Here is a 137335-nt window from a genome sequence, read left to right on the forward strand (position 1 = left end):
GGAGGCGCTCTAACAACAGCCCGCAGCAACTGTCTCAGTTTACTCAAGCAAGGCAGCACAGTCGTAGCCCGGTACATGACCTGGATCTGGGACGCATATCACCGGAGATAAGTTCTTGGCGCGGCAGGGAAGAGGAGAATTCACGCCGCTCCCGAGAGTCTCCTGGTGCTAGCAATCGTCACGTTGTCCCAGAGCAAAGTGTGCCTCAGATGGGTGAAGCAGAGCACAAGATCAATACAAACAAACGACAACTCTGTGGCTCCCGCGTTAAGTGGTACTACCGCTATATCAAGCAAGGATTTTCTCGCGACGAAGCATTTTTCATGGCTAAAGAGCCAACTCAGCCATCAGCTAAATACAGATCCGAACTTAGTCGTAAACATGGAAAACCAAGTCCTCTGATGCATAGACCCAATACTGCAGTCATAAGTCCAAGTCGTGAGCTCAAATTGCCAAGTTCTACGTTGAATAGACAAAGTCCTGAGCCTAAAAGACGAAAACCATCGTGGGACGATGACCGTCCTGGCCCATCCAAAAGACTCGAAGAAAACGAAGAACGGTTGAAAATATGCCTCATGCCACTGGGTTATCCAAGGGAGAAGCTAACCCACCAAGAAAAACTAGATCTAGAGGAGGCAATCACAATGGAGGTGGCGTCCTCGAAGCTGGGAGTTCCTTTACGCTTCACTTCGGTAGCATTCAAAACCGGCTACTTGGAAGTGGAATGCTTCAATAAGTTTTCAGCTGATTGGCTAATGAGAACCGGACCGCAGTTGCCAGAATATCACGGTCATCCCGTGGAGACTAAGATGAAGCGGCAACAGAAGGAGCATATTATTACAGTTTACCTCCCTCGTAGTGCTGGCAAGTCTGAAGACTTTCTTCTCCAATTAATAAAATCACAGAACACGCACAACATCGATTTGTGGTCTGTAGTCGGTCGAGCGGATAGCAGAGATGGTGATGCTGAGGTTGTGTTCAGCATTGACGATCAGAGCGCAGCTGAAATCGCCAGCAACGGCCATACAATCTTTTATCGTATGAGCAAAATTCCTGTTCGAGGACTGGAGCAAGTTGACAGTGGCCAAGAGAAGCCCTCAAGTGAAGTTCTGTCGCGAGCAAATCAACATTCTCCTTCCTTTGGTCGCAATAGAGATGGAGGATTCATCGAGGATTATTAACATTCCATGGGGATTGAATATTTATCTATATTCTATATATATATATATTTCCCAGTACGTTCCTCGATCTGTGACTCCATTTCTTATTGTGAAATAAATGCGATTAAGTGTGCCATACAATCATTAAAATCTTTTTCTTTTTTCAGTTATCGCACTCAAAGGATATGCCAATCCTTCAGAATCAATGCGTAAATAGAAAATATAAATATCTACGAAAATTTGTAGATCCTTAAAAGAAGCTCATGGCTTCAGAAATACCTTCCTTTCACCAGAATCTTTTCCCTGACAAGTAAGGGAGTAACTTGTCAGGGAAAAGATTTTGGTGAAAGGAAAATATGTCTAGATAACTGCGGAAGGTAAAAGGCTAAACATGCATAGTACAAGCATAAATATAAATCACGTTTTAGTATGCCAAAAATACATAAGTTTAATATTGATTTCACATTATCATAGTGTTTAATTACAGGGTGATTGTCATTGTTGCAACAAATTGTAGCGTTGATTCAATTTCAGATATCAATATTTAAATAAAAAAAACTTTTGTATTAAAGACAAGACATCTCTGTCTCATTCATTCATAATAAATTATTAGGCATTAATATTAATTGATAATAAGTACAACACATATATAAGAATTGGATCATTCAGGTATTACTAGGCAAAATTAAGGACTAATGATTAGAGTCTAGAGTATTTACATTGTCTTTTTTTAGTTTTTGTTTTGTTCTTTTCAATTCAATTCGAATGCCAATCTGTTAATATTAGTTATACGCAATTTGCGTATGTATGTATAAGAAATGATTGAAGCCTGAAATGTGGATTAACAAATGATTGAGCATGATTGATGCGGACATGATTCCCCATTTTAGCACCTGTACAGTGGAAACTACTACCGATGCGCTTTAGTAGCTATTACTTAATTCACAAACTAATCATTAATATTGCATTTGTTGTTCTTGTTGTTGTTGTTGGTTGATGACGGTAGCAATCAAAAGGTGTCGCATTCGATGTTGCACTTCAATTGCGCTTGGACGAGTTGATTAAATATTTACAGCAATGTGTCAGCAAATGCTTCTCGCCGGACGATGAGGAGGAATTGTTATTGTTGTTGTTGTGGTGATTGTGGTGTTGCGGCGCGCCCAGCTCACGTGTGTATATATCGAGGCCATACTGACCCTCCTCCGGAAAGCTGCAGAGAGAGAGAGAAATAATTGCGAATTAAGCGCAAGGCACTCGATAGTCGAAGTGGGACTCACTTGATGATGAACGTGACAATGTCATCGAGTGTGCTGTGTGTCACATACTTGGCCAGCTTCTTCTCCTCGATGCCGTTCTTGTGCAGCGTTGCCATGAAGTCTGTCAGCGGCCGTGACATGCGGAACTGCAGATCCAAGCTGCGACCGGCAAAGATGAGCGGGTCCTATAGGGAAATAAATTTGTTTTAAACTGCGACTCTTTATTAGATAAAACTATTTACCTGATGTGTGATGGGTATGAGTCCAAAGAGACGAGTGGCCTTGGTGGGACCCCATTCACCGCTGGCACAATCCGGCAGCGGCACCATAACCGTCTGCAGCTCCTCGCAGCAGATCTGCAAAGCGAATAACCATAAATAACAGTTTCACAAGTTGTTGAATTTTTTGTACGCACCTTAAACTTGCACACAGACTTGAATTTCATGGGTTCGCCTGTCAGATACTCCTGGGGCGTCACTGCATTGGCGAAAATATCGAGCAGGAAGGCACCCGAGCACGGTGCGTGCACACGGAAGGCCACAATGTTGCCAATGACGGACTGCATCACGAACCGCTTGAGCGAGACGCCGTCGTAGGAGAGCTCTTCGTCGCTGTCGTAGAACTTGAGGTTGTAGTGAAAGATCAGGCAACTCTGCATGTCCGTGGGCATGGCAATGCGCACAGTGGCCGCGCCCGTGTCATCTGTGAAAACCACTGCTCCGTAACCCTCGTCGGCAAAGTGCAAACCGTAGCGGAAGAAGAGCGAGCGAACAAACGGTAGATTCTCGAACTCGCGCAGCGTTATGGGACGCTTTAGCAGTTGCCACTCCTCCTGCAGCGGATAGAACTCGTAGATGAACTCCCGAGGATCGGTGAGAAAGTAATGGTCGTCATACTCGTACCTGAAAGATTGCAGGCAAGAATAGGATAAATATTTCGAACATCAAGGAATGGTCAAATACTTGGCATGATAAAAGAATCAGCAAATGACTCACAATTAATTTTCATGTGATTATTATCCGATCCTAACAAAAACCTCAAAAACTAACTTTAATATATTTATTCTCCTACGGTTGGCTACCTTTCAAATAAAGATCAATTTTTATCTAGAAATATTATTTCTGTATGCGGCTGATCTAGATTTTATGATCTTCATTTTATGATGTTCATATAGATAGTCAGACAAACTGAAAAAAATGGCTAATCCATAGTTATCAAGAATGGTTTATAGAGTTCACGACGTTTTCTTTTCGCAATTACTTAATAGTTCGTCGGTCCTAATTTATAAAGGTTTTTACTCTTTGGAAGGTGGATGTAATTAATCTAAATTACTTACCGCAAACTGTCGTTTTTGCCGCGTCCCTGTTTGGGCGCTTCCTTGGCGTTGACCAGATGCCGTGCACCCCAGTTGCACTGAACAAAGCGCCAGGCGCCGGCCACATAGACAGCATTCCAAGAGTTGCGGAAACGTGAATCTTGGAACTTGACCCCTGGCTGGTAGCCAGCGCTCTTGGAGTAGCCCTTGATGACGACACAATGCAGACCAGCGTAGCTGCAGAGACGCTTGAACAGCACATGGTAGCTCTCGGTGCCGTACTTGATGCCACGCAGCAATCCCATTGGAGTGTCGCCTCTGAGATCATCGTCAAAGTGCATGGCATTCAGATTCTTGACCGTAATCCAACGGAAAATCGTGCGCGCCTTCTCAATGTCCGTGGTGCAACGACCGACGAGCTGGCGCACCAGATCCGTGAAGGTTTTCTGATCCTCCTGTGCCACCGAGATGGCAATGCGATCCACATCCTCGAACTCAATGGGATCCGTGTAGATTTGAAATTTGCTGACAGCTGGCGGCGCTGGAATTGGAGCATTCAACGGGTACTCAATGGGCACGGCACCCTCGCTGAACTCATCGTCGAGGAAGATGCTTTCGCTCTGCATGTACTCGGAACGGCGGGCGCTAATCAACTCCAACATTTCGCTGGACTGACGATCCACCAATGCTGCAGTCTCATAGCGTTCGTGCTCCAGCATCTTGCGTGTGATGCTCTCCTTTTTCTTGCTGCGTCTCAACGTCATGTTCTTCTCCAGATCCTCCTTCTGTTGCTCGTGGCGCAGCGTCAGAATGTTGGCCTCATCGCGATTGCGACGCGACGTGGCAAGCTCCTTCTCGAATTTGTGAGTCAGGCGCTGCAACTCGCGCTCCCATTCGTCCTGGAACTCGTTCTGTATTTTGCGATCCTCCTCTTCGCGTTTTCGCGCAAATTTCCTATACAAATCGTCCTCCTCTTTGCGATGCTTCATCTCCAGGCGCGCCTGCTCCTCGCGTGCCTATAGATAATGCGGGGGAAAAAGGATTAATTATGGCAAACGGACCAGAGAAAGCGTTCAATGAATTGTGGCTATATCTTAACTTGTGGTTGTGGCTGTATGTTGCAGTTGCAGTTGGATTTTCGCTGCGGCTTTTGCAATGCTTGGCTTGTTAACTTGGCTAATTATAATGCCACGCTTCAGCTGCGACGCTTGGCAAAATATCTGACATTAGCTGCCACAGCCACATCAGCAGCAGCAGAGTCCAAGCGATACATGCCACCCGCAATTCCCCGCCCCTCTCCCCGCTCGCTGGTCACGCATTGCGTGCACCTTCCGATCAATGCAACTCCAACTCCGACTGCAACAACAATCGACTCACGATTTTTAGACCATCTCACAAAAGTTTCACCTACAATTAACGGTAATGGAAATTCTCCGAATCCATCATTATTTCAAGCAATTGAAAAACGAAAGAATCTTATTTTTAACTATGCCATATTACCAATTATATGCGAGATAGGCTGAATTACAAATATTAAGTATACGCCAGGTTATTAACACAGTAATCGTATTTAATAAAAAACAAAAAAATATTTTCAATTTTCAAATGGATTAAACGAAATTAAATCGGAGACTCAATATTTATGAATATAAATTAAGCTTCTTAAGCTTAAGCGTGTTGTGGCTTGTGGTCAGCTTAATATTTGAATGAAATTGCATTTCAAGTGTTGACAAACGATAGCTACAACTTTTGCATCTCAAGTCAAATTTGTATCCAGTGTTGACAAGCGACAGCTGCAGCTTTTGCATCGCAAAACAAGTTCAAAGCGCAACGAGGGTTGACAATGCCATAAGGGTGACATAAGCTTGAAAGTATTTGAAACTTTTGACGAATTCACCAAGCAATTAAAATACATTTGTGAAAAATGATACAAAAAGCATGACATTTGTATCGCTCGTTCACACAATTGACTGTTATTTCTGTTTTGAGCATTATTCAATTACTGTTTGTTGTTGGTTTTCATAATTACAGAGAGCTTGCTGCATTTGTGAATTGCATGTTGCACTCCACTTCCTTGGCCATAAGTCTGGCAAATAATACGGCATTAAACAAATTAGCTATGCTTTTGCTATGCCTTAATTAATGCTTCCGCATGGGAATTTTGAAGCATTTAGCGCCACACAACGCAAACACATATGTAAACAATAGCAAAAGCAATAACAATATGCAATTAAAACCAAAATTCAATGTCAAGTTCAAAACAATAACTATAAAAATAAAATAAAACAAAAAGAGTAATAAGCAGCCGCAGCCAAAGTAGCCAAACAGTAACAACAACAACACCAGCTAAATGGTTCATAGCCCCGTTGACAATGGACATTTGAAATTGCGTGAGCGGCTTAGTGAGACCAGAGCCAAAAAAAAGCTGCGCACAATATTGAGAGCAACAACAGTTATTACGCCCACAGTGACAAAAGCAAAGCGAAGAATAAAAGCAACAACAACGAGAAGCAGTAGCAACGGCAGCCGACAGCAGTCGAAAAGCAAAAAAAAAGCAAAACCAAACTGAAAACGAAAGTCCAAAAGCGTCGAAATTAATTATTGCATAAGTTACACACACACACACACACACTCTGAAAGACGGAGTGACTGACATCAATTGTAAATTGGCCATTTGCTGCGTCTGACAAAAATGCGCAAAAAGCTCAAAGCAAAAGCTAAGCTTGAGGAAGTATTTGTGAGAGCAGGCACACTAACAATAACAATTACACGCATACGCATTGCATAAGGGCCTCGAAGGGTGCGAGAAGAAGACGCACATAGTGAGAGTGGGAGTGCAAGTGCCAGTTAAAGCGTGAAAGAGAGCAGCAAGCAATGTGCCAACAAGAATGAAGCTACCAACTGCGACGTCGACGTCGATGTCGACTGCGACTGCGACTACGCTGCTGTCAGCTGAATGATGAAGCAAATGCTGCGACGATGTCGTCGTTACTTTCACTCTGGTGCGCATAATTTAGATTTAGCAACGTCGGCGCAGTGCACTGCAGCCGGAAAAACAAGTGACGGCGACGCGCATAGATATCCGTATATGGAAATCTATGCTGGCAGCTGAGACGCTTGGACTGGACAGCACCACACTGCTGGCCAAAATAATGTGCACGGTGCGTTAAACCAGCTTCAAGTGAACTCTGAAGTTGTGCTGCATAGTTTATGTTTTTTTTTATGTTTCTTCTCTTCTGTGTTTTTTTGGTGGGTGTGTGAGTGAGTATGTAGTACATATGTCTGTCTGTCAGTCTGTGTGTGTGAGTGTGAGTGTGCGTGGCAGTTGTAAAACATGCAAAATTTTTAATGATTGCATGCATGCAATTTTTCACATATTTTCTATTAGACGACGGCGACGGGACGGGAGGGGAGGGGAATGTTGCGGCTTTTGCGGTGTGGCAACAACAAAGCCATCAAACACCTGTTCAAAATTTGTTAAATTGAGCGTTGCAATAATATGCGCTTGCCGCTGCTTAGGAGTTGTGTTTGGTTTTTGTTGTTGTTGTTGCTGATCACTCGCGTGTGGCATTCTCAAAAGTGAAAGAAATGCTATTTTGGTGGCACTGCCACAAAAAAAATAAAAACAAAAACAAAACCAACGGCAGATCACCAACAACTGGAAAAAAAATTGTGCGATTTTAATTTCGTTTTTGAAATCAGTCTTTTTTCTGTTTTTTTGTTCGTTTACGTAAAATGCGATTATAATGCTTTCACCGTCATGCAGATTTGCCAGATTTGCAGCGTCAACTCGCACAAGTGGCAAGTGGCAAGTCATGCGCCAAAGCCGACGCCAATGATATCAGCTCTGACCGTTAGTCCGACGCATGCACTTGCCGATAAGTGTTGCACATTGCTATAAATTGTAATCGAGGCGCCACAAAAAAAAACTTGACCACTGTTTGCGCTTGTTGCACACACCACAACACCGCAACTCAACTGACGACGCGACGCACACATTACCCGGAATCATCTGCAGCTGTCAGTGGAAGCCAAGCTAGACTCCCCCTGTTTGAGCCATCAAAAGTGGCCCACACTCCTCGCCATTAAAAGCCAAAGAGCAGTTAAGATAACGCATAAAAGTTGCAAAGTAATAAATGACGGACATGACTGCTCAACGAGCAGATACCCTGTATCCGGGTCTCTGATTTCCCCCGAATTGAATGAATGTGAAATTATCAAGATGAAAGAGATAACACGATTAAAACATGAGGACAGTTAACATTAAAGCTTCAGCTTTAAACTGGATCAATTAATGCGGCAAATCAAATAAATCTTCATGAAATATGCACTGCAAATATTTAAAAATATGATTCTACTTGCAAGTAAAAGTTAACTCAGACAGAGATTGATGGAAATGGCTCGGTAAAACAAAAGACTTAGGCAACAAACTTGTGCCAACAACAACAAGTGTAAATAGCACACTAGCCTACATAATCATGAGTTTAGCTGTGATTGCATTAATTAAATATACCCACCTCCCCCTCCTAACTGAACTCAGCTTGAGTTAACTTCACTTGCTACTCGTCGGCTCAACTTGAGGCGGACATAACAAACGTAGATGGCGATGGCAAACGGGCAACTGACGGAGCATTGCACAACCGTTTGTTTACAAGACACAACTAGGTAAGTAAGTGTGTATCTGTCTCTGTGTGTGTGTTGCCAACCCGCTATAAACGTCTGAAGCAATTATTGCTGACCAGCAACCATCAACCAGCAACGAGCAACGAGCGCGCAGTTAAATTTCATTAGATGTTCTGCACTAAATAATTTCTTAATTTGCGGCCACTTGCCACTCAGTTAGAATACTCATTGATGAAGGAGTCTCAAGGCGGGGAGAGTGAAGTGAAGAGGAGGTGATAAAGAGCCAGACTCACCAGGTAGAAATCAATTGGCTTCTCGCGCGCCTTATTGTAGGCCTTTTGTATCTCCGTCTGTTTGAGAGCGTGCGCAATATGCAAAGCGCTCGCATCGAAGCGTCCATATTTGTAATCGGAATCGTTTTGCGATGGCGAGCTCACCTCACGTCCCCCATAGCCATTGGGCGTTGATTGGCGCGAGCTCAGGACACCTGCAGTCAATTGTTATCCGATTGTTCGTTATTGTTAGTTATTTGTAATGGAAATAAAGCAAACTCACCATCGATCTCGGTGCGTGTGCCGCGTATTTGTTCGTTCACAAATTTGTTGGTACGCGGCGCATTCAAGGCCTGTCTGATGCCCACCGATGTCTGGTCAAGATGCCCGGGTCCGCTCTTTGGTACATGTGAACTGCAATAGACCTGCAATACAATATACAACATAAGCGAAAGATCAACCACTGAGCACTTCAAATCGCAGATCAAAATCAACAAACATTCACGTAAGTACGCACAACAAAATGTTAATTTAAATTTTGAAATTACACAAAAGGTAAGAAGAAAGCAAAAAAAAAAAAATACATATAAAAACCCTGTGGAATGTGGCAAGTAAAAAGGCATTTAAAAGCGATTATCATGATGAAACTGCGTTCGTTTGTAATACACAAAGCTCGCTAGCAATTAGACTCCAGATTGGGTCAGATTTGTAAAGATTAGATTTATGAAAAAGTTTATTAGCCAGTGTGTTAGGTAATCTTTACAATTGCAGCAATTACTTAGGAGAATATAACACAGATAATTTATAGATTGGAATTTAAATACTGCTGATTACTAAGCAATTAGTAACCTTAAATTATTTGAGAGGTATATACTTGATTATAATTTCAGATCATTTTTTTTCACTCTCTCCTTTTATTTAGAATCTGTCTGTTTAATCATTATTAATTATTATTAAATTTCAGTTTCCGATGAGCCCTGGTATTTTTATTTATTTCAGATAATCTTTTCTAAACACAAATACAACTAAATATTTAAATTATACCTCTACAATTTTTATATTATATACCTTACATTATGTTTTTATCTCTAAGTTAGTCTGTTAAAGTAGAAAATACCAAATTGGCCTGTGCTCTTTTTTCTTCTCTTTAAGCATTGACAATTGTTAATTGTAGTATTGTTGTAGTAGTATTCTATATTCAAAAATGGTTTGTGATTACTAAAATGCTACAGAATTTAAATTTAATTGGAATTCGCTTAATATATTCTAAAATCATTCAAAATAAATGCAATAATAATTGCAATATATGAAGTGTAAAATAATTTGAGATAAATGAAGCAATACTCGTAAATATGCATTATAAACAATTTAAATTGAGCCAATATTCAAATTAATTTACTGCCGACTAAAAGAACATATTTAGAATTATTTATACATTTTAATTTAATTTAAAATTACTGCAATATTTGCAAAAATAAAGAAATATTTAGTTTATTTCTAGAGTTCACTTCAAAATTATTTAATATATAATAATATACTTGAAAATAGGTGCAGTAATAATCGCAAATATAAGTTATAAAATACTTTAAATGAATATAAGCTAATATTCAAATTAAATTTCTGCTTAATACAATTCTATATTTAAAATAATGCATATAATTTAAGATATTTTTAAAATAACTGCATTAATATTATCAAAACCAAATCGATATTCAAATGATTATTTAGCATAATAAAATAATATATTCTATTGAATTCAAATTCACTTCGCATTCCTTTAATAGATCGTCTGCTTTTAAATACGAGTGACATATATATATAGATAGCTAAAGAATCTATAATATATCACTGTAGTATTATTATCAGCACACATGGATTAACAAACCAGTCAAATGATATAAGTTCTTGATTGGCACAAGTGCATGAATTAAAATCGAATGCGAATGCGATTCGATGGCTGATTGCATAAGTATTAAGTTCTCGATGAGATCGTCTGCTATTAAATATAATTGACAAGTCGAACGTGAATCGTTTTCATGAATAAATTTCTCATCAATGAGGCGGCTTGAGAACAAGTATTGCTGCAAACGTGTTAGCAACAAGGGAAAACTAGCAAATGAAGCCGAATTCGGATGTTAATTAATGAAATATCATCAGTTTAGCTTGTTTTAAGCAATTTGTATGGCAATGCCATAAGTCAAATTGTTTAAGCTGTACACTTTATGAACTTGTGACAGTGTTATGCTTAGCTTTTTTGCCCTGTGCAACGGCAACAGCGACAACTCAATGCTATTCACCTACTCACAGCAGGTGGCCGCCTTTTAGCTGTAGCCATATATCTGCTATATACATATATGTTTATAGATATACAAATATGCATGTGAGAGACCGCAGTGACACACATTCGCCAAATGCAATAACAAAAAGTTATTTATTATTATGCACACACTCGCATGTATGCAAAATGCGGCGGCAGCTGTGCAAATATGTTTGTTTTTTGTTGTGGCACGTTTGTCGCCTAAGTCATTTATTCTCTCTCTCTATCTCTCTCTTGTACTTACCTCTTTGTCGTCCTGCTTGTGTTGATTGTTAAAGTATGTTTTGAGAGTCAGCTTGGTGCCGCAATGGACGCACTTGAAGCAACCGGAATGGAAGAATGTGAAATCCTTAAGCGGCCCCACGCGATCCACCTGATAGACGGTCTCGCTGCAGCGGAGGCAAGTGGACTCGTAGAAATTTGGACGATACATTGCAATTCCAGTTGATTCGAGAGTCAGCTGCTACTTTTACTGATTTCCGGTTATTCCTCACTGTGTGTGTGTGTGCGTGTGTTGTTGCTGCTGCTGCTGTTTCACTTTTCTTTCTAATTTCACTTGCAATTTATATTCTGTTCAATTGTCTGCCGATTTTCTGGTGCGGCACGTTTATCGGGTTCTACTCGTTTCTGCTGCTGCCGTTGCCGTTGCTGTTGCTGTCGTGACACTTTCAACACACACACCAATGCTTAATTTATTGGCCAGCCAAATTGTGCGCCATGTTCCACATCAGCTGCTAAGGCTGTAGCTGCAAAACGAAAACAAAAATCAAATCAAATCAAATAATCGCATAGTTTAAGAAGAAGCCTCGACTGAAAAAGTCGTGTTGCGTGTGTGTGGGCATTTGAATTTCCTTTTAATATGTTATGCCTTACTATATACCTGCCCCGCACATACACTTAAATTGGTCATATCAATAGCTAGCAACACAGCAACAGCGACAACAACAGATCACATCACGACACAGTCAATACCAAAAGTGGCCAAAACCAACGACAAAGCCCAAATCAAAGTCAAAGCCAAAGCCAAAGCCAAAGCCAAAAAGTTGCTTCATTTTTTGTTTGTATTTGGCGTCGGCGGCGGCCAAAAAACTTTCATTTTTGTTCCGAAGCCGAAGCTGAAGCGTATGCCACCGAAGTTGTGACTGTGAAAATATAATTAATGAATTTTAATCAAGTGGACACAGACACCAAGTCGTAAATGGGCAGTAGCAAGCAGCATCGCCAGCATCCCACCAAAAAATAAATCTGTGCTGACTAATGTGAAGGGTCTGTATCACAGCGTCTCTCTCTCTGAGTCTCAATCTCAGTCTCTGTCTCCGTCTCTATGATGCCATCGACAAATGTTTGCCACCGACGACGGCGACGACGGCATTGCCATTGACCTCGCGACAACAACTTGCCGCAAACGTGCAACAATTGAACTTGTTGTTGTGGCAAGCAACTGTTGCACTGTTGCAAGCAACTGCTGCACGACGACGCGAGACTCCGCTGCAAATGGCAAATCGCGCCTGGCACCAGAAGGAGGCCGTCGCCATTGAATTTTTGCCATTTCCATTTGATTAATTGCTGCGATTGTTGTTGCTGCTTTTTGCACATTTTCCACAATTAAATCAGAGATGGAAAACCATAAAACTCACACACATACACGCACACACATGCAGGTAATATTAATTGATTGTTGTTTGTGAGCTGCACTTGGCCAAAATTAAAACAAATGCGGCTCAGACAGCTTTGCTTTCTTTTCAAGTTTAATGAACGTTAAGCAATTGTAATCGCGCAATGGGAGAGGAGGGGAGGGGAGGAGGAGAGAGAGGTGGTTTTTATGATTAGCGCCAACTATTGCGGCATCTAAACTCAAGCTCATTGAAGGTTGCTGCCCGCGTTGGCTGCATGCAACGACGCCAAGCGACGACGAGCATGGAAATGTAAATGCAGCAAGAGAGCGAGCTAGCGTTTTGTAACACCAAATTATTTTGATTGGCTGTAAATTATGTTTTCCAAGTTCCGCTTTGAGGTTTTGCTCTCGATCGAGCGTTACAAAATTGCGGCACGGAAATTGTTGAATTCAATTTGCTCGCAACAAAATAATGGAAAATGCAGCCAAAATTAGTGAAATGATTGAAATGAGCTGGCAACTTTAAGCAGCTTAGAATAAGCTCGGCAGCTGCTTTTAATCTATGCATTGTTCAGCCATCGAATACCTGTTTTACTTGTCTGATTTATGGGCATTTATTGAATTTGGCTATTTAACTGCTTTCCACACATTCCAGAGAGCTAGCCACTCATCACATCACATCACCCAGCGATCGGAGCTGTAAGTAAGTTCTGTCAATGGGCTGTCCATAAATCGCTTGATAGGCCCAGCTAAGTAAATTGATTTGGCGCCGCAACACACAAAAACCCACACACAAAATCAATTGACAATCACGTATGCGAGCCATGAATGAAACGCCCACAATGTGACACCAACAACAGATCTGTGATGATGCGATCATTATCAAAATGGGAGTGATTGAATGGTCTAATTAGTTGCCGATTTTGACATAATTAGCGTGTAATGATAATTGTAATAATGACAAGTGCTCGAAAGCACTTTTGCACACCAATCATCCAACCAATCTGCCAACTGAGCTTGAGCTGGGCGGCTGTGACAAAACGCCTCGTGAGGCTTACATCACGTAGCACCGTGGTCAACGTAGTGTGACTAAGAAGCGCACTCTCGCAGGGGGCACTCTTCCTATTCGTATTCGTATTCCTATCGCTATCGCTATCGCATTGCCGTTTAGAAAGAACTTCGAAGAACTGAGGAGAGTGAAGTGAGGAGAAGTGATTTCGTATGCTTTGTCGGCGTTGAATTTCGCACATGCCAAGCATAAAAGTTGTCTCGTGTATCACTTGGCTTTTCCAACTGAATGCATTTGAATAATGTATGCGGAAAAATGCTGGCAACAAATTACAAGGCCACCGCTTTTTATAGTTTCATAACATTTTGGTCAATTTCGCTTGCAACATCTTCTTAAGATTCATTAATCAACGTGACTAAACAGTTTAATTACAATTTCTAAACGGAATACGTGTTTCAAGTTCACATGGAAAAATTTGAATTTCTTATTAGACAAACTGTGATAAATTGTTACAGGAAATTAAGAAAACAGAGAAACAAAAAACTCGTTTAAACTTTTAGCGTTTGCCAGACATTGAAGGCCGCATGTAAATATCTTAAAGTGTTTTTCCAAATCTTGCTTCAGTATTACGCAAATCCTGAGCATTTTCATTAAATTGCTGACATATTATTAGGCGACTCATTTTAAGTAATTTGTATTCATTGTTGTGTGATGATTTCACACTCGAAAATGTCAAACACTTTTCGCTTTTTCTATCAAGAAATCAGTTGCTGAACTAGACATAAAGGAATCGAAAGTGGCTCGAATCAAAACATTTAAATAGATTAATAATAAAAAGAGCGCGTTGCATTTGCATAAAGAGCGTTGTGTGTTGCTTTGACTATTTGATTTGGTCTTTTATATACTTTTATCAATCAATTTGATGGCAAGTTCGTTGCCTAAGTCTTTTGTTTGGCGCTTCGATGCGAGTTGAAAACCCGATAACAATGACAATCGATAATAACGGTAAACGCAGCAATGCAACTAAAACAACAACATCAAACAACTTTATGTGACTGTATTGGCATAATTAGCGCAGCTAATCATAATGCAGGTAGCAAGTGGTGTGGAGAGAGGGAGGGTGGAGGGGCTGTCGACCAAAACAATAAACGAATGTAGCATGTCGTTTTTTGTTATCTATAACTGGTTTCAAACTCATTACCAATGAAACAATCATAGTTATTTAAACAAAATGCAAATGATTGCGTCACTTTTGAGCCCGCTGCACAGCTACAGCTACAGCAATAGCTAAAAGATACAAGATAAAAACGAAAATAGAAAAATAAACACATTCAAATTGCGCGCTTACGAAACGAAATGAATAGCATTAAGCTACAAAAAAAAACAACAATACGAGCGAGAAAATAAAACTGCTGCTTGTGACTGAAATCTTTTGCTTCCACTTGGCAAATGAAATGCGCAAATATGAATGAGGAAAGTGGGCGCATGTCTCGTTAATAGTTTAAACAAATGCCCCAAAGAGTGACTTCTATGTGAAGTACATTTTTCTGCTCAAGTACTTTATTTTCGTTAGCAAGTTGTGTTAATTGCAAGTGTGCTAAATTCAAGCTGCTAATTGAAAAATGTGTGCCGCCTCCTTCCCCTAATAACAATGCGATGCCTTTCAGAGTGGGAGAACTTTAAATAAACAAAACAAAACAAAACAAAACCAAACAGACAAAAGGAAATAAAAAGCATAACAACAATAGCAATAGCAGCGAGAGCAATGAGAGCAGGTGCATGCTATTGGTTGACCCTGCTCTCTCTATCTCTCTCTCTCGCTCTTCCTCCCCCTCTAACTACTATACACTTGCTTGCATCTATGTACTCGTTCTCTCCCTCTCTGTGGTTTGGTGTCTCGCTCTCTCGCAACGTCAGCGGCGCATGCTTGCAATCTTTCACTTTTTGTGCGCGCTCCACTTTTTGTAAATTATTTCTCGTCTGTTTTTGTTTTTGGTGTATTATTATTATTATTATTATTTTTGCCTTGATTATACACACGCGATATATGCAAGTGCATGACTGGAAAGCTGCCTTTTTTAGTTTTCTTGTTTGTAGACGTTATGCACTTTGGGCCCTTTGCTCTCGCAGTTCCTCAGACTCCCAACGGTTTGACATACTTTATACTTTGTATTTTAGTATTTTCAATTGTTCTCTCCTCTTGTTCTTACGACTTGCGCTTGGGCTTCAGTTTCGGTTTTTTTTTTTTTTTGTTTTATGTGCTGTTTATGTGATTATTTGCGAGTGTGTCTGTGTGTGTTGTTTTCTACGCAGCTAAACAACTTTCTTCTCATGCGTTTTAAAGGGGCGCGCGTTGTGCAAAAGTATTTATGATAAATTTCACACACACATACATATATCACACACAGACTCACACACACACTTGTAGAAAGCATAAGCATAAGCTGGTATAGCAACAAAACTCGCCACTAAATCACACATATGGACACTCACACACGCACATTCAGTTCAGTGAGCACACACAAAAGTTTGGCTTTGGGTCTGAAGCACAACGCAGATTCTTTTTATTTGTACAACATTTTTGGCATTTTTGTCATATTTCTGATGTATGCAAGCATACAGTTCAACTGAATACTAACACAAATACGAAATATAAACGGGAATGTAACAAAATTCATTACCAAACACACACTTATACACGCATACAAGTGCAAAGGTAAAATAAAACCGACCGCTATTACACGCTGCTTTCACGACGATCGCTTTGAGACTGACTCTTGAAGAGCTTTGAGCTATGAACAAGCTTTGAGTAGAAAACATTCATGTTAAGTAATAGAGGTCTGTTAACTAACAGGAAATGGTCTCTAAAGTCGTTGAAAATGTCAAAAATACTATCTTTGCTTATAACTTTCTGATTACATTTCAAATTTTCTCTATTTGAATAATCGTTTTTAAGAAAACTAAAATGTTTCCTTAATGTGATCTGACTTATCTTGTCTTAAATGATTCGCACTTTTCCCAACAATTTGAAATTTTTAAAACTAAAAGCAAAATGTTATAGATTAGCAACGAAAACATTAGCAACGAAACAGTTTAAATCTCTAAAATATACCGAAATGTATATACTATACAGTGTTCCATAACGCCACTTTGCACCTGTCATCGATAACTTGACAGCTGACTGAAAGGTATCGTATCGACCGACCTCCACATTATATCGACAAATTATCTACAAACAAAATAGAGAATTGGAACATTCAGTATCATTTCGTTGTTAGTTTATAACTTTAGAATGGGTAATGCATTGCAATTCCCAAGTGACGACGAGGATGTTTGGGAGTTCCCCGAGGACTACGATGTGATAAATTTTAATGTCGACGCAATGGACGTGCAATTGCGACGTCCAAATTACATACCAAACAAGCTGCCTGTAATTCTAAACAAACCAAATCTGGACAAATTTCAAGTAAGCACGAAATTATTTCTTATCAACCCTATTGTTGAAAGTTTCTTCTTGCTGATACAGAAAACAGACATGTATAAAGAAATAAAGGCACGCAGCAGTTTGATTAATAAGAAATCGCGAGAACAACGCTGGAATCTGTTGAACGCGCTGCAACAGCGTGAAAATGGAATTACAGCGCCTGGTTATTCATCATTCTCGCCCAGTCAACAGCGCTTCTTGTCCAACTTCTATATACCCAATCAGAAGGCAATGCGACTGATGTCTTTGGACGCCAAAGTGTTTGTCTCCAAGTTCAATAAAAGCGGCAGCAAACTGTTAACAGCATGTCAAGGTCACCATCAATCTTTTGTTACCACTTTTCGACATTGTAATTGTTAATGCGCAATTTGTGCTTTGCAGATGGCTTTGTGAGGATTTACGATGGCTCCAAAGGCACTTACCACTTGATCAATCGTATTAACGCACGTGACGTACAATGGAGCATTACCGATGCTGATTTCAGTCCGAATGGACAGCACTTTGCCTACTCCACCTGGTCACGCTCATGTAGGTAGCGCAGCAAACACTACGATTCTATTGTTCATACTCGACTTTCACTTTTGCAGTCTACATCATGCCCGTGAATGGCACCGACGACGACTGTCAGTGGATCGATGTGGACGATACGTCTAGCAGTCGTGTGGCTATCTTTTCACTGCGCTATTCGCCCACTGGCGATAAGATCATTGGTGGCAGTGGAAATTCTACGGTTATTATTGGTGATGTTGCCACGCGTGCCACACAAATCTTACGCACTCATCGCGCGCCTGATATTGATGTGAATGCTGTTAGCTTTGTGAATGACAAGGATCCCAATATTATCATTGCTGGCTGTGATGATGGCCTTCTGAAAGTATTCGATTTGCGTACGTCATTTCGTTCTCGTTATCTAAACAAATCCGTGCTATCATTTATTGGGCATTATGACGGCATAACGTACATTGATCCCCGCAACGATGGTTATCATGTGTTGTCTAATTCCAAGGACCAAAGCATTAAGATCTGGGACATGCGCCTACCCAACAGTCACCGTAATCGTCCGGCTTCTCGCTCACATCTGAATTCGAAGGCCAGGTGGGATTATCGCTGGGATCGCGTGCCACGCGAATGTAAGCTTGCATATTTATTAATTCTGTTATTGGTATTAACTCGCAACCATTTTGCAGTTTATAATCCACACAAAGCGCTCGATGGCGACAGCAGCATTATGACTTATCGTGGCCACCGTGTGAGCAAAACTCTGCTTCGCGCCAAGTTCTCGCCTGCGGAGCAAACTGGCCAGCGTTTCATTTATACCGGTTGTGCTACAGGTCGTATTATAAGTGAGTTTCATACGAGGAAATTTTACTTGTCATTTCTCTTAAACAAGTATTATTCCAGTTTACGATGTGCTTACGGGCAAAATTCGTGAGGCTATCGAGGGGCATCGCAATGTTATACGTGATTTGGATTGGCACCCAGTGCGGTCCGAGATTGTGTCCAGCTCGGTAATAATATTGTCGTCCAGCTTCACATTCGCAATAGCTAATTGTTAATTTTCAAATTTGTAGTGGGATTCACATGTGCATCTGAACAACTTTAAGAGGAATATGGCTCCAGTGTCGCATAAGCGACGTCGTAGCTCCGCGCGAGATAATTTGCCATTGCGGCGGTCGCGTCGCCTGGCTAACAGATCGGATTCAACTAGCAGAGCATAATGTTTTGTAAACATACTGTATAGGATACACATTACAATTAACGTTAGTTTAACACTACTATTACTTTGGCTATGCAAATGGAATCAATACATAAGTTTTAAATTACAAATGGAATCAATTTATAAGTTTAAGTTACCACACGCGCTAAACACCTGTAAGCTGTAAACCAAAACACAAAAGTCCCTCTTGGTTCAATGAACAAGACTGAAGACACGGCACACAGAAGAGAGAGAGCAGAAGAGGGAGCGCTGTTGATTCGGCCTCAGGCCTCGGAACAAGTTTCAATCTCCACCACCTTCAAATCCATCCATCCCAACTACAACATAATTCAAACAATCACTCAACTAACATTTAAAAAATATTGTTTTGTTTATTATAATAATAACTATTACATTATTGTTACATATTAAAATGTAAACTATGTACAACACTAATATTATACTACGCCTTTAAGAATTCAGTTGAATTATATTTTTCGTGTTTCAATGTTGATGTTCACTAAATTCCTGAGAATAATTGACGTTTCTTCACTGCTCTCACAGCTGCTTTATGTTTATGTTTGGGTTTTGTTATGCCAACCTTCGGTTCATTGATGTACTTGCTAGTTTTGCCTTCCCAAAGATTGAAAATACGCAGATTATCGTTTTTTGCTTGCACCACTTTCAGTTTTATATTTTCGTCGACATCGTATCCGGTTATGTGTGCTATCGTCGAGTTCCTGTACGCCTTCATATCGAAGATGTAGAATTTTTCTGCGCAAAATGAAGAGATTGGGCATACATTGAATGAGTCTCGCTTTTTAATAAGTTCCTCGTAAGAAAGGTATTGGCTGTTGTCAGACTCAGTATCTGCATCAGAACTAGAAGATTCAGCACTTACTTCAACGTTCTCATGATTCTCTGGCTTCTTTTTCTTCTTCGATTTCTTGTTAGTTTCTTCTTCTACTGGGGTTTCTTTTGTTTCATTCACATCGACATCCTCATCTTGCTTATCCTTCTTTTTCTTTTTACGCTTTGGCTGGCTTGTTTCCTCGGCTTCCTCCACTTGTTGCTCCAACTCAATGGTATCTGCTTCGGCTGCCCGCTTGGATTTCTTTTTTTTCTCCTTGGAAGTAGCTTCATCGGACGGTATAGATTTCACTTCAGGTTCGGGTTGCTGCTTCTCCTCGATTTCTTCGGCAGCTCGCTTCGACTTCTTCTTCTTTTCTTTGACAACAGCTTCCACTTCGGACTTAGGTTGCTGCTCCACTGTAGCTGTTTCTTCGGCAGCACGCTTTGACTTCTTTTTCGTCTTCTCCTTGGTAGCAGATTCCTCGCTTGGAGTGGCTTCGACTGCTTCCTGAGCCTGTTCAGCGTCCTCTTCAGGTGCATGTTTCGACTTCTTCTGCTTCACCTCATTAACATCCTTTGAGTCTACTTCTATTTCATCTGCAGCTTCTTCAGCTACATGCTTCGATTTCTTTTTCGGTGGCGGTTTCTCTTCAGTCAACTCACTCTGCTCCTCCTCAGATGCACGCTTCGATTTCTTCTTTTCTTTCTTCTCCTTGACAGATACAATCTCTGCTTCTACTTCTGGCTCAGCTTCAGCTTCTTCAACCACTTCTTTCGACTTCTTCTTCTTCTTTATCTTGGAAGCAGTTTCTGTAACTGGGGAAGATTCAATTACCGTTTCCTCTTCCTCTTTCTTGGCACGCTTTGATTTCTTTTTCTTTTTTTCCGGTTGAGCTGTCTCTGCAACCTCTTCAGCATCATTCAGAGCAGCTTCACCATCTCCATTTGGAAGCGGTGTCGCTTCCTCGGCAGCAACAAAAGAATTGTTCTTCAATCTGTTTTTCATAGCTTCCATTTTCTGTTTGAAATAATCATTAACTGACAGTCCAGTGCTCACTGTGTGAACACCAGCAAAATTGGGATCAACAGGCTTCTCCTCTTCTGCTGGCTGCTGCTCTGCGGGTACAACAGGCTCAATAGGTGCATCGATGTCTTCTGTAGCCTTTTTGCCAAATATGTTGGCCAAATCTTTTTCACTGTATCGTGACAAATCTTTGCCACGCGTAAACTTCTTATAGTGCACACGGGCTTTGCTCTGCTTGGACTTCTCCTCCAGCGAGACTCCACTTATGTTATTCTTCAGGGTTTTGCTCTTAACCTTTTTTTCAGGTGTCGCCTCCCTAAAACCGAAGCCCATAGGACGAGCTTCGTCCTCGGAAGCGGATGCTGCACCGCTATTATCATTTGTATTTGGAGCATCGTCGGCGCTTCCGCCATTGAGTGAATTAAGCAGGCCATTGAAACCCTCTTCATGGATGGTCCATTGATCATCGCGGTTTTCGTAGCCCAATCCTTCGGCATCATTTTTAAAACGAACGCGCACAAAGTCTTGTGAGCCGTCCTCGTTGGCACCCAGCCCGCGACCCTTGGACCAGCCCATTTTCTCGAGCATTTTCGTGCCAAAACGTGCGGAATCTGCAAAGCACAAAACTTATAACACAAATTGTTGAATTTTAATGCATTTCTTCTTCACCTTCATAAAGCGCTTTGCCGCGCGGACACAAATTGTATTTTTTACGGCGTCGTGGTTCAGCAAGCATAGCCATTTTGAATACTAATTCTTGAGCACTTTAAATATAAACACTTTTAAATAACTTTCATTAATTGTTTTCAACAATAAATAATAATAAATTTAAGTTAAAGCATCAGACTACAATCAAAGAACGCTACTTCTGCTAACACGTGCAAAACAGCGAAACCAGCTGTTGCTTATCGCAAACTATCGATAGTTGTTATCGATATGGCAATTGTGCGAGGGCTACACAGCAACTCAAAACAATGCAATTCCAATTAGAGTGCAGCAATTTATATTATTTATATTATATCAATATATCGAAAGATAATTAACTGCTCGAGTGTGCACATAAAAATAATATAATTAAAAAATAAAGAATGCTTAAAACGATGGCTGCCGTAACGTGCATTGCCCTTTAAAGCAGCTAAAATATACGGGTATATTGCTAGTGGTCTCTAAACACAGCTGCTGCAGCAGCGATTTTTTTTGTTTATTTATCTTTTGTGCAAAAACAAACTAAATTAAAGTTGTAGTGCAATGGATATTAGTGCAGATGTGACTACCATTGTAGGACAAGCACCGGAATGGAATTTTGCTGGTGATTGTGCATTGCTGGAGCTAATGAAACGCATCTCGCAGGTGGGCGTGGAAAATAAGAGATAAAATTTGCAAATTAACGTTGTTCGTTGTTTACAGAATCTGCAAGAGAGCAGCGAACGCACCACCCACAAATTTGATGAATTCGAGCGAAATGTGCGACTTTCAGATATTGCATTGGACAATGCCACCAATAGTTTGCGATCGCTGCAGTTTGGCCAGCAGTTTGTCGAGTATCGGGTGGAAGAGGTTGACGACGATGATTTTTCCATGCCCGAGGAGCAGAGTAATAAACCAGCACTGCCGGCAAAAAGTAGCGAAGAGATGGCCAGCGAATTTCTGCAGAACAATCTGCAAATGTTTCGCAAGAACTTTGAGCCACTGACAATCGAAGTGCCTGACTCGGATGACGATGAAGAAGGCGCTGCAAATCAAACGTAAGCAAGCATTTTGCAGTCGAATTTTGTTTAATCTAAGCACAACTCACTCATTGCAGCACCGTATTTCGTGCCAAGAATCCCTATGATGCCATTCCACTGCCTTATATTATTGGCTCGAAGGAGTGGCAAGAGCATAAATACGCTGGACTTTATGACAGTGCTGAGAACAGTGAAGATGAGCATCCAGAACAGTTCTCTTCCAGCTCCTCCGACGAACTGGAAATTGCTGCTTCCAAAGCAATACCTAAAGCTCTGGCCTCGGACTCTTCGTCGCTGTCATCACTGCCCAAGGAGCCGGTTATGAATGTGGTTGCTAAGCAAGCACCTCATCCTTCTCCTCCGCAGCCAGCTGTGCGCACCAAGGCGCAGCCACGTCCTATTATCAGCAGTCAACGAAATCCTCATGAACGCGATCTATTCTCTGCCTTACGTGCTTCGCCCCCTAGCGATGATCCTCCTTCAACGTCTTCATCGCTAAATTCTTCGCCAGCCATTTCGCATAGAACTGCAGCTGTCGCTGGCTTGTCTCGCAAGGATGCCTCGCTCAGCTCCAGCAGCAGCAGCGTAAGCAAGCCAATGTTGGCAGGTCGGCAATCGCCTCCAAAGCTCTTCGATGAGCCACCTCCAACTCCAATTGTAATACCAACTCCAGCTCCTACTCCAGCTAGAGAGGAAACTGAGGTGAAACCCGTGGCTGCCGCCAGTCAAATTAAACGCAAGCCGGTGAATCTCTTCAATGACGATGAGTTCAATTCATTTATGTCCGAGATTGTGGACAAGGTGCAGTCGAAGTCGGGCGGTAATCAAACGCCAGCTAAAACGCTAGCTGAACCAGCCAAGGTTATAAAATCTGCTCCAGTCGAAGTTCTACCCGTTGCTAAGGCCAGCAAGCTTAATCTCTTTGATGATAGTCCACCATTGAGTCCCATTGTCACGCCGGTGCATAAACCAACTCAGGCTGCGGCAACTCCAGCTAAAACGCTGCCCACATCGCTGTTCGATGATAGTCTCGACGATGACGACGACTTTTTGAGCTCCTTCGCCTCCAGAGCAAAGCCAACACCTCAGATAACTAGAACTTCGTTGTTCGATGATGATGACGACGATGACTTGGATATCGATGATATATTTGCGAAGAAGCCAAAGGCGGCGTTGCCATCCCAGAAGCCAATAACAAAAACGTCGCTCTTTGACGATGATAAAGAGGACAATGTGAAGGATATTTTTGGTGCTAAGAAACAGGATCCAATGAAATCACCGCAGAGGGAAGAACAGGTTGCAATTCAACCCAAAGCGATACCGAAAACGTCCCTGTTTGACGATGAAGAGGAGGAAAGCGATGTTAAGGATATATTTGGTGCATCAAAACCTGCTATACAACCAGCTATGCAACAGGTTCAAAAGACGGAACAAGATGTAATTGCACCCAAAACTATAGCAAAAAGTGAGCTATTCGATGATGAAGTGCAAGATGACAATGTCAAGGATATATTTGGTGCTGCTGCTGAGCAATTTAAGCAAGAAGAACAAAACGTGAAACAGGATGTCACAATTCCACCCAAAACGAAAGCAAAAATTGCGCTATTTGACGATGATGAAGAGGAGGATAATTTAAAGGATATATTTGGTACAAAAGCAACAGAACAGTCTGTTAAACAGCAGACGGAGAAAAAGAAGCAGGATGTGGAAATCCAAGTTGAAGCGATACCAAAAAGCTCACTCTTCGACGACGATGATGATGAGGAGAATCATGTGAAAGATATATTTGGCGGAATCGCAGCAAAAACAACTTCACAGAAACAGCAAGTAACAAGTCAACCGAAAATTGTTTCTAAACCGACGCTGTTTGATGATGATGAGGAGGAGGAGGACAATGTCAAGGATATATTTGGAGCTACAGCTAAGTCCGAGGAGCAGCGAAAGGAGCAAGAGCTGCCATCTAGTGTACAGCACAAAAGTCTCTTTGATGATCTGGGCGATGACGATTTGTTTGGAACGCCAAAGTCCAACAAGAACGTATTTGCCGCTGATACAGAAAAGCGGAGTGAGATTATGGCAGTCAACGAGGAACCTCCTGAAGACGATGTGCTACCAGAAGTACCTCAGAAGGAGCAGCCAGAAATTGTAGCTGCAGAGACGTCAGAGACTAAATTTAAGGAAATTGCAAATCCCAAAACGGATCTATTCAGTGATGACTTCAGCGATGAGGAGCCCATTACAAAGATCGTAGAAGCCACTGCAACAAGTGAAATTATAAATAAATCCAAAGAGATTGCAGAGAATGCAGAGCCAACGAACATTAAAGAGCACGTAGAATTTAAGGATCAAACTGAAGAGGAGCTGCTGCCAGCGGATGTTGTCTTGGATGACATGCTTGGCAAATTCTCCGACACACGGGATGCTGTTGAAGCAGCTGAGCTGCTGCAGGATCCGATCATCAGTCTGGTTGCCGATGTCAGCAATAAGAAGCCGAATAATGAATCACAAATGCCTCCTCCAAAGTCGTCAGACATTGCAGCAGCGCAGAAAATCATGCAAAACTATTCAAGTCTGTTCTCAGATGAGCCGCCGGATGACAGCGAGTTCTTTCAGTCGTTGGGCACCAGCAGCCTGAACAGCTTAAGTGCCTCCAAGATGTTCGACAATGAACACGACTTCTTTGAGCCCAGCCTGCCGGCGCTGCCCAAATCAGCGGAGCAGCCTACAGAGCAATCGAATAGTGATTATGGTGGCATGCGTTTGTTTAGCGATGTGCCGCCCGAAGATAATGGCGAAGAGCAGCCTGCTGTTGCTCCTGTGCAACGACAGAGTGTGCCAACTGCAGACGGCGTTGCTACCAAGCGAATACACACCATCTTCTACGATGACTTTAGCGAAACTGCCAGGGCAACGCCCGAGAAGAAACTAGAGGTGCAGACTAAGCTAAAGACTGAGGAACAGTCTAAGACACAAGTTGAGAAACATACTAAGACACAAGTTGAGGAACAGTCTAAGCCAAATGCTGAATCTCAGCGAGATACACAAACCAAGCCTCAATCCACTAAGGAATCCACTGATGTTGTGGACAGAAGTGTGCCCAGTAATAGCTCCGACCTTAAGAAACCAACGTCCCCCGTTAAGAAATTGCAAATGCCCAACATCAACATCAATGTGAAGGCGTTGCTACCTGGCGCTGGAACGCTGCCCAAGTTGCCCAAGAAGCAACAAGAAGAGCAAGTTAAAGAACAGGCAAATGATGAAGTTAAAGATCAAATTACACATCGCCCAAAGGATCAAACGAGGCACACTGTAGTAAAGAAACAGGAAAAGTCCAGCGCCAGCTCAGCGGATGCAGAAAATATTTTGCAGTGCGTGGGCAAGACACGAGCTCGCGGTCCTGCGCGACGTCCCTCGACGCGGCGTGCGCGTCAAGAAAGCTATGCCAAGTCGTTGCGGGAACAGCATGAAGTAGAAACTGCACCTTCTTCCTCGCCTTCAACCAACATTCCCAGCCAACAAAACAGCTTGGAGCGTGATGACAGCATTGATAAGTCGAAGTCAGCGGCTCCAGCTAAGCAGACTGTCTCATTTCTGGAGAGCGACGACGATGCCGACGATGCGCTTTTTGGTGCGGTTAATAAGCTGCCAGTAGTTGCGCCAGCTGCCACTCCAGTTACTCTGCTGTCCACGCCGGAGGATGAACAGAAGCCAGTTGATAAGCCACGCAAAGTAGCTGCTTCATTTTTGGATAGCGACGATGATGACAGCGGCTTTCTGTTTAGTCCACCGACTGCTGCTCCAACTGTCGCTTCCAACATTGACGGCAAATCCACAACTAAATCAGGTGCCTTAAAGCAGGTCTCATTCTTGGATAGTGATGAGGCGGATCATGAGAGTTCTTCGCTGTTTAGAAAGATGAAATCAGCTACAGTTCCACCAACGTCTGTTCAAGCTGCTGCTAAGGATGTACCATCTTCTGCTCCAGTTACTGCTCCTGTTACTGCTCCAGTTTCAGTTACTACTCCACTTTCTGTTCCAGCTGCTTCCCCAGTTGCTTCCACAGTTACAGTTCAAGCTCAGACTATTACATCTGCTGCACCAACTATTGCTCTGCCCAAGCAGCAACTGGCAGTAAAAGCAACAACTACTTCAGCTGCGCTGACAAACAGGCCACCGACCAATTTTAAATCTTTCTTGGACAGCGATGATGATGATGATGCGCTCTTCAGTTCCTTGCCAAAGCCTGCAACTATTCCTCCAGCTGCTGCTCCACAGGCAGTGAAAACTAAAAAAGCTGTAAAGAAAGTGGAGGAGAAACCTTTGATGCCAAGTGCTACGCAAAAATCAGAGCCACAAAAGCCAAAGGCAATTCCCTCTAGCTCAAACAAGCTCTTTGATGACAGCGATGATGATGAGGATCTCTTTGGCGGTGGCAACGCAAAAGCAGCAGCAACTGTGCAGCCCACCAAAACGAAAGCTTCCTTATTTGACAACAGCGACAGTGAGAAGGAGGCACCACCGAAAGCATTGACAACTAAAGCAAAGTTGCCAACGAAGCCAAGCAAAAGTCTCTTTAGCGATGATGAGGACGATGATGATCTATTTGGCAGTGGAGCAGGAACAAAGCGAGCTGCTGTCCCCAGCCAAGCAAAGCCAGCACAAGTTGCAAAGCGTCAGCCACCCAAGCAATCCAAGCCTGGCAAACAGCAGGCAAAGCCTTTGCCCAGCTCGGGATCAGGAAATTCAGACAATCCTCTGGCGGATCTGTTGGGTCCGTAGAAAAACAACGAAAAGTGCAACATTTGATTACATTTTATTACTAAAAGTATGTATTTACAGTTATTAATTTGTTGTTGTTGTATCGTAAAATAAACTATGCTACAGAAACCAGTTTTGTTTTAAAATTCGTTAACCTAAAATTTTGCAGAGTTGCTATTTAATTACTTTCGCCATTGCAATCACTTGACTAATTACCTCGATTAAGCTAGTAATTAATAGTTTAATTATTCTCTTAATTACTTAAGTAATTGCAAATGATGGCAGCTGTGGTACAGTCAAACATCGCTAAGTTGAACTCAGTTTTTAGTAGAGTTGGAAGAGTGTTTAGTTCTTATCAAATCCATGTTGAGTGGCAAATTGAAAATGATATTTCATATAATCCAAATTTGGTTAAAATTGTATGATAAGGTTTAAGGATTCCATAAAGAATATCTGTATTCTGCATTTTACTTATAGCTCTGTACGTTGTTCTTCCTCGTGCCTATCCAATATGCTCTTCTCTCTTTGTGATGCTATAGATATTTATAGATATTCTGCTGGCAAACTTAGCTCAGAGTTACAATTAAGTAATATGTTTTTCTTCTCTACTATAATCACAGCTTTCTGTAAATGCCTTAACTGTTTGTTATTACCTCCAAAATGAGATTCTTTTAGCCAAGTTTGACTGTATGTAGTTGCCGAAAGTGTTTTTAAGGATTACAACTCTGCTTTTCGTTGTGGGATCGAGGGCAGTTCGTAGTCGAAGAAGGCTGACTGATTAGGCCTTTTAATGGGAATGCTACAACTAGGAATAAGTACAAGGTGCGTTCCAAAGTAAACAGGACTTTTAACAAAAAGACAGAACAAATAGCTTTTTCGGCAAAATCAATTTATATTATTCAAAATAGTATCCTTCTGCTTTAATACAGCTTTTTGCACGGTCCAAAAGCAAGTCGAACGAGTGTTTTAGCTCGTTGCCCGGTATGGCCTCCAGTATGCTGGTGCAAGCCTTTTGAATGGCCTCGACGTCTGCATAACGCTTTCCTTTCATCGGCAAATGCATTTGTCCGAAAAGGTAGAAGTCGCACGGTGCAAAATCAGGTGAATACGGGGAGTGGTTGATGGTTAAAATGTGATTTTTGGTCAAATAGTCGGTCCTTCGAATGTTTAATTCTGAGCAATTTTTGGACGTCAGTCAATTTCTGCGGAACAAACCGTGCACACACCCAAATGTTCGGCCAAAATGCGATAAATCGATGTTTTGGAGATGTTCAATTCTATTTCCATTAATTTCAATGATGATTTCGTCTGATTTTTTATGAATTCACGCACAGTTTCGATGGAATTTTCTGTGATCACGGATTTTGGTTGGCCCATTTGTTCATCGTCATTTATGTCCTCACGATCACTTTGAAAACGTTGAAACCACTCGTGCACTCTGCTAAGGGATAGGCAACCATCGCCATAAACTTTTTTCATCAATTGAAACGTTTCGGTAAAAGTTTTAAAACAAAATTTAGTGTTGGGTTTTTTGTTCGAAGCTCATTCTCGCACCGATGACAAAAACATACTGACACTTAAAAGGCAATAACTTCACTTCCAATAGATGAAATGTCATGAAATTTTTACTGGAAGTCGATAAAGGATAGCAGATTCTAACGCACCAGTTGACATAAATATGGCGCCACCAGAGGGCGCTAGATTCAAAAAGTCCTGTTTACTTTGGAACGCACCATGTACTCATAAAAACGTTAGTTGACGAACTGAACTTGAACTGAGTTAGTTTGTGGCTCTTTGGTCGTTATGCCGATGCCTCGGAATGTCATTTGTGGTAGTCGAACGTTTCTTTCTTTCTTTCTGCTTGTTATAACCTACATAGCTAATGAGTAATGAGTATGCGAAATAGTTTTCAATGACTTGGAACTTAGTCTAACGTTGGAAGCTTAATGCCACCTAGAGAGCCACATCTCGGTATTTGCGATAGTCGTCCGATTCGTTGCCCAGCGACAATTTGCTATTGGCCGTAATATAAGGATTGGCATAGTTGGCATAGCCAAAGCCGCCGTAGTACTGCAATTGCTGCTGGGAGCCGCGACGCTGCAGCGGTTGAGCCAACACTGTGTGTCCTCCCGTCGAGCTACAGGCGGAGGGACGACGATAGAGACCAGCAGCCGCTGCTGCCGCTGCTTGTTGTTGCAGTGGATTGTTGAGCAGCATGGCCAGATAGTATTGCTGCTGTTGCGTGTAGTTCTGCAGCAGATTGTTGCCATAGGCGGCCAGATCGTTCTGCACCTTGTTAATGCCATCGAGATTCTCCAGCGAGATGCAGTTGCGTGCCAGCTTCGTTGGCTGTCCACCACGTTGAGCTGCCGCTGCCGCAGCTGCTGCTGCCTGCTGATGATGATGCTGATAGTGACGCAGCTGAGCTGGTGGCGGCGTCAGCTGCTTGGGCTCAATGGAACAGTAGATGGGATCGTTGCTGGTGGAACCAATCAACGAGGGCGGCGATGGTTTGTGCGAGTCTTGCAGATTGTTCTTCAGATCATCGATGGTGATGTTAAAGTACTTGGCATTCTTGTCCTCCGTATCCAGCACATGTCGCGGATTGTACATGCCCGGCAGTGTGCAGCGCAGATCCATCAGTGACTGGGCGCGATGGCTGCCATTGTTGCCTCCGCCGCCTCCTCCACTGTTGCGCTGTGCTTGCAACATGTTCCCATTAGTGAACTGCTGAGCCAACGCTGGAGCAAACATGCTGGCATTAAACTCGTTCTGCGAGCCAAAGAGTGAAGCTGCGCCATTGACATGATGATTGTTAAGTCCAGTGCCTAAAGGCAGCTTTGTCTCATCGCACAACTGATAGCCGGCATTCTCAAAGCCACTCAAACGCTGGCTGGAACGTCGTGAGTCCGCCTTGGTCATGGGCACACTTGGCGCCGGAGTCTGCAGCGAGAGACGCGTGGCAAGTCCTTGCAGTTGGTTGAGCACCTGCATCTCGCGACGCCACTTGATGCCCGTGGGTATGACACAAATAAGTGCCAGGCAATTGATGATCAGCCTGATCAGATAGGAAGTCAACTCAGTGAGTCCATGCACCGATTGCAGACCCTAAAAAAAGTTCAATTAAAGTAAAGTTGGAAAAGTTAAAGTCTTTGCAACTCACCCAATGCTGTGTGGTCATTAGCATCACCAGCACCAGCTCTGGAATGGAGAGCAGGCCAATAACCACAGACCAGGCGAACAATGGCCAGCACAGGCCGCTGACGAGGCCATGGATCAGTATGGTGGTCGCCACAAACATGACGAAGTAGAGCGTGCACAGCGTGTAGGCGGCGATGGGCAGCTCCCCGTGCGCCTCCAGCAACCACGAGACCTCACATGAGAACGCCCCCAGATACACAATCTATGCCCAGGTGAAAATTGTGCGGTGTGCGGCAAAAGAAAAGCGGAAAGCGAAAACATCAGTGTTAACGTTAACGTACAAATCAAATGCAAACAAAAAACATTCAAATGAAAATGAAAAACGCAAATGAAATGCAAAAATAAACAAAACGGAATTGGAGTAGCAATTGGGGTTGCAAATGCAGATGTATCAACTAATGGAGATGGAAATGAGGAGGGAAATGGAGCTACACTTGCACAACTGGCTGTTGTCAGTTGGCAGTTGTTTAAAAAGCGGAGACACTCTTGCTCCGCAATCATCCATCAATCAATTAATGAGCTCTTCGCTTGTCGGTTGTCGCTTGTCTCGCTGTCGCGATGTCCATTTTGTCTGACTTGCTGTCAAATTGTTGTCACGAACATCCGAACGAATTCCACGGCAAAAGTAAGAGTGTTGCACAGACGAGTCTGCTCGACCATGCGACACCCTGTTTACTTTATTTCTTACGCACAATTAATTGGTTAACTACCGTAGAGAAACCGGTGAGAGTCGAAGACCCACGTTAGGTCTCATTTATGTGTGATATGCCTTGAATATTTCGTTTTATAAAATACAATGTGTATAGAAATAAATGTTATCTAAATAGTTTTACCTTGGTTTTTTCTTTATTGGCATTGTGAAGTTCTTTTCCAACATATATTTTATAAAATTAACAGTTTCGGGCAACAATTACAATTTACATTAATCTAAATAGTGGAGAGAACTTTTTATTGTTTAGAACTCCATAATTGAAATCAAAATAAAAATCATGTCTTATCAATCAACTAACTTTCTTCATTAAATTCGTTAGCTAATTAACAATTATTTGACTGCCATATAAATAAGCATATATTTCTGATACTAAAAGAAAAATACTAATATTTTAGCTATTTAGGTATAACATTCCTTAACATTCTTCCCTCTAACTTCGCTTCTAGGGTATTAGCTTTACCATTCTTCCCTCTTTCACTACTCCCATAAATACTTGAACTATAAGCATAATTCCATTAAAAATTATTGCTTCAATATTTAGCTCAATTGCCACTTAAGAGCAGCCAACAACTTTGTTGTCTTAAGCTGATTACAGGGTACACAAAGTTGAAAATTTAACAGTTTTTTGTGCAAAACGATTTCATTTCATTTTCACTTAATGGCACAATAATGTTTCTCTCGTCTTTCGGGCAGACTGATAACGGTACCCACACCAAACAGACAAGACGAGAAGCGAGACGTGAGATGGGTGAAGAGATGTTCAAGTTGTTCATCTTTCAAGCTAAACGTATGAAAAGTAAATCACGATTGGTTTACTTACCAGCAAGAGGCCCGCTGCCACGCAGCAGATAATGAATAGATTCGCCTTTATAAAGCGTTCCATGATGCGTTCGTTCCAAAAGTTTTGTATGCCGTTGCCGTTGCTCTTGCCGCTGCCGTTGCCCGGCGGCCGTTTGGGCTTCTTGAACGAGGACGGCGAATGCGTTTCACTGGCCTTCTGATAATTCATTATCGTAATGCGGTGTTGATGTTGACCAAAAAGAAAATAAGCTTCGTGTTTGGTACGGTTCGGTTCGGTTTGATTTCGTTTTTTTTTTTTTAGATTTCGGCCAAGCACTTGGCGGAGCCGGCCTTGAAGCAGCTGAAGTAGCAGGTCAGTGGTGCGAGGCGATGACAAGCAAGTTCTAGTTCTAGATGGATTGTGGATAGATGCTTCAATGGTATTCAATGAGTTTTCAGTACGAAATGGGAAAGCGTTAAGCGGCCTAATTGAGCCTTGTCATGGTGTCTCGCCAGAGTTTCGTTGCTCTGAAAATGGAATTGGAAATGGAAATGAAGATGTTAGTGATGTGTGTATGAGAGTGTGAATAGTTTGTTTGTTTGTTGTGGCCACTGTGATGCTACATATACAGTGAGTGCCTAAAAGCAAAACTCAACACAAAAGACTTAGGCAACGAACTTGTTTCGCGGTCAACTAACGGCATGTGCTCGCTGTGTTTTGTAGTCTTCACATTCACATTCAGATGCAGATTCAGAGTCAGATCTTTAGCTATTGACCAGAAGGTTTTCACTTTTCAACCAGTTTCGCTCAGCTGGCAGCTGGCAAAGTTCGTTGCCTAAGTCTTTTGTTCTAGTCCAGCTAATTTATGTCAGACACAGCAGAAGCTTCGCTCGTCAGCAAAATGATTAACTACTTATGTCATGAAGTCGTGTGCAAATCTTAAATAAATAATCAATTATAATCGAGGCACACACACACTCACAATCGTAGACACGCCAGCGCAGCACTTGACAGCAATTTAAGTGGGGCTTAGTCAACCATTTTGTAATCGCACTATTATAGCAAAGCGAAGCGTTAGACAGACGTCGTCATCATCAGAATGGGAGACACTGTCAATGCCATCAACAGGTGTGCCATCATCATAACGATATTACAATGATCATCCTCTGTGCGTGGTGCGTGGGCGACACACGCAGCCAACGAACCAACCAACGTTGTCGTCTACTGGGTGCGATTGCCGTTGTTTGTCGCTTGTTGCCATTGCCATAAGCAGCAAGTCAAAGTTTTGTCATTGGCCGGATATGCGCGCCTTAAAGCAACAGGTCAGCGCCCCTCTCTTAGGAGGCATTCCCCCAATTGAGATTCCGCTAATGTTGTCTGCGCTTGCCCCGTTGACCGTTTGCCTGTGCCACACTTTCTTTTGGCCGGAAAGAATTGCAAGCCAAAAGAATTATTGCCCGCCTCCCTACCTCCCTACCTCTCTGTCTCTCTCTCCCTCCTCAGCTTGCTAATTCTTTAGTGGCTATGCAAACATTGCGAGCGGTTCTCAAATTGTCCGGTTTTTGGGCAGTTGTCGAAACGAGTTTAGTGGCGAGTTACTCGCATTGCGGCTATTATTAGCACCACCACCAAACAGCACCACATTGAACAAAAAATAACAACAAATGGCTAAGGCAACAGCAGCGGATACAAATTGTTATCTCGTATTGCTTATTGCTTAAAAAATGTGTTAAGTGAAATATAACTAAATGGGAAGCAAGCGACAGATCAAGCGAGGGGAACAGACAAAAACGGGCGATAGTGAGAGAAATAGAGAGAAGCTGATAATGGGAGATAAATAGATCTCTATTGCGCCGCTGCTTAAATGCTCTTAGTCAACAGATCAGCGTGATTCGGAAATAATGCAAACTAATAAAGAACATAAGAGGAAAAGACAACATCAAAATATTGACAATGACAATTCTGAAAACAATAACTCATTTCCTATATTTAATAATATCAAATATCAAATGTTTCTTAGCTGGAGATTTTTATGTTGATTGATCTTGGCTATTTATTCAAAGAATTTATTTGGCTGGTGATTTTGACGATTTAAGAATGGATGGCAGATCTTATTTATTTAACTTTTCTGAATCTCATTTTTGTGATTAGGTAATTTATTGTAGTTGTTATAAATCTTTAAATAAAATCAAGAGTTCGTTTAGAGGAACAACCGATTACTGATAAAAAAAATTATTTAAAAGTATAAGTTATATTTAACTATGCTGTTCTGTCATAATATTTTTGTTAGCACTCCAAACACTTTCTTTTGTTTAATATTTGATTTAAGTTAAACTTAACTGCAATAGAGTCCGTCGCATAGCATTTCCCGTTTTAAGTCTACATCATCTGCATATTTTGTGGATAATGTAAAAGTAATTACTAGGTTGTCAGATTAGAAAGCTCTCCCTCTCTCCCCGGCATGCGTTGCCAACGCCATAAACAAGTCACAAAACTCTGAACAGCGAGAGAGTATGGCATCTGGCTTGCATGTTGAAGTATGCAAAATAAGAGTGTAAGGTAAGCGTGCCCTTGACTGCCACGCCCAGTCGTTGCGGCGCCTTTCAGCGGCTTAAAGAGTTAAGATGAAAAAAGAGCGAAAAGAGTTACGAGCGTGCATGTTGTGACTGAGGGATTGGGATTACAAAATTATGTAGATGCCGCATAAATTGCTGTGAAATACGCGCCCAAATATTTCGAAATGGAAACAACAATTTGCATTGTGAGTGTGCGAGAGTGTGAGTATGCGAGTGTGTGTGTGTGTGAGAATCTGAATAAGTGTGCGAGTTGTTTATGAAATTATATATTAATTTTATTATTATGCATGACGACTGCAGAGCAGAGCAGAGGTTGTTGTTATACATAGTTTACTTGCAAGAGTCGTGGCACTAAATGCTGTGTTGCATTGCTGTGGCGTGTGACTGCTGCAGTGGCGAGTTCAATAGCATCCACAACAATCATCGTAGGCATAAGTAATATTAACAATAACAAATGGCATGATCACCGCCAATGCATGAATAGACAACAATGCAGTCGGCGAAATAACTATTATGCAAATGCAAATGTGTCGAAAACCAAAAGCAAAAGCAGTAACGCAAAAAATCCAATAAAATCCAAATAAATAAATAAAATATGACTTTAGGAATTCGTTGTTCGTATTCGAATTAAATAATGAAAGAAAAGAAACAGCAATAAATACAACACACACAAAAAAAAATGAGTTGAGTGCGTTGCCGTTTTTGAATGCGTTTCAAAATGCAATAAAAATGTATTGTATTGAAGTTGCTATAGCTTTGATAGGTTTTACCTTTCACTTGCTGCCAGCGGTGGGGAGGGGGCGGTTGGCATTAATCCGGCGTAAGTTACAGCAACAGTCGCAGCAGCAGCAACAGCAACTGAGAAGGGAGAAGACAAACACACACGAATTGTAGAAATTATCGTTGAAGCAAGAAATGATTTCACATGCGCCACAGGGCCCAGCCCCGGCCTCACATCTCTCACACACACACACGCACGTACACACACATGGAGCACAGAAAAAAACGACGAGCGACAAATTGTTCAGCGTTGACTCATGCTGGGGGAGAAGTCGCTGTCACAGCTAGAGTCACAGTCGTTGTTGCTATCATTGCAGTATGCGGGCACAAGAAACAGACATCAATATTTGACTTATGTGTGCCAGGGAAATGGCAAAGCGCTAGCGGAAAAACAACTCATCCGAGTAATGTAGTTTTTGCTATGGTTGTTGTTGGTGCCCGCCAACGACTTTGCGCACTTGTTCTAACACTTTTACTACCATCCACAACGACACTTGGGCTAATTGAACGAGTTTCATTTGTTGTCTTCTTTTGTTGCTCACTTGAGCTAAAAGGGAAATGCACTTGAGCATAATTACGATTTGTTACAGTCGTTGTAATTGCGATTGTTTAATTGTCGCGCACAACGGTCAAAGTCGCTGTTGGCCAAAAAGCAACTCGCTGGCAGCTCTGGGTCAAGTCCGAGTTAAATGTGCGACGTGAGAACAGCGAAAAATCATGCGTAAAGACAACAATACTAAATATATGTACACTCACATTCACATACACAGATCGAGAGAGATATAATACACTGGAGTGGCGGAACCGTAACGTGCACGGCGTAACGGTTAACGGTTTAAGCCAGCGAGCGCGCGCTTCCAAACAGTTAAAAGTGAAAATCAAATGACTTAGGCAACGAACGCGCGCGCCTCAAGACTCGGACTCGACTCGCAATTCGTACTCTCAACTCGCAACTCGACGCGTCAGCTGAGCTCAGCGGCTGCTCAACAACTGAAACATGCTTCAGCTCACTGTTGCCGCTGCTTCGGCTGCTTCTGTCGCTGCCGCAGTCGCGACGCAGCTGCGCTTGAAAATAAAAAACTTATTATCATTTTTATTTGATTAATTCTCTCTCGTGCGCTTGTTCTCTCACTTGCGCTGCGTCTTTAGCTTCCAGCTTACTGCAGTTCGAACAATTAAAAAACAAAACTTAATTTCTAGTTGCCGCCGGAGAGGGTCATTCTCTCTTAGGTCATGCAACATTTGCATAATTTGATTCGTCGGGCACATAACCAAAACAATACGCACTCAAGCAGCAGCAGAGTCTGGGCCTCTGCCTAACGGTAACACATTTGTTTCATGGCCTCTTCTACTTGGGCCGGTCAACATACAACAAATGGGCAACGTGCAGACGCCGCTCGGGATGTTGTTCTAATTAAAAACGTAAAAAAAAGATGTTCATTTCTTTTCATGAGTTGTTGGTATGTGTTTTATTTTGCTTTCTACGCATCTTTTACTAACTAAATCGTGCCTTGGACAGTTTTGTATTGTAACTCGTATAAATTCTTGTAACGTTTGTTTGTTTTTGTTTTTCTCTTTGATCGAAAGTCGCAACGGTATTACAATGGATTCGAAATCATAATTCGTTTTCGGTCCCCTTGTGTATCAATCAATTTGCTTAGCTTTAGCATCTTTGTGCCATTGTTAACAATTTTTTCGAATGAATTACACAAAATGTCTGACGACTCCATTGTCAAATGTTGTTTCCAACTTAAATGACACATTAAATCATTAAATGATACTTCGCTTCACTGTTGTTAACAATGTTTTTTGGGTAAGCTGCCGCTATTAATACATCTCTCATAACATAACTAAAAAACACCTGAAGAAGCTCATTTGTTTTGTGTTGTTTCACATAATTAAATCTAAATCTTAATTATAAACAGCCTATTGAGCTTTGGCCACTGGGAGAGGGATGGGATCGTTTTGAAGGCTCTTTAGTTGGCCTCCTCCTTGAGTTCTTTCTCGGCTCCATTCTCTGCTCTGTCCATGCAGCTATCTTCGAACAGCGAACCCAGCTGACCAATGCGCTTGATCTGTTCCATTAGATCGGCTATTTCCGGTGTGCAGTTGCGGAACTTGCGCAGATACGAGAAGCCACGAAGCATCTCATTGTCCAGCACGCAGCTGTTGGTGTGAGAAAATATAGAAATTAGTTTGATTACTAGAATTACGCAGATAAACTTACATCAAGGCAGCCGCTGCAAAGTTGCCAGTTTTCTCAAGCTGTTCCAGCCAGTTGTTGATAATGGTTTTAATCATGGGATCTGTGGCTGGCAAATGAATCCTAGCATGGGCCAACGCCTCCTTAAAATACTCGTGCTTCAGCAACAAGTTGATGGCTTCCGTTTGCATATCAACTGCTCCCAAATAGGTGGCAGCATGCACTATGAAGCCCTTCTCCTCCATTTGCGAAGCATAAGCCTTGCAGCACTTCTGCCAAAAACTAAAAGAAAACAAATCAAATTTAGCGAGAGAAGTTTTACGATTTCTTTGAGCTTAACTCACACATAGGAGACGGCGGGCGCCAATGAAAGATGCCACTCGTTAAGGGTTTTGTTTTCGATATGTTGTTGCAACTCGTCGCGCACTTTAAAAGTGGAAACGGTCAGACAGAGCGGAGCAATGTCCTTGTTGTTAGATTGTTTTAGATTATTTACTGAAAATCAAGTTGAAGTTATTTTCAAAAATCTAATTAAATAAACGCTCAACTTACATTCGGTGGCAATCAAGTCCTTGGCCATCACCTTGGTGCTGAACAGCTTGGACATTAACACGGACTTGTCGATCTTGGCAGCATCTTCGGTCAGAACAACGGCCAGCTTTTCCAGTGCATACTTGTTAAGCTCCTTCTGGGTTAGACACAGACAAGTACGGCTATGCTGCAAGGGATTCAAACAGTCAGTAAAGCGCTGTTGTAGTTTTCTTAATTCAACATACTGCCATAAAATTATCGGGATATGCTTGTGACTCCAGCTCCTTGGTTTTGCTCCGTTCAATCTGAGTTGCCTGCGTGCTCGTGCTCTTTGTGCCCAAGCTAAGCATTTGCATAGTATCACTCAGCACTTTCTCCGACTTCATTTCCGGCTCTTTCGTTGGTTGCTCCTCAGGAGCTGGAGGCAATTGATTTTCAGCTTTCCGTTTCTCACGACGCAAACGTTTCTTTTGCGAAGCATTCAGCGAAGAACCTTGTGGCTGTGTCATCGATTTGCTGGCCCATTTGACTTTCAGCAGGGCATCGCTCTTACAGCAAATGTTCTTCTCATTCTTGGCTAACGCATCCTTGATGCTGATCAGTTCCAGGGACAGAGCTTTGCCACCGCTCATGATAACACTCTCGTCGGTGGGCAAGAACATGCCGCACCACATGGGGCAGTGATAGCTGATAGTGAGCGGTGGCTCAGACAACTCCTTGAGATTCCACAAGCATACCTTGCCCTCAATGTGAAAGCTGAGCAGCAAATGCGGATCCATGTTGCTCCACTTGACCGAAGTTATGGAGGCCTTGGGATCACTGGCAGTCAACGTAAGCTGCTTTGTCCAACCGCGTTGCTCTGGCTGGAATTCCATAATATGCAAGAACTTGTCGTGACCCACAACAACAAATTGATTACGCTGCAGCGGATTGAAGGAAATGTCGGTTATGTAGCGCGACAGCAGCGCAGCCTGACGCACACTAGTGTAGGCCAGCTCTGCGTCAGGCTTGCGCTCGTACAGCTGCAGGAAGCCATCTTCTGTACCGACGAAGAGGAAGGCATCTCGCACGCATAGATAACTGGGACGCTCGATGTTCGTAAAGATAATGGCATCTACAAAAAGAGAATAAAAATTAATAAACAAAGTTTCTCGTTATGTTAGCAACTGTAACCAGGGGCAACTTGTCAACAGTTGAAATAACAAGACACATTAATATCGCATAAATTGCGTTACATTCTCGAGTTTCTTTTTTATAAGCAACATTTTAAATTGCAGTTAAATCACTATGTCGCATCCCCATCAAAAGACTCTCAACGAGATTGGCCAACGTATCATGGCCAAGCTTAAAGAACGCGATATTGAGCCGGACGCGAAATTTGTCAAGTTTATGGTGCATCTCTTGGTGCGCGACATGCGACGTGGTCTGCTCAAGACTGACCTACAAGATCCCAGCAAGTGCAAATTGAATCAATTCATTGGCGACATTGTCGCTGGCTATTTGAATCCTAATGACACAACAATGGCCAATCTACGCATGTCGTGGATTATGAAGACGGGTTATGGCATTCAATTATCCTTTGTGCAAGAGCAGTATGAATTGAAGTTTCAGCAGGAACTCAAGCTGCTTATACACGACATTCTACAGTATCCGGAGACGAGCACCAAGCTGCAGCTGGATCAGCTATTTGCCAAAATGCAGGTCTTTATTGTGGCCAGCTATCATCTGGGTTCGCCCAAGAACCATGTGCTTCTGAAGCTAACGGCACAGGCTCTAAACAGTGTGATTGGACGCAGTGATCTGCAGAACTATGTGCTCAAGAAGAAGTATCACCGACAGGAGTATCTGCAGCGACTGGCGGCCACGGTGGCGGGCATTGTCATCTACAACAACGACGGACCCGACGGAGATCGCGAGAATGTGCGATACGGTGAGTTTGTTAGTACAAAATTAACTTAAACTCATGCTAAGTGATATGGTGACAGTCATCTGTGATCTGGAGATGGCGCAGCGCAATACTTCGACCGTTTTTGAAAAGTTGCTGGAACGTATGGATAACATGAGTGGCAACTGTCAGCGCGCCATTAGCAAGCAATTGAAGTTCAGCAACCAGGACACGACGCTGCACTATCAAGTGCCGCTAGAGCAATTGCAGCGCATCAATCAATTTACAATCACATTCATAATGCTGCATCGTTGTCTGACGACGCTGAGGCTAAGCTATGAGCATACTGCGTATTTGATTGGTGTGGAAAAGGAACGCTATGACTGTGTGGTGGCCAAGATTAACGACACATTGGCCATGCGCACGGCCATCGACTCCGAACTGGTCTTCGTAAGTAGTTTAAGGTTACTGTGATGACTTCATCTCAGATATTTTTCTTTGGCAGCCACACTTTGTGTACTTGTCCAAGGTGTGGAGCAATCTGAATCATTATTTCAATCACATTGTGGAGCTGAATAAGCTGTGCGAACAACTGGAGATGCAAGTGCCCAACTCAATGGACGAACGGGCATTGGAAATAATTGAGGAGATTCAAGTGATGGCGCATCGCCGCCACAAGCCACATCAACGCAGCTACGATGAGTGCATGGCCGCCTTGAATGAGTTCCGCACCGACGGCAATTTCTGTACTCTGGCCCAGGCGGACATCAAGGACTTCTGCGGGCTATCGCTGGCTGTGACGAATGGCCTGTTGCTGCCGGCAAAAGTGCAACGAAAGCTTTGCATGAATCTGGACATTAAGTTCGGCTTTCAAGATCAGACATATGCGCGCATTGGCGAAGTTAGCTTTGAGCACTTCATTGCCGCCTTTAGGCAGGCAATCTTCAACAATGCCAATCTTTGTCTGCTCTTCAAGTTAGACGACATTCTGATTGCCAAGGAAATGCAGCCAAAAGCTGTGGAGCCGCCGTTGAAAAAGGATTTTCAGGGTCAAACAGAATTGATGATTGAGAACGATTTGTCGCCATCGAACTGGATCAATGTGACGTGGAATGCCTGGGACTATCATCGCGAGACCATTCATCTGGCTGGCATACGCAAGTGTCAGACCCGCGATGCCCAAACTAAGGTCAGCTATGGCCAACGCAATGCTCAATCTCAGGCCTATAATACAAGGCATCATATGTGAACTGAACTTGCCTTTCTTCGGCTGGTTAGCAGTGTAGACGCCCAGCACACGATTCACAATGAAATAGATGTAGTTATCCTGCCACATCAGTGAATACACTTCCTTCTTGTACACGTTGCGAAATGTTGTCTTCACTCGCATGCTGTCCACGTCTATGATGCCCACCTGTAATGTGTGTATTCGTATTTATTCGATTTTTTTTTTTATCAATAAATCTCAGTGAAAATGCTTACCCCACCATCGTAGGTGCCAAATGCCAACTGCAAGCAGTCGGGACTCCAAGCTAGCGAGTAAACAATGCTGTTTACATTCACGCTATCAATGGGCGCGTACTGTGATCGTATTTTGGACAAATCAAATAGCGCCACACGCTTGTCTGAGCAGCCCAGGGCAATTCTGTATATAAAAAGACTTTTAGAGGATGTCATAATTACGAGAGAAGTGTGCTTCAATTTACTTGTTCAGGTCATCGGGACACTCAGCTATGGCGCGCACGCCAAAGGCCAAAGTGCCATAGACGGCAGAGAGTAGTCCAGTCTTGGGATTTAAAATGCCCACACGACGATTCCTCATGCTCATCCAAATGCTGTTGCTGTTGGCAATTGGCGCAATTGTGACGATGTCCTGCACCGAGCTCTTGTTGACGTGATCCTTGTGCAGTTTATAGCGTTGCTGCTTGGGCTCAAAGTCAAGTGTCCAATAGACCAGCTGCTGGCGACACAGCGACACAATGATGTTGTCGTTCAGCCAATGTACTTCTTTCCCTTTGCCTGAAAAACAGAAACAATTTGTTAAATATTTGACACCCAGTTAAGGAAATCTTTCCCTTACTTGCGGCATTGTTGCCCTTGCTGTAAGTCTTGCCACAATGGGCGCCCGTTTGTGTGTTCCAAATCATGATAATATCGTTGTCGTTGATGGACACCAACAGTATATCAGGACGTGGTGCAGACTCGGCGAAGGCAACGGTAATCGTATCAATGGTTGCATCCTTCACAAACTTGTTGCTTGGCTGCGGCTTTGTTTGTGTTTTCAACACCTCCAGCGATTTAGGAGTTTCATGTACCTCAGCTTGATGATAGATATGATGCAGCACCTCGCGCTTGGGCTTGGCAGCTTCACCGTCGACAATGACAGCATCATCACTGGATGAACTGAACTGAATGACTTCCAAGCTGCCTTCGCTGGACTCACTAATCACCGTGTCGCTATTGTCGCCCTTCTGCGAGATGGTGCTCTCGCTGCGTGGACCGCGCACTCCAGACTCTTGACAATCGGCTAGAGTGACCTCCACTTGTGGCTCATCAGATGCATGCTCACGATGCGCTTTTATTTCGGCCTTCATGTTTCGACAGGCCTCCATGAAGTCCAGTTGTGCGTTGTCTATTGGTTTTTCGAGACCAACAAAATCATCAGAATACTGGGAGGACTTCTTGGCTGACTGACGAGCTGGTGCGCCGAACTCGCACTCCAGATGATCAGTGTTGTAGATGTCAAAGATATCATCGGATTCAGCAGCCTTTGATTTACACAGCGGCGCTTTACCGGTTTGCTTCTTAGTCTTTGACTGTTTAGCGCTGGGATTCGCTTTCATGTCTTTGCAGGCCTCTTCAAACTCGAGTGCTTCTTTGGCAGTTGGCTTCTCAAGTCCCACGAAATCGTCGCAAGCGTTGGACACCTTCTCGACGATTGGAGCTGCTAATGTGCTGCGCCATTGATCGCTGGATGTGAGCTGCTCCCTGGGGAAGGTCATTTCACGCCAGGCAAGGCCACAGATACTCGACTGCTGGCATGTAAACTTATAGACGATGTTCATTTTACGCATATCGCAGACCATCACAAAACCCGAGCTGGTGCCGAGTGCAAAGAGATTCTCGTTGTAGGGAGAGCAGCGTAGCACAGTCAACTGGTGGTTGCGCGCCGAGATAAATGTAGGACGACGACAATAGGTGTTGGATGCAACGCAGTATATGACCAAATCACTGGCGTCCATGGACAATATGTTGCCATTGCAAATGTAGCCCATGAGCACTTTAATCATAGGATACATGCGTACATCGCGCGCCTCGTGTTGATGCTGATGCGCCTTGTGTCCCATGATGGATTCACCTAGATCGCAATCCCAAACTTGGACACTTAAATCCTCGGCAACGATGGCGAATTGTTTGCTCGATGCATTGGATGATTCGCTGTGTTGCTTGCGACCCCATAGAGGACTCACATCGAGGGCGCTAACAGTTATGCGAGTTGACATTGTCTTCACTTCATCGGCATCATTTTCATTTTGGGCGGGTGCCGCAATGTAATTGATGCATTTGAAGCCGGTGTAAAGAATGCCGCCATCGGGAGTTGCAACTGAAAGCGGTGTTTGCGAGCAAATCGGCGTCGGCACATTGTTATAAATTGCGGCCGTATTCATCACGTTCACTTTTAGCAATCACCAGGAAAATAAAATGGAGAACTTCGCAGTAAATGTGACTTCCGCATCTGCTGGATTTTTCCTGTTCCGTTTCCTTTTTTCTCACTTATCCTTCTATTTAGGCGTGTGTCCGCTGGTAGAATTTCAAAATAAGCTTTTTTACGTCGAAAAATACCAAAGCAAACCACCCAACAGTTAAATTCTGGTTACACTTTGTACGTTACATTTTGGTATATTTTATTAATGTTTGGGACAAGGCGAAAGGTACGTGTATTTACCATACATGCAAATAAACAGAATTTTATTAATATGTATAAAATAAATTGGACATGTAATCAGTTATACTATTAGCAAACTTTATTGGCAATATACTGTCTATTATTATACAATTTCGTTTATTTATTATTTGATTTCGAATGAAATTGATGTCCCAAATTGGGGCTTCCAACGATGTGTGCAATCAAATTGAATACCAAAATATACAATCTTTGACTTTCCTAATATTTCTAAGTGGTCACACTATTTCAAGATTTTATGTTCATAGTGAATGGCAATTCGCAAAAATATACGCAATTTGTTGGTAAATATTTATAAAAACAAGATTTGATATTGGTAAAACATTGTTTTTAATGAATAATGGACGCCAAACGTGAGAGAAAGTCATCCTTGGTATGTAAACAATAAAAATCTTTACAAAAACTTATCGAAAATTATTTATCAGGCACATTAACAATTTTCATTGTTCACAGGCACCACTTTCGCCATGTCCAATTCCCGATATTACGGACGATGAACTCGTCACGATTTCTGTGCGAGATCTGAATAGGACTCTGAAGATGCGTGGCCTGAATCGTGAGGAAATTGTGCGTATGAAGCAGAGGCGACGCACGCTGAAGAATCGTGGCTATGCTGCAAGTTGTCGAATTAAACGGATCGAACAAAAGGATGAGCTGGAAACGAAAAAATCGTATGAATGGACTGAGTTGGAGCAAATGCATGAGGACAATGAGCAAATACGCCTGGATGTGAACAACTGGAAAAACAAATATAAGGCATTGTTGCAATTTGCCATACAAAACGATATTCCAATTCCAAGTGAGTTGGAGGGCTGCTGATATGCTGATGAGTATGGTGGCGCAATTGATCCACACATTCCAGTTCCAGTTGCAAAATTCAATCAAAATCAAAACACACCTGTCACCATAGTACAATAGCTGGAATTTGAGTTGTAATAATCTGTCATCATCACTTTGTCAACCACTTGACTTTTAACTTTAATAAACTTTGTATACGAGAACAACCAAGTCGCACCCTGTACAATTGTCTGCGACACCCTGTGAACTTTAGCCAATTGACAGCGCATGAATGTGAATGTCAAAATAGTTTGGAAACAGCTGTTATATATTTAATGTTATGTATTCACTTACTAAGTCGCATCAAAAGCTGATTGTCTATGTATATATGTATGTGTGTGCATATATGTGGTAGCCGTGCAACTTGATTTTGTATATATACAAGGAATTCCAGAAGGTCCCTCCCGCGCATTCCCAGAGTAGCTGCCACAAAGCCATGCCGTCATGGCATTTCGTCGCTTTGGTAGATCCTTGCTGTACAGTTTGCCGCTGGGCATCACGTTCCTTGACTGCGTTGGCTATGTGGCCCGCGTTGATGGTAAGTACAAAACAGCAAAGTATCAACTACACTTTCATTCATAATTTTACGCATAGGCACTTCCATGCAACCCGCTTTAAATCCCGTCGCTGAGGAGCGAGATTATGTGTTCCTGCTGCGTTGGGGCATCCACAATAGTCCGGTGGAACGTGGCGACATCATATCATTGATATCTCCCAAGGATCCGGCGCAAAAGATCATTAAGCGTGTGGTGGGCATGCAGGGCGACGTGGTCTCCACTCTAGGCTATAAACACGAGATTGTACGTGTGCCCGATGGACATTGTTGGGTAGAGGGCGATCACACGGGCCATTCGCTCGACAGCAACACATTCGGTCCCGTTGCCTTGGGGCTGATGTCGGCCAGAGCTGTGGCTATTGTTTGGCCACCGGAACGTTGGAGTTTATTGAAGACCGAGCTGCCCAGGCGACGACGTCCTATTCAGGTGGCCAAGGCGAGCTACTACAACTGATCGCCCAGTAGACTGAATGCTGTTATTGTGCACATATACATGTATATATATATATGTATGTATATGGTAAGCACATATATACATACGTATATGCATGTGTGTGCGTATTCCTACAACATACATATATTTTAATATCTTAAAACACAGAAAGCAGATACCATGTTCAAAATTGTAAATGCCGTTGATATAAAGTAGAGACATTGTTTTAACGAATCTGTCTATTATTTATAAATACGTAATGATTTCTTTAATATGAATTATTTAATATTTCATCGCGCAATACTGTTAATTGATCTCTTTGTTGAGCTTAGAAGCAAACCTTAAAAGACATTTCCACCAGTGCTTATCGAAGACAAGAACCAGTTACAATTGTTAAAAATGCATCGCTTTAAACTGTCTAGTATTTCAATAGTTCTTTATTGTATCTTATTTTTAGCTGTGTAGCCAAACTCGTGCAGCACCGCCAGCGTCTCTTTGAGCGCTACGCCGGCACGCACTACCTCATAGCGACCCGGCGTGACCAAATCGATCACAGTGGAAGCCAGTCGCCGCTCCTCGCTCAGTCCAATACGGCCAGCATTGAATACGGCGCCTAGATGCGGCCACAGCGTTTGGAACTCACTGATCTGCAGACTGCTGGGTGCGCTGGATCGATTGGCGCTGGTCAAGGCGAGTGGTTGCTCGTGCCACTTAGCGCACAGTTCGCGAATAAATTTAAAGTCCGGGATGCGTATGCCAATCTTGCTGGTGCTGGGATTCAAGAATCGATTGCTAAGCTGCGGCGTACGCTCAATCACAATGGTCAGTGGCCCCGGAAGCAAGCGAGTTAGCAGCTCGTCACTCAAGTGGCTGGCGTGACCAAAGCGACGCAGTGCAGCAATATTGTTGACACAAATGGCCACGGGTTTGTGCTCATCGCGTCCCTTGATCTCGTACATGTGTTGAATGGCCTCCTCGTTGTTGGCATCACAGGCCAATCCATAAACTGTGTCTGTGGGTAACGCAATAACCTTGCCCTGATGCAGGCATTGTTCGGCCAGCCTTAAGGCATCCACCGATTCCACTGGACAGATTACGGGCGCTGTTGCTGGGCTGTCTTGTTGTTTAGGTTTCATGGTAGATTGGGCGCAAAGGCGTCTGAGGATTACGGTTTGTAGATAGCGCATTAGTATTTCTAATCGCGCCAGTTGTGACCACACTGATGATTGCAGCACTTGTAGAATGTGGTCATCGGCTCATCAGCTGAGCGTGTTTGAATCTGCATGAAGTAGGCACGTTTATGCGAGCACGCCGGGCACTCGGCGTCCGTTGAGTCAACGTTCTCCCAGGCCGCAATGCCACCCAGCACGTGGTCAACTTCCTGTCAAGAAAAATAAAAGTGCAACAATTACACAAAATTGCATCACATTGCTTTTTTTAACGCAAATTACCTTGAGGCGCGGAAATGTTTTGGTGGATATCTTGCGATTGATTTTCGATATATACGGGCAAGTGTTACAAGTGAATCTGTGGCTTGAGGTATCCTCTTCAATAATCAAAATATTGCCGCACGATGGACAAAAAAACAACATCGCGAATGCGAGCAGCGTGGGAATTTCTGTTTGCTTTAACACTGTGTGACCGTAAGTTATCATTCGAAAATATACTTTTATACTCAAATGCCGCAATAAACGGCTACTTCGTTACAGTACATAATACATCGATAACATACACAGCTCCGTTTATTGCGCTATCGATTTTCCACCACTGGTAATGTAAACATTAACGAACACTGACAACAAGAAGTACACAAATTCTGACTGAATTCGCGAATTATTTGTTTTATTATAAAATTAAAGAATTATGTCGGCTGATGTGCGTGATATTTTGGACATTGAGCGTGCCAATACGCCAGAAATAACAAGGGACTCCTTTCTCGCGACAAAAAAACGTAATTTCGAGCGGTAAGTAAACAAGCACAACATGCAAATTTGCACAACAACAAAAACATAACACAATATTTTGTCTCTGCAGCACCAAACATGCCTCGCGGCGTCCCGAGGGCATGCATCGTGAGGTGTTCGCGCTGTTGTACACGGACAAGAAGGATGCACCACCTCTATTGCCAACGGACACGGCATTGGGTATTGGAGCCGGCTACAAACAGAACAAGGCGCGTTTGGGCATGAAAAAGGTCCGCAAATGGGAATGGGCGCCGTTTTCGAATCCGGCACGCAACGATGCAGCCGTGTTTCATCATTGGAAGCGAGTCAGTGATGATTCCACGGACTATCCGTTTGCGAAGTTCAACAAACAATTAGAGATACCAAGCTACACAATGACCGAGTACAATGCCCACCTGCGCAACAATATTCAGCACTGGAGCAAGGTGCAAACAGATCATCTCTTTGATCTGGCCAGACGGTAGGCCTGTAAAATAAAGTATAGTTAATTTAATGAACGCTAATGCATGTCTTTAACATTTACAGCTTTGACTTGCGCTTCATTGTTATGGCGGATCGTTGGAATCGCCAACAGCATGGTACCAAAACAGTGGAAGAGCTCAAGGAGCGCTATTACGAGGTAATTGCTTTGCTTGCCAAGGCAAAGAATCAGTCAATCGAGAAGAAAACATTCGTATATGATGCAGAGCATGAGCGCCGTCGAAAGGAGCAGCTGGAGAAGCTATTCAAACGCACCACGCAGCAGGTGGAGGAGGAGCAAATGCTAATAAACGAAATGAAGAAGATCGAAGCACGCAAGAAGGAACGTGAGCGCAAGACGCAAGATCTGCAAAAGCTAATCTCACAGGCGGATCAACAAAACGAGCATGCGGCTAATACGCCAAGCACACGCAAATACGAAAAGAAATTGCACAAGAAAAAGGTGCATCACACGCCGCGGCCCTCGAAGGTGGACTCTGTGGTAAATGCCATTGAAATTGGCAGCAGTGGCATCAAGTTTGCCGATCTGCGCGGCTCTGGGGTCTCGTTGCGTTCGCAAAAAATGAAGCTGCCAGCGAATATAGGACAACGCAAGGTGAAAGCGCTCGAGCAGGCCATACAAGAGTTCAAAGTTGGTGCGTATCAAGTTGGTTTACTACCACGAGACAAAACTATTAAAGAGTTTTCTCTATTTGTTTTTAAAGATCCCGCTCCGCCACCTACAGAGGACATATGCACATCCTTCAATGAGCTACGTTCCGATATGGTATTGCTGTGTGAGCTGCGCACCGCATTGTCCACGTGCATCTACGAAATGGAGAGTCTGAAGCATCAGTATGAGGCCGCTTGTCCGGGCAAGACACTCAATATACCGCCCTCGTTGGTGCCCATCAAAACCGAGACGCTGGAGAATAGTGCCACTTAATGCTGAACTTTTTTCTATGGAAAAACGGCAAACAATACGCACGGAGTACTAATCATGGCAGCCAACAGAACAGTAACAGTTGATGCGTTGCTGCGTTGCGCTAACCCGTTTTCCACTAACCATATTTGTAGCCCAAGATGTGCGCTACTCTCGCGCAAGTCTAGTTAGCTGTTAGCACGCCTCAAGAATAAACGGAAAAATACACACATACAAATATATAGTATAAAAACGAAAGAAAATTGTTTTGCGGCAGACATCATATGGGAAAATCAAACAGCCACCGTGTGGTCAACATGGTCAACACGACCAGCATGGCCAACACAGTCAGTCGGTCGGTCAGCAGCATGCAATTGCCTGTGCGAGTGTGAGAACTTTTTCTCGCTGTGATTTATTTATTTTCCAGCTCAACTTCAACTCTTTTTTTTTTAATATTTGTTGTAGCTCTGACCAGACTCTGAATGCTGAACGATCTTGGCCTTAGTTTTCAGACAGTATTTGGGTTACGCTCCTGTGGCGGCTTTGGCCAAATATGGCTGGCATGCAATCTTTGGCAGGCTCAGCATGCCAAGGCAAGTTTAACTATATAGAATTGTCTGTACAATTGACTGGCTGTTGGAACTGTTGACTGTTGACTGCTGCTGCCGATGTCGTTGTTGCTGCTGCCCACACAATTGCAGAGGCGTTTGGACTGGTCATCGTTGTTGTTGCTGTTGTATACGCCTGACTCAGCGGCAGTTGACGAAGACACAGACGAAGCAGACGAGAACCCGAAACGATTGTATTTGTGAATGAAAATGAACGAATCATTGAGACTCGTTTACCTGAGCTCAGTCGAGTTTTTGTCGTCGGCGCGTTCAGTTGTGTGTGGTGGCAGCTGCTTTGCTGTTGCGCTCGTTAAATCGCTCGTCTTCTCGCCGTCTCTATATCTCTCTCTGTATGTGTGTGTGTGTTGCTGCCGCATGCAACAGTTGTGTCAATGTAAACAGAAGTGTGCTGCAGTGCAAAGTTCGCTGCCTCAGTCATTTGTTATTGGCAAAGAATAAAAAAGTCAGTTTGTGAATATGCAAATGCAAATGTTAATTTGACAATTTTTGCTAAAATTGTGAATGCCGTCGGCGATCGTCAGTTGTGTTGTTACGCCTACCTGAGCGCGCTGTCGTCGTCGTCGTCTGTCATCATCATCCCCAACAAGCTAGAATCCTGCCGAGTCGAGCAAACACACAACACAACAAAGGGCAGCAACAATCAACAACGCGACGTCGCATCCGTTTCCGGCTCTTTGTCTGCTGTCCGCTTGCTGCTGATATGCGTTATTTGATTATTCTACAACGTTTTCATGAATGAATTTTGACTGTGTCTCTGTGTGTGTGTGTTTGTGTTTGGTTGTGCGTCATGTTCATGTCCAGCAGTGTCAACTAAATGTGCATTGTTGTTGTTTTAGTTCTGAGCTAGACACCGACCCAGGCTCAGCCAGTGCACCGTAAAGATCTTAATCGCATTTTAAATAAGCACTTACGTTCTGGAGCAGAAACCGTTTCTCAGGTAGACAATAGACATTGGGCCAAGTTAATACGGTTCTGTTTGTCACACTCGCTGATAAATTGCCGCGCATCAACAACAAAACTTTGCTGTTTAAGTTTCGCACCCTGATAACTTCGAAATCGACCGACAAAACAAACAGATCACTGTCATCGGAATGAGTGTATCCTCGTCGTCTGCTCTGCTTGACAGAATGTGGCCCAAACTGAGGTGAGTCTCGACCATACTTTTAACGCCACTGAGCTAATTTTATTGCCAAATACATTATCTTCTTTTATTTATGTGCGTTTCTATTCGGGTTTTGTCGGTCTACTCTTTTTTTTTTGTGGGACACTTAAAATGTAGACCATTAAATTGGCTACGTTGTGAACACAATGGAGCAGCTACAGAAACATTGTTGTCGATCCCACCCACATGATTAAATCTCACATCAGAGATCTGATCTGCATTTTAAGATCTTTAATCTTGGAGCGTATAATAAATAGTATCATTTCGTTTTCTGGTTGATTAACATTCTTGCTAATTGCAAATTGTTGGTTAATGATGCGTCTGCTGATTCAGCCTTGGACCGCAAAGTTAAATTTAGCTTTGAAACTCATTTAATTAGCGTTAAGCGAACGAATATTATTATAAAAGCTATATGAAGGAACTTCAATTCGCTACAGATACGTGTATTATTAAAAATTATTTCATTTTTATGGCAAAAACAATTTCGAGTATAATATTGATTATTGAGTACGTTTACAGCTGGGCGTAAAGTTTAGGTTTAATTTGTTTATTTAGCGCAACAAGTGTCAGCTAAAAAATATGTGAATAAATGCAACAAATAGCTCCAAATAGAATTGTTGCAGTTGTTAAACAAAATATAAGCAAAGTATTAGCTTTATTAGCTAATTTTTGTGTCATTGCTAAAGTTGACAGTTGCCTGTTAGGTAATATACATATATTACATTTATTTTATCAAGCTTTTGTGTATACATACTCTGAAAAATAGTTTTCATAAATTGAGAAGAAATTTGTATTGAACTGAAGAACAGTATTCATATGTTTTATTAGTCATTCATCTATCACTCAATAATTTATCTTTGTGGCGACTATAAAAGCGCATGAGATTTTCACTACAAAAATATTAAATTGACTTTGAAATAATGTGCTTAAAATTCATAGATTTATTTTTACATGCTTTCGGGTATTGCACTGAATAATAAATGATGTTAACGGAGCAATCCTTGAATGAAGAAGATAATCATCTTCTTCTTCATCATCTTATTTGTGAATCATTTTTGGCATATACTATAAATACTCTGCTGCGGAATATACTGTACAGTATATATCGTAGAATATATAGTATATAGTTGAAGTATTTGATTGTACTTAATTTCGCATTCATTAATATTTGTCACTTTTGTATTTAAATAAATAATATTAGCTAAATGCGCGTTGCGTCATTATTCAGTTGTTGTATTGTGTTGTTGCTGTGTTGTGGGCTCATTTAACTTCGTCAGACAGCCGCACTTCCGTTGCGGCGGCAATTATTGCGACTCCCTGCTGTCATTTCGAATCCAAAATGCGTTAAAGTTTTCAAAAATTACCAAAAGTGTGTGCGACTGTGTGTGTGTGTGTGTGTGTGTGTGTGTGTGTGTGTGCGTGTGAGTGTTTATATTCAGGAAAATGAAAACCTAAACCGACAGAGTTAAATTGTAATGTGATTGTTGTTGCTGCTGACAGCTTGAATGACTTCAAACGGAGTCAAGCAAGAAGTTTGTTCAACCTACGCACCTCACAAGCTCACGCACACACACACATAGCACACGCACACACACACTGAGGCAGTTATTCAGTTTAAGCGCAATTAGCGCTTTGTCGTTGTTTTCTTTTTTCTTTCTCTCGTTCATTCGATACCATTTCCATTGTTGTTGCTGTTGTTGTTGCTGGCAACCTTTCTATGTTTTCTAATTTCATAAACATAGTTCATAATTTTCACAGCATGACCCCACCGAATGTGCCTCCAGTTCCACACACACATAGGCACACTCACACACACTCGAACACTCACATTACAGTTTTATTTTCATTTCATTTTGTACGCCTACAACGTTTCCTTTTTTGGGCGAAAGACAACAGAGAGAGGAATAAAAACAAAAAACGACGAAATAGAAAACAAAATGTACATAATTAATGTTTATATAATTTTTTTTACTGCTTTACATGTGCTCATTAGCCGCTTGCTTGGTTTGTACTACGCTCGCTGTTGTTATTGTTGTTGTTCTATTGTGGCAGCAAGTTCGTTGCCTAAGTCTTTTGTTTGCGCCCAAGCTGTGGGCGTCATTTATAAGCCATCATTTGCAGCAGCAGCAGCAGTCGAAGCAGCAACAACAAGCAAAAGAAAGAAAAGTCATCGCAACTGAAATACAACTGTGCTACTTACTTGCCACCGTTGTAGTTGCTTTTTTGTTATTGTTGCTGCTGGTCTGGTCCACAAAACAAGTTGCCAAATTTGGCAATGGGAGCGCGCGCGGCCCACTTGCGTTTCTTTTACTTATGCGGGCCACACACATAAAATCAACATCAAGTAAGTCTGCACATCGATATCGATGTCACGCAGATCGAACAGAACTTGGCAGCAGCAACATCATTTTGGGGAGTCTCTGGAATGAGTTCTGCATTTCGGAATTAGCGTAAATTATTTATGCGACAGTGGGCGGGGAGGCGTGTCGATTTCTTCTGCTAATGAACACAGTCAGAGCGCAGCACATTTCTCGACGAAGCTAGATCAAGAGTTACAACTAGCAGCTACAGCTAGAGCCATTCACTTAGCATACTCCTCCGCAGCATCCAATGCGAACAACAACAACAGCAACAATTTCTTGACATACAAGTTAAGCGGCTGCTGGCATTTTGTGTGTGGGTTTTTCGGTGCTTTTCATAGAGAGAGACAGAGAGAGAGAGACATTGACTCGATGTACGCGCTCCGTGTGGGCTAACATACACTGTATGTATGTGTGTGTGTGTGTGTGTGTTGTATGACATGCTTGCCGCATTGTCAAGCGAACGTCGCAACATCGTACAATAAGTTTAATTTCTGGTCCATTCCAAATCTATTTCCGCAGCGTATACGCAACTTAATACCACGTAAACTGGCCCCGCCCACTTAAGCAGCTCATTGAGCGCCATTTAAAGGCATCCAATTGATATCAGAAATGCATACGAATTGGATATTGAAGACAGCAGACATTCGACATGGGCTTTCTTCCGCTGTTATTTGTTTTTTAAATTTCATCAATTTTGACAGACGAAAACACAAAATTAAAGACTTTTTATGAACTCAACAAGCACACTTTGAATCTTGAGTATTGTTTTTCTGTGTGTGTGTTGACTTTCGAAATGTCGCAATTAACAGGCGATTTAGCATTATGCACGTGCGTTGGCGGCATCATCGTCAACGTCTCTGCCATTGGAGTGGGCTGTGAACTTGGGTTGGTATTTTTTTTTCAGTCATCAGCTGCGCTACACTGGCTACTCACTCCGGCGTAGGGCATGTTAAATCACTCATGCCTTTTGACAGCCGCGCATGAATTATTCAGCATTAAATAAATATAACATATGTCTATCCATTGAGTGCATATTGTGTTTTCTTTTAGGCGTTGGCCAACAAAGTAATTTGAATTTCGAACAAATAATCTCATATTCAATCTTTGTTAACAAATTTATACCGCAATGATTATGCTTTTAATCCATAGACTGGGGGTGTTTTGTAGTCTAGAACTTTGTATAAACTTTATGGCATTTTTATCACCCACACATTTGCATGCGAGTTCTTGAGCATTAACTTCAGATTTGCTATAACAATGATCTTATTTTGATAAGCTTTTGAAGCCTAGAAAAACTTGCCGATTTCATACGATTTCACTCGCTCTAAAATTTGCATATTATATAGTTTTTTTTGCTCGAAAGTGGGTCAAGTTTCTAACATCAACTTAAAATATAAAATTGCGAACATTTTGAAAGATATCATACATACATTTTTGTAAGCCTTCTACCACTGTGATTATTGCAGCTACATCTTAATTTCTAGCTTTATCTTGGCATTTTTGTTTCAGCGGCTGTTTCGTTATTTATTTCTTGACGGGCAATATTGTCAAGCCGCTGCAAATTAGTTTTCAAACGTGTTTCTGTATCTGTCTCTTCAACTGTATATTTAAAACGCGCTGAGCTGCTACAAAAATTGGTAAACATTATTTCGAGAGTGGGCTGAGAAACGGAAATGTGTGGGAGTCGTCGTCTTTGAGGTTGCTGCTTGTTTCTCTGCCTTTTCAAGCTGTTTGTTGTTAGGCAAATTACTTTTTAATTGAACACAGCTACAGTTAAAAATATATATGTACATACACATATGTATGCGAGTGTAGGTAGGCTGCATATAAAGTAATAAAAATAAAATCAAAAGCACTTGAACAATTAAAAATGCCCAATAAGTGACGGCAATTGAGAGAAGAATCAAGTTGAGTCGATTCAAAACGAGTTAAGTTATATGGCGTCGAGTCTCTTGGCCATGGTCTGTTAGGCCAGCAATAAGTTCAGTCAATAAATGTAGAAATCCAAAGTGAATCAATACACCACATACACACAGAGTACATACAAAGAGCACAAAAGCAAAATGCGATAAAGACGGCCAAGTTGGCTAATCCCGAAAGGTAAACAAACCATTTTTGGAATGACTTTAAGCCGGGATTTGTCTACAGCAGGTTGCCCAAATCATTCATTTTATGGACTGCAGAACCTGCTACAATAACAACAATGCCTCACAATAACAACAAACGGTGGCCAACGCGCCCCAGCTTAGGTCTCTCTTTTTCAAAATGTAATATAAAGAACTTCGGTTCGATCGGGTTTTTGGGCCAGGCGAAAACGGAATTTCATTTAAATTAAATTGGTTTGGTTTCTGTGCTCCTTTTTGCTGCGTTCGTTATTTGCTGCATTTCTGTTTCGTTTTTGGTTAAACGCATTTCATTTGTGTGCAACATTTGCATATGAATGTTGTGTTGTGTTCTTGCCTTTGGCCTTCAAAAAGTAATTTAACGTCAAATTTATGATGCAGCGCAACGGATGCTTATTAAGACCTGCCTTCTGGCCAACTAACTAATTAAACGAAGGACCATGACCAGATACCCGGCTAACTCCTTGCTGGGCACGTGCGAGTTCGTTGCCTAAGTCTTTCGTTTACGGCAACTTAATAGGCTTAGCTTTTGACACGGTTCCGTATCGCGTAATTCCTATTTTGACACTGCCCGAAATTTACTATTTATTTATTTAGATTTGTTAAGTTCTCATTGGGCTTAAGTAATTCAATCAGACTTTGTTTGCTTTTGCTTTATCGCAAGGACAACATCCGCTTCCGTCTTAATCTGCAGCCACCACACAATGCGACGACTGCACAGGAAGACGCAGGCTCTCATTCCATCCTTGCTGAGCACAACAATCAAATCCCTTTCGGCTGTTTCCTGTGTGCAGCTCTCACACATTCATTCATTCACTCAAGTTCGCATTCAAAGCGATCTGCTTTGCAGCTGGCATTGCGGTGGCTTTTGTTTGTTGCACGTCGCTTCGCTTCGTGCGGCATTTCGTTTTGTGGTTGCCACTTAAAGTGACACTCTGCCATGTGTCCGCCTGTGTGTGTGTTTGTTGTGTGTGTCCTCTTCGCTATTTGCGTTGCGTGACATCTCGACCTTTGGCTGGCTTCAGTCGCAACTTTTACTATTTTCATGCGCTTCGCATAAATTTCGTTTGCCACACTTGCCGAGATAATCGGGAAACACACATGTACGTGCCGCAGTGGCAACAGCTTGCGGCACACAAGTGTTTGATACAGCAGCGGTCAAATGAATAGAGATAAGGTAAAGAGATTTTAAGGATCTTAACCAGTGGAATTTCTTTATTTTTTTGTTTCTTAAGAAAACTAATTTGAAATTAGAAATCTTAAAATTCGACTCCATAAATTCAACTGTTATATAATATATCATTATTTTATATTTCATTAAATCGTATTTTTTACAATTTTAATGATATAAAGAGTATTACTTCAATATACAGTTGTCTCTTTAAATTTGTTGTAGTTTCATTTAGATGTTCCTTCTCATAGTTATATGAAATACTTTTTTTTGCTATGAATACAATTAAATCTTAAATATAAACTTTATCTATTCACCTGCTCCGCACTGTTGCTTTGGGCTGCGGCAACTTTAATTCGTTGCGCTTTCGAGCTTATTTCGCTTGCCGATTTCGGCACACGGCTTTGGCGTTTGGCCAACAGATAACAATGCAACAGCAACAGCAGCAACAACAACAACAGTAAGACCAACAGCAACAGGTTGATATTGAATTTGCAGCAGAGCCAAAAATGGTACACAACAAACATAAGCGCTGATATGTTTGAATTTAGCCTTTGGCCTTTTCGATTTGCGGCAACATGTTGCTGTCATTATTAGCAACATGTTGCCTAATTTGCCTGCTGCAGCATTCGTTTTTTTGTTCGTTATTTACGAGTAGCAAATTGTATTTAGCTAATGTACATTATACCAATGTGGGCAGAGGGAACACAATCTGCAGGTTCCACCGCAACAGCTGCAACAAATTGCTGCAACTTGCCAGCAAGTGTCACTCACTTTTAATAGGCACTGTGTGGCAATAAACGCAGCCGTTTAAGAGACTTTTACAGTTTGGTTGGCAAAAATCTAAAGGAACATTACACAATTTATGACTTTACACTTGTATTGATGTCATTGGAAATGGCAGAGCATTCACAATTCGTTGTCGTATCAATTGGATACGAAATTGTTGCCACATCCAAAGAAGGCAAAGTAACAGAAAACGCGTTTTTAATTGTTCGGTGGCTTATCGCTTGTTTTTGGCCATTTTGGGAGCGCAAAAATATGTGGTTTTGTTTTTTTTTTCGACAACAAAAAATAAATTAATTAATTTAGTGAGAGTGCCTGGTAGACCTTGGTTAGAATTTATTTATAAAGAATATTAATAAAGCATTGCTAATCGAAAATTATAAATTTGTAGCCTCAATGTTTCATGTTGAAGTAAATGAAATAAATATAGAAATACAAAAATATGAGTTTTATATGGGAACATGGCTGGCCTATGCTTATAAGCAATATTGATAGAGTATTGCTAATTTCAAGTTAAAGATTTGCAGAAAATATAAAATACTACTCAAGACTATTTTATTAAGATAAAAACTTTTTTAGTATTGGTCTGTATGAAAAAGTAATAATGTAATCCTAATTGAAAGTTACAAATTCATTGCTTTAGCGCTTAAAGGTTAATTTATTTATTTATTCCTAATCGATTGTAGCGTATCTTGGCATCACAGTTGCCTTCTGATACCCTCAATATTTACAGGGTATAGTTTATGAGTTTGCCCAATCGTTTGGCCAGTTTAAACAGCTGGAGACGGTGCCAGAGACAGCTTCGATTATCGCCTCCGTTTGCCCATTGGCATTGGCTGCTGCCTGTTGCACAGTGGGCGTCATGCGCATGAAGGCGCTGCATGTGGCCACAACGCCTTTTGTTGTCAATGCTTTTTGATGGCCAGAAGGCAGTGGCCAACAGGTCAATCTTGCCTTGTTATGCCGGGGCAAGCTGAATAAGAAATTCTAAATCAGTTTTGCTAATGACAGCAATGAAAGGAAGAGAGGCAGAAAGAGGAATAGGGAGAGAGTGAAAGATCGTCAGCTGTGCGTTGTGTGTGGTGCCGCAGTCACACACTCACACACACACACACACATTCTCACACCCAGTTGCCATTCAAAGTTTCAACATCATTATCATACGTATCTGTATCTGTATCTGAGCATTGCTTTTGCTTTTGCCTTTGCCAGCATCATCAAGAGCTTGTCTGCAACCCGACAACAACAATAATCAAAAAGAGGCAGCAACAGCCGCGACTTATTCCACAGAAAACGTTGCAATGCCGTTACCAACAACACATTTTGACTCATACAGCGAAATAAAAACAAAAACTACAAAAAAGGTTTATTTCCGTTGACGTGCCTTAATTTCAGCCAGTTTTTTTTTTTATTTTTTTGGCTCTGTGGCTGTGGATGGGTTTCTCTGCTGGCGCTACAACTGCGCCCACACATCGCTTGTGGCTGCTGCAGTGTATTACATTGGGGTAGCTGCACTTTTCAAGCATTAAAAGCACAGCTGTATATCAGAAGTGTATTGGCAATTCGACTTGGATGTTGTGCAGTTTGCAATCTGTGTGTGGGAGAAGCGGCGACAGTGGAATGTTAATACTGCCAATGCTGCTGGCGTCGCGTCTCACTTGAGATGTGTTGGTGGCTCTCCGTGGGGATTAGCGAGCGAGTGCTAAAAGCAGAACTAAGCTCGTATATCGACGGTCATAAGCTAACAAGTTGGCATTTACAACAGACTGCAAAAATATCATTCATGCACAACGTTTCCTTTGACGCGGTCTACGCAAAAGCTTTGTTGTGTTCTTGGACAGTGTGACCAAGCATGCATATCAAAATATAGACACATGCGATTAGCACTTGCTGACTCAGCTGAGTAAGCTAGGATCATTGTTGTTGTTGTGCTTTGATTATTGCATTGTTGTTGTCAATGCATTTTATGCATAATTAGCTGGGCAGAGACAGTGACCAAAACAGCGACAACAACAGCAACAACAACAACGACAGCGACAACGGAAATTAAACGCACTGAAACGTTTCGAACATTACGTTGTTTGTTGTGTGGCCAAAGTAGCGTGACAACAGGCGGAGCACAAGCAAAAGAAGAAGAGGCAGATGAGCGACAGCTGAGCTGCATTTGAAATGCGACCAAGTTAAAAAGAGATGGCTATATAACAAGTGTGCAGAGGATGTTGTTGTTGTGCCTTTTTGACCAAATAGGCAATGTACGCAACAACAACAATTGCTGTTGTTGTTATGGTTGTTGTTGTTGATGTTGCTGCTGTGGCCAGTGTGATTTATTTTGACCACGTACATATGCAAAACGCATTCTAATGGAACAACAACAGGCATTGCGCATTGTAATTTGTAGTTACGCTCTGATTTTTGAGTTTCATTTGTAGCTGCTTCACCTGTTGCCCACAGTTATTGTTATTGTTGTTGTTGTGGCTGTGGCTGTTGCACGCTTCCATGCTGCCCTGCGGCATGTGGCATAATGAAAGAACGTCGAGATTTTGTTCATTGTTTCTCTTTTGATTGTTGTGTGAGCGGTGGTGGCAGCTAAAAGCGGAAACGCCGCTTTTGGTTGCAACGGAAATGCAAATGATATTGTAGACATTACCAGGAATTGTATAAGCTGGTTTTGCATTACCTTAAACAACAACAACTACTGCAACATTAACAGCAGCACATAGAATTGGCTATCAATTACAAAAGTGAAGGCACAATCTTCTAAAGTAGTTCAAAGAACCCAGCCCAGATCATCCTCCAGTTTGTTGCCCATGTCAATGAAACTGTTTTTTGTTTTTTTCTTGTTACCTACAGCAAACTGCATTTCATTAGACCCAAATCCGTAGGTTGCCCTACGCCCTTGCAACCAGCTGACAACAACAACCATAACAACAACACAGCATGAGTCTCGTCTAGGAGTCTACAGTCTGCACAGTCTAAATCTCATGCAGATGCTCGCTTCGTACTCGATGTCGCCAGTGTTTGTTACGACTTTAAATGCCGAGGCGTTTCAACAGCTCTAAAAAAAGGAGAAAAACTCTAATAACGCCCACAAGCTGAAGCTTCCCATGTGCCACAGAGCTCAATAAAAAGGCGTGGGCGTGGTGCCAAAGTTACGGCACGTAAATACTCATAAAACATACACAACGAAGTGATGCAGAGATCTGAGCGAATTTTAGGGCGTTCTCTATTTAAACTCTCGTCTATATGGCAATATTTGTCAACGTAAATTATACGAATGTCAAATTTGTGCTTCATTATTATCACAATAACGCCTAACTTTATCTCTGGAATAACGTGGCTTATTCATTGCACGATCTAAAGCTTTTATTACACAATTTAAATTAATATATAACTAATTCTTCCTATAATTTAATGTTTCTAAAAGATCAACTGGTTTAAATAACCGGACAATTAAACCTATATTATTAAAATGAAAATTATATGATTCATATGATTAGATTGAATTAAAATAAAATCAATTTAAGATTTTAAATTAAGAAAAGAATATTTCAATTAAATTGTGATATTTTAAATTTTCATATACATAACATATGTACGTATGTATGTATACGCATGAAAACTTATTTTTGCTTATAACAGTATATTATTATCAAAAGCGACTACTAGATAAAATTTAATTCAATGGGTTTCATTAATGTGTATGTGTATTTTAAAATTGAATGTGAATAGACTACTTTTTTATACCATATATGCCAGAGACATGAAATTGTCGTATACTTGATATTTATAGTCATTTCATTTTATTTAAATTCCTTTTCTACAAGCTAATGTTTAAGTAATTCAGCTGTTCTATAAGCTCTTTTAAAAAGCTTTAATAGGCATTGGGACTGCGATAAGCCGAAGAAAGCGAGCTCAGTTTGCAGGTAACATCCAAGTTGGGCAAGTTTTGGGTGTTTCGGCAATACCGACTCCAGCCTTTCCAGTATTTAAAGCCATCGCGTTCTTGGATTGTCTTTGCACAGGCAATGTCATCAGAAATATCATCATTAGATAGATCTAAAGGAAAGTGAAAAAAAATCAATTAAATACAAATTTAAAATTCAATATTTTTAATTAATTACAAATTTACCTTCGCATTTCATGTTGCACACTCCTCCCTTACGTCCCTCTGCACAATAATCCTTGCTGTTGATTTGGAACAGTCCGTAGTTTTTGCTATTGTTAGTATTCCGTGTCACTTTATTTGTATCCAAGTTGCTCTCATGCTCAATTAAGCAAATCCCTTGAAATTACAATATTAGTTAATTGTAGCTTATGCTTATGTATAATGACTTACAGTTTGACATTAGTGTCTTTTGGAACCTGTAGTTTTCGACCATCACTCGGGTCAGCTCGCATCTCATGTACTTCTTGGACTCAACCTCTGATCCACACAGTATCAACGCCAAGACTCCAAGCACAATCAAGAAACGCACTTTAGATTTATTCGACATGTCCGGCAGCAGCATGACTGAGTTGAATAAAGTTGAATAAATAAATGAATATTATAGGTAACTTCAGAAATTAATGTATGACCAATGATATTATGCATGGGTAAAAAAGGCAATAAAATTTGCATATAGAAATATTGTATTACGTTGACTACGTTTTAAACAAATTTTCCTTTTCAATCTATTGCAATCAATCCATTAATTACTTTTTCAAATAACAGATATAGTATAAAACTTTACAAGGTTTTAAAAAAGTCCTCTTTTTAATCTATTAAATACTTTTTAATAAAAATAATAAATATTATATACAACTTTTAAATCGATTGATTACATTTCAATAAAATTAAAAAGTCTGTTTCATACGTTTTTAAATAAATAATTCAATCGTTAAACATGCTATTTTAAACACAACTGATTGCCACGGAAAAGTACTTATTTAGAAATCAAGTTAAAAATAATTTATTTTGATTTTAAATTATATTCATTAGCTGTTTTATATTTGCGTGCTTCAATACCTGGTGCTAAATTTACGGCGTTGCATGTATTTAAAATGTAAATTAGAAATTTATGATAAATTAATTAATTCTAGGTATTCGTGTGCGGTAAATCTAATTAAGCAAAGGGCATTCATTGTGCTTATACACGAATAGTCAATGAGCTTAAATGCGTTGTCACTTGCGTTGTCAAAGACTCTATCTCTCTATCTATTTTACTTTCCCTTCATGATGATATCTAATCTTGGATATTTGCAGAAGAAAATGACGTTGCACATTGATGATGAAATACTACAAAAAAAAAGAGTAATTATCATAAGCACTCAGCTAATTCCAATAATTTACAAGACTTACATAAATAATCTTTGAATAGTAAAGATGTTTCCCTTTCATATTTATTGATTAATGTTGGTCAATTGTTAAGCACAGTTTATTAACAATAAATGTAATTTTAATAACAATAATGATTATACCTCAAGCAACAATAATAATTTATGCTATTCTTCTCTCAAGTTCTCTCAATGCTCTGTTGTTCACTGTAAACAAAGCGTCGCACAATAGAAAAGAACAAGTGAGCACATTTGTCTTTCAACTTGCTGCGAGGGGGGAAAAACAAATAGAAGAGGGAACTAAGAAACTTTGTTGTTGGTATCTCGGAATACTTCACATCACTTTTGCTATCTGCCAAAAGTCGAAATTGTTAGAACAAAGTGTACGCGAAGATAAAGATAGTCGTTAAAAAAAGGCATGAGAAGAATTCGTTTTAATTAATGTTAAATTGCAGAGAAAACAACATCATTTTGGGTGAGCTCAGCTCACGATGGATGGATGAATGGTTCGATGGGAGTTGTTGAAACAATACTCGAATGTGCTATGCATAATAATTTATTTATTTCCTCTCAAAGAAATTGAGTATTCAGCGAATGTGTCGACAGCTCCAGCGAATTTTGGGCAATAGTATTTCGGTTTTTTTTTGTTTTTTGTTTTTTTTTTTGATATTGTATTGTTTTATGAACTTTTCGACTTAATTACAAAGTAATTACAATGTTTACCTTTTGTTAATTAACTGAGCACAATGCACGCGAGCGACGCCAAAAACAGCAGTAATGATAATAATAATAATATCAACAACAACAACGACAACAATAATAACTAGTTTATTCACGTTTAGCGAGTCGAGTACGAAATGTATCTGTATCTGTATGTGTACCTGTATCTGTATCTTCTTTTGTATTCGAGCTTGCGAGCGATTTCAATGTGAGCTGCTGGCGCTCCACATGTGCGACGCTGTGGGCCACAACTCAGCTACTAAAAAATTATTAAAATGTTTAAGTATTCTTACGCTGCGCTGCCCAAAAACAAATAGGAAGTATCGCACACACAGCGAGAGAGAGAGAGGAAGAGCAAGAGCGAAACTTTTAGAGAGAGAGAGAATTGATTGTACTTATTGACACACTGTTTGCGCCGCGCTTTAAAGTGTTGTACTTATTGTTTTTTTTTGTGGTTTGTTGTTGGCGATTCAGTGATAAGCAGCCAGTTGAGCACTCGTTGTTATACCTGAGTGACTGTGGCTGATCCCACTTGACTTATCAGTCGCCTTATCTGCTGCAGTCGAGGGGAGAGAGAGACGCTGTTTTTTTGCTAATTCCTGGAACAGAGTTAATCTTAAAATAAATACGACATACGCCTAACGTTTTATATAATTGAATTGAAATGCAATGGAAAGCAAATGAAGCGAGACTTAAAACTAACAGCTAAAATACTAAATTTGTCGAGTTCTCAACTGCAACTGCAGTTGCAGCTTAGCAGCGTGAGACATCCGGTAATGTGCGACCACGACATTTGGTCATCCAGCCAGGCCAGGCTTGAAATCCATGACGATTGAAGATCTGCATTGCGCAACGCGAATCATCGGAGATCTCATCGTTAAGGAACTCTGGGGAAACATAAGATAAACACACACCTTGAAGGCAAATTTTGGTTGCACTCACCTTCGCATTTGATGTTGCATATGCCACCGCGACGTCCCTTGCGACACCAGTTCTTACTGTTTATCTGTTGATTGGCTGGATGGAATAAATAAATGGCACTACAAGCCAGCGATTTATGGATGCACCTACCTGGAAGAGGCCGTAGCTAACGCTCTGATTTGGCAGCTGCATTGACTTTGATGTGCTTCTGCCGCTCTCCGATTCCACGAGACAAACCCCTGCGAATCACAAAAGACACAAATTAGTTGGTCTCATTTTCCACAGCCATTAAACAATCGCACAATTTGAAAGATAGCTGCGCGGGAAGTCGTGACGCAACAGCTCCTTGGCCAGCTGGCAGCGTGTGAGGAGCTTTGACTGCGTCTCTGATGGCGACAGCGACAGCAGCAGGACGAGGCTCAGGACAACGGCGCTGAACTTGTGATGCGGCAGAGCCATTTGTTTTTGTGATGCCAAGGATATCTGCTCAGAATGCAAGGACGTTGTTGTTACTCGAAAAGTTAAATAGGAATTTATCTTCTAAACTCTATGGATTGGTTGCCTGGACCACTTTAATCCTAAAGCGCTTCCCTAGCAACTGCCCAACTACAACTAAACACGCGTAGCTGCGAAAGTCGGGGTTTTTAAAGCCTCGCACGCAATTCTTTGCTGACGAGCTCGTTATGCCGCAGACAAATTGACATACATCGCCAACAACAACAGCAACAAAAGGAACAACTCAATTAGCATGCAGCAACAACAATAACTGTGCAATGTTGTCACATGAATAACTTGTATTTCTCTCTCTCTCTCTTTTTCTTGTTCTCTTGCTTTCGCTTTCAGCTTGCAAGCTGTGAAATTCGTTCTGAAAATTAGGAAATTGGGAAATGCAAGGCCAGTAAATCGATGTTACACATGCACTTAGTGGAGCTAAGCAGCTTGATCGACACAAAAGATACAGAAGCAGCGCTCAGATCCATAAGTATCCGACAGCTACAAATTTGGGTTGTTGGATTTTCAAAAAATATCGTATTGATGATATTTGCTGTTTCAAAAATATCACACATCAAAAAAAAAAATCGATATTTCGAGTATTTTTGATATTTTTTACTGTTCAGCTAAATTTGAATAAAAGTTTCATATTTCTGTAAACTTTGTAGTTTTATAGGCCTAAGAATATGTATAATCAAAAAAACGGTATAATATAGTATTTGATTTCATCACAATAGACTATTTTTTACTTAAAAAGTGAATAGAAAAAAATATAAATATTATACCAACTCTCAAGCAACTCCTATTTACTTTCTTTGAAATAGAAAAGAGCACAGACCAGCCCATTGAGCTCAACTTTATTTAATATAATACATGAAGTATTTTAAAATCGTATTGTTAATTCATGGAATTTGTACTTAATCCTTTTAATTATTAATTAGAAAACAAATCTGTATTTAACGATTTTAGAAAAACTCGTTCGGTTACATGTTGGTCTGTCATTCGACTACGACTACACATCCAATGGCAGAAGCCAATCGTTCAGATGAAACCAGGCATGATTAAGCAACTTAATGCCACCTTCGCTAGCATGGGCATAGTTGACATTTTCGAGGTCCAGAATGCTAACGGATTTGCCTCCTAACTTCAAAATTGCATACTTAAGAAAAGCTGATTTTCCTTTCTTTCGGAACTCTAGACTGCAGAGTCTCGGAGTTCTATAGTATATTTGTGAAGATCTAGAAAACTTTCCTGTACACTTAATGCGACCGTGTCCTGCTCTCCGCAATCCATTTCTCCTTCAGACGAAGGCAGTATTTCTGTTTTCCATCTGCTTAATGATTTCATCGGTGACATTTTGTTCGTGAAGAAGCATATCGAAGTATATTTTTTTAAATCTAAGATCAAGCATAACAGCTTTCATCAGTATGTTATTCTGCAGCAACTCACTTAATCGCTTTTCTGATATTTTTAGAAGGGTATCTTTTGTTTCGATGCCCTCAGCGGTAACCACATTAGCTTCTTTTAATTTATTATTAATTATAAAAATTATTGGAACCACTAAGCTGACGGTCACATAAGAATCTCAGCTCACATTTTCAGTGGAAATATCATCTCAAAAATATCAATATCGCCTATTTTTGAAAAATATCGATATATCGATATTTTGATGTATTTCCGACATCCCTACTACAACATGCGTGAAAGTTATGAAATTCGAAAATGTGTGTAGATAAGCATTTTCCACTCGAAGATACAAAAGTATCTCATAGATATAAAAGTATCTACTGCAGGTAGGTAACATTTGGCATGCGTGTAAATTAAGAAATGGAAGCAAATGTCTCTTCTTAAGCATTTTTTTCTAAACTATAGAAGATTGAGATAATCAGAAGCATGGAAGCAAATGTGTCTTCTTAATTGTTCACTAAACTATTGAAGATTGAGATAAGAGACATTTGCTTCCATGCTTCTGCAAAAGTTTCTTACAGTAGAAATGGTTGGAAATTAGGAATTAGTGAAATGTCTGTTTGTTTTTAGCATTTCCCACTAAAAGATACACAAGTATCCCATAAATATAAAAGTATCTCACACTTGGCATACGCAAAAATTAAGAAATTGGGAAATGTGCGTAGTTAGGCTGAGAATGTCGTTCGCTTTTATGCATTTCCCACCGAAAGATAACAAGTATCTCACAGATACACACTCACTCACACGCTTGCTTGTGTGGTGCATGTATCCAATAAATCGCACGCCTTTGATTGCGTTAAGCGCTAAATTGGCAAATTGTCTTGTCTTGCACATCAGCGCAGCGTATCTAGTATCTTTATCTCTATCTGTAACTGTTTTTTGTGTGTCAGAGTGTCAAACGCCGCTTGACCTAAAAAAACGCACAATTGCAATTCACTTGGCTTGTCGTGATTTGCTGGCAAAATAACAACAAATGCCAAATGCAATTTCTAGAAATCTATCTTTAAGCGTTCTTTTATTTTTATTTCCATGAAACTGCAATGCAAAACTTTTCCATTACAGTTGTTTGCTCCTGCTGCTCTTGGTGCTGCTGCCGCTTGCAACGGCCAATGAACTTAAGGATCTCCTCGAGGATTCCACAACAACAACAACAACTACAACCACAGTGAAAACAACAACGACAACTTCAACGACGACCACGCCCAGTGCTTATGTTATATCAGCTGCTGCTGTGCCCGCCTACAATGCAGCCACGCCCAGCAAACTCAAGTCGAAGCTGCCCGGCAGCAAGTACTTCAACAAGAGCTCACCCAAGAAGCGAAAGGCCGAGGAGGTGTCCTCGCTGCCGCTGCCCATCGACTCCGATGGCCAGCTGGAATGGAAGTGTCCCAACATATCGGGCACTCGCAATGCAGACCTCGAGTGTGGCTGCGATTTGCCGCACACGCTGCGCTGCAACATCGATCTGCACGGGTTGCAGGTGAGCAACAAGTTGCATACTTCAATAATCCAACTAAACCCAATCTTTCTTTACATTTAGTTACTCGCCGATCGCCTGCGCAGCTCACCTTATTCCATCTCTCTGCTCGACTGTTCGTTGCGCAATGTCACCTTTCTGAGTGATGCCAAGATCTTTGATGGCATCTCGCTACATGGTCTGGTCATCTCCTCTGGCGAGATCAAGCGTGTGCACAAGTCTGCCTTTCTGGGCATCAAAGGACCGCTGCAGGCTTTGGGTTTGCCCGGCAATGCGCTGCTCAGCGTGCCCTGGAATGCGCTTTCCACTCTGGGCGCCTTGGAGCGTCTGGATTTGGCCAACAATAAGATTAAGGCGCTGGGCACCGCAGACTTTGTGAGCCTGGGTAATCTGGTGTATCTGGAGTTGAGCAACAATCAAATCTCCAGCATTTCTCAGCGCACTTTCAGCGGTCTGCGCAAGCTCGAGGTGCTTAAGTTGGGTGGCAATCGCCTAGGTGATTATCCACAGAGTCTGAAGGCCTTGAGTCAGTGTCTCGCGTTGCGTCAACTCGATCTCACGGCCAACAATTTGAATGGACCGCTGAGCGAGCAAACGTTGCCGGTGCTGCGCAATCTTGAGAATCTGAATCTCAATCGCAACATGATCAAGAGCATTCAGAACAAAGCCTTAGCCAATTTCTCGCGACTCGTGAGTCTTTCGCTGCGTCACAATCAGGTCGATGTGCTGCAGGATCATGCCTTCTATGGACTGGGAGCACTGGACACTCTGGATCTGAGTTACAATGGCATTGTGGCCATTTCGAGTGCCTCGTTGCAGCATCTGACGCGTCTCACTGTCTTGGATCTGACGCACAACTTTCTGCGCGCCTTGACCTCGGATCTGATAGCACCGTTGCCTTCATTGCGTGAACTGCGACTGGATGGCAACGATATCTCCATTGTGGCCAGGAATGCCATGGATCGGGCGCATGAACTGCAGAGCCTGCAGATGCAAGACAATCCTTTGTCCTGTGACTGCAGTATTCGCCCCTTTGCCGAGTGGTTGCAGGTTTCTAAACTCTCCTCCAGCTTGAGTGCTTCCTGTGTGACGCCACCGCGTTTGGAGGGTGCTCCGCTGCTGCAGGTGCCGGTGGAGACGTTGACCTGCGATATGGACAATGTGGAGAAGGACAATGTAAACATTATGGAGCACCTCGAGACGCTGGCCAAACCCAATCAGACGACGTCTCACGTCAAAGATTTGTCTGAAGAGGTAAGTTATTAAATAGTCTTTAATTCATAGAGCTATTTAATTAAATTCCTTGCGTAATTACAGATTATTCTACATGAGTTGCACTATTCGGCTGATTATGGACTTATACTCACCTGGCTGCTGAATCTGAGCAAAAAGGATTACATGTGCGATGCCATCTTTGTCTACAAGGAAGAGAACATCAACGAGATTCTCATCGATAACTCACCGGTAAGTTGTTGAAGTGGATAGTGAGACTCTTATCTTGCTATAACTTCCATTCTTACTTTGCAGATTCACTGCGAGAGCAAGGTCGTCAATGGACAGAACACTGTGAGCGTCATTGTGCCCGACAGCTCCTCACTAGACATAGGCGAAAGGTGTGATAAGCTCTTTAAATTCTTGTATCGTTCTTTACTCACCTTTCTTCACTCTCCTTAGCTACCGTTTCTGTCTGGTCATGGTTCAAGAGCAGAAACCCAAGGAAGAGCTCAACATTGGCTGTTCCAACATCACGCAGCTGCAACTTAGCAGTCCTGGCTCCATGCCCGCGTTGCGTCAGCACCAACGACGTCCCTACTACACGCCCCATGAGCTGGAGGCAGAGCATGCCGCTGGCGAGGATTATCCGCTGAACAAGCGACAGTTCAACAGCATTGTGGGCAGTCAACAGCAGACCCATCCACAGCCCGTGGCACCAACATTGCTGCACAACTACGATGTCATCGACTCGCTGAACAAGAGCTTTCTGCCTGGCCTGGGACTGGGCATCTTGGTCACCTCGGTTGTCGTGTTGATTTGGGGTGCCACGCGCATAAGACGTAGTGTGGGAGGAGGGGGAAATGGAGGCGATGCTAGTCTGAGTAGCAACAGCAGCAGCATGCACAACAACAACAACAATTGCAGCGGCAACAGCCGACCTGGCACGCCCACAGCAACCACTTGCTATGCCGCCTCCGATCACATTGCTCGACTGGCGGATGCCGAGAATGGAACGCGGTACCTTAAGCTGCAGGCAACGACGAGTCTTTGAAGAGAGAGAAATTGCGAGAGCATCTACAACCCAATCCTCGAACTGGGATCTTGTGATAGCGCAAGCATCATCATCATGCATTATGCTTGTGCCGAATACTTTAGATATATACAACTATAATACTATATATATTTACTATATAGACGAGCTGTAGTTAGGGTTCCTGCACTAATCCAAATACTTGGCCTAACACTTACCAAATTGTGCCATAAACTAACTCACTAAATTTATTCAGGAATTGCAAAATTTGCTGCATTATTTACGAAGCTACATAAATAATTTCTTGACATACTATATATCTATATCTATGTTACTTTTATGGGTAATACTATTCTAATATATTACCTAACTTTTGTGCATTCCAAAATTTTGAATATTGAAACTGTTTTTTGAATTACCTACGAGATTTTCGAGAAATGAGATGTTAGGGTACTGCAAATAGAAATATTTTATTTTTTATTGAATTTACAAACTATATATTATATAAAACTTTCCTTTCTAAACTTGTTATTAGAATATATTCTTTACTTCAAAAATATATCTTCTATCTAGTTCTTACACATTGCTTTTCTAGTTTGCAAACCTACCAAACACATCCTAAAAAAATTAAAAAAAAAACTATATAATTTATGCAAGCTGTTCATTTTTATATATAATCCTAAGTATTCTATTTGAATGCTTTTCAAGGGTTTGCTAGATGTATGAATTTAATCTGCCTATCGATCTAATTATGCATTCTATAGTCTGCGCTCTGCTTGTTTATTCATCCATAACCGTCTATTATCTATTAGAAATCCATAATTACATTCCTTGAGACGATAATGGTATTCTGTTAGCGCCACATTTTAAATGCCACACAAAAGCACAAAACTTTCCACACGTACATAGACTAGATGAAGGGGTTGTATGGTTACGCCCATACCCTGTTAGCTTTTAGCATTAAGGCATTTTATAAGTCATGACCCTAGGCATAAGGCTTTAATAATTTATTAACCACAAAACGAAAGCACACAAAACTGAATTCCAACTAAGCAACAGGACACAATAAATGTTAAATAGAAGAAACAAAAAAACTGACTACACCCATTGCAATTGTTTTTTACGGGGGAAACAATCCAAGAGTGAGGAAAGGAGGAGGAGGAGGAAATGAACCTCTCGCATAAGGTCAACTGGGCCATTTCGTAGACTATTTTTGTACATGCATATTTGATATAAGCTGACAAACGGGCCGCATAATGTTAAGTGGACTATTAACTTTTTTATGCCGATGCCGTGTATGTGACGTCATGCTTCTGCCCAAATTAGCCAATTATATCAGAGAAATGAGCTCATTGAGGCAGCAGGAGAAGGCGGAGCAACGTGAAACAATTGGTAGCAGTTCTATGGAATTTTAGACTAGCAAAGTTGCATGTTTAATGTGACTCTAAAGGATTAGCTATTTATTGGCTGTCAGTCAACTCGTCATGGGCAAACAGAAATCACAGAGTTTGGCACTGTGACCTCCTGCTCCGTTTGCTCCTTTTTCCAGTTGCTTCGCTTGCCTTTAGCTTTTCCCTTTGGCCATTTGTGTTGTGGTCACTGTGGTGATATGGCGACGCGTCCCCATTTGTGGGGCCTCGCCTTCTTTGCGCTGTTGTGAGCGCTGTCAGTTTGGCGACAACAATGAGCACGGCCAGACCAAGAGTGCTGGCCACACGCGAACCACAACTACAACTACAACAACAACAAGAACGAACACTTTGCTTATCGATTTTCTTGATACACATCAACAACGAGCCTTGGCCAGTTAAAATATCACTACAAAACAAAAGCAAATACTTAACAGACAGCTGCGATAGACAGGCAGGCGTTTGATGCCTGCCTGAGACGAGAACGGCCTCTCGATGAGCATGTTGGGATTTGTGTACTTGGTCCTCATACTGGGCTGGATATTGATCGTGCTGTTTCTCAAGTGTAAAAAGTCACTGACGGCGCCGTTTCGCTTCAGCGAGAACTACACCGATGCCATCGCTGAGACCGGAGAGCGTCGTCCCTCGGTGCATGTGATACAGCTGCAGAGCGAGGATATCGAACAGGAGGATCACTATATGAATAACTTTCATCGACAGTCAGATAACTTGCAGCGTTACTCGCATCGTTCAACCCTCGAGGAGCGCACCATCGAACGCACGTATCCCACAGATGCCGTCATTAATCCCGCCTTCATGCACGACGAGGACTATGTCATCAACGGTATGTGGTCGACTAGCACTTCAAAGTAATTAATTGTAATGGAAATTAATTGTTTTCTTTTTTTTGCAGCGCCACCGCCCACGTATGAGGAGGTAATGCGACAGCCGCAAGTTTATCCGCAGGCGCGTCGCAATAACCATAAGATTAGCGATGCAAATATCTAAGGAATTTATAATCGTACTAAGTTAGTGTACATAGTTTTGTTATCAGCTGTGATTTTCGATTTGTAAATACATATAACAATTAATTTGAATTGCGTATTTGATATTTTATTCATTTGTGTTGTGTGTGTGTGTTTGTTTGTTTGTTTTTCTGGGGTCGAGCAACAAAATCAATTCAATTGATTTAAACGATGCCGCCGCCGCCGCATTACAATTAACATTAATTAATTAATACACATAGAAAATGTACAAAATGATTTTACATATGTTGTTTATAAACAAACAGTCAGTCCAAAGTGTGAGTTGCAAAATAAATAAATAATGAATGAAAAAGAAAAAATAATGAAATTAAAAAAATAAAAACAAAATAATTTCAACAAAGTGTGAGTGCGCAATGTGTGAGTTGTGTGTAAAATATATAAAAATTGTTGGCATTTGGCTAACTTAAGTCACTAAATTCGATACACATTTAAACATTCATATGTGCGGTGACTCCAAAATATACACAGTTCCTAATGACTTAAGTTTGTTAGAGGTTTTGACATTGACTCCTGCGGTGGTCAATCCATTTTTTTTTTTGTTTTCTTTTGGCTATCTATGTAAGCACCTTGTGCACGCTGTGCATTTGGATGAAAGCTTCCAGCTGTGTGGGTATCATGCCCCTAAAGTTCAAACGATTTGTGGCAATCGAGCGTGCTGCAAGACACTTCAAACTCGTGTGCGCGTTCTGATGACCATGCAAAAGATTGGCCAAGTTAACTGCAAATGCAAAACAAAATTAGTAACAAATAATGACAGGAGATAACTTCCTAATACCTTGCTTGCAGGCCGTGGCAGCTGTCTGGCCAGCTGCATTCACCGCATCCAAGTGTGCGCCTGCCTCCACAAACAGCTGCAAAATGCGCGCCATTTCGCCCTGGCGATCCTGTGAGCTGTTTATCTTGGTCACCAGTATGTGCAGCGGCGTATTGCGTGCAGCATCCACAGCTACAACGGAGGCGCCACAGTGCACCAACACCAGAGCAGTAGCATAGCAGGGAAATCTAACATAAAGTAGAGATATTTAGATGCATTTCCATTTAGAGCTTATTTAATTCTCTCTCCACTCACTTGCAAATTTCGTTGGTATAGAATTCGTCGACGGGCGTCACGCCGTTGACGGCGAGATGAAGCAGCGTTTGACCATCTTGGAGGCGGGTGTCGTGCTGTATGAACTTGCGCACAACAAGAAACAGTTGCTGTATGTGCTCCTCATTGATGTCCTGATCCTTCTTGCGACGTGCCAGCTGTGTGACAATTTTGATTAAATACAACGCTGTGATGCAGTTCTGATTGTTCTGATCCTGCAGCAGGCTGGCGCATGTGTTTGGCTTGGTGTTGAGCATCTTGTGCTTATTGTTCTCAATCTCCTGCTGGCATTTCGATAGCACGGGCAGCACTTGATCCAGCGTTAGTCGATGGTTTTCTACGCGCAATATTTGCGCAAACAGCTGCGCGAAACGCAGCAAATCACGTTCAACGGAGACCTGTAAAAAGCAGGTTTATTTAGCAAATGCAATCGAAACTCTTTGCAGGTAACTTACATTGTTGCGCATGCGCAGATCGATGGCGTAGTTCCACAGCACTTGACACTGCTCGAAGCGTCCCTGATCCGCCATAACGGCACCGCGATATATGATGGCTTGTGGCAGCTCCGGATTGTTCTTGCCCAGCACACGCTCGCGTATGGCCAGCGACTCCATGTGTATGGAGTGATGGTTGAGCTTGATGGCATTCAGTTCGGGCAGGGTTTCGGTCTCAAACCAGCTGTCATAGGCGGGCACCGGTTGTTGCACTTTCTTGCGGACCACATGCCGCGCATCGCTGTAGCGAAGTTGCATGGCACGCATCAAGTAGCTGTGTGCACGTTGCACATCGTATTTGGTCTTGTCATTGGCATAGGTAGCACCAAGCAGCTCCAGCGCTGTGATCTGCTCCTCCTTGCTCATTAGCCCGGGACGCTGTATGAATGCCTCGACCACATCCTCGTGCAATCGTTCGGCAGCCTGCAACGCTGGCGAGATGCCAGCCTCATTTAGCTGCAGTGTGGCACCATGATCCAGCAATGCCATCACCACATCCAGATGTCCGCTCTCTGCGGCATAGTGCAACGCCGTGGCGCCACACAGTGCCTGATCATTGGGTCGTGAACCGTTCTGCAACAGCGTGTTGACGACCAAATGATGTCCCTTGTAGGCGGCAATCATCAGCGTGTTGTTGTTGAACAAATTTGTGGCATTCACATCGGCGCCATGCTCGATCAGAAACTCCACAATGTCCAATCGACCTGCAAGTAGAAAATACAAATTTATTTAGAATTATTTCAAGGTAACACGCAGATGAAACTAACCTTCGTAGCAGGCGGCACGCAGCGGAGAAGACTGCGCCTTGGTATTGTGATTGATAGAGGCGCCTGCCTGCACAAGCATTTTGACAATTTGCAGATGCCCCATGCCAGCGGCTACCCACAGTGCTGTTGCCCCATAAACGACCAGTCCATCGAAGATGACATTGCACTCGCGCTCCAGATCCACATCGTAGTGCGAGAGTAGCGTCTTCACGAATGTCACATTGCCGGACATTGCGGCCATGGTCAGCGGGGTAAGGGACTGACCATCGGGTTGATCAAAGTTCTGCGGGTGAGATAAAACAAGTATGAAATTTGATAGGCACGAAGTTAGCGAAAGAAACAATCGTATAATAACTCTATAGGAGTTATTAAGATTAGATAATTATGTAGATTAGATTTATATTACACTTCTGAAAAACTGTCAAATTGTTAGTCAAAATACCTATATAGGTTGTTTATACAAGTAAGAATACTTATTATATGGTTTATGATAACACTGCTAATTTTACTTTGGTAATTTAGATTTAGGCTTACGGTTATTGCTTTAATTTTTTTAAGAGAGTAAACTCTGCTTCTATCTTTGCACAAAAATATATATTCCTTATATGTATATTCGGTCTCTGAATGCACTGTTAGTTGTTTTGTTATTTTTATAGGGATGACTCAATTTTTATCTATTTCTTTTTCTGGATGTCTTATTGAGAAGACTTATTTACCTATTTAATAAAATTTACTGAGCTGATTCTGACCAAATGATTATTTACTTTTAGTTTGTTGTTTTGTTATTTTTATTGGCATGACTCAATTTATCTATTATCTTATTTTTATTTTAAGGATTTTAAACTGCCTATTTACACAGCTTTTGCTGACTATATTTTTTAGCTCTTTTTAAAGACTTTGAAGAGCTTTACTATAACTGGCATCGTTCTATACATAATCATAAAATAAGTTTTCATTTTATCTTTTATGGTTCGTTTTAGCATGCTCTCACTGTAGCTGTTTAGCACTTGAGTTGTGTGCTTATGAGATGCGTGCGCATCATTCGCGTTTTCACATTTTCGAATTTTCACAGTCAAGGCTGGCTGAGGCTGAAAATAGTGCGTTGAGCATCGAGCGTCGAGCATTTTTTACAGCATAAATCTGCGACGAGCAAAAAGAAAGCTTTTCTTTTGTCGTCGCCCGATTGTTTTCCCCCGTTTGCTTGGCATGCCACATGTAAATATTGCAAACTGTGCTGACACACACACACACTCTCTTTGTCTGGCTGCTGACATATGGATGCTGAGGAGACAAGATCCAGGCATTGTGTGGCCAAAGTCCAAGGCAACAACAACATCAGCAGCAGCGACATTTTCAGGGCAAATTGCGTTTTTGGCTTTAAATGGTTAAATACCCATTTGGCTGTTGGCTGTTTGTTGTTGTCTGTGCTGGCTACAGAAATAGCTAAGTGGGTCAAGAAACTGAGCGAAGGCAGGGTAGACTTACCGCCGGATACGTTATATAGCTGGTTAGTGGCAATGTGTCGCTAGCGCCGCGCCAGAAGCTCGCTCCTGGCCAGGCGGATTCGTACCAGCGTTTGCGTGTACTATAAAGATAATGATGCAGTAGTGGGTAGGCGATATGGCAGGACATATTATGTTATCCTTACCGATATAACTCCGCGTGCATGGCGCTGCTGACTGACAAACAAAAATTGAACTGCAAGCAGCTGCCTGACTCTAATACTGCAAAAGGTCCTGACGCCAGCCAGCCAGTCACGAAAAATTCGATAAAACTTCGTGTCCTGCGCCCAACCCCCAGCACACATAGTATGCCATATGCATATATAGATGGGGGTTGATAATAAAAGGACTCTTGTCATACAGGGTAGAAGAGCGTGCGCCTGTGCATTCCAAACCCGCACAACAGCTGACCAGCCTTAGAGCCTGCGAGAGCGCAAGGGATGGCAAGAGAGTAAGCGCACTCTCACGCTCTCTATGTTTTGCTCTCTCGCTCATTTGAGCAGCTGAGAGAGCACGAGGAAGTTGCAAAAGGGGGGAGGGGGGTTTGTTTACAGTACGCAGCTGTTTTAGTCACATTCCAATGCAGCAGTTGAATTCGATTTCCCTTTAAGACAACTGCAGTTGCTCTTTCGCGTATTTATGTGAAATATTATTCATGATTAAAAACAACGCACATTTGAGGAACTGCTAAAAGTGGCTGGCAACGGGCCAAGTTCTTGTTGGCCTGTCCAGCGAATAGAGAAGATCGCACGTTGAGTTGCAAATGAGTAATTTGCCTCAATATTGTGGCACAATCTCTAATTCAACGTGACACAGCATGTTTCTCTGTGCATGCGGCATTAATTGAAAATTAACAACAATTACTACGCCGTCACCGCTTGCCAAAGCTATTAAATACACATGTGTATGTATTTAGGTGTTATAGAGAGGAAGCAGCAGCATCTCGCATCGCATCCGAGATGAGGCGATAAACAAAGAACAACCAAATGAGCTGGCCGAGCGAAATACGCTCTATTCGAATTACGAGCATCTATATGCACGTATTAAAAACAATACCTATATATAGGTGGAAATTTTCATTAATGACGCAGTAGTCAATTTGCGGACATTACGCAAAATAAATTAACAACATTGAGAGTGGCAAGTGTGGTGCGAGGGAGAGGGAGAGAGATAGAAACACTTACTGTGTTTACCAAATGCGTTTGCATTTGTTGCGAATTGATCGTGTTGAGGGCCTCTACAAATCTCATCATATGGTTGCTGCGAGCTGCCAAATATAATGTGTTCAATTGGGAGAAGCGAACGCGTTCCTCATTGGGAAACTTTTCACGCAGCTCCTCCTCAATGTCGATCAGCATGCCGTGTGCCATGTTGTAGTAGCCAAAGTCTAGGGTATCTTCATAGATGGACGTATTCGTCTCTTGTTGCTGCTCCTCGTCGGGATCAACTTCCATCATCATCCTGCGATTGTTGCAGCGACGCTAAAACGCAGCGTGCAATTAATTAGCTGTGTTTATATCCTTTCTCGTTCGTTCGTCTGTCGAAAGCGATCACTGCAACGGGCAACAACAAACTAACTAGATGTGGAGGAACATCGCCCACACTTATCGATGCATCGATTGCATATTTTTGAAAATATCGATGTTTTGTCAATCAATTATCATAAATGCTATGCGTAATGTATATTAACTTATTTTCTGGTTAATGTTTTATTCTTGCGAATATTTCTCTCAAATTTATTAAATTCTATATTTTAAAAAATAAATAAATAAAAAATAAAATAAATACCAAAGACACAGAACATAGAATATAGCGAGCTGGTTACACTGTCGTAGAGATTTCGATAAATTTAAAAACACATTTTTCTGTTACATTTTTAAATGCCTTATAATTTCATATATTTATTGAAATTGAAAGCCAAACTTATGTGCAAACATGAAATATTTGTGTGAAATATAAGCTTGAAATATTTGTTTTTCTCTATAAACAATTACATACATATATGTCTTACTGCTTAATGTTTAGTATAGATTCTTCAGCTATAGTTTTCTTCTCTTATTATTATATTTAGTGTAGGTTAGCTATTCTCTCTTCATGCACATTTTCAACATTGGGTAACCTATTTTATATTAGTATATTCCATTTGTGTTCTAAGGTTTACCCAATGTTTATCTAATCGAAGCGTTTACCGGCGGCTCATGCATTTTTCCTTCCAGTGTTGTCTTGTATTTTAGTTCTGAAAAATGATGTCCCCTAAACGCAACGAAGTTTGTTTTGCATATACAATTACAATATATCCATTTTTTGGTTGTGAATGGACGAGTGTGCAATGGACGATGCAACAATCCAATGATCCATTGTTAGGAATTACTTCTTTGTGTTGCGGGTTTACCGATTAATCTGTTGTTCATTATAGGATTATGTGTATCCATTCACTAGCGTGTTCACTCCACATATAATTACATTTACATGATGCGTATTACCACAGGAAATTTATACGTGCCACTAAAATTTGGACAAAATTTGTTTCTAATCTGTGTCGTTCTTCAAAAAGGAAAAGAGTTCGCTATTATAAATTTCTTCGTTTCTCATTTGATTCTTTGTCAACTTCGTGTAGTTTTTTTTATGACAATTTCTTCACGAGGCTGTAAGATAATTAATTGAAATGAATAAATATTTGTTTTTTTCAACGTTTTCATAAATTCAATAATCAATTGGCTTAAATAATGTACAATGTATAAAAGCGCATTTTTAAAGCTGGATAATGCTAAACTACATATATAAGAATATATAAATACATAAGCATTTCAGCTAAGTATAAAAGCATTAAAATGTAAGATTTTAAAAATCAAATACAATTATTACTTATTTTGCGCCGCTCGGGATTAGTTACTGGCTGCAATGGGCATATAGCTGGGCACTGAGATGCTAGCAGGCGCCGAGCTGTTCAATGACGCATCTGTGGATTTCACTTCCTTGACTTCGAGGTTGACTCGCGAGTTGCGTTTGCGCTGCGCTCGGCTACCGTTCTTAAGGGGCGATGGCGTCTTGGTGGTGGAATCCGGCACGGAGGATACGCTCTGCGATTTATCGCCACCGGCGCCAAACTCTTCGCTGGTAGCTGAATGCGAGCCAGACTTTTGGGTAAGCGTATTGCGTTTGTTACGACGCCTCATTGTGCTGTGCTTAACCACCGGCTTAATGGTCACCTTGTTGGGATCGAAGAAGCTGTCCAGCAGCTCAACCAATTCCGTCCTATCCTCAGTCTTTAGATGGGCAATGCCCTGTAGAGCTGCTTCCAAACCAGCAGCATGCTTATCCGTCCATATGTCATTCAATGTGGTCAAATCGAAACCATTCTCGGCGAGCACAATACGGAATTTCACAGCACGAACACGGTGATACAGTGTAGTCTTGAAATAGTTCAAGAAGACCGGACGAAACGAGTTCTGGCGCTCCAGGTTCAAGTTCTGCGAGTCCAGCTCCTTGACATCGCCACTTATAGGTTCAGTGTAGGGCTTCAGGGCATTAAATAGATTGCTCTGCGAATCTGCAGATGCCGGCGCTGTACCGCTCGCATTAGAGTTGCTCAGCTGGAGAGCAACAGTGTAAGCGAGCTTGGCACGAACGCTGGCACTGCCATCGAATTCGTCGCGATCCTTTTGGATGGCATTTTTGATGCGCTTGTTGTTGGTGTTGCTATCTGCCACGTTCTCGCTTTTATCCTTGCCATTCTCCTCCTTGGCTTTGGCCAGTATCTTGGCTAAATTGCGTAGACTGTAGTGTTTAGTGTCGCCAATGGAGGATTTGGCCAGATTAAAGCTATTCACAAAGTACTTGACAGTCTTGTTGAATCTATCCAGCATGCCATATTTTACGAGCGATTGTAAAATCATGTAGGGTATAAATTTGCGTTCCTCGTGATAGAAAAGAACAATGCCATCCGAATCGGGATTCTTGGCTTTTAGTTGATCCAACCACTCAAGAAAGTCTTTGAGCGCAGCAACCTCAGATTTTGATTTAATGATCTATATTATAGTATTTTTGAATGGGAAGAGAATTTCTTGTAGATTTTAATCTCAAAATATTTTTGCATTCAACTCACCTTGTACGTCTGCATCGACTTCAGCATACGAAAGAATCCAATGGAAATGACACGAACTTGATGGCGCTGACGGGCAGCCGGATTTAGATTCATATACGGCATAATGTATTGCTCAAAATGATCCGACGGGGTGTAGGCGGCCAATTGGACAATCTACGAAAGGAAAACGATTGGAAAGTTGCGAAAAGTTAGGTTACGGTTGAAGTTCATTAACCCTTTCTCCTAGTTTACATTTCCAGTTCACAAGTTACCTCGTCGATTAGGCGACGTCCAGTGGTATCGATATCCACTGATACCACAACATAATTGCCACTTGGCAGCTCATCCTTAACGGAAACTCCTGCCGCGGCAGAAGATTGATCCGCAGCAGCAATAGCAACGCCACAATCAATGTTATCCGCAACCATTTTAGTATATGATCTGCAAAAAAAAAGCTGTTAACACATTCCACAAAATTAATTCTATTAATTTCTCACTGGTGAAAAAAAAAAAAAATATGGAGAAATGGCGTTGTGCACCGAACGAAGACTGAAAATGAATTGCGAGCTGCTTAGCAAAAACTCTCTTCTAAACTTTGTACATATATATGGAATATACAAATTACGGGACATTTCCCAAACAGTTTAATTTGCTCGCGCCATCTTTCTTCACAAACTCTATTGCATTCTCACACAATTGCAAAAAAAGAGAAAAAATATTTGTCTTGTCTTACCCTTTTACCACTTTCGTTCGCGTTCAGTTCAATGGGCTTTTTCGCTTTTTACGAACTTTTTCCTTTATTTTTCAAAAGGGTAAAAAAGCGAGATTTGCTTCCGTTCGACGAGCTTTCACAAAGAAGAAACAATTCGTAAGACTAACAAAAACGAAATGATTAAAACAAAATTTATATTCGCCTTAGTGCACAAAATTTTCGATGTCAGAGCCTACTACTCTTCAAATCACATTGCTGTTTAAGCACAATGGGCAAAGATCCTAAAAATTTAAGTTAAATTTGATGCCATGCCAAGTTACAGTTATTTACCACAATGGACAAATTGTTTTGCTTATTTTAATATATTTTTCTATGGCGGAAGAATAAATATGGTCACATTATAGGTTGTAATTAGTTGAGATTATTGATTCTCCCCTTGGTTCAAAAGTAAAACGAGCCGGCGCAAAAGAAACTAATGCACTGTATGTCTGTATGTTTGTATGTACACAAGTTTATTAGGCCCAAAACGCAGAAGCAAAGAAGCCAAGAAGCGTTGATAAGCAACAGTGTTGCCTAATTCAGCAAAGTGCGAACAAAGTGCGAAAGCAATTACAGTATGTAATTACTTCGTTAGTTTTTATTTTATTTATTTCGATATTATAGAAATTACGTAATAAATTTAAATTTGTCCGTTACACATACTGCATGGCTATATGATTTTTATTTTCGTTAATACCAGGGCTACAATAATATTCCAATAAAATTGTGACATATGGTTATTTAAACATTACATGCCAGTTGCATTTACATTTTAAACTTCATTCAAATTGCATAAGTGGCGCTCTCCGCGGGTGACGTCACATTTACGCACTTTTGAGCGACTGACAGCTGCACTAGACGCTACCTTATTTTCTGTCGATAATCGTACAAGTTGGTTGTGCAGCCCTGTTACGACCAAAACAAAAACCAGCTGTTTTGTGAAATTTTGTGTTCATAGTGTCGAGTTGTGACGAAAATTAACACGCAAATCTGTTTGACTAAATCGGTAAATCAAAGTTCATAATAGTAAAAACGAAACAAAGATTATGCTGCATTGTCCAAGCACACAAAAGCAGCAACAAGAGCAACGACGCACACTGCACACAGCCGAAACGAGGAATACAACGGTTCGACACAACGCGTAAAAGATAAAAACACTGAGGCGATAAGAGCGCCCCAATCAAACGTGCCAAACAGCAGAGCAGCACATACACACCTATCTTCACACGTACACACTTAGACGCATACACAGACAGCTGGGGAATAATTAGAGCAAACAGAACAGCACAGAACAGAACGCTAAATATGTTGTCTTACATCAAGCGCAAACTCTCTGAATCGGACAGCGTCGCCAACAGCAGCAGCAACAGCAACAGCAACGGCAGCACAACAGCCGCAGAGCTTGTGCGGAAAACAAGTCAAATGTCATTGGATAATGGAGCGATCGCTTATGGCGAAGACGCGCTGCTCCACGAGCTTGGCTACCGCAATGCCACCGATCTACAAGAGACTATCTATGGTAAATACGAATTATTTATAAAGTCACATAGTCATTCACATTATGTAATTGCTATCATTGCTTAAAGATCTGCTGCGCACCATACGAGATCCAGAGAAGCCCTGCACCTTGGAGGATTTGAATGTCATCTACGAAGATGGAATCTTTGTCATGCAACCGACCCGCTCAAATGTCTCTGTGGTGCGATAAACAATTGTTTTTTAAGAGAGTGATTTGTTATCAAAGAGTCAATCTTGCAGGTGCGCATCGAATTTAATCCCACGGTGCCGCATTGCTCGCTCGCCACGCTGATTGGTCTCTGCATACGCGTCAAGGTGGAACGTGGCTTGCCCCATAACATTAAGCTGGACATTTACATCAAGAAGGGCGCCCATCAAACGGAGGAAGAGAGTGAGCGTTGTGTTGTTTACTTTTCAATATTCGTTTAATATCAACTGTTTTATTTTGCTAGTCAACAAGCAAATCAATGATAAGGAACGCATTGCAGCTGCTATGGAAAATCCAAATTTGCGAGAATTGGTCGAGAATTGCATCAAGGATGAAGAGTGAGGGGAAAGAGTGGTACTGCATGGAGTATATGGAATAGGAATAGTCTGAAGACTGGGAGCTGTGCCCCTTGCATGTAAATAATGATTTAAGTCGCTTTAATATTAAGTCTACCAAGTGTTTGTGGCCTATACTGTAAGCTATAAGATGTATCGTTAACTTCTGGACTTAACAAGTAATATATATAACCTGTGTTAGGTACATAAAGGTGAACGCCACTTTAGTTTTCTCTATATAGGTTTGTGTATTGTTGAGAGCGCACTGCAGTCGCACTAGAAAAGTCGAGCAGTCTCGCATTTGGACGGTATGATTAATTGTTTTTGTGTTATTTGCTGCTGGTTGACTGATAATGCGGCACGCAACGGCCCATTTTCTCTAAAGCTGGAGCTCTACAGCTCTCCCGCTATCTGCGCTACAATATTGCTGGAAGCCATTTGCTTGTTAATCTATTAAGCAACCCGTTTCGAACCGTGTGCAGCATGTGTGTTCATTATCTTAGCGAATTTTGTGAATGAATTCTTGCGGCCATTTCGGCCATATTGGTTGCCGCTTAAGTTATCAGCAATATCAGTTCAATTTAATTTGAAAAGATTTTTGTTGCTTTTTGATTGCTTGAGAGCAGTGTGTTTAAGCATTTGATTCGTTTAATTAGTGACGTTTCTTTTTTAAGAAGAAGTACCAATGACATTGCACATAAAAGAAAACTGCTCGGCACTTATGTGAACATTTCCTTGTTGAGCAATTAAAACAAGCTGCTGCTTGAACTTCCAACTGCAGCGTCACAACGCCGTCAAGCAGCCAATATTCTATCGATCTAGAGAGAGGGAGACTAAAAAGAGAGGGAGAGTGCAAGAGACGTCGGAAAAACGGAAAGAAATAATAATAAAAGGCAAACGGATGGGAAAAAGCATATTGCGAATATTACGCTAATTGGAGTCGGCAATCAAAGTGGACACCACGTTTCAGGCACGTTGTCGCACCCAAGGCTGTCGTCATCACAAGGATGAGAGAGAAAAACGGGAATAAGAAAAAGGTAAGGAAAATTGTCTATTGTCGCCAAAGGCGACGTGGCAAATATTGAAGCAAGCTTCAATTAAAAAAAGTGCTGCAGGTTGCAGACTGCAGGCTAAGATCGAAACGACCCAAGAAGATCAAAGGAAGTTAAGCCACTTTCCATGACTTTTATGCACCTTAAATTATTTGCTTTCCCCTTGCTATATGTATGTTATGTGCAACAGACAGAAAATGCCAGATATATATTTATATATGTTGTGAGTGTTGCACAGATTGCGGTCACCGAGATTTACTTCCGATAGGCATTGCAGTTGCAATTGTGTGCCATTATTATGATTGCCGTGGTTGGCTGCACATCCAGTGTCAAGAGAAGGGGGAAGGGAAGCGAGGAGAGGCGAAAGGACACCACGAATTGCCAGTGCACAGTTTGCATTTACTTTTAAATGTTCATTGGATTTCAGTCAGTGCTCATATTCAATGTATTTTATTACAGTTGCTACTTGCTGCTCACTCTACAGGGTATGATTAAGGTGTTCAAGTTTGCTTACTTTAAAGTACAGTTTGTCACTTTATGTTAGGTGGGTAAATAAAGGAATTAAATTCTATTGAAGTCAAAATTTATGATCTACAGGTCCTAAAATTGTTGTACTATAATTATAAATATTTGAATTTTTATTTTTTTTTCTTTAACAATAATGTTTATTAAATTTATTTATGAAAAAATAATACTCAAGAATTTGTTAAATTGAACATAATATATTTTGTTATACTTATTGTTTCATAACTTTTAATTCATAGAAGAATATAGAATATAAAATATGAACTGTACTTGATATACTAAATAAGGTAGAAACATTCAATTAATAGTCATTTAATGAATGCAACCAAAATAAGCTTTAGTTTATAGCAAAAGGATAAATATAAATAAATAAATTCAATTTAACAAAAGTCGACTCTTAAAAGCTAAATACAAAATTAATGATAGCCCTAAAAAGTGCCGCATTTATTACACAAACTTTGTTGTTGCTGCAAAGAACATTTAAAATTCGGTTCGTTCCATTTACACGTGCAACTGCCACGAATTGTCATTGTTGTTCTTTTGCTGTCGCGCATACAATTGTACATACATTATTGTTGTTGTTGTTGTTGCTGTTGCTGTGGATGCGCTCATCAGGCGCTTAAAAGCGGAAGTAACACTTGATGTTGGGCGTTGTTGGCGAGCTGCTTACGCTGCGTATGCGCATTATGCAAAGCCAACAGGAAAGTGCAGCTACTGTGGTGACCAACGGCAACGGCAACGGCAACGGCAACGTCGACGGTAAGGGCAACTTACGCATCAGCAAAAGTCGTGACCACGCTGAAGCTGATGCTGCGAGCAAAAGCTGGAACAGAAAGTCTTCTGTTCTGCTCCTGCTCCTGGACTTTTATTGTTTGCACTGCACTTAATTTCTGTTGCACTCGGATTGCCATTTATTTCGCACGTAAAATGTGCCAACGTTATGAAAGCAGCTCAAGCCCCACGGATGCGCGGATGCTGATGTGGTCTGAGGGGTAGCGACCCACCATCCACTGCCTGCTGTTGGAGCTGCCATGCGGAAGTGGTCGCGTGCGTCGCATCCTGTCAGCAATTATGCCTGAGGAGCAACGCCAACGGGTTGGCAAGGGGGGGAAGCGACTACAACAATTACAGTTACAGCTGTTGCCGTCGACTCCTCTCGTTGTAGTTGTTGTTATTGCAGTCAGCGTAGCGTTGTAAGCCATTTTAATTGCTTGTCTCTTTTTAATTTTCAGCTCTTTTGTTACTGTCGCCGTGCTGCACACACATATAGAAGGTGTGTCTCTGTTTCTGTCTGTGTGTGTGTGTGTGTGTGTGTGTGTGTGTGTGTGTGTGTGTGTGTGTGTGTGTGTGTGTGTGTGTGTGTGTGTGTGTGTGTGTGTGTGTGTGTGTGTGTGTGTGTGTGTGTGTGTGTGTGTGTGTGTGTGTGTGTGTGTGTGTGTGTGTGTGTGTGTGTGTGTGTGTGTGTGTGTGTGTGTGTGTGTGTGTGTGTGTGTGTGTGTGTGTGTGTGTGTGTGTGTGTGTGTGTGTGTGTGTGTGTGTGTGTGTGTGTGTGTGTGTGTGTGTGTGTGTGTGTGTGTGTGTGTGTGTGTGTGTGTGTGTGTGTGTGTGTGTGTGTGTGTGTGTGTGTGTGTGTGTGTGTGTGTGTGTGTGTGTGTGTGTGTGTGTGTGTGTGTGTGTGTGTGTGTGTGTGTGTGTGTGTGTGTGTGTGTGTGTGTGTGTGTGTGTGTGTGTGTGTGTGTGTGTGTGTGTGTGTGTGTGTGTGTGTGTGTGTGTGTGTGTGTGTGTGTGTGTGTGTGTGTGTGTGTGTGTGTGTGTGTGTGTGTGTGTGTGTGTGTGTGTGTGTGTGTGTGTGTGTGTGTGTGTGTGTGTGTGTGTGTGTGTGTGTGTGTGTGTGTGTGTGTGTGTGTGTGTGTGTGTGTGTGTGTGTGTGTGTGTGTGTGTGTGTGTGTGTGTGTGTGTGTGTGTGTGTGTGTGTGTGTGTGTGTGTGTGTGTGTGTGTGTGTGTGTGTGTGTGTGTGTGTGTGTGTGTGTGTGTGTGTGTGTGTGTGTGTGTGTGTGTGTGTGTGTGTGTGTGTGTGTGTGTGTGTGTGTGTGTGTGTGTGTGTGTGTGTGTGTGTGTGTGTGTGTGTGTGTGTGTGTGTGTGTGTGTGTGTGTGTGTGTGTGTGTGTGTGTGTGTGTGTGTGTGTGTGTGTGTGTGTGTGTGTGTGTGTGTGTGTGTGTGTGTGTGTGTGTGTGTGTGTGTGTGTGTGTGTGTGTGTGTGTGTGTGTGTGTGTGTGTGTGTGTGTGTGTGTGTGTGTGTGTGTGTGTGTGTGTGTGTGTGTGTGTGTGTGTGTGTGTGTGTGTGTGTGTGTGTGTGTGTGTGTGTGTGTGTGTGTGTGTGTGTGTGTGTGTGTGTGTGTGTGTGTGTGTGTGTGTGTGTGTGTGTGTGTTGGCCCTTTATTATTCATGCTTGTGCTTCCTGCAGATGCACACACACACACACATTAACACAGAGGGCAAGAGAGACATCTATATGGCTGCATTTATGTAGATATCTGTGTGTTGAACTGCTTCTTAAACTGACTTTTGCACTGCTGCCATCAAATTGGCCCCGCAACGCCATGAGGTCGCCGCTCTTTGGACACGGACCCGGACCCGGACCCAGACTCGACTTGGATTCGTTGCCGGAATTGGACTCTAACCTGGACCTTAAGCTGCACTCCGTCCCGCCGCTTAAGTGTTGCTGCTGCTAACGAACTAATGTCGAATGCACATCAAGTGTCATCCGTTTTGCTTTCTACCTTCTCCTCCTCCTTCTACTACTATGCTATGCTCATTGACCAGGCCAACAAGAAGACGTTTGTTAGTGCAATTAACAATGCAACTGAATGGCCACACAATGGCCTGCTCTGGCCTGGTCATTGGTAGCATGAATCTCCCATATCCGTGCCATGAATCTGTCGCATCCGTGTTTCTTCTCGAGAACTCCTCCCTTGGCTCCTTTTAATCGATAGTACACAACTGCTGAATGCTGCTTACAATGCTGATAAATGGGCTGAGAAGCAGGCAATTGAATACACAGCACTTGAATGGAGTTGCAGGTACAAACTATTAGCTGAAAGGTAAACCAATCGATAATACATTTAATACATGCAACTTTGCACATGTTTTTAATATAAACAGGAGTGAAAATGTAATTGTAGCACAAGTAACATAACTTGAGGCCAGAAATTATTCAAATCACTCAAAATAATGCGTTGCATACTTTTAGGAGCAACATGAAATCAATCAGCTCTTGAAGGGAGTTGCATGCAGAAACTATCAGCTGAAAGGTAATCTAATCGATAATGCATTAAATTTATGCATATTTCTACATATATTTAAAAAAATAGTAATGTGTGAAAATGTAAATCTAACATAATTAAGTTGAGGTTAAAATTTAAGTTGTACTACTTAATAAAGTACTGCCTACTTTTAGGAACAATATGAAATCAATTTATCGAAAATTGAGTGCCAGCTGAAAAGTATGCAACACTTATTTATGTTGAAATTATTCCAAAGGACGCCAATCAATTGTGGGATTATGAAATATCCTATTTGGGGAGAATGAATGAATGATTGCCTATTTGAATAGTCGAATGAATAAGCATGCAGTGTATACTCAACTGAATTATATTTGTTGATAATGCGCCTGTTTGTGCCCCATAATAACAATAATAGCAATCATTAAACGAACTACTAATTATTTGTTGGCCTCAATTCGCTTTGCAAGTGGCAAGTGGCAACTGGCAGCTAATGTTATAAAGGCGTCTAAATATGTGCATAGTGTACAAAAATTATGCATTCATAATTGAAATCATAAATAATACAACAAATGCAAAATGCAAGGAGAATTTAACTTGCCGCTAAAATGTTTAATCTAAATTCATGCGTCACACGCTAAATGCACAACACTGTGGCAATGGGACAAGTGGGGCAATGTGGCAATGGGGCATGCGGCATGTGGCTGAATTTTGGCGGTCATTTTGTTTAAATAATTGATAGCGCAGCAAGTGCAACCGACTGCGGTTGATGCCACAAACTGTGGCACTGCCTAAGTGCTGGCCGAATAAAATGATTTAAATATTCAAAACAGCACTCAAACACGCATTTTTGTGGCAGGCAAATTACTTATGCAACAATTTCGTATTACATACATAATAAACACTCACAGTCAGAACTCTCACAACTGAGTTATTTACTGGACCTGCCCTTGCCACAACACCGTGCCACAAAACCGTGTGTCCAACTTGCTCCCGCATTCAGCCGCTCTCTTTGTGACTTGGCAACTCAAAGTTTCGCGCTTAAATTCACTTTGCCACTGAATTTAAGGCAACTAAACTTATTTTCATACCTTACGAAAAGGAGAGAATATTTAGTTTGTCAAGTTGTTGAATGAACTGCATATTCAATCAGATGAATTTTAATTCATGTACATCAAATTAATGAAGAAAATGAATTAAGCTTAAGGCTTAACTCAAAATATACTTAAGATGTGACTGTTCAAAAGAAAGTGTATTAAAATTTCGATGTGTACTTTTTTTTGTAAATATTTTTACTGTGTATATGATTTTTTTTTGTATATTACGTTGACCGCAGGCTGAAATAAATGAAATCATGAAATAATAAACTGAATTAGGTGCAAATTGTTGTGCGCGGTTTTATTTTATTTCGTTTCGAGATTGCATGGCTGCCACTACCGCATTCCTTTCCGCCACCGCAATCCTCCTTTGCCACGCGTACTAAACCAATTTGTCCGGCTCTCATTTTGTGTTTTTATATATTTTTATTTTTTGCTCCAGTCGTGGCCGGTACAAACATTTAAATGGCCAAACTGTCAAAAACATTTAATTGCGGGCACCAATTGAAAGCAAAACTGTTGCAACATTTTAATGGGTAATCGGAAACTTTTGTTTCAAGTGCTTTTTCTCTCCCCCTCAGGTCGTGCACAACAGCACTGTCTGCCTAGCAAATAATTATAAATTAATAATTAACTGCCAAAACTATAGAAAAAAGTCGTAAATAACAACGTGCATCCACCATGAATAAAATAAACTTCTAAAAGAGCGAAAAGCAGTTAACAAAAAAGCACTTTTAAGTTGAGTTATTGACTCGCAGATATCCTTTAAGCTGCGTGTAACTAAAATGACATTTTTGCTTTGTTGTAAGTTAATTAAATTTTAAACAAGCAACGCTTCATGTTTGTTGATCAACTCTTTGACTATTCCCATTAGAGTCAAGCTGTCTAATTAGATTGGCAAATAGTAATATCTCTGGACTCCTTTATTAAGTTGAGACAGGTTTTCCTGTTTACGGGGTATTTTACACAGCCACTTTGTTCGTTAAAGCACAAATATGTATATGTTTCAAAATCAGACATATAAGTTACTTAATTTAATGTATTTTTCTACATTTAATTGAGTTGCCTAGGAAGCCAATAATATATATAAAAAATTGTATATCAATTAGAATTGTATATCGAATGTATACAACTATCTATTACCTTAACTACCTCAACAGGCAACTGTAACTATTCCAGGGTATCACATAACTCTATGACTGACAAAAAACTAGGCTGCGTCGTAATACGCTTGTAAATGTATCTACAAGTTTGTGTATCCGTAACAGCAAATGTTCTAGTATCTGTGTGACTTTATGCGTGCCTCTGTCTGTATTGGTGTGTGTATGCGAGTGTAGGCGAGTGAAATGATTGTGGCATTTGTATGCCGACTTCTCTGCATAAGTTTGAGTACGACTTGGTGGCTGGGATGGGAACGTAAGGAAAGAGCGGCGGTACGGGGGGCGGGGCACGGCACGACGAGTATGTTGTTCAGCACACAAAACTTTTATAATAATTTGCGCTACAAATTTGAAATTGTAATGCGGACTCATTAGAAAGTTTTTCATTCGAATTTGTTTTCTGCTGCGGTTGCTGTGGCAGCTCGATGTGCCAGTGGATTATTTTCTGATTTTATGCCAGCTTTTTTATGCTCATTTCATGTACAATAAATTGCCTACGATGTGCAAAAACCCAAACTCCCACTTCCTCCTTCCTCCTTCCTTCTTCCTGCTTGAGCTTGTCGCTCTTCGACGTGAGTCGAGCATATGCCGTATTCCATGCAGTTGGTAACTTCTGTTCTCATGAGATTATTGTTAGAGCATTCCTTTGGCATTGTTGACGCCGACTGTCGGCGACGCTTCGCTGTTGTTTGCTCTGTTTGGATTATTGTCAAATTATACGCGTATTTGTATGGATATGCAAGTTTTCAATAGCGATTCATGACCGGGTATTATGAGTAGTAGTTGTGTGTTAGTCATGAATAAATGTTGAGTTTGGCCTTGAAAACGTGCCTTTATTTGTCATACAGATTTGCTTTCGTCACGTTACGTTTTCGGCTGACATGGCGTATACGTAATCTGCCTTCTTTTGAGAAATTCTATTTAACTATCGTTTGGCGAAATTCAATTAGTTTTTCTATCAAATACACAAATACTATTAAAACGTTTGCAGACAGACGACGACGAGCATGTTCATTTCAATTTTCATTTTCTGCTGCCGTTTATAGTATTTTCCAGGTAATACAATTTTAATTAGTTGAAATTGCATCAAAAGTTTGTTGCGCACATCTTCAATTCTCGCTTTGCTTTACTTGCTCTAAGCCTTCCTCTCTGTCACTCCATCGCTCTCTCACTCTCTCTCTCTATCGCTTGAAGTAAGTGTGTGTTATGTGAAAATTAATTACAGAGAGGCTCATTAGCATTTTCGTTGCATGTTTGTTTTGGCTGGCGGCGAGACAAGCTTCCCCCCTATGTGCGACGAGCACTCATACGCAGCGTGCGCCCAATTCAGCCAACATATCTGCACTTGCATTTGCATCTGTCTCTCTGCAACTGCAATCGTATTTGTATCTGCATCCACTGCGGGCAATGTTGTTGTTCTTGTTGTCTATACAAGTTTTTTTTTCGTTTTTTTGTCGTTGTTGTTGACGTTGTTTTTGTTGCTGTTGTTAGCTGGGTGGAATGAGACAAACAGTGAAACTAACTCGACTCTTCGCTGAGATTGTCATTTGCAGCTAAATTAATTATCAATGCTCATTGCATCATTTTTATTATTTTATCTAATGGCGAATGCATACACTGGCTTTGTTTTAGCTTATTAAATAAATAATATGAAAATTCAATGATTTGGAAGAATTGTGTTTTTGTTAAATATGATATTGTAATTAATGCATATAATTTGAAGTTAATTGTTTACAAAATTATAGTATGTATATGATCAGTGTTTTGTTATATTTCTTTAATGTTAATGTAAATGCGGTAGCTATAGGAGTAATAAAATAAAAAGTTTATAAAATATAGTAAGTATGTGCACAACATTAAAAATGTATTTTCTATTGAAGCAAAACTGGCTGAAATTGGTAATACACTTAAAATACTCCGAAAATATACTAAATTATACCAAATTAATATACCGAATATATTCTGAATTATGACAAATCTATGTACCAGATTGTCAGCTATAGCAATTAAGGTCCAACACTTGAAGTGTATTTTTGCCATATAAAATCATTTCGTAAATAAATTCTAACTTCAGGAATAGTTAATAATAGATAATTTTTTGTTTTGTTTTAGTAGTTTCAGTTATTATACAATTTATTAATTTACAAATGTACATAAAAGAACAAGAGAATCTAGAATAGTATAGTTACATAACTACACTTACCTAATTCAAACATAATTGAAGATTGCTTAAATAGTAATTATGCAATATTACATGAGTGCCACACACAGTGGCGCCGCCATTTAGAGCTAATGATGCTGCAGCTTTTATTCAGCTGCCGCATTTGGTTGAATCAACAATAGTGCATTAGATTGGGCACACACAAGTGCATTGCCATCAGAATGTTGCAGTAAAAAAAACAAAAACAAAAGCAACTTGAAAAGCAAGCACAATAGCACAAAGTTCGAGTGTGAATTTGTGAGTGTCTGTATGTGAATGTAAGTGTAAGTGTGTGAATAAAGTGTGCACACTGCAGTTGGTATGCAAAATTAACAAGTTTTACTGCAAGTTGCAAGACGACGGCAGAGTTTTAATATGAATTTGCTTGTGAGATTAAAACACGCCGCCAAGTAGGCAACAAAAAAAGGGCGACAGAGCTAAGCTGCTGGCAAGAACTCCAGCTAACTCCTTGCAACTGCAACTGCAGTGTTGCTGTCTTCTCCAAATTGAGTTCTTGAACTTGTTAACAGCGTTGCGACTTGTTCCGTAGCTTGTTTACAGCATTTGCACACTTGCTTCTTATGAAATTGAGTCGCCAAAACAGCACAGACAAACACACACTCACACAGCTGCAGCTAACAGGACTCATGAATAATGCAATTATTGTGCAAGTTGTAGTCGAAGCAGCTGGAGCAGATGCTTAATTATGCCTAGGCTGTTTGCCTGTTTGTCTAGCCTGGGCCTTGACACCTGACCACTCAAAAAGGTGTATGATTAAAGTAAGTGGGAGTGTGTGGCATGCAACACACGCTAACCACAAACTATTGTTGGAGTGTCCGAAAAATGTATGTGGCACTTGCCACACTCAGAGAAATGGCAAATTCATTTACGAGTGCGCGTAGCATGTAGCATTTGTCACGCTGCTAAACGGAAAATGCAAACTGAAAGCAACAAAACAGCAGCAGCAGCAAAGCAGCAGCAAGGCATGTTGGTTGGGTTGTAAGGGAAATGCCTGGAAAATTGCATTTTGAGTGCAAATATTAATTTCAGCTGGCGCACAAAGGCAGCAACTGTAGAGAGTGTGAGAGAGAAAAAGTGTATGTGGGAGGTGGCAGCAACTGGCAAGTGGCAAGTGGCAGCATCATCTCCGTCTTGTTCTTGTTGTTGCTGTTGTTGTGGCTGTTGTTGTGGCTGTTGCCATTGCTATTTGTGTCATGTAATTCAAACGTGCGGGCCCAAACATTTTGCTAAAATGCATTCCACAGTGACAAATGCAGCGCATATCCTGCAGGAGCGTCCTGCCTCACGGCACTTAACGTAATGGTCCACTGCTCTGGACCTTGAGCCAGTCAGAGAGCAAAAGACAGTTAAGTTTTTTGCCACATTTTGCTGTTTAAACGAATTAAAATGAAAACAGCAAGTTCAGTTAAGGCAAATGCATAAAAGAAAAACTTGACTTGACCGAATGTGTGTGCACATTCCACACTTGACAATGCGAGTGTAAGTTTTTTTTTCCTCGCATTTCCGCTTCCTTCAACACACACAGCTTCTTCATGTTTTCCCCGCTGCACTGTGTGCACAAAGTGTAATGATAAAAACTAAGCCAAGGCCTTGCTAAAAGCAGCATCAACACATCAGCACACTTTCCACTGACCCACTCAAGTTTGATGCCCACGATTGATAGACATGAGTGCGCCTCGCCATGCTAAGAGATTATGCAACATGATTCTAAGCATAACATGTGTGGCTTATTACGGCTATAAAAGCATCTATTTAGAGCCATTCAGGCTTACAGATGTTGAGAAGAGCTCATTATAAAGATGGAATTATGTTAGATGCTGTGAAATGCAAATCACTTATAGAAAATTATTAATTACATTTAAATTGTTTTTCATATCTCATTTCGATTGAAAGCCAAGAAGTTTAAGTCATTTTTTTCTACATTTACATTAATTAGTTGCAAAGTATTGCTATTCTGTAGAAATATAATATTACAATCGTGACCAACAACACTCATAGTTTTACCTCTACAATTAAAAAAAGTTGTTGATTGCACTCATAACATTGTAATTCATATTTTGATTTCCTCTTTTAAACAATTTCGCTAAAGCTGCTAAATATTATTGATTAAATAAATACCACGCGTTGTGAAATGTCTTTTCGTTTTCCGAGCGTCTTTATTTTAACTCTTCGATCAAGACTAATCGCGTCGCTCGAAATTATTCATTACATCTTCTTAAAATAGATGAGAGAGCAATCATGAAGGCTTAACTAACATCAAGATAAAGTGTCAAAATAACTGTGGGCATTTGTCCTACTACAATATATTGTAAAAAGCTGGTAGTAATGAATACATTATATTATTGGAACATTAACATAACTATAACATAAGTAGAACTAATTACTATACTGTACATATGTAATAAGATGCTGAAATAAGTATCACATTTTGTTATAACAATAGTTTATAATATGAATAGTTTATAAAATTTGGATATGTCGAAAGCTCACAATGAGAGTGGGTATAAGTTCCAGCCTTTGGTTTTCAAATAATCGAGGGAATGAAACGGAAATGAACAAAAGTAAAAGAGAGTTAATATAAAATAGAATACAACACTGGAGTGATATGTACGGATGGACGGGAATAATTTACAATTAAGAACACTTAACAGAAAATAAATTTGAAGAAATAACGTCTCATTTGTATATTGTCATGTTTTTTAATCAATAATAAAGGATATATTTTTCATTTTACCAAACAAGAGGTTGAATTTGTAAATATAAACATCGAAGTATAACAACTCATACTTCACCAAATTTGTTTTCATATATATTATAAATAATGCCAAGAGTAAATATATACATTTTTATTCATAAAGAAGATTTGCGGAGAAATGTTTAAAATGCAATTTGCTCATGTCGCAGTAATTGGCAAATGCATTAATAAATTATACATTTGTGTTATGTGCTCTGTCTGCTTCTGACAATTGCTATTATCAATAAGAAACTGCAAATTCATTAGCCAAATTGCGGGCATGTTTGCTTAGCAACAACGATCTGTGTATCTAGCAGAGACAGTTGCTCCATAGTTGAAAGGCAGCAACGACAGCTGCCAGAGCTTGCACTCGAAAACAGTTGCCACTGTTATGTGTTGCATCAATATATAGTATTGTAACTTGGCTCGAACCACACACACACACAAACAGAGGGATTCACACTCATGGTCGCACTTAGCATCATTCAGTTGGATACACTCAACCCGTATTTGTGAGTGTCGCCCAGTGAATGCAGCAAATTGCATGTTAGTCGCAGTTGCAACACATTTGCCAGATGTGAGTACAAAACATTTTCACTTTCTTGCGTTTGAGTTCAACTCTGCTTTGCTGTGCTGTGCTGTGCAGTGTTGCGCATACGCAATGTGTGCCAGCCGTTGCTGCGTAAACAAGCAACAAACACACACACACACACACTCACACACAATCACTGACAATACAGTTGCTGACACAAAATGTTATTTCACTTCAATTAAATGGATGCGCGGCTTGCAGCTGAAGTGCTGCCTCTCTGCCTGCCCTTCTGCCTGGGTCGACCATTATGTGAACTTTCTCTAAGTGGATTCTCTCCCTCTCTCTCTGTATGTGAATATGGGTGTATGTGTGTGTATTGTCAGTCAATTTAGCAAATGCCGGAACCGCGAAAGTTTCTTAACGCGCCCTGCGTTTGCAGCTTCTTGTCGCAGTTTTAGCCAAACAACTGCAGCACATGAAGTTTTTGTTGTTGTTGTTTTCCCATCTTCTTCTCGTTCTCGTTTTTGTTGTTGGTGTTGTCTGAGCGCTTCCGTTGGTAATTATGTTGGCAGCGGCAGCAGTGTGCGCTTTCAATTTCCGCATTGCCAAATTGTTTGCCAAAATCAAATTCAAATTACAAAGCAATTTCTGCTCGAAAATAGCTTAGCACACAATCAGCCAACGACAGACATCGTTTCTCCTTTCTCTCTCTCTCTCGCTCGCTCTCTGTCTCTCAAATCTCTGTGTCTATCTCTTCCTCATTGGCAGTCGTTCACCTTGTGGCGCAGACATCCGCCGGATGTGGTGTCTAACATTTGCAAATGCGAAACATTGGAAATATGTAAGCTGCCCCTTAAAGTATGCAACGATTTTTGCCACGTTTGCCACACTTTATTAAGCATACGCCTCGTGTGCGAACTCGTATTTTTCCCGTCGCAAAACTAAGCCCCAGCGGCTCGCCAATCGAATTAGCGTCATTGACTTGTCGCTCTGTCGAATCGCATCGCATTTGGTGCCAAATACGCATCACAGACTGTAATTACAATTCGCTGGACCCGCAGGCAGAGCAGTGGCGAAAGGAGAGGCGGAAGGAGAGAGGGTGTCATCAACGGACGCGACTTAATGCCACCGAATATGTGTGTGTCCATGTGTGACAGATAGCGCACACTCATTCGCCCTCTTATGTTGTTTGTTTGTTGTTTCAGCTCTTTTTCCCCAGTCTGTTTATGCGTTCAACTACTGAATGGATTGCTCTGGTTCGGTTCGGTTTACTTTGCATCGGTTTGGTTTGGTTTGTGGGTGGTTTGGCTTATGCGCTGCATTTGGATTGTGGTCAAGTTGGCAAATACGCAACGCAAATGCATATGAATGATGCATGCAGATAAAGTGTGTAATATCTTAATTTATCACATGCTTGACGAAATATTATGCTCTAAGTTAATGCAACGATTCATGCCTCTGATTTATGCCAAGGCTTGCAATTCATTGAGTGGGGTCTAAACCACACTTTGATGTAAGCATTGAACAGCTTTTTGCATAAGTAATGTTCTACTATTTGTTAATAAACACCAGTTAATATTGCTGCTAAACCAGTACAAGAAAAATTTAATTTATGAACTTAATATTTCATTTCATTTTTCTTTCTTTTGAACAAGCGTTACAGTGCAGAGCTTATTCAATTTAATGCTTTAATATGGTAAAACTATTTTCATATTTGGGGATTTATAAAATGATTAGCTTAATTTTGCATTGCGTTACTTTCATGCAAAGCTTGAATCTGTTTTGTCTGCAGTTGCCAAGTCGAATGTCTTTGTTCAACATTTGGATTAAGGCGTTTGCGTGCGTTATGCATTTAAATGACACACCAAAAAGAAAAGTCAAGAACACACTCACATACAGACATAGGTAGAAACTATACCATATATGTGAGTAAAAGTATATAGCGTAGCATAGGTTAAGCCCTTGGCCAAAAGTAGCCTTCACCTTTGCACTTTTGTGTGCTCGTTTATTTTGCTTAAGCAGCTTGCACAAAATGCTTGTAATTTGCTTGTTTCTTTGCACTTGAATTAGATGAGCGTTCACACACACAAACACACATGCACGTATATATGTATATGCAAGTAAACATGTTTGTAAGTTGTGTTATTTTTGAGCTTTACCTTTGCGCCTGGCGTGTCCTTGCAGCTGCGGCACTTGTCAAGTCGTTTGCTCGGACTGTGCAAACAACATGAGAAGCCCAACACCAACAAAAACCGCCCCGCATCACCATCATGAACACCAACGACCTGGCCAACTAGTAAATGCATTAATGGCTGCCTCACCTTGCACTCTGCGCGCCCCTCACTTCCCTTGGCTTCCCACCAACTGCAATTGCAGACCCTTCAGCTGCCTGACTCCGGCAGCACTCTGGCTGTAAGCTTCGTGCCAAAAGCGCTCACCTCGCAAATTTGCGCCCATTACAGATTACATGCGTGTGTGCAGCATATGTGTGTGTCTAAGTGTGTGTGTTTGTGTGTGTGTGTGTGTGTGTGTGTGTGTGTGTGTGTGTGTGTGTGTGTGTGTGTGTGTGTGTGAAGTGAGGCTACAGTGTTTGCGTTGCGACATGGCTGGAATGCTCAGCTTGGCGCCTGAAGTGTTTTTTGCTGGCGCTGCCATCGTCATCGTCATCGCCATCGTCGTCGTTGTCGTCGTCGTCGTCGTTTTGATTGCGCTTTGCATCATGAAGATCAGGACATTTCTTGAGCCGCGTGCTGGCCTCGTTAAGTGCCATCAGACAGTCAGTTGGGCTGCTTATGGCATTTTATGCTATTTTAAATGCATAAGCTACATGTTTATTCGCTCTTTTTTTATGCACACAAACACACACACACACACACGGTGAATCTAAATAAATAAAGACATATGATGAGTGCCATCGACGCGACACATATGTTGATTTTTTGTTGTCGTTGTCGTTGACGCTGTCAAGTAGATGCTCGTAAAAATGTTTATTACGCGGCCGCGTTCTGTTCTTTTTTTTCGGTGTCCCTCCCTAGAATGTTGTCAGTCGAAATGTTGCTGTCTGCCAGCGTCACCTTTAGTGCAACATTGTGTGTGTTTGCTTTTAGCCGCTCGCCTCATTAGTAATTGAAGTTTTTGGCATAGGCGCAGCAGTCAGGGTTAGGCTTGAAGCTTACAAGACTCTGGCTCCTAGGCTCTAAGCTCCATGCAATTTTCATTTGTCAAATGCGTCGTTAGGCAAAGCCCAGAGCCTCATCATCCTCATCGCTGTTGTTGCAGCTGGGAAACAACGCAAATGTTGCTGCCTTTGTTCCGATGTCTAAATGTGTGTGTGTGTGTGTGTTGTGCGTTTGCTTAATGCATTTTTAATGCATCAAACACATTCTGAAGACGTAAAATTGCATTCAAATTGCTTTAATTAAGTGGATTTGCATTCGAAATTGACACACACAAATTTCCCAGAAGGCAGTAACAACTATAGCAGCAAAAGGATATGGCACTCAAAGCGTTTTGGTGGGGCGGACTCGTGGTATGAGTTTTAATTGATTGGTCCATTAATTATTCACATTAAAAGGTGGCTCACATGGCGTATGCGTAACCCACTGCCTACGCTCTGCTGCAGATGGCAAAGTTTCCCTTTGTTGTTCTTTTTTCAAAGGCATACGTGGCGTATACTTAATAAAAGATTTGAAAAACATTTATAAAATACTAAAAATTATTTGATTTGTTTGTGGCCAAGATATTTTATTGCAAATCTATTACAATGTGGCACACATGTAGTATGCTTAATATGAAAACTATGCGAAAGAGTAACATTCCCAAGTAAGACAATTTTCAAAGTTTATAAAATGATTAAAATAATTGCAACTAATAAAAGATGATTTGTATTTTTGTGTGGCAATTTTTCAAGCAAAATATTTTCGTGCATTGAATGGCAAATAGGAATTCAGAAAAATGTAGTTTTGAGCAGTCAATTGGCAAATATTTGCATAGAAATTTGTTTAAATATTTGCCAGAAAATATGTGACATCCCAACAGATTGTGATATTTGCATACGAATTGGCTTTCATCCCTCCTCTCTGCCGTTGTCCTTGTTCATAACTCGGTCTGCGTCTGGTTTAGCTTTGATAAATTTGTGCTGAAAAAGTCAAAAGGACATTCGCCAGAAAAGGTAAACAGACAAAAGTTTGCATGATTTGCAAGTGTCAAGTGTGCACAATGACAAGTCCTTAAATGTATCTCAATGTATGTGTGTGTACGTATCCTTGACGTGACACTTTAAGTGAAATATGCAAATAAAATACGAGCAAAGTCAGGCTTTGATTGACTTAACATTAAACTAAAACAAATATTTACGGCGACTTCTCCAAACTGTTCACAGCGAACACATAAAACTAATTAGCTGAGTATTTTATGATGATTTATGTGCGTGTGTGTATGTGTGTGTGTTATACATATAGAAGCTCACACATTTATTGACTTAATTAAAGCATTGGCTTTGGTTTTGATTTTAATGCGATTGTTTTTGGCGTCGAGGGACGACGACGACGATGGCGATGAAGGAATCGCAATGTAAAATAATATGCGATTCACTGAGCTGCATAATTATAATGAAGCGTTTTGTCTGGCCCAACTTAACCTTAATTCCATGTTAGCTCACTTAATCCTAGCGTGGTGTCTTTTTATTGCCGCCCCTTATTTTCTTCTTCTTTTTTTTTGTGTTTTTTGCATGCATTGTTATAGTCCTCATGCAGGTGCGAACTATATTCTCTTTTAGACAAAAAGCTGACAACACGCATAAAAAATGCGCCGTCTGCTAATTAAGTTGCTCGCCAAAATGAAAAAGAAAACTAAAAACTGAAATGAAAACGCAGCCAACTCGAAGGAGGTAATGGAGAGGGAGAGAGGGGTCAAATGCTAACGCATTGTGTTGCCAGTAACTTTTGTGCATAAAATGGAACAGATGCTGCTCTATTCCTCTGATGCGGGCTAAGAGGTTGCACCTCACTCCTCTCGCTCCCCTCACTCGTTGTCAGCCCTGACCACATTTTAATTGGGCTAAGTACAACCCTTCGAGTCTGACAAGTGAATCTCTGTCCAGTGACTGCTGGCTGGCTGCTTGCATGTGTGACATGCTATTAGAGAAACTTTTAAATGAGTTAGTTAAGTAAAGCGGGTAATGCTGTTATGAGTTTGCATTCGCTATAACAAAAGCTTGTCAGCTTTGCTTGTTCAGCTTAACAGACTGTTAACCCACAGAGAGCCGCAAGGCAAGTATTCTACATACTCTAAGCTATACCTGTTGTATACCATCCTACTATATATACGACTCACATGGTATCAAAGTAATTACAGCACTTGCATAATTCATGGAATTGTTCTTTAAATAGTTCGTCAAACGGCACAAGACAAATTAAGTGGCTTTTCATTAACATTGTTTTATTTTCTGAGTTCAAAAAGTCTTTTAGAGTTTATAGAGTACATATGTTAAGTGAAATAACATTTGCTGTCTCATTAACATACGAGTTCCATATGCACTCAAACAAATTATTCTAAAAGTTTGAAGGGGCATAGAGTATAGGTAATGAAGCTATAGTAGATTGTGCTCGATTGTGAGATACACGCTGCCTAATTTATATAAATGCAAAACAGTGCCAAGGCAGAACATACATAGTGAAAATATACCAAACTAATATACCAAGAAATAAAACGACAAACATGCATTTCAAATAAAACATATAGGAAAACATATACTAAATTGGCAACCAAAGCAATTAATAGTTTACATTTACCAAACTAATATACCATAAAATACGTCGACATACTACAGAATTTAAAATATACCATAGAGGACAAAATATACTAAAATGTCAACCAAAGCAATTAATTTTAACAGCCAGTTAACAGACTTATTGAAAATGGAAATTAAAATACAAGTGCCTTACACATCGGTTACTATTTCACTTACTGTATGTTTTATTATTATTATATAATTTCATAGATAACAAAATACTACTGCTACTACTATATAATCAACCAAAGCAATACATTTTAACAGTCGCCTAGCGAATTAATGGAATACGATTGTTAAATTTATTTTCACTGTTAAATTATATATGCCTTACACATTACTATTTCTGAACTATTTACCATTAATATTTTTATATTTTTAACAATAAACTTAGCAACGCAATTACTCAAAGTCAAGCTAAATTAATTGTGTTTCTAGTTCCACTATTAATAAATTCACTTTTAACTGCCAGTTAGCATAGAAGTGGCCTTTTACATTAACATATTCTTTTAGGATTTTGTGGTTAAACATTTATTTTAATTACAATAGCCATTATATGACACTCACTCTCACATGGTAATACACTCGAATGCGTGCTGTAAAATTTTGTTCTAACTAGTTCTTATAATGGGTAACTAATTACAGCGCCATCGAATAAAATTGCAATTGTTGTTAAGCGTTTTTACGATTCTCAAGAATTGAGTGTTGCATTAATTGAGGCTTTTTATTTGTAGACATTTGCGTGGTAATTGAGGTATAAGTGCATGCAATTAATATGCAATTAGGCTCATGCGATAATTTTTGATTATTTCTTGTTTTTGCCTTTAAATGGGAACGCTTAAATTTCGAGAGCCGCAGGCCGCAAGCGGCAGGCCACTGGCAACTGGCCACATAACATACATGTGTGGCATGCCACAGCAATAGCAATTATCGCAAATTATATCGCCCATATACATATGAGATTGCATTATGTGGCAGAGCAGAGCGAAGCGATTCCCCAAAATGTCGAATGCCGAGTGCCAGTTGAATAATGGAAAAACTCATGACATGGAAATGAATGAAACAAAGGAATGCCAAGAGGGCGAAAAAAAAATATTATTCAATTACGACAATGGTCAACGGAATGTTGCAGAGTGAAATCGACAGACCATGCCACTGATAATCATCATGATAAAATATGCGATTCAATAAATACTTGAAGTTTCCTCTGGCAATCGCACCACTCTCTTCTCTCGCTTCTCTTCCTTGCTCTCTCTGTCTCTTACAAATTGCAATAATAACAATAATGCGTTGTGTTGCCATTCACAATACTCATTGTATTCGTTCATAGTTCGACTCGACTGCTTTACAATAATATTCGTTTTTAACCAAAACCCAATAATGTCACACAAAATTCAACCAATTCCAGCATCCATTGTCATCTGATTTTATACCGAGATTTCAGCCTAGGCGGGAACATTAGTATTTGCAGACATTTTGCAACGTTTCGTTTCCTATATTTTACTTATGTTCTTGTTCTGATGTTCAATTGAATTTATTTTTGTGTTTCAATAAGTGTGTGTTTTATTATTTGTTGCTGAACTTTACTTCTTATATGACATACTCCCAACTGAAAGTGTATAATAATAATAGTGTTTTTCTCGCAAACGGAAAAACCCCGAGAGAATTACATGTTACTTTTTAACCAAATGTACAATGTTATTGTGCAAAGTAAATACAATTTAATGAGAGTAATAAAACTAAAGTATATAACACGAAATGATTCAAATTTATTAAGAATCCATGTCTTATGCAACAACTTTTCTAGAAATCAAACAATTTTTTATAAAAACATTATTAAAATAAAAGTGTGACATTCATTAAATTTACTTTATTTTCGTATACTGTTTTATTGACTTTACCTTTTTAATGCAATTTAAAAACCAATATTTTTAACAAAACTTAAGACTACATAGTTTTCCTTGGAATCAAGCATTTCGGGTTTCTAATTTCACACATTTAATGCCTTTATTTTAGGGCTTTAAGTTGAAACTAATTTTGAAAGTATTGCAAATTTCAATTGTGTTCTTACAATAATCGAATTATATTTTACATAATTTAGTAAACATAAGGTTGGGTCTTTTTAAAAGGTTCCATGACATTTTTTATGAGCATCTCTTGTACTAATATTAATTTCTTTCAAGAGTTTACCGCACTGATTTTGAGGCTTTCAAAGCGTTGCAAATTTAAATTTCAGTTTCAACAATCAAAATACCTGAAAGTTATTCAGGAAAATTAAGTTTTCCTGAGTAGTTCGTTGTGCTACGATCTCAGGCAAAGGCAAATCATATTGAAGCAATGCCTTAAATTAGTGTCGCTCAATTAGTGGGCGTGGTCGGGGCCGCTTTCAATTTTATGACGCACTTGGAAAAGTGGTCGCTGGCCGCATTGATAAGCCTGGGCTGGCCAGACAGACGGTCCGACGGTAGTCCGGGGTACGCTTCATTTGCATAAAATTCAAATAAAATAAACGACAAACATTATAATCATTAGCCTGGCGACCGCCTCCTGGGTGCAGTGTTGTGTCCCAGTCAGGCCGCGGGCCAAGCTGCTGATTGCAACGCGGGGAGGCGAAGGGGACGAGTGGGTGGTGGAAGGTCCGTTGAGGCCGCTGACATATTTATGGTGTTTCTATGTTAACGAGCCGTAAATTAATTTAGCTAATGATATATGCAACGAACGACGACGACCACGACGAACGAACGACGTTCGAGCGAACTCCTCTGCTCCCCGCAGCCATTAGATGCCTATCCATTCCTGCAGCGCGACTTTCTGCTGCTCCACCTGTTCGCCCAGCTTCTGGGTCATTGCAAACTGTATGAGCACCAGCAAATAGTTGCACACAATCGAAGCGAACTGCGAAAGTGAATTGCACGAATTACTTACTCCAATACAATGCCTCTAAACTTTACTCACCAGCGTAATGACAGTTTTATTGAGTGTGATGCTTGTACCGCTGGTGAATTCCACCTTAAACTGCCAACGCCAACGCATCATCGCTTCTACGACCTGCTTGGCTGGCGTACTGTGTGGAAACCAATCGTCCAGCTGCTCGAGTAGACGCAGACAACGACGTCCCTCGTCCACACTTCGACTGCAGTAAACAGGAGCGATGAGCATTTTGTAGAAGGGCACCAGCATGCAGACGCAGAGAAAACCCAACAGCATCAAGCTCACACCGCCGGCATCATTGCTGCTGTTGTCGGAGCGGGCAAAGATGATATACAGCTCACTGGTACTCAAAGTAAAGTCATGAGCCATGGCAGACCACAAGCTCACATTGTAGACCTCATTGATCTGCAGTATGATATAGTGCAGCTCCTTGACGATGTCCACCAGCGATCGCAGACGCCGCTCGACTAGAGGACCTTTGCCAAAGCGCTTATAAAGAAACTGCGGTTGGAGGATCTGCTGCAGCAGGCGAAAGCGTATGCTCAGCAGCTCGGTGAGGGACATGTGCACATAGCCCGTGAGATGCGGTCCACTGGTGATCAGAATATAGCACAAAGCAGCGGGCACCACCACTTCCAACTGATGTCCTGCAGCACCGCGTGCCAATGCTGTATTGACAGCACTGACATACAGCACACCTACAACGGAGAGTACAATGATGTTTTTGCGCGACAACTTGCGATAGTTGAGATTGGCGCCAAAGTCGCGCATCAGCCGCCTGTCAATCTCCGCCAGTCGCTCGTAGATACCGAGATGTTGTCTTGCGCCCAGCTGCAGCGACAGCACTGTGAGTATAAACACCAGCGAGGAGATGACCAGCTCCATGCCCATGATGCTCAACACGAGTTTATCAAGTTGCAGCACTCGTGAGCGCAGTTCATCGTTCAACCCAATAGCATAGAGACAATCACAGAGACCGAGCACAGCCAAGCTGGCGCAGCACACGGAGTAGAGACGTGTCCACTTGTTGATGACGAACTCACCGCCTCGTGGAAAGAAGCCGCTGCAGCAGACCACAAACTGTCCCATGGTGGTAAGGCTTACGGATTCAAGCAGTGATCCAGGTTCCCAGCGTTCAGCTACCATGTTAAGGCAGTTGATGGACACGGAAACATGCTCTTCCGTCTGAGCTAAAATGAATGTGATTTGTGAGCAACGTTTAGTAAAGTCCTAAGCCAGATTGGAGCATTTAATGTAATTAGTTAATTTATTGTAACTTATCGCTGGCATCACAAACAAAAAAACTCGTGACTGTCTGCTTGAAGCAGTGAATCAGTTAATCTAGATTATCTGATGAACCCACATTAGTCACTTAATGATGTGGAAATTGTGAAAAATTTCATGTGTTGCAAGTCATCAAAAATCATAGGGAAATTCGAAACAGCATAAAAAAACATATACAATAATATTATAATTTACTTCCTTAATTTATCATATTTTGTATTGAAAGAATATATATTTATAATAACATTTTACATTTTTTACATTTTATATTGTAAAATAATATACAAAGTTTCATTTTATTTGCTCCTTCGCAAATGAATTAAAAAACCATTAAAAATCAATTGATTTTATGATTCTCATTTTGTAAACATCAACGTTACTTTTCTATATGTAACTATTATTTTCTAGTCAGATTTATACCAAGATTGTTTGATTTTAATGTCTTCACCTTCCTGCGCGAACTGTGATCTTCGAAAACTTCTAAAACCGCACTCACTTGCCCCAGAAAATTTGAGTTTTCAAAGAAACGAAATATTATTTTGTATTCGCTAATGGGCACATTGGGAAATTGACCTTCGTCGGTCAACAGTTGGCGGGCAAACATGTGTCCCTAGAAAACAGTTTGTTAATGTTGAACAATGAACAACAAACACCTACCATATAAGGACAGCTGTGATTGACATTCGTGTAGGTTCGCAGATGTTTAATGACGAGATCCGAAAAGGGAATGAGTTGATACTTCATATCTTGGTGACAAACACTGAAGTTGAATGGGAACATGAATGGCTTGAACTGATTAGTATTGTCTTTCTTGAAGAAAGTCGCCTCAATCTGCAATCAATTAGCAAATTAAATATATTTTCAGGTTGAATATATAATAATAAGTTCACTCACCGTGATATCTTTTAGCGGCTGCAATAGGTAACAGTCAGCATTAACATAGGACTTTACCCAACTAACGGCGATCAGATTGCAGCTGACATTCGAAATAAACATCGAATTCACTTGGCATATTATACTCTTTGCCTTGAAGGACACGGGACCTGCGAACTTTCCAGAGGATATGCAGTATATTAAGCAGCTCAAGAATCTATTTTATATACGTACTACATTTGATATGCAATTGATCAGCAACAAGCTGAGCAAGAATTGATCAACCAGCTGTTTCATGTCGTTTAGAATACTGCCAAATGAACTAACAGTAATATTTCTTTTATTATCAGCTTACTCATTAAGCCCACCATAACTGCGAAATGAGGACAATTAAGATTTCAATCAACTAAAATAAACGTCGACGTATAATGCAATTAAATTTATCTATAATTGATGAAAGTACTCTATGTATTGAATAATTTTGAAATACAGTAGATTCCGGTTATAGCGACTTTCAAGGGACCGACGATTTTACGTCGTTAAACCCGGAAGACGCACTAACCGAAAGGAGCAAAACAAATTTTTGTTTTTTTTTTTTTATGGTTGTCATGTTCGTAATAGGGTTTTAAGATAAAATAAATTAATTTTTAAACAAAACAAAAAAATGTAAAATATTTAATTTAATATCATGGTTTTTCCGTAATAAATCGTGTTCCTTACAATAAGCTAAGGCGACAGCTAAAACTAACAGACAGTAGTGAGAATGTAAAAACCGTCGTGTCGATGCTAGGCACTCAAGCAAGAGTGCCGATAAATTTGTTGGCATTATTTCGCTGAATTTTTTTTTTCGTCGCATTGAATTGTGAAAAACTTCGTCGGTATAAGCGGTTTGTCGCTAAAAGCGGAAACGTACTAAGCGGAGGCCCTTTCATATAAGTTTGTATGGGGACCAACCAAGCCATCGAGTATAACTGGATTCTACTGTAGTTCCAATTTATCCATTTGCTGATTTACTGATTTGATTCTTTCGCTTCTCGATTTGCACCATCTCCGCAGCATGAACATAATACCTGATGAGACCAACATGTTCGCTGGGTCGATCGGGATAGTTTTCGCTAACCTTTAAGGATATCATATAGAAACCGAGAGGAAATCTCGGTATGAAAGAGCTGTTCGCATCAATGTACAAGTTGGAGGAAACATATGACCCTGTAAAATCATTAGAATCAGATGAATTGTTTAAATAATTAATTAATTTATATGTATTTACCATAAAGGGGCAACTGTGATTTACATTCGTGTACTGTTTGATTATTTTCTAAAAGATTGTGATATTATGTCGCACATATTGAAGGCTGCGTTGATCAGAAATGGATCATACCGATTATTATAATCCTTCTTAAAAAGTTCCAAGTGAACCTATTTGAGAATGATTAATTTCAAATTACCATTTACAGTCTATGTATATAATTACCGTCCAATTTTGCAGTGGCAAAATGAGCTCACAGTCCATGCATAGAACAGCTTTATTCCAATTTTCAGCCTTTACCACGCATGTGGAGTTTACTACATATTTGGCATCGGGCAGACATTCAATATTCATTGATTTGTACACAATTGGAGAACCTGCAAGCTGAAAATACAAATCCATATACGATTTGGATCGAAAGATATATAATATGTTAACAATTATCACACTCAAATCGTACGACAAATATAGAATAAACACAAATGGGCAAAGCATTATAACGACTGCGAGCAATGGAAATGGTTCGATTGTTCAACAATCGTTGTCAAATGAAACATACATTAATGCACTTTAAACTGTTCAATGTTTACATATATTTTAATTACAATTTTCCAGTAATAATTCCAATTCTTTTTTTGAGAGTAATTTTAACTAAGCTTATTTCTAATTATATTTTTGTAGCCCATTTTTTGTAAATATTTTTACAGCTTCTTCTTTTTTGGCTGAACAAAATCCATCGCTTCGAAATAAAATTTTACGACGCCAATCGAATCGATGCTTCCATTCGCATAGTTTTCATAAACACTAAAAGATATTAGATAAACGCCCAATGGTATCAATGGCATCATAAAATCAGTACCACGAATGTACAAGTTGCGGGCTATCAAATGACCCTGTAAAAATTTCTTCAATTGAATAGAAATCTCAATTAAATTGAAGGATATTACTTCAAGAGGGCAAGTGTGATTAACATTGGTAAACTGCTTGAAAACCTTTATCATCATAGTGCCGTATGCTGTGAAACTTTTCTTCGACAGTACATCACACACATTGACAAGTACATTGACCAGGAACGGATGGAAACTATTATTATAACCCTTTTTAAAAAATTCAATTCTTGTCTGAAAATAAAAAATATTTATACATATATATTTTTGCTATATACGCCTCGCTCTAGCAACTTACCGAAATATTGCGTAATGGCATAACAAGATCGCAATCCATTTGAACGACTGCATTAGTCCAATTTTTAGCCTTTACGAGGCAACTAGAATTAACGACAAACCTCGGGTTTGGATTGCATTCGAGATTCTTGGTTTTAAGTACAATTTGTGGATCACTGAACTGTGGAGTAATTATCTCAATTAGGTCAAGATAATAAAGTTTACTTCGCTATTTTAATTACCACTTCACAAAGCAAGTGAAAGCCCAAAATGAAATAAACGTGTGAAATATATGAATACATGATTAAAACTGTAAACTTTTTATTTAAAATTTCACATTAATATACTAAGTTTGCTACTATAACAAATAAACCTTATAGTAAATCGCTTTTGAGTAGCGTTTTTAATTGCTTTATTATATTTGCATTATGTGTTAATGTTGTTGACTGAGAAATTGTGTGGAAGAGTCATTATTTCATCATATCGAAAGTATCGATCAGTATAATAATATTTTTCCCCTCAACCACATTAACAACACAATTTTGGTAAAATCATATCATATAAAAATCCCTTTATTCGAATGATTAATGCTTCAAATCTAAATAGAACGTGAATATAAAATTAATTAATATATAAAAATGTATGTCTAGATTAAATTTAATTGAGTTGTTTCTTCTTTGGCTGCACTTATTCCATGCCTGGAGAATCAGTATCAGCCATATACAAATTTCGTGTCATCAAATGGCCCTGTTAATATTTGCAATTGATTTATTGAATGGTAGTTGAGCTAGTTATGTAATATTTAAAGGATACCGTATAAGGACAGCTGTGATTTACATTCGAAAATTGTTTCAGAACTTTTATCATCATTACGCCATATGTTGCATAATTTCTTTTGGATAACAAATCACACAAATTTACTTGAACGTTTACCAGAAATGGATGAAACCTATTGTTACAGCCCTTTTTAAAGAACTGAATTTGTCCCTGTAAGATAGTTTTTATATAAAAATAATATTAAACATACAGATCGATCAATTTTACGAAATTGGATAACTAAATCGCAATCCATTTGAGCAACTGCTGTATTCCAGTTTTTAGCTTTTAGTGAGCAGGAAACATTTTTGACATGCTTGGGGTTTGGATAACACTCGGGATTTCTTGTTATTAATACAGTTTTAGGATCACTAGACTGTGAAGTAATTATCGCATTATCATCTTGATAAACAAATTTAGTTAAATTTCATTTTTATTGCCCTTCCCAGAGCAGTTGGACGCTCAGAATAAAATAAACGAGTGTAATATACGAGGACATGGTTAATACTGAAAAATAATGTCTACATTCTGTGCTATTGAACTGAAATTCTGGTTACCATTGATTGACCCTTGAATAATTATATGAATGGGTTAATGGTGAGAGTGCAGCTGACACTCGCAACTATCTACGAATTTCCTTGGCATACAATGCTCTTGACTTTGTAAGATACAGGACCTGCGAACTTTCCAGTGGACGTATTTATATTAAGCAGCTCAAAAATCTAGTCTATATACGTACTTCACACAACAATAATACATAGTTCAGTAACAAGAAGATCAAGAATTGATCCACCAATTGTTTCATATTGTTAAGAATACTGTGAATGAACTAACCGCGAAATTCCTTTTATAATCGGTTGTCCCATTAAACACTCCAAAACTATGAAATGGGGACAATTAAGATTCGAATCAAATAAATTAAATACAGACACAAAATGCAATTAAATTTATTTATAATTCAATGATTGATTCTACACTCTATTGAATGTTCAGATGCATTGCTCTATTTTTTTTGATAAAGTATTAATTTATCCATTTGCAGATTTACTGATTTGATCCTTTCGTTTCTTGATTTGCACCATTTCCGCAGCATGAACATAATACTTGATGAGACCAACATGTTCGCTGGGTCGATCGAGATAGTTTTCGCTAATCTTAAAGGATATCATATAGAAACCGACAGGACATTTCGGTATGAAAGAGCTGTTCGCATCAATGTACAAGTTGCGTGCAAAAAGATGGCCCTATGAAATCAGAATAATTGGTTATAAATAATTAAGATATATTTACCAGATAAGGACAACTGTGATTTACGTTCGTATACTGTTTGATTATCTTCCAAAAGATAGTGCCATACGGTATAAAATTTCTCTTTGATATTATGTCGCACATGTTGAACGCAGCATTGATTAGAAACGGATGTTAACGATTGGTGTAACCCTTCTTGAAGAGTTCCATGTGGACCTATTTGAAAATAATTAATATAATATTTCAATTAATAAACTAATAGTTCACCGTTGAATTTCGCAGTGGCAAAATGAGCTCACAGTCCATGAATAGAACAGCTTTATTCCAATTTTCAGCCTTTACCATGCATGTGGAGTTTACAACATATTTGGCATCGGGCAGACATTCAATATTCATCGATTTGTACACCATTGCACTATGGTCCGAAAGCCCGAATTTTTGGCATAAACGATTTTTATACCCGCTACCCATAGGGTAGAAGGGTATTATAACTTTGTGCTGGCAGGAAATGTATGTAACAGGTAGAAGGAGGCATCTCCGACCCTATAAAGTATATTTATTCTTGATCAGCGTCAATAGCCGAGACGATATAGCCATGTCCGTCTGTGTGTCTGTCCGTCTGTCCGTATGAACACCTAGATCTCAGAGACTATAAGAGATAGAGCTATAATTTTTTTTCGACAGCATTTGTTATGTTTGCACGCAGATCAAGTTTGTTTCAAATTTTTGCCACGCCCACTTCCGCCCCCACAAATCAAAAAAAACGAATAACAAGCGTAAATTTAAAGCTAGAGTTAGTATAATTACTATAGTAGTTATGATTCCTGAAAATTTGGTTGCGATCAGATAAAAATTGTGGAAGTTATTAAAGAAATACTTTTGTATGGGCAAAAACACCTTCTTACTAGGGCTCTTAGTTGCTTTGGCCGACAATCTTGTACATTGTGCCATCTATGGTATATTTTGAATGGTGTGCTGTATCGATATACCAAATACCATTTGGTACATTTTTAGTATTTTTTTAGTATTTTCGGTATATTTTGAAAATAATACAGCAATATTTTCCCCTTTTTAAAAATGGGTAGCGGGTATCTCACAGTCGAGCACACTCGACTGTAACTTTCTAACTTGTTTTTTTTTGTGAAATAGTGTTGTTTAATTGTTTTTTTTTGGTATCTTTAATACTTATATTATATAAAAAAATTTTGATAAGATATTTTGGGAATACCCCTAATTTTTTGCGCGCTTTTAAAGTCAGCTGTTCAGCGTCGTTTTGTTTTAGACAAAAAACCCGCAAAAATTTTGACGACTTGCAGCTCGTAAATCAATTCAACCAAACATTAAAAGTTAAAAGTGTGTATATGGAAAATAAAGGTCAAGGTATGTAAATTAATAGTTACTAAACGTTTTTCTATATTTCTAAATGTTTGTGTTGTTTTGACTAATGTGTTGCAAATGTGTTGTTCTAGCTTATTCTAACAAAAGTACATGTGTTCTGTGAAGGTTTTCTTTTAAGTGCCTCCAAGTGCCTTAAAGGTAAAAATGTAATATTTTTAACAAATCTCTATATATTCCATTTTTAGTAATGGTTTTTGCCCGTTTTTGAAATAACAATACATGTTGCAGGTGTTTCATGCAGCGCTGCTCAAAGTATTTCTTTAATAACTTCGACAATTTTTATCTGATCGCAACCAAATTTTCAGAAATCATAACTACTATAGTAATTATTGTATACACCGAAATTCGCAACTCTAGCTTTAAAATTGCGCTTGTTATTAGATTTATTTCATTTACGGGGGCGGAAGTGGGCGTGGCAAAAATTTGAAACAAACTTGATCTGCGTGCAAATATAACAAATGCTGCCGAAAAAAAATTATAGCTCTATCTCTTATAGTCTCTGAGATCCAGTGTTTCATACGGACGGTTATATGGGGGCGTGGGGAAGGCGTGGTCAAATTGACACAAAATTTTTTTCGAAATTATATCTTTCTCTCCCAGATATTTGTGCAAATTTTCAGAATCTTAGGTCCATTTTTAGAGTTTATGCCAAAAATATGGGCTTTTGGACCATAGTGCATTGGAGAATCTGCAAGCTGAAAATACAAATCCATATAGGTTTTGGATTGAAATATATCATATATAATATGTTATCAATTACGACCCTCAAAAGGTACGACAAACATAGAATAACCACAAGCATTATAACGACTGCGAGCAATGGAAATGGTTTGATTGTTCAACAATCGTTGTCGAATGGAACATACATTAATGCACTTTAAACTGTTTAACATTTATATTTTAATTACAATTTTCTAGTTATAATTTCCATTCTTTTTTTGGAGAATAATTGTTATTGCTTATTTCTAATTATATTTTTGTAGCCCATGTTTTGTAAATATTTTTACAGCTTCTTCTTTTTTGGCTTAACAAAATTCATCGCTTCGAAATACAGTTTGATGACGCCAATCGAATCGATGCTTCCATTCGCAAAGTTTTCATAAACACTAAAAGAAATTTGATAAACGCCCAATGGTATCAACGGCATCATAAAATCAGTATCACGAATGTACAAGTTTCGGGCTATCATATGACCCTGTAAAAATGATGTAAATTTAATAGAAATCTTAATTATATTGAAGGATATTACTTCGAAAGGACAAGTGTGATTTACATTGGTAAACTGCTTGAAAACCTTTATCATCATAGTGCCGTAAGCTGAGAAATTTCTCTTCGATATTAAATCACACACATTGACAAGCACATTAACCAGGAACGGATGGAAACTATTATTATAACCCTTTTTAAAAAATTCAATTCTTGTCTGAAAATAAAAAAAAAAAATGTATTTTTGCTATATACGCCTCGCTGTAGACACTTACCGAAATATTGCGTATTGGCATAACAAGATCGCAATCCATTTGAACAACTGCATTAGTCCAATTTTTAGCCTTTACGTGGCAACTAGAATTAACGACAAACCTCGGGTTTGGATTGCATTCGAGATTCTTGGTTTTAAGTACAATTTGTGGATCACTGAACTGTGGAGTAATTATCTCAATTAGGTCAAGATAATAAAGTTTACTTCGCTATTTTAATTACCACTTCACAAAGCAAGTGAAAGCCCAAAATGAAATAAACGTGTGAAATATATGAATACATGATTAAAACTGTAAACTTTTTATGTAAAATTTCACATTATTATACTAAGTTTGCGACTATAACAAATAAACCCTATAGTAAATCGCTTTTGAGTAGCGTTTTTAATTGCTTTATTATATTTGCATTATGTGTTAATGTTGTTGACTCCAAAATTGTGTGGAAGAGTCAGTTAATGTTGTTGACTCCAAAATTGTGTGGAAGAGTCATTATTATATCGAAAGTGTCGATCAGTATAGTAATATTACTATTATATTTATAGCCTCGACAAAATTAACAACACTATTTTGGTAAAATCATCACATATAAAAATCCCTTTATTCCAATGTTTAATGCTTCAAATATAAGGAGAATGAACAAAACGTGAATATAAAATTAATTAAAATATAAAAATGTATGTATAGATTAAATTTAATTGAGTTGTTTCTTCTTTGGCTGCACATATTCCACGGCTTCGAAAAATAGTTTGACATAGCCAAGCAACTCTATTAGGTAAACTCCCAATGCGACAACTGGAAAATCAGTATCAGCCATAGACAAATTTCGAGTCATCAAATGGCCCTGTTTATAACATATTTGCAATTGATTAATTGAATGAAAGTTGAGCTAGTTATGTAATATTTAAAGGATATTACCGTATAAGGACAGCTGTGATGTACATTCGAATATCGTTTCAGAACTTTTATCATCATTACGCCATATGTTGCATAATTTCTTTTGGATAACAAATCAAGGAAATTTACTTGAACGTTTACCAGAAATGGATGAAACCTATTATTATAACCTTTTTTAATGAACTGAATTTGTCCCTGTAAGATAGTTTTTATAAAAAAATAATATTAAACACACAGATCGATCAATTCACTTACGGATACGATACGTAATTGAATAACTAAATAGCAATCCATTTGAGCAACTGCTGTATTCCAGTTTTTAGCTTTTAGTGAACAGAAAACATTTTTGACATGCTTGGGATTTGGATAACACTCGAGATTTCTTGTTTTGAATATAGTTTTAGGATCACTAGACTGTGAAGTAATTATCGTATTATCATCTTAATAAAAAATTGTATTGTAGTTGAATTTTATTGTTTATTACCACTTTCCAGAGCAGTTGGACGTCCAGTATAAAATAAACGAGTGTCCTCGTGGCCATGGTTAATACTGAAAAATAATATCTACGTTCTGTGCTATTGAACTGAAAATCTGGTTACATTGATTGACCTATGAATAATAATAATGAATGGCTTAATGATGAGAGTGCAGCTGACACTCGCAATAATCTGCGAATTCCCTTGACGGACAATGCTCTTGACTTTGTGAGATACAGGACATGCGAACTTTCCAGTGGACATCTCCATATTAAGCAGCTCAAATATCTAGTCTATATTGTTTCATGTTGTTTAGAATACTGTGAATGAACTAGTCGCGAAATTCCTTTTATAATAGGTTGTCCCATTAAACACTCCATAACTATGAAATGGGGGCAATTAAGATTCGAATCAAATAAATTAAATACAGAGACAAAATTGCAATTAAATTTGTTTATAATTCAATGATCGATAGGTATTCTACACTCTACTGAATGTTCAGATGCATTGCTCTATTTTTTTTGATAAAGTATTAATTTATCCATTTGCCGATTTACTGATTTGATCCCTTCGCTTCTTGATTTGCACCATTTCCGCAGCATGAACATAATACTTGATGAGACCAACATGTTCGCTGGGTCGATCGGGATAGTTTTCGCTAACCTTAAATGATATCATATAGAAAGAGCTGTTCGCATCAATGTACAAGTTGCGTGCAAAAAGATGGCCCTATGAAATCAATGAAATCAGAATAATTGGTTATAAATAATTAAGATATATTTACCAGATATGGACAACTGTGATTTACGTTCGTATACTGTTTGATTATTTTCCAAAAGATTGTGCCATACGGTATAAAATTTCTCTTTGATATTATGTCGCACATGTTGAACGCAGCATTGATTAGAAACGGATGATAACGATTGTTGTAACCCTTCTTGAAGAGTTCCATGTGGACCTATTTGAAAATAATTAATATGATATTTCAATTAATAAACTAATAGTTCACCGTTGAATTTCGCAGTGGCAAAATGAGCTCACAGTCCATGAATATAACAGCTTTATTCCAATTTTCAGCCTTTACTATGCATGTGGAGTTAACAACATATTTGGCATCGGGCAGACATTCAATATTCATTGATTTGTACACAATTGGAGAATCTGCAAGCTGAAAATACAAATCCATATACTTTTTGGATTGAAATATATATATTATATGTTATCAATTACCACATTCAAAACGTACGACAAACATAGAATAACCACAAATGGGTAAAGCATTATAACGACTGCGAGCAATGGAAATGGTTCGATGGTTCAACAATCGCTGTCAAATGGACCACACTTTAATGCACTTTAAATTGTTAAACGTTTATATTTCAATTACAATTTTCCAGTAATAATAATTAGCATGCTTTTTTTGAGAATATTACTAAATACTTTTTTGTTGCTCAATTTTTTGTAATTATTTTTCAGCTTTTTCTTCTTTGGCTTAATAAAATCCATCGCTTCGAAATAAAACTTTATTTCGCCAATCGAATCGAAACTTTCATTCCCATAGTTTTCATAAATATTAAGATTAATGAGATAAACTCCCAAAGGCATCAATGGCATCATAAAATCAGAATCACGAACGTACAAGTTACGAGCCATCAGATGACCCTGTAAAAATGGCGTAAATTGAATAGATGTGCTCTAAGTATTTGATGGATATTACCTCGAAAGGACAAGTGTGATTTACATTTGTAAATTGTTTTAGTATCTTTATCATCATAACGCCGTATGCTGTGAAATTTCTCTTCGACATTACATCACACAAATTGACAAGTACATTGACCAGGAATGGATGAAATCTATTATTATAATCCTTTTTGAAAAATTGAACTTTTACCTAAAAACACATTAAAATAGTAGATATTTTTAATAAACCCGAGTCGATTGAAAATGTTACTGAAATATTGCGAATTGGAAATATAAAATCGCAATCCATTTGAGCAATTGCATGAGTCCAATTTTTTGCCTTCGAAGAAGAGATAACTAAATATAATTCGCCTTTTTATTACCACTTCACAGACCAGGTAAAAGCCGAGAATGAAATAAACATGTGAAATATACGAATACATGATAGAAACTTGTAAACTTTTTATTTAAAATTTCATATTATTATACTACACCAAATAAACCCTATACTAAATCGCTTTTGAATAGCGTTTGTAATTGCTTTATTATATTTGCATTATGTGTTAATGTTGTTGACTCCAATATCAGACATTTTTGCATCCTATCGAAAGTATCGATCAGTATAGTAATATATGTAGCCTCGACCACATTAACAACACAATTTGGTAAAATCATCATTTATAAAAATCCCTTTATTCCAATGTTTAGTGCTTCAAATCTAAGGATAATGAACAAAATATGAACATAAAATTAATTAAAATTTAAAAAATGTATGTTTAGACTTGGGATTAAATCTAATTGAGTTGTTTCTTCTTTAGCTGCACATATTCCATTGCTTCGAAAAATAGTTTAACATGGCCAAGCAACTCTTGAGTTCCATTAGAAAAGTTCTCATAAAATTTAAAATCTATTAGATAAACTTCCAATGCTACAACTGGAAAGTCAGTATCAGTACAATACAAATTTCTTGTCATCAAATGACCCTGTTTATAACATATTTGCAATTGATTAATTGAATGAAAGTTAAGCTAGTTATGTAATATTTAAAAGATATTAACGTATAAGGACAACTGTGATTTACATTCGAAAATCGTTTGAGAACTTTCATCATTATTACGCCATATGTTGCATAATTTCTTTTGGATAACAAATCAAGGAAATTTACTTGAACGTTTACCAGAAATGGATGAAACCTATTATTATAACCTTTTTTAATGAACTGAATTTGTCCCTGTAAGATAGTTTTTATATAAAAATAATATTAAACACACAGATCGGTCAATTCACTTACGGATGCATTACGTAATTGAATAACTAAATCGCAATCCATTTGAGCAACTGCTGTATTCCAGTTCTTAGCTTTTAGTTAGCAGGAAACATTTTTGACATGCTTGGGATTTGGATAACACTCGAGATTTCTTGTTTTAAATACAGTTTTAGGATCACTAAACTGTGAAGTAATTATCGCATTATCATCTTGAAACAATTGTAATTGAATTTTATTTTTTATTGCCCTTCCCAGAGCAGTTGGACGCCCAGAATAAAATAAACGAGTGTAATATACGAGGACATGGTTAATACTGAAAAATAATATCTATATTCTGTGCTATTACTAAAAATCTGGTTACATTGATTGACCCTTGAATAATTATTTCAATGGTTTAATTATATTCGCATTATAATGTTGCTTACTCACATCATAACTTGAAAATGTTCTAAAAAAGTCATTTATATTGTTTTGGTAGTCGGTCACAAAATCATTTATTATCGGTAAATATAGTTTATTTTTTAAAATTATTTTTTGCGAAAAAATAAAAATTGTTTTATTGTGAATATAAAACAGTTACAGAAGGTAATTTGAATAAATAGTACAGCACAAGATGAGAAAATAATATTGATCTTATGATGATGCTTATTAACCGCATTGAACTCATTAAAAAAATAGAGTAGACTGAGTGCTACTGGAGTTTTTAAATAAACTTCTGTTAAATGGAGATTTACAATTTGAAATTGATTGTTGAATTCTTTAGTTTTTTTCTTGGCTTAATCATTTCCATAGCTTCGAAATAAAATTTAACAAAGCCAGCCGATTCTGTGGTTCCGTTATCGAAGTTTTGCAAATAATCAAATGTGATTAGATAAATTCCCAGTGGAAGATTTGGTAGATAGCTCGCATGGAATGATATGTTACGTGCCATTAGATGACCCTAAACATTTAAACAATAAAAAATTATTCAATTTATATGAGTAATATTAGATTACTATTCGAAATCACCGTAAAAGGACAACTGTGATTAACATTTGAATACTCCTTAAAAATCTTCTTCACCATTGTACCGTATGCTAGAAAATTTCGATTGGTCATAACGTCGCATACTTTGATTATAACATTGACCAGAAACGGATGATATCGATTGTTATATCCCTTTTTGAAGAACTCGACGTGTATCTGCATTGATAATTAATAAGCTTCCAACTCACAATGTTAATCACTTAACAGCTTGACTTACCGTAGTATTCTGAAGGGGCAAAACTAGATCACAATCCATGTAAGCAACTGCATTATTCCAATTTCGTGCCTTCACTGAACAGCTGACATTTTCTACATACTTGGGGTTTCCAGTACACACAATATTTCTCGTTTTAAATACCATTTGGGTATTCACACACTGCGTTAGATATATTTGAACAAAATGAGAATATTCAGATTTAGTTGAACAATTCTATTACCACTTGAAGGAGGCGCCAAAAGCCCAGAATAAATATTATGTTGTAGATGCTCGGATTCATCATTCAAACTGTTTGTTAATTTATTTGTAACTAATCGAAATTATTCCAAACTAAACCCCTTTTTATTGACTTCGTTATGAGAATGCTAATATCAATTGTAAATGAATGCTCATCTAAATATTGTAAAAATAATTAATATACAATTTTATTTCACTTAATTTTGTTGTAATGGATACACAATTCAATTACATTAATCGCTTTGCTTTTAAACAATAATAACAATTTATTTTTAGACTCTTGGTTTTCGTTTCGATTCTATCATTTCCATGACTTGTACAAAAATTTTAATTACACCAAGCGATGCTTTGGGCTGCTTTGAATAGTTTTCAAAAGCGCTGAATGAAAATAAATATGCTCCTAATGGGAAGACTGGAAATAGTTGATCCTGAATATACATATTCCGTGCAATTAATGATCCCTGTAGATCGTAGAAAAATCTCTTTTTAGTGGAACGTAAAAAATTAATAAATTACCTCCAAGGGGCAGCTGTGGTTCACATTGGAAAACTGCTGTATTGTTCTATATTGAAAGTAATTCCTTTTTGACAATATGTCGCAAATATTAAATTGGACATTTATAAGAAAGGGTTGATAGGCATTATTATAACCCTTTTGAAAAAGTTCCATATGTATCTAAAGATATTTTTATACATTATTTATAGATAAATCAATTATTACTTTGCTTACCGATACATTACGTATTGAAGATTTAAGATGACAGTCCATTTGAATGACGGCCTTATTCCAATTTTTAGCCTTTAAAGAGCAAGTGTAGTTTTCCACAAAGTTCTTACTAGCTGAGCACTCAATGTTTGTTGTTTTATATACTATCTGTGCACCATCGAACTGTGATATAAGAAGCGAATAATGTAATATGAGGATGTAATAACACAGCTCTATTTACTTCTTACCATTTTCAATAACTGTGAAAAGACCAGAAAAAACACCAAAGTGAAATGCATTGAAGCAACTGTGATTCATTTATATATTTCATCCCATATAAGGCAGTTTAACTCTTATTTTTAAAGCAATTACACCTTAATTGCAATGGACAATTTAAGGAAATAATTTTTAGAAAAATGTTTTATAAAATTGATTGAAAATTAAATACATGAAATCATTTTTTACCAATTTTTTCTACAATTCTATTGATAATAAAAAAAATCGTTTAGATAAGTATCTATATCTCTGGCTGAAAATCAATTGAACATTTTTAAAAACATATTTGAATATTTACGTGAAATTTAATATTAAACTAACTTAGCTTTATGGTACTTCGTTGCCTGTAGTTAGCTATCAATGATGACTTAAAATTTAAACATGGAGTATGCTGATAAATCAACATGGCAATGATTATGAACTATTCGTCTGTAACGGCAACGGTTGTTGGTCAGGCTCATGGCTTGAATTAAACAACGTAATCTGCGGGATTATGGTGACTGTCATCAGAGCTGGCGTGTTTCCAAAAGTCGCTGACGAAGCTGACAAAGCTGATGATGCCCCAAAATGTTGACAAAGACAACGGCGATGGTTGGCGACACGTGCACGACACAACGAAATGGTTACGGTGCCATTTGGATGAGTGGCAGTCAGACGGACGGACGGATGGATGGACAGTGGATGGAGAAGCAGGACAGGCTGAAAGTATTGCATAATTTACGGCTGCCGAAAAGCGGAAATATTGACACGGATATGCCAGAATGGCATTCAGGCAGTATGGCGTTGTCATTATGCCAGTTGATGCCGCCAGCATCGTCCATTTTGTCTGCTTTAATTAATTAAACTTGATTAACGAAAATTTTATGATTGTCCAATGGCACCAGGAGGCAATCAATCATGACCATGGCCACTAACAGCGACACAGAGCGAGATGAGAGAGAAAGTCAGGGCGCCGACACGGACAGGAAGCTCATTCAGCGCGCGCGGGCGTGTTAATTATTTTGCATTAAATATTTATGAGCTTGGGCCCAAAAAAGGGCTGACTAACTCACAAAAAAAAAAAAAACTGCATTATAATATATAAAAGAAAAGGTATGAAATTAATTAGGCATGCGAAAAGCACAACAACAATTACAAAATAGCAATAGCTGCAATAATAAATTGTTGTTGAATCAGTTGAATGCACAGAACACATTCAAACTGAACTGAACTATTGAATTCATTATGCATGGCCAACTGGAGAAATGAACAATACAGCTATTTATTAACCCTATTTAAACATCAACAAATTGCCCTACATAATCGCATTGTGACATATACTCGAAGTGATTAATTAAGTATTTCTTTTCATTTTGATTAAAGCAATAAATTAAAAACAGACATTTTTAATTTGACGTTCACTGCATTCTCATAATAAACAATTATATTATATGTAGTTCATATTTTACTTTTTTTATTGTGTTCAAATTGAAGTTACAAACTTGTTAACAAAATTATGTAACTCAGACTTTAAGAGGCATTTACGAGTATATATTTAATTAATGTACATTCTTTCACTTGAACAATTTAATAAGCGATATGTTCAATACGTTTATCTAATTAAACATGAAAATAAAATGAAATAAAGTGTTTGTTTATTTTTCCAAATATACATAAATTTTAACTCCATTTATAGTTTTTTTATATTAGGCTCTAATTTTATATTTATGAACTTGAAAACTGTTTTACGATCACAGTTTGGTACTTATTAATTTAAATGGTTTTTTAATTTTATATTTTATACATTTTATATATTCAAATCATATTGCAAATCATAAATATCCAAAGGTTCATAATTAACGACTGGTTTAGTATAATGATGGAATAAAGGTAATGAGTTTGTTAAAAAGCTTTGTTTAAATATTTAAGTAATAATTTAAATAGTTGTACTATTATTAACAACTAAGGGTTATTTTAATGTTGAACACAAGAGCACAAAAATCTGACAGCACAAAGCAGTGCAGCAATAATAAAAAAGCGAACTGCTTGTTCTTTATTTGGCAAGCAGAGCGAGTAAAAGTAAGCAGTACGATACACTACATTCTGTGCTATTGAAATATAAAATCTGGTTATATTGATTAACACTTGAATAATTATTTCAGTGGCTTAATATTATTTGCATTATAATGTTGCTTACTCACATATAACTTGAAAATGTTCCAAAAAACTCATTAATATTGTTTGGTAGTCGGTCACTAATCATTCGTAAAATATAGTTTATTTTTTAAAATTATTTTTTGCGGAAAATAAAAATTGTTTTATTGTGAATATGAAACAGTTTACAGAAGGTAATTTGAATAAATAGTACAGCACAAGATGAGAAAGTAATATTGATCGGTTAATAAGCATTGAACTCATTAAAAAAAAATAGAGTAGACTGAGTGCTACTGGAGTTTTTAATCAACTTCTGTTAAATGGAGATTTACAATTTGAAATTGATTGTTGAATTGTTTTGTTTTTTTTTTGGCTTAATCTTTTCCATAGCTTCAAATAAAATTTAACAAAGCCAGCCGATTCAGTGGTTTCCGTTATCAAAGTTTTCTAAAACATCAAATGTCAATAGATAAATACCCAGTGGAAGATTTGGTAGATAGCTCTCATGAAAAGATATGTTCCGTGCATTAGATGACCTAAGATTTGAATAATACAAAATTATTTCATTTATATAAGTAAACACTTGATAATAAATTCAACCTCACGTAAAGGACAACTATGATTGACATTTGAATACTCCTTAAATATCTTTCGCTATTGTGCCGTAAGGTAGAAAATTTCGATTGGTCATAACTGTAACGGCGCCTACAGCAACATGTATTGAATTCGCCCCTAAAAGTCTGCTGAGTTTAAGCCAAGGTTCATGTTGTTGCAAGTAGCTCCTAAAAGTATGCAAGTTAAATTTCAACCAAGGCGCAGCTTTAAGTGCATCAGCTGCGCTGTAAAGCCGAGCTTTAAGTAGTGCATCAGCTGCGCTGAAAAGCTCATTTGACGTTAGCGAGTTGCACTGGGAAGCTCAGCTTTGACGTTTTGTGTCACCACGCGCATGCGCAGCTAGCTTAAGCTAGGCTGGTTCCGGTCAAAGCACTTTTCTGGTGACCGGCAGCGTGCATAGACGCATATTGGTTGGTGTAAAAAATTTATACCACAAGACACTAGAGGTTAGAATTCTCTTAGTGCATTTGATACTTGGTAAGAATAAATAGTAATAGATTCTGGTAGGTGTTCTTTACTTATTGTTGTCGTTTACACAGGTCGTTTTCGAAATTTTCTGCTTTTGGTTTGGCTCTTTTTGAGCGTGACAGTGCCTAAGCTAGCGGCCGGCGGAGCGCTACTAAGCGCCATCTTTGTCGCCGCCCTAGCGGCCAGTAAGCGCGCAAAGTGCTCTCATTGCGGCACATAGCAGCTAGCTAAGCGTCCTTAGCGCCACCCTTTGCGCGCATAGTGGCCAGCGGAGCACCCTTAGCGCCGCCGTTGCGTGCATAGCGGCCAGCGGAGCGCCCGTTGCGCAACCTTTGCCGCCGCATAACGGCCAGCGGAGCGCCCTTAGCGCCACCTTTGCCGCCGCATAGCGGCCAGCGGAGCGCCCTTAGCGCCACCTTTGCCGCCGCATAGCGGCCAGCGGAGCGCCAGTGCGCGTCTTCTTGGCTACCGCGTCAGCGGCCAGCGGAGCGCCACTGAGCGCCATCTTGGCTGCCGCAGTAGCGGCCAGCAAAGCACCAGCGAGCGCATCTCTGCTCGAGCCGCCAGCGCAGCACCCCTGCGACTTCTTGGCCTGCATCTGCGTCGTCAACCTCAACTTTAATCATCACCAGTATCTTTTTCATCATCTCATCTCATCTTTATCATCTCATCTCATCTTTATCATCTCATCTCATCTTTACTCTGATCATCAGCGACCAGATCGCTTACATATATAGTGTGTGTGTGTGTTAAAGTGAATTTATGAGAAATTAAAAGCAAATCTGAAAAGTTTTAAAAATGAAGCGCTACACTGTTTAAAACAAAAAAATAGTGAAACAATACGATAGATTAAAGCTCAACAGTGTAGCGCCGCCTCAGTACGAGCTAAAATAAAACAAGTTAAGAAATTTAATATTGCCAAATCGAAAAAAAAAATGCACAGAAATATTAAAAAATTAAAATAATTAAATTAATTTAATTTAGTTAAAATTGTTTAAAGAAAATGAATACAGCTAAAAGTTAAAAGCTGAAAAATTATTAAAAAATTGAAAGTTCATTTGTTCACAAAATAGTTGAAATTCACATTAATTTAAAAGCGCTACTGAATTGCAGAATTTCAAAATTGCACACAAAAAAATATAAAATAAAAGTTAAAAGTTAAGTTCAAAAGTTAAAAGATAAAATGATTTAAAATCAAAAGGAATTAGCGCAGCTGTTTGTTTGATAAAAAAATAAAAATAAAAAGTTAAAATTAGAACATGTATTGTGCACATTCAATTAAAAATAAAAGCGCTAAAATATTGTAAAACAACAAATTAAAAAAATTGAAGCGCTACAAGAATTAAACAAAACAAATGTACAAATATAAATGAAATAGTTGAAATTAAATAAGAAATTGTAGAGCCATGAGAATTTAGAATTTAAAACAATTGTTTGAATGTGAAGTGCACAAGTTACAAAAAAATTTAAAATATAAAAACAAAACAGCTAAAAGCTTAGAAGGCAAAATGCCTAAACGAAAATTATTATATTAAATTAAATTAAACAAATAAGTTATGAAAATCAGTCCAAGTTATGAAATATCAAAATTAAACAAAAATTAAAACGTATGCAAATTATATTGAATAACTAGTACCAGTTTCGCGTAGGTACAATATGAAGTGTTTCAGTGAAAGTTGTATTTTTTTTATTTAATTTAGCACTGTTCCAGCACACCTTCGTCGGAGATCGATCGCCGCCGCAGGAGTTTCTGTTGGTGAGAGTTTTTATTGCGAAACACACACTTTATATAGTACTTTCACCTCGATTTACATTGTACAAACACGAAATATAGATTTATAGAAAAGCATACGAAAAAAATCAAACTATTAAATATTATAAAAAAAATGTTTGAAGATAAATTACAAAATTAAATCAAAGTTTAAATTTGGTACATGAAATAATACAAAGCACTGAAATTAAAATACATTATATATTTAAAAGAAACTTTAAATGAAAATATTGCAACTATCCTCTTGTAGTATTATTGATCATTTTTGTACTATTTTTATTTATAATGCCATATTGTTTAATATCTTTCACTAATTAAATATTGTATACCATGAAATAATTCACTTTTTATTTAGCCGAAACAAGCCAGCGACACCACTGTCGTAGGGTTAAAAGGGATCACCAGAGCCATGCTCTGATGCTGTGATCATAGGTTGGGAGGGGACTTCATCACTTAGCAGCTGTGATGGCCTGCCTCAATTCTCGCTCTCTCTTTCTCTCTCTCTCTCTGTCTCTCTCTCTCTCTCTCTCTCTCTTATTCTCTCTTTGTGTTTTTTTTTTCTATTTTTTTTGAGACAATTTTGGATCTTCCTTCTCTTTCCGGCTAGTTTTCTAGCAATCTCTTTCTTCGTCGCAGCACGCTCAATTTCTGATCTTAAATTAATAATAATGAGCAGCGAAGAAAGGGGTATTGGCATAAGCAAGACCACCACCCCCAAAGCCGACGAGCTAGAGCCGGACTCTAAAGCGTGCCCCGCAAATGCCGATAGCCCTGTCGCCTTGTGCTTCTTCTCGTTGCACGTTACAGTTATAATTAATTATTATTAATTAAGAAAAGTGGCGCCCAACGTGTAGGGCCTTAGTGAGTACAGTAAATACTCATTAAGACTCTCGGTTAAATTCAAATATCGTACTCTAAAATCTTTTTATCTTCTTTTCATTCATTTTCTTTTTCATTCATTTCGTTTCAAAAAATTCGACTTTATCTCAAATTTGTTATGGATTACAAGAAGGAATACACATTCAGTTCCTTTTTGGCCAAAAGAAAAAGTTTGATTGGAATTTTCCCCTTTTAATTTTTTTGTATTTGCCAATGATGAAGTATATATTTTTATGAGGAATACAAATAAATTCAACCACGGTTGGTTATTTTGGCCCATTTAAATTGGTTTTCATCATTGGTGAAGCAGGCCGAAAAGGAAAAGTTGTGTAGGAATTTTCCCTTGTAATTCTTGTACTTGCCAATAATGGAGTATTTATTTTTATGAGGAAATACAAAATAATTCAACTACGGTAGATTATTTTGGCCCATTTAAATTAATTTTCAGTATTGGTGAAACAGCACAAATTTTGATGTTCTTCATGTCAGTCGAATGGAATGTGTAAATATTTTGTTTAGAAAATTTTTGCAACCTCGAATGACTGAAGAATATCCAAAATTGAATTCTTCTTCTTTCGAATTTTCGTTTCTAATTATTGAATTTGCCAATAATGCGGAATTTATTTGTATGAGGAAATACAAAATAAATTCAACTACGGTTGGTTATTTGGCCCGTTTAATTTATTCCTCATTATTGGTGAAACGGTTCAAATTTTAATGTTCTTTATGTCAGACGGCTTGGAATATGTAGACATTTTAATTGGAAAAATGCTACAACCACGAATGACTGAGGAATACCTAAATTTGAAATTCTTCTTCTTAGGAATTAGGCTTCTCTGATTTGCTGGAATACAACAAAAGTATTGTAAACTGCTTTGTTGTCCGTAAATCAGGTCTAATTTTGATGGAAAATACATTTAATACACTATTTCTATTTTTTTTCTTTTTTTTTGAGAATTTTGGTAGTGAATGAAATTACCCTACGATATGTGGTTGTCAGGCTTTGTTATCGGCTAAAAATATTTATGAATTATTTCTTTATATCTCTACGTTATTTTTGGTTCCTTTGAATAGTACCATTTTTGTATTTTTTTTAATTTTTATTATTTATTTATTTATTTTTTTTTTTGTTTATATACATTGTTCGTTGGTTAGTAAATTTTTGGTTTTTTTCTTCTGTTGATAATTTTCGATTAAGATCGACTCTGGAAACATTTATTAGCTCTATAGTTTGTTTCGTTCCCTTTGAAAAATGAGTGTTGCTCGATCGCCGAACAAGGGAGCAATGGGCTTGCCTATCGCTTCATGCCATTTATGCAAAAAGGAAATTAAGTCCGTTGCAGAGGCGTATAGAACCGCATGCAACCACGAGTTTCACAAAAAGTGCATAGAATTGCATTTTAAAACGAAGGACAAATGCCCAGTTTGTCAAGTGCAATCCAGGCCAGTTGAGCCATCGAATACTCAAGGGTTGCAAACTCGCTCACAGTCTAAAAGCCGTCAGGCAGAAGAGCGGAGTAGCGATTCAGTGACGGATGACGTTGCTAGCACATCGCAAATGAGATCGAACATACGCGTAAGTGATTCAGAGAATCCTGAATCCGTGAATGCTCTTTCCTTGCTCGCTATGGAGAGAAGATTTGCTCACTACTCTCTCCGAGAGGATGGCCGAACTAATTCAGAGTTCGGTCGTAGATAGTGTGCAAAGGTTGATCGCGACTCCAGCAAATAGCGATGCTAGAACCAGCACACCTCCAACAGGGCAGAGAATGGAAAGTAGGCCTGAGTATGTCAGAGAGCAAAACTTCAATGCTGACTCTGCAAGGATCAATTCTGGCACTCCAATGTCGCATGTATCCGACCTATTAAATAGGCCAGACAAGGTAGTGCAAGTATTAAATGGTTGGAAAATGAAATTCTCTGGAACAGGAGTATCCGTTGACAATTTTATATATAGAGCAGAGGCACTCACACATCAGACCTTAGGCGGGAATTTTGTTGTTCTATGTAAGCATGCTAGCGTACTTTTCGAAGGCAAGGCCCTCGAATTCTATTGGCGTTACCACAAAAGCGTCTATGATGTGAAATGGGAAGAATTGTGCGCAGCCTTGCGATCACAGTTCAAAATCGCACGAGACGATTGTGACATAGAGGAGCTTATTAGAAACAGAAAACAGAAACCGAATGAGTCGTTTGACAGTTTTTACGAAGGCTTATCTGTGTTAATAGATCAGTTAGAAGTGCCGTGGTCTACTCTGAAGGTCGTTCGCGTCCTTAAAAACAATTTAAGGCCTGAAATACGGCATGAGCTGTTAAATGTAGACGTAAAAAACTGTGTCAGATTTGAGGGAGATATGCCGTCGACGCGAAACCTTTTTGGACGATGTCCAAAAGTCTCACGGCTACGTTAAAAGGACACCATTTAGACGTGAAGTCGCAGAGTTTGTAGATTGTCAAACTCAGAGTATGGAGTCAGAATGCGAAAGCGAGTTAGACATAGAAGCTCTATCCTTGGTATGTTGGAATTGCCGTAAGGAAGGACACCGATACCAGGATTGCGTATCAGACCGAAGAGTCTTTTGTTATGGCTGTGGAGCAGCTAACACGTACAAACCGAGTTGTGGCAAGTGCTCAAAAAACTCCAAGCCCGGCACGTCGAAGTCAGCGTGCAAACCGAAGACTCCGAGTGCCTCACGAAGCCAAGCGACAATGACGGACGAGTGACGGAAGTCTCACAACTTCCACCATACACTTTACCAAATGTGAAAATTTTACCGGACTTACAAAGCGATGGCAGCTTATTGCTACATCAAAAAATACCAATATTGAAAGAGAAAACCGTTCTTACAAATGATTTTTCACCAGATTTTACGAAATCCAAAACTCGAAGCACAAAGCGCATTAAATCGTTTTGGCAGCAGGTCAAAAAGTGTGTGCTAGGGTTAGAACACATAGGCACACTCTCACCTGGATCTAGTGATCCTCGACCATTTTTGTCCGTTCGAATTCTCAATCGCACTGTGTACGGTCTGCTGGATTCAGGGGCTTCAATAAGTTGTTGCGGAGGAGCGCTAGCAAAAGAAATTATTGAGAATAAAATCGCATTTAAAGAAATTAAGAAAAGCGCAACCACTGCCGATGGAAGACTTCAGCAAGTTGTAGGGCGGATGAAAGTTAAGGTAGAGTACGCTAATCTTGAAAAACTCTTAGAAGTTTATATTGTTCCATCCCTGAAACAAGACCTGTATTTGGGTATTGATTTCTGGAAGCTTTACGATCTTCTTCCGAAAAATCTAGAAGTAGCCAGTGTCGAAGATTTTAACACCAAAGTTGAAGATGAGGACCAACATGAATTATCGAACAGTGACAGGGCCAAGCTAGCTCTTGTGATAGAGTGTTTTCCTTCATTTGCTCGAAAGGGATTAGGGAAGACGAAGTTAATTTCGCATTCTATAGATGTGGGCAGCGCTAAGCCTATTAAGCAGCGACATTTCCCAGTCTCGCCTGCTGTAGAAAAGGCGATGTATGCTGAAATAGACAGGATGCTGGAACTGGGAGTGATAGAAGAGTCAGAAAGCGCCTGGTCTTCTCCAATCGTTATGGTAACAAAACCAGGCAAAGTGCGAATCTGTTTAGACTGCCGTAAAGTTAACAGCTTCACGGAGAAAGATGCGTATCCACTTCCTCAAATTAACGGCATTTTGAGTAGACTACCTAAAGCTGAGTTCATCACCAGCTTAGATTTAAAGGATGCGTATTGGCAAGTGCCTCTCGAGGTGCAAGCCCGAGATAAAACGGCTTTCACTGTCCCTGGTAGGCCGTTATATCAATTTAAGGTTATGCCTTTTGGATTATGTAACGCGACTAGCACTATGTCGCGATTGATGGACAAGGTAGTACCGGCCCATCTTAGAAATGAAGTATTTGTATATTTAGACGATTTGCTTATAGTCTCATCTAGCTTCAATGGCCATTTAGAGGTGTTGAGAGAGATAGCTCTCCACATTGAGCGTGCAGGTCTGACAATCAACATTGGCAAAAGTCATTTCTGCATGCGCCGTGTGCGCTATTTGGGCCACATAATCGGAGACGGTGGAATTAAGACTGACCCAGAGAAAGTCAGAGCGATAAAAGATTTTCCACTTCCGAAAACATTGCGAGGTTTGCGAAGTTTCATGGGTTTGTGCGGTTGGTATCGCAAGTTCGTTCCGAATTTTGCCTCGTTAGCTTCACCTTTAACCGATTTAATGACCACTAAACGAAGATTTAGTATGACACCGGAAGCTTGTACAGCATTCGACGTGTTGAAATCACGCCTTAGTGAAGCTCCCGTGCTATGCAGCCCTGATTTTACTAAGCCATTCGCAATACACTGCGACGCAAGTAAATCTGGCGTAGGGGCAGTATTAGTTCAATTGAATGAGAACGGAGATGAACGTCCAGTGGCTTTCATTTCAAAAAAACTCAACAAAGCTCAACGCAATTACACTGTCACCGAGCAAGAGTGTTTAGCAGCGATTGTAGCACTGAAGAATTTTCGTGCTTACGTGGAAGGTCACGAGTTCACCATTGTGACTGATCATGCTTCGTTAAAATGGCTGATGTCCAACCATGATTTAAATTCACGTCTAGCTCGTTGGGCATTATCGTTACAAAGGTATCGTTTTAAGATAGAACATCGGAAAGGCACAATGAATGTGGTACCGGATTCTCTGTCGAGAGTGAATGAAGATGGCGTGGCTGCCATAGACTTACGACAAGGTTTAATTGTGGATTTAGACTCGCCACATTTCAAGTCTCAAGAGTACTTGGAGTTGCTCGATAGCGTAAAAGCTAATAGTACAAATTTTCCGGATTTAAAAGTTGATAGTGGCTACGTGTATCGTAAGGCCGAGCATTTGACAGGAGAGCAGATTCACGATGAGTATGCCTGGAAACTCTGGATACCAAAAGAATTGGTCCCTGAAATTCTTTTCCAGTCGCATGACAGTCCTTTGTGCTCACATGGTGGTATCCACAAAACCATCGAAAGAGTGAGGAGATATTATTTCTGGCCTGGTCTCGTTTCTGATGTTAAAGCTTACATCAACGCTTGTGAAGTTTGTAAAACTACGAAAGCACCAAATCATGCTCTGAGACCTCCTTTGGGTAAAGCTCCTGAAAGTCAGCGGTTTTTCCAACGCCTTTTTATTGACTTTCTTGGACCGTATCCCCGATCAAGGAGTGGAAATATTGGAATATTTATAGTACTAGATCATTTCTCAAAATATGTTTTCCTTAAGCCAGTAAAAAAAATAAACGCGGCTCTCGTAATTAAATATCTGGAAGGAGAACTATTCATGACTTTCGGCGTTCCAGAAACTATTGTCTCTGACAATGGATCGCAGTTTCGCTCTGAGGCGTTTGAAAAGCTCTTGAAACAGTATGGAGTAAAACAAATGTTCACCGCTGTTCATTCCCCTCAAGCGAATGCTTCCGAACGAGTTAATCGCTCGGTAATTTCGGGAATAAGAGCTTACTTGCGTCCAGATCAAAAGGATTGGGACGAAAGCTTAAGCAAAATATGCTGTGCTTTGAGATCGTCCGTGCATTCGAGCATCGGTACTTCTCCATATTACATGGCTTTCGGTCAGCACATGATTACATCTGGGTCGACATATGCATTACTTAGTAAGCTAAACATGTTGGATGATCGATCATTAGTATTTAATCGACAGGACTCTTTTGATTTGATCCGTAAGAATGCATGTAAGCTGATGCAACTGAAGCATGATGTGAACGAGAAGCGTTACAATTTGCGGTCAAGAATAATAACTTTCGCGCCTGGACAAGAAGTGTTCCGTCGAAATTTCAAGCAAAGTTGCTTCCAGACTGGCTATAATGCAAAGTTTGGTCCTGCATTTGTAAAGTCGCGAGTTCGTAGAAAACTCGGCAACTCGAATTACGAGCTCGAGGATTTGCAAGGCCGTTTGCTAGGCAATTATCATGTCAAGGACATTCGACAATGATGTTGCTTCCGGCGGTATCAGTCTAGGGTATCTATTGAAAAGGAATACCCTAGTCTGATTGTAGCGGGGGGGTTTTGTAACGGCGCCTACAGCAACATGTATTGAATTCGGCCTAAAAGTCTGCTGAGTTTAAGCCAAGGTTCATGTTGTTGCAAGTAGCTCCTAAAAGTATGCAAGTTAAATTTCAACCAAGGGCGCAGCTTTAAGTGCATCAGCTGCGCTGTAAAGCCGAGCTTTAAGTAGTGCATCAGCTGCGCTGAAAAGCTCATTTGACGTTTAGCGAGTTGCACTGGGAAGCTCAGCTTTGACGTTTGTGTCACCACGCGCATGCGCAGCTAGCTTAAGCTAGGCTGGTTCCGGTCAAAGCACTTTTCTGGTGACCGGCAGCGTGCATAGACGCATATTGGTTGGTGTAAAAATTTATACCACAAGACACTAGAGGTTAGAATTCTCTTAGTGCATTTGATACTTGGTAAGAATAAATAGTAATAGATTCTGGTAGGTGTTCTTTACTTATTGTTGTCGTTTACACAGGTCGTTTTCGAAATTTTCTGCTTTTGGTTTGGCTCTTTTTGAGCGTGACAGTGCCTAAGCTAGCGGCCGGCGGAGCGCTACTAAGCGCCATCTTTGTCGCCGCCCTAGCGGCCAGTAAAGCGCGCCAAAGTGCTCTCATTGCGGCACATAGCAGCTAGCTAAGCGTCCTTAGCGCCACCTTTGCGCGCATAGTGGCCAGCGGAGCACCCTTAGCGCCGCCGTTGCGTGCATAGCGGCCAGCGGAGCGCCCGTTGCGCAACCTTTGCCGCCGCATAACGGCCAGCGGAGCGCCCTTAGCGCCACCTTTGCCGCCGCATAGCGGCCAGCGGAGCGCCCTTAGCGCCACCTTTGCCGCCGCATAGCGGCCAGCGGAGCGCCAGTGCGCGTCTTCTTGGCTACCGCGTCAGCGGCCAGCGGAGCGCCACTGAGCGCCATCTTGGCTGCCGCAGTAGCGGCCAGCAAAGCACCAGCGAGCGCATCTCTGCTCGAGCCGCCAGCGCAGCACCCCTGCGACTTCTTGGCCTGCATCTGCGTCGTCAACCTCAACTTTAATCATCACCAGTATCTTTTTCATCATCTCATCTCATCTTTATCATCTCATCTCATCTTTATCATCTCATCTCATCTTTACTCCTGATCATCAGCGACCAGATCGCTTACATATATAGTGTGTGTGTGTTAAAGTGAATTTATGAGAAATTAAAAGCAAATCTGAAAAGTTTTAAAATGAAGCGCTACACTGTTTAAAACAAAAAAATAGTGAAACAATACGATAGATTAAAAGCTCAACAGTGTAGCGCCGCTCAGTACGAGCTAAAATAAAACAAGTTAAGAAATTTAATATTGCCAAATCGAAAAAAAAAAAATGCACAGAAATATTAAAAAATTAAAATAATTAAATTTAATTTAATTTAGTTAAAATTGTTTAAAGAAATGAATACGCTAAAAAGTTAAAAGCTGAAAAATTATTAAAAAAATTGAAAGTTCATTTGTTCACAAAATAGTTGAAATTCACATTAATTTTAAAAGCGCTACTGCAATTGCAGAATTTCAAAATTGCACAAAAAAAATAAAATAAAAGTTAAAAGTTAAGTTCAAAAGTTAAAAGATAAAATGATTTAAAATCAAAAGGAATTAGCGCAGCTGTTTTGTTGATAAAAAAATAAAAATAAAAAGTTAAAATTAGAACATGTATTGTGCCACATTCAATTAAAAATAAAAGCGCTAAAATATTGTAAAACAACAAATTAAAAAAATTGAAGCGCTACAAGAATTAAACAAAACAAATGTACAAATATAAATGAAATAGTTGAAATTAAATAAGAAATTGTAGAGCCATGAGAATTTAGAATTTAAAACAATTGTTGAATGTGAAGTGCACAAGTTACAAAAAAATTTAAAATATAAAACAAAACAGCTAAAAGCTTAGAAGGCAAAATGCCTAAACGAAAATTATTATATTAAATTAAATTAAACAAATAAGTTATGAAAATCAGTGCCAAGTTATGAAATATCAAAATTAAAACAAAAATTAAAACGTATGCAAATTATATTGAATAACTAGTACCAGTTTCGCGTAGGTACAATATGAAGTGTTTCAGTGAAAGTTGTATTTTTTTTATTTAATTTAGCACTGTTCCAGCACACCTTCGTCGGAGATCGATCGCCGCCGCAGGAGTTCTGTTGGTGAGTTTTTTATTGCGAAACACACACTTTATATAGTACTTTCACCTCGATTTACATTGTACAAACACGAAATATAGATTTATAGAAAAGCATACGAAAAAAATCAAACTATTAAATATTATAAAAAAAATGTTTGAAGATAAATTACAAAATTAAATCAAAGTTTAAAATTTGGTACATGAAATAATACAAAGCACTGAAATTAAAATACATTATATATTTAAAAGAAACTTTAAATGAAATATTGCAACTATCCTCTTGTAGTATTATTGATCATTTTGTACTATTTTTATTTATAATGCCATATTGTTTAATATCTTTCACTAATTAAATATTGTATACCATGAAATAATTCACTTTTTATTTAGCCGAAACAAGCCAGCGACACCACTGTCGTAGGGTTAAAAGGGATCACCAGAGCCATGCTCTGATGCTGTGATCATAGGTTGGGAGGGGACTTCATCACTTAGCAGCTGTGATGGCCTGCCTCAATTCTCGCTCTCTCTTTCTCTCTCTCTCTCTGTCTCTCTCTCTCTCTCTCTCTCTCTTATTCTCTCTTTGTGTTTTTTTTTTCTATTTTTTTGAGACAATTTTGGATCTTCCTTCTCTTTCCGGCTAGTTTTCTAGCAATCTCTTCTTCGTCGCAGCACGCTCAATTTCTGATCTTAAATTAATAATAATGAGCAGCGAAGAAAGGGGTATTGGCATAAGCAAGACCACCACCCCCAAAGCCGACGAGCTAGAGCCGGACTCTAAAGCGTGCCCCGCAAATGCCGATAGCCCTGCCGCCTTGTGCTTCTTCTCGTTGCACGTTACATAACGTCGCACATTTTAATCATAACATTGACCAGAAACGGATGATATCGATTGTTATATCCCTTCTTGAAGACTTCGAGGTGAAACTGCATTGATAATAAATAAGCTTCCAACTCACAATGTTAATCACTTAACAGCTTGACTTACCGTTGTATTCTGAAGGGGCAAAACTAAATCACAATCCATGTAAGCAACTGCATTATTCCAATTTCGTGCCTTCACAGAACAGATGACATTTTCTACATACTTGGGATTTCCAGTACATACAATATTTGTTGTTTTAAATACCATTTCGGTATTAACACACTGTTTGATATATGTACATATTTGAATTATAAGAGAAAATTCAGATTTAGTTCAAAAATTTGTTTTTACCACTTGAAGGAGGCGCCAAAAGCCCAGAATAAATATTATGTTGTAGATGTTCGGATTCATCATTCAAACTGTTTGTTAATTTATTTGTAACTAATATAAAATAGTCCAAACTAAACCACTTTTAATTGATTTCATTATGAGAATGCTAATATCAATTGTAATTTACTCACCCCACACGTGAATGCTCATCTAAATATTGTAAAAAGAATTAATATTCAATTTTATTTCACTTAATTTTGTTTTAATGGATACACAATTCAATAACAATATTTTTACATTAATAGCATCAAACAACAATAACAATTTATTTTTAGAAGAAGTAAAAGTAAGATAAGCATTATGAAATATTGTTAAGATTTATGGTACGAATAAATTAAGAATAAATATTATTATGAAATTTAACAAAAAACTTTGAATATTAACAAAACTCGATAAAGAATGACTTTAAAATTTTTTCTCTTCACTTAACATGTAATAAATATTTGATATTTGGCCTTTCTTTGTTTTCGATCGACGTTCTTCCATAGCTTCAAAGAAAAGAGCAATCGAGCCATGATCTTCAATCTGATCGCGATTGACATCAAAAACGTTAAATAGTATTTTATAAAAGCCCAAGGGAAAACTTGGTAAGTAGATATCGTCAAGGTACATGTTTCTTGCATATAGATGACCTATTAATGGACAAGAGTGATTCACATTTGTGAACCGTTGCATTGTTTTCCAAATTATTGTGCCATAAACTAAATAATTTCGTTTTGAAATTATATCACACAGATTAAATCGAACATCTATCAAAAATGGTTTATATTGATTCGCGTAATCCTTTTTGAAGAGCTTAAAATGAATCTATAAATATTAGAATTATATAGAAGTAGGAACTGCAATCTATTTAGTATTCACTTTTAATAACTTACAGATATATTTTTCAAAGGTCGAATCAGATACATATCTATTTTAGCAATGGCTTTACTCCAATTAATGGCCTTAATCAAACAAGTAACGTTTGTAGCGAGATTTGTGTAGGTACAGCACTCCGCATTTGTGAATTTATAAACTGTTTTAGTTGAGCATCTCTGTTAATGAAATTTTTGACTGCGATTACCTCATAGGAAAAGCATTTCACTTGAAAGACTATTTACCCCTTGCCAGCAGATCCATAGACTTAAAATTAAAAATATTTTTAGCGACATAGTTCCAACTGATGGTCTCATTAAATTGATTTTGCTATATATATAGCTTTGATAAAAACTTAATTGGGGGGATATTTTAGAATAGATTTATTTTTAATTGAGTTTATTATATAATTATATTATTATCTAATTGAAAATATAGCAATCCGTAATGACGTTTTTTTAAATTCAAATATAAAAGAATTAATAGATTTTGTTGTAGTTTCTTTGTCTTCAATCTTCATTCATTCATTAATACAACACCAAGTGTAGCAATCCGATTATG

The 137335-nt window shown here is 39.6% G+C and overlaps 22 protein-coding genes across 32 annotated transcripts; 9 read left to right on the plus strand and 13 right to left on the minus strand.

Annotated features, from left to right (window-relative positions):
* Positions 1-1609: 1609 nt before the first annotated feature.
* Positions 1610-16346, minus strand: LOC117570568 (hillarin). Its single transcript, XM_034252300.2, has 9 exons — positions 16249-16346; positions 11188-11689; positions 8910-9051; positions 8648-8841; positions 3753-4747; positions 2832-3318; positions 2659-2772; positions 2438-2601; positions 1610-2370 (listed from the first exon to the last, which is right to left on the minus strand). The coding sequence occupies exons 2-9, from the start codon at positions 11374-11376 to the stop codon at positions 2199-2201; spliced, it is 2457 nt and encodes an 818-aa protein (XP_034108191.1). The 5' UTR covers positions 11377-11689; positions 16249-16346; the 3' UTR covers positions 1610-2198.
* A 438-nt stretch (positions 16347-16784) lies between these two features.
* Positions 16785-19028, plus strand: LOC117570573 (DDB1- and CUL4-associated factor 11). Its single transcript, XM_034252315.2, has 7 exons — positions 16785-17033; positions 17094-17364; positions 17433-17579; positions 17639-18181; positions 18239-18394; positions 18453-18559; positions 18623-19028. The coding sequence occupies exons 1-7, from the start codon at positions 16860-16862 to the stop codon at positions 18767-18769; spliced, it is 1545 nt and encodes a 514-aa protein (XP_034108206.1). The 5' UTR covers positions 16785-16859; the 3' UTR covers positions 18770-19028.
* An 86-nt stretch (positions 19029-19114) lies between these two features.
* LOC117570569 (PIN2/TERF1-interacting telomerase inhibitor 1) lies at positions 19115-21516 on the minus strand. 2 transcript variants are annotated; one of them, XM_034252304.2, is made up of 3 exons: positions 21293-21515; positions 19649-21234; positions 19365-19521 (listed from the first exon to the last, which is right to left on the minus strand). In XM_034252304.2, exons 1-3 carry the CDS (start codon positions 21363-21365, stop codon positions 19498-19500), a joined length of 1683 nt encoding a protein of 560 aa, XP_034108195.1. In that variant the 5' UTR covers positions 21366-21515; the 3' UTR covers positions 19365-19497. The 2 variants fall into 2 exon arrangements, with proteins under 2 accessions (XP_034108194.1, XP_034108195.1); XM_034252303.2 differs by having other exon boundaries at positions 19115-21234; positions 21293-21516.
* A 60-nt stretch (positions 21517-21576) lies between these two features.
* On the plus strand, positions 21577-27306 carry LOC117570567 (WASH complex subunit 2). Its single transcript, XM_034252299.2, has 3 exons — positions 21577-21973; positions 22031-22368; positions 22428-27306. Exons 1-3 carry the CDS (start codon positions 21872-21874, stop codon positions 27127-27129), a joined length of 5142 nt encoding a protein of 1713 aa, XP_034108190.1. The 5' UTR covers positions 21577-21871; the 3' UTR covers positions 27130-27306.
* Positions 27307-28850: 1544 nt separating this feature from the next.
* On the minus strand, positions 28851-36134 carry LOC117570570 (uncharacterized). 5 transcript variants are annotated; one of them, XM_052005964.1, is made up of 5 exons: positions 35925-36134; positions 35149-35236; positions 31842-32329; positions 30272-30511; positions 28851-30216 (listed from the first exon to the last, which is right to left on the minus strand). In XM_052005964.1, exons 3-5 carry the CDS (start codon positions 32028-32030, stop codon positions 29062-29064), a joined length of 1584 nt encoding a protein of 527 aa, XP_051861924.1. In that variant the 5' UTR covers positions 32031-32329; positions 35149-35236; positions 35925-36134; the 3' UTR covers positions 28851-29061. The 5 variants fall into 5 exon arrangements, with proteins under 5 accessions (XP_051861924.1, XP_034108202.1, XP_034108198.1 ...); XM_034252311.1 differs by having other exon boundaries at positions 31842-32018; positions 35915-36134; XM_034252307.1 differs by having other exon boundaries at positions 35915-36134.
* A 464-nt stretch (positions 36135-36598) lies between these two features.
* Positions 36599-43591, minus strand: LOC117568068 (protein rigor mortis). Its single transcript, XM_034248428.2, has 9 exons — positions 41858-43591; positions 41484-41796; positions 41260-41422; positions 41038-41191; positions 38138-39006; positions 37914-38079; positions 37706-37856; positions 37386-37643; positions 36599-37324 (listed from the first exon to the last, which is right to left on the minus strand). The coding sequence occupies exons 1-9, from the start codon at positions 43443-43445 to the stop codon at positions 37135-37137; spliced, it is 3852 nt and encodes a 1283-aa protein (XP_034104319.1). The 5' UTR covers positions 43446-43591; the 3' UTR covers positions 36599-37134.
* On the plus strand, positions 39101-41044 carry LOC117571250 (cilia- and flagella-associated protein 206). The gene is made up of 3 exons (XM_034253303.2): positions 39101-39822; positions 39878-40227; positions 40283-41044. Exons 1-3 carry the CDS (start codon positions 39180-39182, stop codon positions 41024-41026), a joined length of 1737 nt encoding a protein of 578 aa, XP_034109194.1. The 5' UTR covers positions 39101-39179; the 3' UTR covers positions 41027-41044.
* A 382-nt stretch (positions 43592-43973) lies between the features above and the next one.
* On the plus strand, positions 43974-44750 carry LOC117568333 (transcription factor MafG). The gene is made up of 2 exons (XM_034248917.2): positions 43974-44114; positions 44195-44750. The coding sequence occupies exons 1-2, from the start codon at positions 44082-44084 to the stop codon at positions 44558-44560; spliced, it is 399 nt and encodes a 132-aa protein (XP_034104808.1). The 5' UTR covers positions 43974-44081; the 3' UTR covers positions 44561-44750.
* A 92-nt stretch (positions 44751-44842) lies between these two features.
* LOC117568332 (mitochondrial inner membrane protease subunit 2) lies at positions 44843-45797 on the plus strand. The gene is made up of 2 exons (XM_034248914.2): positions 44843-45116; positions 45173-45797. The coding sequence occupies exons 1-2, from the start codon at positions 45023-45025 to the stop codon at positions 45586-45588; spliced, it is 510 nt and encodes a 169-aa protein (XP_034104805.1). The 5' UTR covers positions 44843-45022; the 3' UTR covers positions 45589-45797.
* Positions 45798-45986: 189 nt separating this feature from the next.
* Positions 45987-46754, minus strand: LOC117568331 (threonylcarbamoyl-AMP synthase). Its single transcript, XM_034248913.2, has one exon. The coding sequence runs from the start codon at positions 46752-46754 to the stop codon at positions 46005-46007; it is 750 nt and encodes a 249-aa protein (XP_034104804.1). The 3' UTR covers positions 45987-46004.
* An 8-nt stretch (positions 46755-46762) lies between these two features.
* On the minus strand, positions 46763-47214 carry LOC117568334 (DNA-directed RNA polymerase III subunit RPC10). Its single transcript, XM_034248918.2, has 2 exons — positions 47019-47214; positions 46763-46948 (listed from the first exon to the last, which is right to left on the minus strand). The coding sequence occupies exons 1-2, from the start codon at positions 47157-47159 to the stop codon at positions 46763-46765; spliced, it is 327 nt and encodes a 108-aa protein (XP_034104809.2). The 5' UTR covers positions 47160-47214.
* A 119-nt stretch (positions 47215-47333) lies between these two features.
* On the plus strand, positions 47334-48971 carry LOC117568329 (DNA methyltransferase 1-associated protein 1). The gene is made up of 4 exons (XM_034248912.2): positions 47334-47531; positions 47602-47991; positions 48057-48646; positions 48716-48971. The coding sequence occupies exons 1-4, from the start codon at positions 47431-47433 to the stop codon at positions 48934-48936; spliced, it is 1302 nt and encodes a 433-aa protein (XP_034104803.1). The 5' UTR covers positions 47334-47430; the 3' UTR covers positions 48937-48971.
* Positions 48972-49778: 807 nt separating this feature from the next.
* On the plus strand, positions 49779-70255 carry LOC117569677 (slit homolog 1 protein). 2 transcript variants are annotated; one of them, XM_034250925.2, is made up of 6 exons: positions 49779-50685; positions 67122-67539; positions 67600-68790; positions 68854-69000; positions 69064-69149; positions 69211-70255. In XM_034250925.2, exons 1-6 carry the CDS (start codon positions 50633-50635, stop codon positions 69800-69802), a joined length of 2487 nt encoding a protein of 828 aa, XP_034106816.2. In that variant the 5' UTR covers positions 49779-50632; the 3' UTR covers positions 69803-70255. The 2 variants fall into 2 exon arrangements, with proteins under 2 accessions (XP_034106816.2, XP_034106815.2); XM_034250924.2 differs by lacking the exon at positions 49779-50685 and adding an exon at positions 66309-66385.
* Positions 60924-63451, minus strand: LOC117569678 (lysozyme c-1). 2 transcript variants are annotated; one of them, XM_034250926.2, is made up of 4 exons: positions 63341-63451; positions 61483-61656; positions 61276-61428; positions 60924-61202 (listed from the first exon to the last, which is right to left on the minus strand). In XM_034250926.2, the coding sequence occupies exons 2-4, from the start codon at positions 61652-61654 to the stop codon at positions 61018-61020; spliced, it is 510 nt and encodes a 169-aa protein (XP_034106817.1). In that variant the 5' UTR covers positions 61655-61656; positions 63341-63451; the 3' UTR covers positions 60924-61017. The 2 variants fall into 2 exon arrangements, with proteins under 2 accessions (XP_034106817.1, XP_051861666.1); XM_052005706.1 differs by lacking the exon at positions 63341-63451 and adding an exon at positions 63183-63319.
* LOC117569679 (lysozyme c-1) lies at positions 63819-67725 on the minus strand. 2 transcript variants are annotated; one of them, XM_052005707.1, is made up of 4 exons: positions 67628-67725; positions 64251-64339; positions 64122-64185; positions 63819-64066 (listed from the first exon to the last, which is right to left on the minus strand). In XM_052005707.1, the coding sequence occupies exons 2-4, from the start codon at positions 64290-64292 to the stop codon at positions 63933-63935; spliced, it is 240 nt and encodes a 79-aa protein (XP_051861667.1). In that variant the 5' UTR covers positions 64293-64339; positions 67628-67725; the 3' UTR covers positions 63819-63932. The 2 variants fall into 2 exon arrangements, with proteins under 2 accessions (XP_051861667.1, XP_034106818.1); XM_034250927.2 differs by lacking the exon at positions 67628-67725 and adding an exon at positions 64403-64717.
* A 93-nt stretch (positions 70256-70348) lies between the features above and the next one.
* LOC117569680 (uncharacterized) lies at positions 70349-72202 on the plus strand. The gene is made up of 2 exons (XM_034250929.2): positions 70349-72034; positions 72104-72202. The coding sequence occupies exons 1-2, from the start codon at positions 71686-71688 to the stop codon at positions 72196-72198; spliced, it is 444 nt and encodes a 147-aa protein (XP_034106820.1). The 5' UTR covers positions 70349-71685; the 3' UTR covers positions 72199-72202.
* A 94-nt stretch (positions 72203-72296) lies between these two features.
* On the minus strand, positions 72297-77664 carry LOC117569583 (protein fem-1 homolog B). Of its 2 annotated transcripts, XM_034250812.2 has the most exons (7): positions 76233-76334; positions 76070-76169; positions 74585-74867; positions 73779-74521; positions 73306-73721; positions 73012-73238; positions 72297-72954 (listed from the first exon to the last, which is right to left on the minus strand). In XM_034250812.2, exons 1-7 carry the CDS (start codon positions 76250-76252, stop codon positions 72791-72793), a joined length of 1953 nt encoding a protein of 650 aa, XP_034106703.1. In that variant the 5' UTR covers positions 76253-76334; the 3' UTR covers positions 72297-72790. The 2 variants fall into 2 exon arrangements, with proteins under 2 accessions (XP_034106703.1, XP_034106702.1); XM_034250811.2 differs by lacking the exons at positions 76070-76169; positions 76233-76334 and adding an exon at positions 77271-77664 and having other exon boundaries at positions 72298-72954.
* A 282-nt stretch (positions 77665-77946) lies between these two features.
* On the minus strand, positions 77947-81065 carry LOC117568326 (maternal protein exuperantia). 2 transcript variants are annotated; one of them, XM_034248907.2, is made up of 5 exons: positions 80904-81065; positions 80443-80611; positions 80192-80344; positions 78952-80114; positions 77947-78731 (listed from the first exon to the last, which is right to left on the minus strand). In XM_034248907.2, exons 2-4 carry the CDS (start codon positions 80596-80598, stop codon positions 78972-78974), a joined length of 1452 nt encoding a protein of 483 aa, XP_034104798.1. In that variant the 5' UTR covers positions 80599-80611; positions 80904-81065; the 3' UTR covers positions 77947-78731; positions 78952-78971. The 2 variants fall into 2 exon arrangements, with proteins under 2 accessions (XP_034104798.1, XP_051861664.1); XM_052005704.1 differs by having other exon boundaries at positions 80912-81055.
* Positions 81066-81806: 741 nt separating this feature from the next.
* LOC117568327 (MIP18 family protein galla-1) lies at positions 81807-83198 on the plus strand. The gene is made up of 4 exons (XM_034248909.2): positions 81807-82440; positions 82508-82620; positions 82680-82830; positions 82892-83198. Exons 1-4 carry the CDS (start codon positions 82227-82229, stop codon positions 82987-82989), a joined length of 576 nt encoding a protein of 191 aa, XP_034104800.1. The 5' UTR covers positions 81807-82226; the 3' UTR covers positions 82990-83198.
* A 20957-nt stretch (positions 83199-104155) lies between these two features.
* On the minus strand, positions 104156-106362 carry LOC117566568 (putative gustatory receptor 57a). Its single transcript, XM_052003532.1, has 3 exons — positions 106250-106362; positions 104333-105498; positions 104156-104272 (listed from the first exon to the last, which is right to left on the minus strand). Exons 2-3 carry the CDS (start codon positions 105452-105454, stop codon positions 104156-104158), a joined length of 1239 nt encoding a protein of 412 aa, XP_051859492.1. The 5' UTR covers positions 105455-105498; positions 106250-106362.
* Positions 106363-115724: 9362 nt separating this feature from the next.
* LOC127565381 (uncharacterized) lies at positions 115725-116139 on the minus strand. The gene is made up of 2 exons (XM_052003533.1): positions 115972-116139; positions 115725-115916 (listed from the first exon to the last, which is right to left on the minus strand). Exons 1-2 carry the CDS (start codon positions 116137-116139, stop codon positions 115725-115727), a joined length of 360 nt encoding a protein of 119 aa, XP_051859493.1.
* A 19362-nt stretch (positions 116140-135501) lies between these two features.
* On the minus strand, positions 135502-135943 carry LOC127565382 (uncharacterized). The gene is made up of 3 exons (XM_052003534.1): positions 135881-135943; positions 135653-135811; positions 135502-135591 (listed from the first exon to the last, which is right to left on the minus strand). The coding sequence occupies exons 1-3, from the start codon at positions 135941-135943 to the stop codon at positions 135502-135504; spliced, it is 312 nt and encodes a 103-aa protein (XP_051859494.1).
* Positions 135944-137335: the final 1392 nt, after the last annotated feature.

Source organism: Drosophila albomicans, chromosome 3 (assembly GCF_009650485.2).
Source record: "Drosophila albomicans strain 15112-1751.03 chromosome 3, ASM965048v2, whole genome shotgun sequence".
In the NCBI taxonomy this organism is placed as follows: Eukaryota; Metazoa; Arthropoda; class Insecta; order Diptera; family Drosophilidae; genus Drosophila; species Drosophila albomicans.

Bases quoted from the DNA above. Each gene is read 5' to 3' on its own strand.
- LOC117570567 (XM_034252299.2), top strand. From the start codon at position 21,872: ATGGATATTAGTGCAGATGTGACTACCATTGTAGGACAAGCACCGGAA. The intron at 21,974-22,030 runs GTGGGCGTGGAA...CGTTGTTTACAG, and splicing joins TAATGAAACGCATCTCGCAG to AATCTGCAAGAGAGCAGCGA. The intron at 22,369-22,427 runs GTAAGCAAGCAT...CACTCATTGCAG, and splicing joins GAAGGCGCTGCAAATCAAAC to CACCGTATTTCGTGCCAAGA.
- LOC117568327 (XM_034248909.2), top strand. From the start codon at position 82,227: ATGTTGTCTTACATCAAGCGCAAACTCTCTGAATCGGACAGCGTCGCC. The intron at 82,441-82,507 runs GTAAATACGAAT...CATTGCTTAAAG, and splicing joins TCTACAAGAGACTATCTATG to ATCTGCTGCGCACCATACGA. The intron at 82,621-82,679 runs GTGCGATAAACA...TCAATCTTGCAG, and splicing joins CCCGCTCAAATGTCTCTGTG to GTGCGCATCGAATTTAATCC.
- LOC117568332 (XM_034248914.2), top strand. From the start codon at position 45,023: ATGGCATTTCGTCGCTTTGGTAGATCCTTGCTGTACAGTTTGCCGCTG. The intron at 45,117-45,172 runs GTAAGTACAAAA...TTTTACGCATAG, and splicing joins CTATGTGGCCCGCGTTGATG to GCACTTCCATGCAACCCGCT.
- LOC117566568 (XM_052003532.1), bottom strand. From the start codon at position 105,454: ATGGTAGCTGAACGCTGGGAACCTGGATCACTGCTTGAATCCGTAAGC. The intron at 104,273-104,332 runs GTGAGTAAAGTT...TCACTTTCGCAG, and splicing joins ATAAAACTGTCATTACGCTG to TTCGCTTCGATTGTGTGCAA.
- LOC117568068 (XM_034248428.2), bottom strand. From the start codon at position 43,445: ATGAATACGGCCGCAATTTATAACAATGTGCCGACGCCGATTTGCTCG. The intron at 41,797-41,857 runs GTAAGGGAAAGA...TCTGTTTTTCAG, and splicing joins CAAGGGCAACAATGCCGCAA to GCAAAGGGAAAGAAGTACAT. The intron at 41,192-41,259 runs GTAAGCATTTTC...CACACATTACAG, and splicing joins TTGGCACCTACGATGGTGGG to GTGGGCATCATAGACGTGGA.
- LOC117568334 (XM_034248918.2), bottom strand. From the start codon at position 47,159: ATGTTGTTTTTTTGTCCATCGTGCGGCAATATTTTGATTATTGAAGAG. The intron at 46,949-47,018 runs GTAATTTGCGTT...TTTTCTTGACAG, and splicing joins AAACATTTCCGCGCCTCAAG to GAAGTTGACCACGTGCTGGG.
- LOC117568326 (XM_034248907.2), bottom strand. From the start codon at position 80,598: ATGGTTGCGGATAACATTGATTGTGGCGTTGCTATTGCTGCTGCGGAT. The intron at 80,345-80,442 runs GTAACTTGTGAA...TTCCTTTCGTAG, and splicing joins GACGTCGCCTAATCGACGAG to ATTGTCCAATTGGCCGCCTA. The intron at 80,115-80,191 runs GTGAGTTGAATG...ACTATAATATAG, and splicing joins AGTCGATGCAGACGTACAAG to ATCATTAAATCAAAATCTGA.
- LOC117569679 (XM_034250927.2), bottom strand. From the start codon at position 64,559: ATGGCTCTGCCGCATCACAAGTTCAGCGCCGTTGTCCTGAGCCTCGTC. The intron at 64,340-64,402 runs GTGCGATTGTTT...TGTGATTCGCAG, and splicing joins GCGCAGCTATCTTTCAAATT to GGGTTTGTCTCGTGGAATCG. The intron at 64,186-64,250 runs GTAGGTGCATCC...GCCAATCAACAG, and splicing joins TTAGCTACGGCCTCTTCCAG to ATAAACAGTAAGAACTGGTG.
- LOC127565381 (XM_052003533.1), bottom strand. From the start codon at position 116,139: ATGGAACTCTTCAAGAAGGGTTACAACAATCGTTATCATCCGTTTCTA. The intron at 115,917-115,971 runs GTAAATATATCT...TTGATTTCATAG, and splicing joins ATCACAGTTGTCCATATCTG to GGCCATCTTTTTGCACGCAA.
- LOC117568331 (XM_034248913.2), bottom strand. From the start codon at position 46,754: ATGCGCTATCTACAAACCGTAATCCTCAGACGCCTTTGCGCCCAATCT.
- LOC117569680 (XM_034250929.2), top strand. From the start codon at position 71,686: ATGAGCATGTTGGGATTTGTGTACTTGGTCCTCATACTGGGCTGGATA. The intron at 72,035-72,103 runs GTATGTGGTCGA...TTTTTTTTGCAG, and splicing joins CGAGGACTATGTCATCAACG to CGCCACCGCCCACGTATGAG.
- LOC117571250 (XM_034253303.2), top strand. From the start codon at position 39,180: ATGTCGCATCCCCATCAAAAGACTCTCAACGAGATTGGCCAACGTATC. The intron at 39,823-39,877 runs GTGAGTTTGTTA...ATATGGTGACAG, and splicing joins TCGCGAGAATGTGCGATACG to TCATCTGTGATCTGGAGATG. The intron at 40,228-40,282 runs GTAAGTAGTTTA...TTTCTTTGGCAG, and splicing joins TCGACTCCGAACTGGTCTTC to CCACACTTTGTGTACTTGTC.
- LOC117570568 (XM_034252300.2), bottom strand. From the start codon at position 11,376: ATGTATCGTCCAAATTTCTACGAGTCCACTTGCCTCCGCTGCAGCGAG. The intron at 3,319-3,752 runs GTAAGTAATTTA...GCAATCTTTCAG, and splicing joins GGCAAAAACGACAGTTTGCG to GTACGAGTATGACGACCATT. The intron at 2,602-2,658 runs GTAAATAGTTTT...ATTTCCCTATAG, and splicing joins TCATACCCATCACACATCAG to GACCCGCTCATCTTTGCCGG.
- LOC117569677 (XM_034250924.2), top strand. From the start codon at position 66,315: ATGTGTGTAGATAAGCATTTTCCACTCGAAGATACAAAAGTATCTCAT. The intron at 66,386-67,121 runs GTAGGTAACATT...TTTCCATTACAG, and splicing joins TATAAAAGTATCTACTGCAG to TTGTTTGCTCCTGCTGCTCT. The intron at 69,150-69,210 runs GTGTGATAAGCT...CACTCTCCTTAG, and splicing joins TCACTAGACATAGGCGAAAG to CTACCGTTTCTGTCTGGTCA.
- LOC117568329 (XM_034248912.2), top strand. From the start codon at position 47,431: ATGTCGGCTGATGTGCGTGATATTTTGGACATTGAGCGTGCCAATACG. The intron at 47,992-48,056 runs GTAGGCCTGTAA...TAACATTTACAG, and splicing joins CTCTTTGATCTGGCCAGACG to CTTTGACTTGCGCTTCATTG. The intron at 48,647-48,715 runs GTGCGTATCAAG...TTGTTTTTAAAG, and splicing joins CATACAAGAGTTCAAAGTTG to ATCCCGCTCCGCCACCTACA.
- LOC117570573 (XM_034252315.2), top strand. From the start codon at position 16,860: ATGGGTAATGCATTGCAATTCCCAAGTGACGACGAGGATGTTTGGGAG. The intron at 17,365-17,432 runs GTCACCATCAAT...TGTGCTTTGCAG, and splicing joins ACTGTTAACAGCATGTCAAG to ATGGCTTTGTGAGGATTTAC. The intron at 17,580-17,638 runs GTAGGTAGCGCA...TCACTTTTGCAG, and splicing joins CTCCACCTGGTCACGCTCAT to TCTACATCATGCCCGTGAAT.
- LOC117570569 (XM_034252303.2), bottom strand. From the start codon at position 21,365: ATGGCTATGCTTGCTGAACCACGACGCCGTAAAAAATACAATTTGTGT. The intron at 21,235-21,292 runs GTGAAGAAGAAA...TGTGCTTTGCAG, and splicing joins CGGCAAAGCGCTTTATGAAG to ATTCCGCACGTTTTGGCACG.
- LOC117568333 (XM_034248917.2), top strand. From the start codon at position 44,082: ATGGACGCCAAACGTGAGAGAAAGTCATCCTTG. The intron at 44,115-44,194 runs GTATGTAAACAA...CATTGTTCACAG, and splicing joins GTGAGAGAAAGTCATCCTTG to GCACCACTTTCGCCATGTCC.
- LOC127565382 (XM_052003534.1), bottom strand. From the start codon at position 135,943: ATGATGAATCCGAACATCTACAACATAATATTTATTCTGGGCTTTTGG. The intron at 135,812-135,880 runs GTAAAAACAAAT...TATATCAAACAG, and splicing joins TTTGGCGCCTCCTTCAAGTG to TGTGTTAATACCGAAATGGT. The intron at 135,592-135,652 runs GTAAGTCAAGCT...TTATCAATGCAG, and splicing joins TGCCCCTTCAGAATACAACG to TTTCACCTCGAAGTCTTCAA.
- LOC117570570 (XM_052005964.1), bottom strand. From the start codon at position 32,030: ATGAATTATCAGAAGGCCAGTGAAACGCATTCGCCGTCCTCGTTCAAG. The intron at 30,512-31,841 runs GTAAGTAAACCA...ACCTGGGCATAG, and splicing joins TGGCAGCGGGCCTCTTGCTG to ATTGTGTATCTGGGGGCGTT. The intron at 30,217-30,271 runs GTGAGTTGCAAA...AACTTTTTTTAG, and splicing joins TAATGACCACACAGCATTGG to GGTCTGCAATCGGTGCATGG.
- LOC117569678 (XM_034250926.2), bottom strand. From the start codon at position 61,654: ATGCTGCTGCCGGACATGTCGAATAAATCTAAAGTGCGTTTCTTGATT. The intron at 61,429-61,482 runs GTAAGTCATTAT...TGTAATTTCAAG, and splicing joins AAAGACACTAATGTCAAACT to GGATTTGCTTAATTGAGCAT. The intron at 61,203-61,275 runs GTAAATTTGTAA...ACTTTCCTTTAG, and splicing joins GTGCAACATGAAATGCGAAG to ATCTATCTAATGATGATATT.
- LOC117569583 (XM_034250811.2), bottom strand. From the start codon at position 77,546: ATGATGATGGAAGTTGATCCCGACGAGGAGCAGCAACAAGAGACGAAT. The intron at 74,522-74,584 runs GTTAGTTTCATC...TTCTACTTGCAG, and splicing joins GCGTGCCGCCTGCTACGAAG to GTCGATTGGACATTGTGGAG. The intron at 73,722-73,778 runs GTAAGTTACCTG...TGCTTTTTACAG, and splicing joins ATCTGCGCATGCGCAACAAT to GTCTCCGTTGAACGTGATTT.